The sequence below is a fragment of the Stegodyphus dumicola genome, chromosome 11 (genome assembly GCF_044657685.1).
Source record: "Stegodyphus dumicola isolate Sdum_Otavi_A_Nest chromosome 11, ASM4465768v1".
NCBI classification, from domain to species: Eukaryota; Metazoa; Arthropoda; class Arachnida; order Araneae; family Eresidae; genus Stegodyphus; species Stegodyphus dumicola.
The window spans coordinates 69,530,980-69,643,700 of record NC_140778.1 but is presented as its reverse complement, the minus strand read 5'-3'; the positions used below and the strand labels follow the sequence as shown (position 1 = coordinate 69,643,700).

The 112,721-nt window shown below is 31.9% G+C and overlaps 1 protein-coding gene across 2 annotated transcripts; it reads left to right on the top strand.

Annotated features, from left to right (window-relative positions):
• Nucleotides 1-3,153: 3,153 nt before the first annotated feature.
• Nucleotides 3,154-112,295, top strand: LOC118195571 (cation-independent mannose-6-phosphate receptor-like). Of its 2 annotated transcripts, XM_035366903.2 has the most exons (17): nucleotides 3,154-3,427; nucleotides 26,062-31,111; nucleotides 50,819-50,965; nucleotides 55,115-55,303; nucleotides 61,958-62,162; nucleotides 63,702-63,778; nucleotides 67,892-68,046; nucleotides 69,845-69,990; nucleotides 75,510-75,714; nucleotides 79,913-79,996; nucleotides 83,981-84,168; nucleotides 92,224-92,333; nucleotides 96,696-96,781; nucleotides 97,572-97,727; nucleotides 99,856-99,925; nucleotides 102,291-102,333; nucleotides 106,990-112,295. In XM_035366903.2, exons 1-16 carry the CDS (start codon nucleotides 3,315-3,317, stop codon nucleotides 102,324-102,326), a joined length of 7,017 nt encoding a protein of 2,338 aa, XP_035222794.2. In that variant the 5' UTR covers nucleotides 3,154-3,314; the 3' UTR covers nucleotides 102,327-102,333; nucleotides 106,990-112,295. The 2 variants fall into 2 exon arrangements, with proteins under 2 accessions (XP_035222794.2, XP_035222793.2); XM_035366902.2 differs by lacking the exon at nucleotides 102,291-102,333.
• The last annotated feature ends 426 nt before the right edge of the window (nucleotides 112,296-112,721 follow it).

Here is a 112,721-nt window from a genome sequence, read left to right as displayed (position 1 = left end):
GTTGGCTTAGAACCTGACAGAAGTTCCCAGAAAGTGACGTGAATAAAGAAAACAATTTGTGCTAGTTTCTGTTATAATTAAATTTGGTCGTGTTTTGTATAATTTCTGTTCCCTTTTTTTTTTTTTTTTTTTAAATTTCAAAATATTTTTTCATGGACAATTAATTGTATTTTTTGTTTTGTAAAAAGTACAATATTTAATTATGATTTAAATAATTTGATTTTTGGTTAAGATAACAGGCCAACCCTTTGTTAAAATTTTCATAACTGACCGCTGGGGATATTTGGGTATATTATTACATTTCTCAGAGAAAGAAGGAATAAAGTTGAACTTATTGGAATTTGCAGTTTCGCCAAATATGCCGAACAGAATCTGTTCCTATCAAATGACTGACACGTATGCTGTCACTTTTTCAATAAAAATTTAAGGGGGGGGGGCATTCGTTTCATAAGCTCCTTTTCCTGTTTAGTTTTCGCATTTAAGCATATTTGTATTTCATTGCTGAGTTTTTAACATACAATTGCTACAAATGATACAAGACCTATGCATACGCATTCTACCATATTCTCTGTTCTCAAGTTAGATTAACACCTAGCCCAGAAATTTCAAATAATCATCTTAGATTTTTGAAACAAGAATAGTGGGAAAAGACAGATGAAATAGAAAAAGATCTTCAAACGAAACCAAGTGATAATTTTCTTAGGCCCATTATAAAGCATTAAAATTTCTTTAGAAAAGGAACATATATTTTTCGGCTAAATTAAAGACATTTCACAATCATTTCCACTTTGGAATAGCTTTGTAGTATGGATGATCATAGAATCCATACTACAAAGCTATTCCAAAGTGGAAATAGAATCATAGCTTGCTAGCTAAACTTCATAGAATCATAGCCTGGATTGCTGTAGCGGAAGATGGATTCAGATTAGGGATATTGTCAGGGCTTAATTTGTAAGATTAGAGGTGCCGGAGCCCTATGGAAGCCCGTCAGCAAAGAGGAACAAGAGTAAATAAATAAATAAAATGACTATTAAACTCATTAATAATTTTTATATTAAATAGTTAATTATTATCAAATTAATTAAAACTTATTCAATTAATGTTATAAATTGTTATTTAATCGATAATTATTATATAATTAATTAATTATAATTTAATTGCTAATTATTAGATAATTAGTTATTTATTGAAATAATTAAAGAATTAAAATTAAATAAAATGTAAAGAGATAAATTGAAGTTTATTAAGCGATTTTTAATATAATTTTATTGTTAAAATAAAATTTTCGAGATAAAATTTCTTCTGAAATTGTTATTCAGTTACATAAAAGATGTGCCACAAGCCTTCTTATTCAGGGCTCCGGTGCGTTCCGGCTAGAATTATGATTTATTACAAAAACTAAGAAGCACCGGAGCCGAGATCCGGTGGGCTCCGGCCCAATTTAGGCTCTGATTGTAGGGGGGGAGTTCTTTTATCATCACAAAAATTAAATATACTTAAAGTATAGCTGATGAAAATTCTAGGGCGAAACAGAATGAGGGTATGAATGGGTAGGAACAAAAAAATGAGGGGAATCTTGGTGAGAAAGAACGTTCTCTTTGACCGCGGCTCTCTGCTTATATAATTATAGCCATCAAGCGGATGTGTGTCAGGGGTAAAATGAGTCCTGAATCTGACTCCTAAGGAAGAATGTAAAGGATGACTGTAAAATTGCTGGTTACGCTTCCCCCCATTAGTGAATACTATCCGAAGACGATGTATAGGACGTGCTTGAGCAGTTTATCTGAGTAAACACTGTTATTGTACTCGCTGTCACTTAACGGACATTTAAGAACACAAATTTTCCTTCCTGTGAGGGTAACTAACTGCAAGCATCGATAACAATATACTCGATACAATGGCACTGGCGAGAAATTTACGCGTTCCTAAACAAACTCCCCCAAATTTATTGCCACAAACTCCTCCAAATTTATTGCCCTTCTTAAAGGGAAAGGTTTCCGCATGTGAGTGAGGGGACTTTTATTTGAACGTCTCATGTTCTCATGAGTTCGTATTTCTAGGGAAATAGAGTATTGCAAGGTCTGCTTATTGTTAAACTAAAACGATAGGAATTCTAAATTTTTTTCCCTTTAAATTGTGGTCCAGTTTTATAAAAAGAAGTACCGGAGCTCCTCTTATATAGGGCTCCGGCTAGAATTGTAATTTATCTTAAAAATTGAGAAGTACCGGAGCCGGGCTCCGGTGCAATTTAAGCACTGGATATTGTGAATATTGGAACTAGATTTTCGCCACATGCATATTATATTTGCAGAATGACTCATACACTAGCGATTTCTTTTCAGAGTATTATGTCTATAAATTCAAATTAGACACATAAATAAATTATCATTATTTTTCTCCTGCCTTCGGAATGGGGGGAACTGCTAAAGCGGATGTATTTTGCCGAGACAGGATAAAAGCTAAAGAAATATATTCCATTTTTTCCTGAAGCTTAACTGATACCGAATAAAACAGTTAGTTTACTCACTATTTAAGGCAGAAACTAATTGAATAATAAACATAGTTTGGCTGATATAAATATCTTGTTCATTTCTGACACTTATAGCTTCTTCATAAAAATATGTGTTCCAGACCTTCAATTGAGGGTAAAAGTTACCAGATACTCGGAGCAATAGCTAAAGAAAGATAGGAAATGATTCCGTTATTTATTGTTCTATTCCCAGATGTACAAGATTAAAATAAAAAATATTATTCTTTAGGACGAGCATTCAATGCAACTGAAACCCAGTTTACAATTTCTTGTGTTATCCTTTAATCTTAATCTAATCGCTATTATAAATTTTAGGAAAATCATTTAAAAATATTCTTAAAAGCACGATACAACAGTTGTTTTGGAGAAAGAAAAGTAATGCCAAAAATTTTTGCAACAAACTATATTTGCATTTAAGATAAATAATTTGTTTGGATGAAATTCCATAAGCCTTTTGTTCTGCAGACGAATAATGTTATAGAATCATAAATATTCTTTTATGATATCACCTTGAGACCGTCGAGTGTCTTCTAAACGAAACTGCTACTTGACAGTTGCATTTTTTCTCCGTTTTGTTGTTTTTGTTCTCTGTGACGTAATCATGACAACCGCGCGATAGACGCACGTGATGGTGATTCTTGAAACGTAAACGCAATATTGTAACTCGAATGAGTAATGTTCTCATTATATGTGCCTTCAAATGTTTCGTTCTGTAGAGTGATAACTCTGTAAAGTAATCTAGTTTTAAAGTTAACAGTATTATTAATTCGTATATTCATATAATATGTCTTTCAGTCCGAACTTTTTTATTGTGATATTAACACTTTGTCTCATTCATGATGTGTGGCCTAGTTGTGTTTTCCAGGATGGTAAATACGATCTGTCGGCTTTAGATTGGTAAGTGTAATCAGTGTGATTTAAAGTATTGAATAGAATTGAAGTATTGTTATCTACTTTTATGTTTCACAAAGTTTAGCACAGATAAATAAAAGCATTTGTTGTTCATAAGATGTTAAATATAATAACGAATTCAACCGGCGTACGAGATTTCGTTTCTTGTTTTCAATATAATAAAAATTCATTATTCATAATAAAAATGTACAAATTTTATATTTGATGTTAATTAGCAGTTATAACATTTGATATTCACGGACTGGCTAAAATACGAGATCAAATATCTGACCTTTCTCGAACGTAAGAAATTCGAAGTAATTTAACATACAGTTCGAATGTGCGTAAAGTATTTTTAGAAGCTGTTTGTGGACGTCTTAAGCGCCAAAATTTAGTCGAGAAATACTTTTTTTGTAACTATATCAGACTGATATTAGCAGTGATTGAAGCTAAATTTTATTTTTAGCTGACACTTATTTCAGCATTCTATAGAAATTCTGCGCATTAGCTGATAACACGATCCCTGTGTTTTTGAGGGATCCATAAAATTCTGCTTGCAAAATACGTACTTCTAAAAATCATTTTTTAAGAGCTGTTTATTGTTTTTTCGCTATGCAGTTCCAAAACAAATTTAAACTATATATATATGTCTTTTAAGCCATTTATTTATATGACTGACAGAACAAAGTTATTTAAAAAAAACTAAACAACAAGAGATTGTATTGTCTGATTACTAATAGTTGTCAGGTTCTGTAGTTACTTTGTTGCATATTTATTATGGCAAAATAAATCGGCAGTCGATTTAAGGGGAAGCTAGCTTTCATGAAGGATTTCTTTAAGGAAACTGTGCTGCGTATGTGGAAAGCTATAAGCATACTACTATGAATCAGATAATGCAAGCAGAATTCAAAATGAATTGATATTTCACAGCTTTACCACTCAACTTCTGATAAGGACTATCATTAGAAGGCAGTTATGGAGATTTCTGTGGTAGTAATCTCATTATATGGTATAATTTCGGTTCTGTAAACTATGTGCGAATTTTCGTTTGTAATTATAGTTACTTTATTCGTGATCCGTAAAATATAGAGCTGCATATTTTTGAAGTGTGAGAAATTTTTATGTAAGCATGTACAATTTTTAAATGACTGATTTTTTTTTTTGTGTGTGTTCTGCATCTGAATACAGTTTACGTAAACAACCTTTTCGGTTGTAGAAATAATGAATTAGCTAATAAGCCACACCACTAAGTAATACATTATACATTAAGTAAGCAATTATATTTACTAAAAATTATCCACCCAGTTTTCATCATATAATGCAGTTTTATCCATTTTCCAGTTGTATAAAGATATTTTTAAAAGATTCTGGAGAGTTTTTTTTTATTTTTTTTTTTATTTATATTCTTGCAAGATCATTTATTAAAATTCATAAATATGGACTTTCAAGAGCAGTGCAAAAGCTTGGGGGCCCTATGATTCTCTTCATACAATCCTGTATCTCCAAAGAGATACAAATTCTAGTGTTCTTTTTCCATCTCTATCATTGTTTGAATTGAATGGCAAAATAGTACCTAATCAGTCAGTGTGCATCCATCCATTCAGCACAGTAACATTGGATACATATTATTAGTCAGTATATTACTAGCAGCATTTCTTTAACGTCTGATAGCTGACTTAATTGAATTAAAATATCACACTATTTATTGATAAGTTATGCAACATGTAGAGTAAAATTACTTTAGAAATTAAACACTATGAAATGACTGCAAATATTCATTTTGGAGAAGAAATGTGTTATACATTTTTTTTCAGTTATGGTTAAAAATAATCTTTATTTTTTCTTAGAAATTTCTCATGTAATGCTGCTGTTTTGTAATTGTTCATATTTTGCTGGCAAATTTAAAAAGTGGATGATTTTAGTATATATTCAGTAATGAGTTATTTTTCAGTTTTACTGAGATTTTTAGTGAACTGTAATTGTTCTCATATGTTCCATTTATTTTAATGAATTGAATTTTTTTCACTAAATAGCTAATGCAGATGACACTGCATTGAACATGAAAAAAATGTTTCTTTCTTGTTTTTTTTTCTCACAGCCTGTCTTTGTATGCTCATTTTCAAACTTAAAATAAACTTTCATTTATTTATAATTTTGTTTTCAGTCTTTAACTTTGCTATTAATCTCAGAACATGATTTTGCATTTCTATAATCTACTAGTGTCGAAACACAGTTTAGCATTGTTTCTCTTTCTGTTTGAATCTTTTGTCATTTGGAGATACATAAGATATTATTCTTTCATATGTAATCTGTATGTTATTAATTAATAAACTAAATTATTTTAAGGTAATAGATGCAGTTCTTAATATTATTTTTTTTTACTTTTTAATATGATTGATTCAAATAAAAATGCATTTAATTCATGATAAAAGTAATAAATAATTTTGGTTGATCTTTACAATACGGTAACTGGTAGTTTGGCGACATTTTGGAGGCGATAAAGGTTACTACCTGGGACTTTGGTAATAATGTGAGCAGTACTCAGTTCCGATTACGCATTTTTTTGTGTGAGGGAAATGAGAGATCATGGGATATGTCATGTGATATTAATGGACAAATTACGGTTCTTGAATCGGAAAAGGGGGGAAATCGGGAACAAATCTAGAAATTTTGTATTTGGTTTATTCTGTGTTGTGTGAAACAGTGTTCGTGAATTTTTGGATCCCATGGCCGTAACTCAAGAAAAGTTTATCGGACACGTAATCAAGATTCTGAAGAAGATTAGGTAAGTTAGTATTTTTAATTATTTGAGGATTATTATTTTTATGCATTATTCTAAATGTAAGGTGGAAAGGAATTTTGTATTATTGGGAAAATTGTTATTAGCAATGATTTAGTTTAAAGTAATTAGGATTGTAAGGTAATTTTTATTCATTTAAGGTATGTGCTCATTTATATTTTAAGTAGTGTTTTTGAATTTAATTATATTTTAATGAAATGATAGTTATTTTGTGAATTTTATGTTTGTAGGAATTTGGTATACGTTTAAGTTGAAATAAACGTGCATGGAAATAATTTAAATATTTGATATTAAGTATTTGTAATGCTTGCGGTATGAATTCGTTGGTGACGTGTATAATGTAATAGATGATTTAGAGGTAAAAGTTTTTGGATATTTTATTTATTTTATATGTGGAAATGTTCATATTTGTAAAGGGTAAATACTTTTTTGTGATCAGGTAATTTCATATATGTTCTTTTTACCGGGTTTAAAGATTGAGAAAATTGTCATGCATTTTCGTAAAATTTTTCTAATTTATGAGAAAAAAGCAGTGTACATGGATATAGTGAAGAGTGTGCGCAATGCCATTTTTGTGCAATTCTGGGATTTTTTTTTTAAGTAAAAATAAGTCGCCGTGTACATGGTTTATGTGTATGTGTTATTTTGAAAAACGCGTAAGGAGTATGGTATTGTGCACTTTTTCCCAATTTTGCAGTGAATATTTGTCATGATTAAGCAGTTTTGTTTGATAAAATTTCTAGCATAAGTGTAATTCGGCTACTAGATTGTTGGAAGAAGTGTTCAGTAGATAAAAAGAAAAGAAACATGTCTTTACTTCGTGAAGACAAAATGGCGGCGGGGAAAAAAATAGAGGGTTGCTGTAGGAGAGTTGGTCGCCAAATTTTCGCCAAAAAAACGCCAAGTTACCATAATGTAAAGATTAACCATAATTTTATTAGCAATAAATATTTTTTGCTGCTTAAATAAACAGAAGATGTATATAACTTCCTCGTGTTAGTCTAAATCCGTATTTTTATCGTATTCTATAGAACGTTTCGCTGTTCCATCTGGGCCATCTGTGTTGATAATCTCTACTGATAAAACGTATTAAACTTTAAGAGCCCTTTTTGGTAATAGTTAAAATCTGAACTCTTTCAGATTATTATTATTATTTTTAGAATATATTCCAGAAAAATGGGTGAAGGTATTAATATATTTGGCAAGATGGAGAAAGGGAGTTTATAAGGGATTATGGTAACTTGGCGATTTTTTGGCGAAAATTTGGCGACCAACTCTGCTACAGCAACCCTCTATTTTTTTTTCGCCGCCATTTTGTCTTCACGAAGTAAAGACATGTTTCGGTTGATCTTTACATTATGGTAACTTGGCGTTTTTTTGGCGAAAATTTGGCGACCAACTCTCCTACAGCAACCCTCTATTTTTTTTCCCCGCCGCCATTTTGTCTTCATGAAGTAAAGACATGTTTCTTTTCTTTTTATCTACTGAACACTTCTTCCAACAATCTAGTAGCCGAATTACACTTATGCTAGAAATTTTATCAAACAAAACTGCTTAATCATGACAAATATTCACTGCAAAATTGGGAAAAAGTGCACAATACCATACTCCTTACGCGTTTTTCAAAATAACACATACACATAAACCATGTACACGGCGACTTATTTTTACTTAAAAAAACATCCCAGAATTGCACAAAAATGGCATTGCGCACACTTTTCACTATATCCATGTACACTGCATTTTTCTCATGAATTAGAAAAATTTCACGAAAATGCATGAAAATTTTGTGAATCTTTAAATCCGGTAAAAAGAACATATATGAAATTACCTGATCGTGAAAAAGTATATACCCTTTCCAAAGATGAACATTTCCACGTATAAAATAAATAAAATATCCAAAAACTTTTACCTCTAAATTATCTATTATATTATAAACGTCACCAACGAATTCATACCTCAAACATTACAAATGGTTACAAATACTTAGTGTCAAATATAAATTATTTCCATGGACATTTACTTCCACTGAAACGTATACCAAATTCCTACAAACATATACAGTATAAAGTCGTTAATTCGGATACCCATAATCCGGAATGATCTATAATCCGGACCTCAAAGCTAAAAACTTTCTGCGCATGCGCCGCTTTGACACATGCGCATAGGCGTTTACGTGTGCGCGTAAGACCTTTTACCACTGCGCATATGCGTGTGCGCAAGCGCAGAATACGTTTTCGCGTGCGCGTTTTATGTATTACCGACGGTATAATCTAAAATTATCTAATTATCTATTTCAGTTAATGTTGATGATTGCGTTGTTTCTTAATCTTCGAATTGGATCCGGCTTATTATTTTTTGCAGACTGTAAGAGCAATTTTATAAAAGTAAACTTGAACTTTCGATTATGCCAAATAGAATTTCCGATTCTGGAGCTCTCAAAGGATCGTACAAAACGAAAATATGTTTCAATGTCCATCAAACAAAAAGTGGAATTGCTGCAAAAAAATGGGTAAAGACATGAAGAATGTGACAGAGAGGTTAGTGAAAACGAAAAAATTTCGATTGACAAGTTAGTCGGTATTCTCGGCACAACAATTAACGGGACTTGAACAGCGGAACTTTGTAACTGAACAAGAAATTGTGTCTGTTTATAGAATTACAGAGAAAGTATTATCACATAAAACGAAGCAACTTAAAACAACTTACATTGAAAGAAATGTTTAATAAAGTAAACAAATAAATATTAAGCTCTTTTTGTTTTGTAAATTTTGATACCCTTTAGATTATAATTGTTCTTTATTTCATAAATTAAGGTTTCATATTTTTAATTTTAGAATTTCTGCATGCCATCTTACGAGATTTAAACTGATGATCTATAATCCGGAAAAATTGATAATCCGGAATAACCGAAAACCCGACGAGTCCGGATTAACGACTTTTGACTGTAATTCACAAAATAGCTATCATTTAATTAAAATATAATTAAATTCAAAAACACTACTTAAAATATAAATAAGCACATACATTAAATTAATAAAAATTAGCTTACAATCCTAATTACTTTAAACTAAATCATTGCTAATAACAATTTTCCAATAATACCAAATTACTTTATTTACTCCTTACATTTAGAAATAATATCCTCAAATAATTAAAAATACTAACTTACCTAATCTTCTTCAGAATCTTGATTACGTGGCTGATAAACTTTTCTTATTTCCTCCGCTAAATAAAAAGCAAGCATATGTGCGCCCGTTTCAGGATCTTTAAAATCATACTTATAGTTCACAGCAAGGGACCAGGTAAAATAAATAACTTAATAAAACATCTTTACTTCTATCTCGCGCAACCTTAAAAAAACACTTATTACTACCCCTTTCAATCCCACTAAATACCCATTTCGAATTCATTTAGTTAGGGCCATGGGATCCAAAAATTAACCAACACTGTTTCACACAACACAGAATAAAGCTAAATACAAAATTTCCAGATTTCCCCCCTTTTCCGATTAAAGAACTGTAATTTGTCCATTAATGTCACATGTCACATGGAGCCCACCAGCGGCCGAGCGGTAAAGACGCTGAACACTGGTAGTTCGGTCCGAGGTTCGAATCCCGCGAACGGGCTGGCTGCATGGGCGTTTTCGTGGTTTTCCCCATGTGTAACGTGTATACGAGCCAGTTTCCCTTAGAAAGTCCTCCACGAAAGGCATCCCTCCGTTTAGGCAGATAGCCCTCGTGTGCTTTGCCATAATTAAATACACCAACACCATTAATGTCACATGACATATCTCATGATCTCTCATTTCCCTCACACAAAATAATGCCTAATCGGAACTGAGTACTTCACACATTATTACCAAAGTCCTAGGTAGTAACCTTTATCGCCTCCAAAATGTCGCCAAACTACCAGTTACCATATTTCAAAGATCAGCTGGGATTATAAGGAAATTTAATGGTTCCTTATAAATACAACTAAAATAAAATGACCAGACATGCTGAATTGTATAAATCAATCTTTCATTATGCAAATATTCCCAGATTTTTTTAAGTTTGTAAGTGTTTGTTAAGATAGTCTTGAATGTGCTTTTTTTTTTTTTTGAGGTGATCAGAAATTTATTCAGATAATCAAGCAATTATGCTTTCTAGGTACACATTTGAGGAGGTTTACAGAAAGTTTTTTGGTACAACTCTGATATGCACCCTAATTTCACCAAATGTGGCGATATGTGTTCTGCGCTGGTTTTTGGCGCGATTGCGTGTTGTATGGCAACCCTGTTGAAGTTGAAAAATCTTTCGCTGGAGTTCGTTGGTTCTCGTCATGCTTTGTGTCTGAGAAGCTAGGGAGGAAAGATTTAATGGTGAAAGTTGTTGAATTGAAGTTCGGCATAAGGAAATATCGTCGTGGCCATCCTGTTGAGGGGCAATGGGTATTTGGAGGTGTGGAAAGAAGGTATGGGAAATTATTTGAAGTGGCTGTGCGTGGTAGAAGTAGGTATTTGGGATTATTTGTTATTTTATTTGTGAATCATAGTATGAATTTTCTGGATAGTGTGTCTGGCTGTCATATAAATACAATAGTGAATATGTGGCAGTATGTTAAAGGCGGTATGAAATTGGTATTTCTGCTGTTCGAAAAAGCATTAATGGTAAGTGCATTTTATTTTATTCTAGTTCTTATTTTGTAGAATGTTATGTTCATTGTTTTTTAGTATGAATTTCTGTCGTTATTGTTGTTTTTTTGAATTGTTTGAAATTTATTTTAGTTATTTTGTTGATTAGTGCGTACCGTTTAAATTGTGCAATTCGTAGATGTTTTTTAAAGTTGAAACAGAACGCTGTGTACATGGTATTCTTTGAAATTTATTGTTGTTATGTTAATGTATTAAAGCGAGGTGTGCATAGTTTGTAGATTTGATTGTTGCCTACATTGTGCCATTCGTAGATGTTTTTTTAAGTTAAAACATGTCGCTGTGTACTTGGATTCTTGTCAAATATTTTTGGTTAGAAACTTTACGTTTTTGCTATCTAAATTTTTTTTTTTTGTTTTGGATTTTTAGCTTAAATTGTGTGTTCAAAACGTAGTTTTTGGAGACATTTTAGGCTTAAAGTTCGAAATGTAGACAAAAAATTTAGATAGTAATATGGCTGCATGAATGGCGAGAAATTTGGCAACTTGAGGGGGCGCATATCAGAGTAGTTCCAGTTTTTTGTATGAAAAAAATTCCAAATTTCAGAAATTGTATACTGTATTTTGTGTTTGGAATATGAGCACTGAAATTAACCCTCTGAGCGATGGATGGATCTGTCATGAAGACCTGTATTCAAAGATACTTTATTAGCTAAATTTGTATATTTACTTACTTTAGGCTCTATTTTCATAAACTTACATTTATTAAGATGATATATATATTATTAAAGAAAGTAAGAAAGCAAACTATCATAAATTATAAGCTAAATTGTTTCATAAGAATAAATTGAGTTTAATTAAAAAAATTAAATAAATTATAAGCTAATATATAACAAATGACAAAAAATCTCATGACCGGATAAAGCCGGCCATAACGCTCAGAGGGTTAAATCATTTGATCAATTTTAAGTGGATTGATTGTTAAAAGTATAGAATGTTCACTCATAAATAAAAGCTTAACTTCTGAAGGAAAATATTTAAATGAATAATAAAATTATCTGGTAGCAAATTATGTAATGAAATATTGTACCGTAATTTCCGGAAGAAAGGCCGCATCAGCGTAAACGGCGCACTCGAGAAAAATGGCGGGAAAAGAATTTAAATTACACAGAAACGCCGCATCAGCGTAAACGCCGCAATAGATTAAATTGCGCGTGAAATCATCATGTGCCGTATAGATGCAAAAACTCCACCTATCTTCACTATCTGAATTAAAAAGATTTAGTAAATCCTGATCTAAGTCTTCCAGGTCGTCACATTCATCCTCTTGGTTTACAGTCTCTTTATCTAAGGATATAATTTCAGCTTCTTTGAACCTTGCTATTATTGACGATGTTTCTACCGATTTCCACGCACTTCCTGCCCACTTTGCAATTTCTTCAAAAGATGCTCTACGCATTTTACCGCTTTTGGTTTACGTATGCAATCCTTAACTCACCCTTCACTCCCACAGCTTTGAAGGATTTATTACCTGACAAATCTAATGGTTGTAAGATTTTTGTCAAACCACCAGGTATTATTGCTTCGGTTGTAGACAATTTTTGACATCTGGTTTTCACTGACTCAAAGAAATGATCACGCATGGAAACCATTATCAATAACCCCTTTGGTTGGAAAAAAGATCCCATACGACACTGCCAAACTTTTTGTAGCCACTCATGCATGATTCTTTCGCACATCTAGCCGTTCTCGTTTGCATAAATAATTACGTCGTTAGGAAAATCTCCCGTCGGAATAGTCTTTCGTTTAAAAATGATTATCGGCTTTAGCATGTCACCGTTTGCGGCACAAACTAACACATATGTAAATGACGTTCTTTCATGCCCCGTCATAAACACAGATACAGTTTTTGCACCAGTTTCATCAACAGTTCTGTTTGCAGGAGAGTCGAAAGCTAACTGCGTTTCATCCATATTTATTATCTGTGACCGAAGAAGTTTTTTTTGTCAATAATAGCTGTCACATATTTTAGAAAAGATGACTTTTTATCCTGCTGTTCCATTGGTAATTGTTACCCGACTGTTGTTCTAGTACGCACAGAAATATTTTTCTTTTCATAAATCTGCTACACCTCCTTTGAAATCATTTATGTTCATTCGTTTTGCTATAAATTTTGCTTGTAAGCGAATTTTTACATTTGAAATTGCCATTCCCTTTCTTCGTTGCTCCTTTATCCAGTTTGCAAGGTCGTCCTCTAGATTTGGCCACCTTACAGTACTTCTTTTGGTTCGTTTCTGTTGTGGCATATTTTTAAGAAGTTCTTTTTCAGTTCTCCAACGTCGAATACATCTGTCGTTCACTTCAAACTCTCGAGCTGCTGCTCGATTTCCAATTTGTTCAGCACGTGAAATTACATTAAGCTTAAAACCAGCAGTATAGCTTCTGTGCCGTTTAGGGACATTTTCAAAAATTTTTCGCTCCCTTCTTACTTAAAAACTATCCAACAGGTACTTGTACCCAAACTGATGGGATCTGTATCTGGCAGAATGCCAAGAAAAATCCATTCATGCTGAAGGGGAAATATGTCAGAGTTCGTTATTGCAAGGCTGGTGGAGTCGTGTCCGCCTTTGAAAAAAATTGCAGAAAAGGCAGGGGTGGGGAGAGGATGGGTCCTGGAAGATTCATCGAATGGCAGAGGAGAGAGACTATTCAAACTGATGAGAATGTTGATTTGAAAGGGGGAAGAATGTTACTGTTCTGAGATCTCGTTTAGGGTGAATAAGGCATGTAGGTCCGTTCAAGGGAAAGAATGTAAACAAAACGTTCGCAAAAAGCAACTGAGTGGTCTTTTGTGTGGGAACAGCACCAGTCTATGCACAATGACAAGGCCATCCAAACTATGTACAATGACCATCATAGGAAATATTTTAATTTTAGTGCACCTAAACGCCACATGGGTAGAAACGCCGCACCCGCTGAAAATTTAAGTTTTAAACACGTAAACGCTGCGGCGTTTCTTCCGGAAATTACGGTATTTAGAAACATATGAAATATTTGAAAAATTAAATAAATAATTATCCAAGTGAAATTAGGAGATATTTTTCTAAAGTCGGAAAAATTATATTTCTTTCAATCATTAATAATTAAATTATGTTAATAATGAATTCAACTTCATAGTGTATATTTTGCTAATAAAAGTAATGAAACTTCTGATGTAGGCTACTTCTTCAGCGGAGATCCCGCCAACATTATGCCAGTCATTTCTGTAGAATTTTGATGGAACTAAGGCCTCTTTATTTAATAATTGGTAATCAAGCCACATTGTTTTATGCTTATTAAGAAGAGTTTTATTGATCTCTACTGCTTTATTGGACCTTCTTGTTTTACCAAAAGTTCTGTTTAGAATGTCACGAATACAAATAGTTCTGAGTAAATAATTGTTTCATTGTATTACTGTCTTGTTGGTCATATGCAGTTGACCATACCATGTCCATTAGTACACACTTTTGTTGATGGATCCTGTAACTTTGAGACTAAGCCACTGCTTGCTGTTCTGTAGGAGGCAGGTACCAAATTTTAATATATATTTTTTAAATGCAAGGGAAAAAATTGCAGCAAAAACAGTTTATATATTGTTCATAAAAACAAAGGTGGTTTATCAAGAAACAATCAGAGTTACATCAAGAGTAAGCATAGATGTAATGAGTGTTGTGTTACATCACACATATCCCATATTGGTGCTAAATTATGCTACATGGTGACAATTTCACAGTTCTTGAGTACCCTGAGATGGTATATAAACATTCATGTTGAATACGACTGATGGTACTTTTTTTTAAATCGAGCATCTTAATAGAAGACAAATTGTTTGTAATCATTGAATCTGTTTCTTTGTAGCATATGAGTAGTTTTCATAATAAATATAATAAAAGGGAAAAAAATTAAATGTTTTGTAAGTTTTAATATTACAGATGTAAGAAGTAATATTAATGTGATTTATTTTTATAACTCAATGAAAGATCTGTTTTTGCTTTTACTTGCACAAGTTATCAATATCTTGTGAATAGTGAAGCTGATAATTTAAAAAAGCGCATGTCATAAGGTACTCGATTTTGTTTATGATATTTGCATATGATCATGACTCGTGAACTTGTGATCATGACTTCCAGTAGTCTGTAATAAATTTCTTATATGATGATAATGTCTCTAGTTTGACTATTTCTTCATCTGTCATATAACTGAACTTGATATCCATTTCAAAAGTTAGATTTTCAACTTTAAAGAAATCTTATTGTCTTGTAATAATGTGTGTTTTCAGAGAAAACAAAGTACTTGATTGATTCTTTGCTAACTCATAAAAAATTTTTTACCAAATTTCTCACTAATTCTGGAGATAAATATTGGTACTCTTTACGTCATGTCTTTATTTTCCATAGTATAAAATGTCAAACTAAAATATGAATTAATAAAATTTGGTAATTTTGTCATTCTTAATTTTCTGATGACTGGGTAAGGCTATGGAATGATCCTAATTTAGTTCAGTATGTATTGGGGGGGTTAAAAAAAATTAGGTCAACTATAAATATTGGTATTTAATTTTTTTTTCAGCATTTGAAATGCATTTCTAGCCTAATTTTATATTTTTTGTTGGTTTTTGAGGATTTGACACCTTACTAGTGACACCTGAATCTAGTTCAGTCAACACAGTTCTGTCAAATTGCATGCCTGAACTGACTTCATGCAGAAGAAAAACCAATGTTCCTATTCTGTGAAGCCCAGACTTTGTTTTCATTTGTCAAATGCTTAATAGAATGTAATTCAATGTTTTGGGAATAGCTTGTGATACTCATTCCACACATTTTTGAAAGTAAGGCAGACTTCTCCATAGAGATGTTTATCACAAGTGAAAGAATAAGGAAAAAATAATCCTTTTGACATTTTTTCCTGAAATGTACTTCAGGCAAGAGATTAATCTGGAAAAGCTGAGTACCATAAACAGAATTTGATGCTTGTGATCTCTAACGTAAAAACTATTGCATGAATTCAAGATTTCTATCTTAGAGATATTTTGACACATTATATTATACTCAAATTTTCTATAATTTCGTTACGAATTGAAGTGAACTGAAGCTGGGGTAAAGTGGCATCAGCTTCTAGAATGTATGAAAATCAGAGTTAATCTTTAAATTGGAATGTAAAAGAATGTTTTTTGGTTTGTTCTGTCAGTCCTTGTATGTGTTTCTGGTGCTTCAGTAAAGTGTTTGCATGTTTTTTTTAATGGCTTTTGTTTCCTGAACTTCCCATGAATTAAATTTTGGCTTTTTGTTCTCAGCATAAGAACATAGTACCATTGGTGGGACGGGTGTTTTGGAATTTAGAACTTTGAATTATTTCCTGGAGAAGTTTTTCAAGTGCAGTCTGGGGAGCCAAAATCGAGAGCTAAGTGTCTTATTCAGAGTTTTCTGGCAATGTTGGATAATTATGACATTATTGAATGTTCCTGACCACATGAATGAAACTGTAATATATGTATTGTTTGGGAGGGACAAAACCAAAGGAACTTAAAGTATTTTGCGGTCCATAGCAGCTAAACACTAAAGTTGTTGAACACTGGTAGTTCGGTGCAAGGTTCAAATCCTGTAAACAGGCTGGCTGCATGGTCGTTTTTATGATTTTCCCCATGTGGAACGTGTGTATGAGCTGGTTTACCTTTGAAAGTCCTCCACAAAGACATTCTTTCCCTTAGGCAGATAGTGTGCCTAAGGGAAAGAATGCCTTCCCTTAGCAAATAGTCTGCCTAAGGGAAGGAATGCTTTCATGAAAGATTAGTGTGCTTTTCTGTAAGAAACCAAACTATAAAGTATTTTCAGTTGAAGTCAGTAATTTAAGAAAGTCCTATGCTTGTAGTTTTGAAGTTCTTTCAGAAAAAAAGTTATGCAGATGTATTTCAAAAATTAATCACTAGAATTTTAAAAAGACTTGGAAATGAAATAAAACATATTTAACATATTCTTTCTGTGAGGAAAGCGAAATTGACCTTTTGATTGGGGCTGATGTTTTGGGAAATAGGAATCTAAAATTTTAGGAACAGCTGATTTGTCCCAAACTGTTAAGAAGAAAGATAGCTTATCTGATTTTGAAGAAATGAAAATTCTTGCCATTTGGGAGATACGAACTAGAACTGCCGTGGGAATGCAATTCTTTGCATTTATCTGATAATAAAGCTCTGACTTGGAAGGGGGATTAAAAATATGTTTAATAAGTTGTATAATAAAATATGGTAAACTTTTGTATGATTATCAAAAAAATATTGCAGTAAAATGTGAAAAATGAATGTCAGTCAACGTGTACTGGAAATTGAATTGAATAAAGAATGTCATTATTTGTCTCGTAGGCCAGTAATTAAATTAGGTTGTAAAACTTTAAAAAATTGCATTGTTTTTTATGCTTTTTGCTCTCAGAGAGGGAAATCGTCTTTGCAATACTTGATATTCATGATGTTTTTTTAGATTGTATCCATTGGCTTAAGTGCTGACATTGAAAAAACTTTTTTGATGTTATCCCACCCAAAGACAGATTTTTTTTTGCCTCATGTAATAAAGGGCAAGAAATTTATAGACATTGTTGAATTGTATTCAGAGTTTGTTCTAGACATTATTTGTTGAATGCATTTATAATGCATCTTTTAGAAAATTAATCCTGTGTTAATATTTGTCTAATTGGAGCTTTTAATATTAAGAAATAAATTGTTAGAATGTATAAGAATCAGAATTGGTCTTTAGTGTGGAAGGACATATTTTTGGTTCCTGTGTCAGTCCTTGTATGTGTTTCTTGTGCTTCAGATGTGTTTTCATGTTTCTGTTAATGACTTTTGTCTTCCTGGGCTTTCGAAAACACTCTGCGTCGTGTAGATGTAAACGTATGAATTACATTTCGACATTGCATTGTCAACAGCGGTGTTTGTTTGTTGTAATGTTGAACATTTTCAGATTTGTGTTAATCATTCAACATCTAAATTATTTTAGAGTTACTGACAGATTGACTAATGGATGGAGCCTTTTTATGTCACTTAGGAAAATAAATGATGTTTTTGAATTCCAGAAATCTATTTATCATTTTATAGGATTCGGCCTGCGCTAAATCTGAAATCTTTAGAGATAATTCAAGATTAAAAGTTGTAGCTTGGATTGTGTAGTAGGATTAGTGTACATATGAATTCTTTTTACATAGATTGTAATGAAAACTGTATTTAAATATCAAAATATAACAGCTGTATTAGGCATTTTAAAGTAATGCCAGGTTGTTAGTTTTAATCACTCTTATCTGTTCTCTAAATTGTCTGTTCCTATTCAGAGTTTTAATTTCATGTAATGTGAACTAACTGTTGGATTAGATGCGTTCTGCCTTATTTTTACTATCTATATGTAAATTTGTCGTAAATTAAAAGTAATTTTGTGAGCTTTTTTTGTTTAGATGGATTTTGAAGTTTAGATGATTACATTCTAATTCTGCATTATCAAGATGAATTTTTTGTTTTGTTATTGAAAGACTTTTTTTTTTTTTTAAAGAATGTTTCTTTTGATTAAAGAATGATTTGAAATATTGCACAAATTACATTCTGTATTCTTCTGTTTATTACTGATTATTAAGTTTCTTCAAATTATATTTAATTTTAAAGGACTTGTTAATTGTAAAGTATGAAGTGTTTATTATGTTGTGGATAATTAAAGTAATATGTTTACTGTACCATAAGAATGTTGGTACTTGCATATTAGTGCAACCACCTTGGCGTTGGTTTGGCATTTTTTAGAGGAGACATAAATCAGACAATTATTTATTGCATATGTATATACAGTCAAATACCGAAAATCTGCCAACTCCTGAAATTCGCGTTGCGTCTCAAAATATAAACATTTAGTTTATAGTTTTCGGAAATTGGGGGGGAAGGAACGCCGCGTCTCGCAATGAATTGGAAGTTGATCTGTCAGCACTATTCTTATCTTCAGGGCAGATGTTTTAATTTTATTTGGCTTATAATTCCTTACTAAATGTAGTATTTCATCTCGATGTACTTCGTCTTTGATATGATTTAAATCAACTTCCTCGTCATTGTAGTATGGTTCTAGACACAGAAAATACCACTACCGATAGTGAAGAAAGTGTCACAGAGATTATTGAAAACAAAAAAATTTCGATTGACAAATTAGTCGGTAGACACAGCAATTATAAGACTTGAACAGCGGAACTTTGTAACTGAACAAGAAATTATGTGAGTTTATAGAATTAAAGAGAAAGTATTATCACATAAAACAAAGCAACTTAAACAACTTACATTGAAAGAAATGTTTAATAAAGTAAAGAAATAAATATTAAGTTTTTTTTTTGTAAATTTTGATACCTTTTAGATCATAATTGTTCTTTATTTCATAAATTACGGTTTCATATTTTTAATTTTATAATTTCTGCATGCCATCTTACTAGATTTAAACTGTTGATCTATAATCCGGAAAAATCGATTATCCGGAATCGCCGAAGTCCCGACGAGTCCTGATTAACGACTTTTGACTGTATTTAATGAAATGTATCTAATAAGCCTTATTTATTTTGAACTTTTAGTCTGAATATTATATTTCTGTCCTGAAATCTGCAAAATCATAAAATCCGCACAACCTCTGGTCCCGAGCGTTGCGGATTTCTGGACTTCTACTGTATTATTATCTATATATTTTACATCCTAATTAGATACTTATCCCCAAATCAATCGATAAATCTACCTGTGTGGGGTTTTTATTTCATTTGTTCTGGTGGAAATTTGGTGATGTTTTATGAATAGTTTCAAAGCAGTTGCTCCTTTTAGAAATTTTGTGATAAAATGCTGTATTTTTGTAGAAATTTTACTGTAGTTTCTTCCAGTTTGCAGGCAAATTCTATAAATGCATATTGCAAAATTCAATTTAAGACAGAAGATATATATATACATACATATACAGTACAAAGTCCGTAATCCGGACCTCAAAGCCACAAACTTACGCATGCGCATAATGCGTTTAATGCACACGTCCGCTACGCATGTGCGTAAAGCATTTACCCATGCGCGCTTCCGATAGTGAAGAAAGTGACAGAGAGGTTATTGAAAACGAAAAAGTTTTGATTAATAAGTTAGTCAGTATTTTCGACACAGCAATTATAGGACTTGAACAGTGGAACTTTGTAACTGAACAAGAAATTATGTCTGTTTATAGAATGAAAGAGAAAGTATTAGCACAAAAAATGAAGCAGCTTAAACAATTTACATTGATAGAAATGTTTATTTAAAGTAAACAAATAAATATTAAGCTTTTTTTTTTGTAAATTTTGATACCCTTTAGATCATAATTGCTCTTTATTTCATTCATAACTTATGGTTTCATATTTTTAATTGTATAATTTCTGCATGCCATCTTACCAGATTTAAATTGATGATCTATAATCTGGAAAAACCCCTAATCTGGAATCGCCGAAGTCTTGAAGAGTCCGTATTATGGACTTTGTACTGTATATATAAGATAAAAACATGTGAAGCAAAGATCTAATGTTATTGAGCAATAGCCCCTTTATTCTCCATTCTAACTTTGTTACATCTCCTTTCTATCTTACAAATGGTAACTATTTATAACATAGCAATTTAAATTGCATAATTTCAAAATTAATAAACGTGAAGCTTTGGTTTAGAAATTCTTACAGCTCATAAATAGTATTTTGTTCATAAATGATAGAAAAAAAGAAGCATTTTATAAGAAATATATTTTATAAAGAAATAAAAAATCTGCATGTCCAATATTTGTTTCTATGTCCAATGTCATTTCGTAAAAAATATATTTCAAGGTCCCCATTGGTGATTTTTTTTTTGGGATGCCATTCGTATTTATGTGCACCCTCCCAAGTAAAATGGTATCCAACGCATAATTAAAACATAAAAAAATTATTTCAATAAACTGCATTTTAAATCAAAATAAAACAAGGAAATAACATAAAAATGGAAATGCATGTTATCTAATAGGAAATATCCACTCGCCCTACTTAGAAATTTATGAATCTTTGGTGCGTGGCAAATAGAATTCCTTAACAGCATCCCCAAAACGTGTAAAATTATCTGAACTAGAATCTGTATACTGCTGTAAAATTCATGAAACAATAAAAAATATTCTCCGTAGTGTCGGATTGTCAGCATTTCTTTCGAAAATCACTTTTTATTACACCCAACATATCTTTGGTAGTGTTGATATGAACTTTGCTTTCCCAATCCTTAAATGTCATGGTGTGATTTACTAAGAGGTCAATGAAGCCATTATCAGAAAAACGATCATACGACTTCCAGCAATCGGATAGGATAATTGTTCCAGGTAAGATAGTCTGTTGAATTAAATCCAACAAAGTTTCTTTTCTTCTGTACTCAACCACTTCAAAGAAACACCTACTGCTCCCTCTATGCTTTCTTTCCTGTTCATTCCAATTCATACAGAAACTTCCGGTTAATAATATTAAAACTGGCAGCCATTTATTGTATAAAGCACAAAATAAGCAAAGTACTTCCTAACTGACTTCCAGTGCAGAAATAAGCCGTGAGAAATATCTTCTCAACAACCAAAGTCATCAGGATCATGCATTACAACCGGTCACCTCATAATAGGGTCCACAATCTCTTCATGATAGGGTTTCCAAAACGTATACCATAAGATACTCAGGTTACCATAAATGAAACAACAACATGGTGATAATCCAAGGTGTACCCCAAAATATAGACTACCCGTCATTTCTTCAGCAGAATGGTGGCTAAATACGAGGGCCATCCAGGAAGTAGATTACGTTTCCGTCTGTGTCCGCTAGGGGCGGGGCTAGCGCGGCCATCTTGGGGTCAGAGCGTTGCGCAGCTCAGTCTGCATCTAGCCGTGCTAGTGAGAGGTTCGTGCTGTGCTCCGTTCAGATACTGTGACGGTTTGAAATGTCTGCGTTAATTGAAAATCCCGCGAGCTGCGAGGTGCGCTCAGTAATAAGGTTTCTGACTGCAAAAAACTGTAAAATGATAGAAATCTATCGGCAGCTTCGTGAAGTGTATGGGGACAACATTATCACTGAAGGTGGAGTGCGTCAGTGGGTCATAAGATTTCAAAATGGCCGAACCAATGTTCACGACGAAGATCGAAGTGGGAGACCCAGCATAGTGACCGCCGAACTTCTCGAAAAAGTCGATGCTAAAGTCCGTGAAAATCGAAATTTCACAATAACGGAACTTTCTTTGAGTTTTCCACAAATTTCGCGAAGTTTGTTGCACGAAATCATCAGCGAAAAGCTTGGTTACCACAAGTTTTGTGCAAGATGGAAGGCAAGAAGAGGTAACGAAGTGGTTGAAGGCGCAGGCGGCCGAATTTTTCGATGAAGGAATTTCCAAGCTCGTACATTGCTACGATAAATGCCTTAATTTGTATGGTGACTATGTAGAAAAGTAGTATTTGAGTGTGGCTTTCATCTGTATATAATAAAATTTGTTTCCTATACTTTGTTTATTTTTTTATTCCAAAACGTAATCTACTTTCTGGATAGCCCTCGTATAAAGCACGCACATCTGCAATTATTCAAACTTGTGTGGCAACTTGCATCAAGGTTTTGTTTATTGTTGCATATTGTTACAAAATGTACAGGAGCGGTGAGATAGCTTCCCCGTAAAGCAGTTTTAGGGTTGCCATAAAATGGCAAGCCAAGGCAGGGTTGCCACATTTTGTGAGAATTGTGACCCATTTGGTGACAAAATTGGCGATATGCCATGGACGGATGGAGAACCTTCTGGAACGAATTCTTACCGGCTTAGCCCAAAATGTCCTCGAACACAAGCCGAAAGCTATATAAACCTTGCTGGTCCGCAGTCAGTTAGTGAGTGTCTTGTGTAGCGAGCTGATAGAGAGTGTGCCTCATCAAGAGGGCGAGTCAGAGTGCCTCATCTAGAGTGCGAGATAGTTAGTATTGAGTCGGTGTCTCGTCTAGCGAGTCAATCTCTGTGGAGTGGATCGAATTGACAGCCGGGCAGCGAGTGCCGAGTTCACATAAAGCGCCTCATAGTGTATTGCGGTTAGTGCATCATCGAGAGAGCGTGTTGAGCTCCGGGAACGACTGAACCGAAGAGTCGGGTGGTGTGCTCTGTGTATTGTCGAGTGCATCGGGAGTTGTAGCGTGGAGAGTCTCGAAAGTACGTGGAGTTCCGAGAACGACCGAGCAGAGTCGGGAGCTGTACTCTGGTTTTTTGCGTGAAGCTGTCTCTACCGTGATAGCCTGATAATCTGAAGGCTGTGTTGCTGAACGTGTCAGCGTGTTTATAGTAGTTCATCGACGACTGTAAAACGTGTTTTGGAGCTGTCCTGACAATACTGGCTAATAAAGTGTGTTTCGATACTTCATCAAGTAGTGTCATCATTGTTCACTCCAAATTCATACGAACCCCGTATGAATGTGAAGGAAGAAAATAACGTAACAACTGGTGTCAGAAAAGAAAAACGCAACAATCGCATTGTTCTAACATGGGTATTTTGACACAAAATGACTTTTCCTGAAATAACATACCAATTGTTCTCCATATTTCGATTCTACTACTCAAATTATGCCCAGATATTAAATTTTGTCAAATTTAGTGAGAAATTTATGGAGAAATTCAAAAATTTATCTTGGCGAAATTTTTTTCAGTTTCACGAAGATTAATTCACTTGGCGAACTTCTTAATATATGGCAACGACTGTAAGAACGTATTTTAGAGCTGCCCTGACAATACTGGCCAATAAAGTGTATTTCAATATTACATTAAGTAGTGTTGTTATTATTCACTCCAAATCCGCACAAACCCCGTAACGAACGTGAAGGAAGAAACAATCGTAACAACTGGTGGCAGAAAAGAAAAACGCAACAATATGTACTAAAAAATGTACCCAAAACACGGTACTTGTATATTTTGAAACTGAGGGTGTGGATAATCAGAAAATGCCAGTGACAAGACCAATGGAAAATCTATTAAGACAGCTCGTGACTGCATTTGCTGAATTCCAAGAAAAGATGGAAGCCGGACAGGAGAAGTTGAAAGTCGGATATGATGTGATAAAAGCTGGATATAAGGAGATAAAAGCTGGATACAAAGAGATGACAGCTGATATCAAAGTCGGACTAGAAGAGAAGAAAGGCCAACGAGAAGAGATAAATGGCAGCCAAGAAAATGTGCGACAGCAACTCCAACAGCTGAAAGTGGAGCTTACAGAAGAAACTGGATGCATAAAAGACAATGTGGAAATGAGGGAAATGGCATCTGAAGAACCAAAGGATGAAGAAAAAAAGGAAGTAGCTAATGAATTGTCTGAGAAAGATCAAGAAATTAAGGATGAAACATCTAACAGGATTAAAGAAAAAGAACGAAAACATGAAGAAATAAAAGACAAGAAAAAAGCTTATGATTCTCAAGTGCCTGAAGTGGAAGAAAATGAAAATGCGACTGTTGAGTTCATCAAAACTGATACTGAAGTTATGAAGTCGCAGGCATCAGTTGTTAAACCATCTGAAAGTGCATGTGATGCGAAGATGGGAGAAGCTGATGTGCAGCTTAAGCAGTGCGCTCTAGGACTGCAAGAAAAGTCACCCACTTCGCAAACTGGGTGTGCGTCTCATAGTGCAGATTTTGTAGACAAGGACTTGATTCTGAACCCAGATACTTCTGCTCGTAAAGGATGAGATTCTGTTCGTGACCCTGGTGCAAACTTCGGAACTGGTTCCCAGGAAATGAAGGTGAATGGGCATGTCCAGCGGCTGAAAATACCGAAGTTAACTGTATACATGATGGGAATGAACTACAGAGTAATGAACAAACTTTTTCACAACTTCCTGTGGTTAACAAGTTTGAAAGGACTATATCTTCAGATTGTGATATGCAAAACAGAAATGCATCTGAGAACTGCAGTGGAAAAGTATTTGACCCGGGTATAACTTAATGAAAAGACTGAGACTGAAATTTATTCTGAATTTTAATTTTGTAGAAATTTCAAATTGTGATGTGTTTAATTTGTATATGTAACTTGTACATAGTGTAAATATCTATTTCTTTAGTTATGTTATTTATTTATACCTTATGTTTGTTTTATCACCTTTTGTTTGTATTGAATTATGCATCTGACCAAGGGTTGTACTGCTTGCGACGTGCAGTTCTTGGGAGGGGGCAGTGTACTGGAGCGGTGAGATAGCTTCCCTGTAAAGCAGTTTTAGGGTTGCCATAAAATGGCAAGGGAAGGCAGGGTTACCATATTTGGCGATATACCATGGACGGATGGAGAACCTTCTGGAACGAATTTTACTGGTTTAGTCTAGAATGTTCTCGAACACAAGCCGAAAGCTATATAAACCCTGCTGGTCCGCAGACAGTGAATGTCTCGCCTAGCGAGCTGATAGAGAGTGTGCCTCGTCAAGAGGGCGAGTCAGAGTGGCTCCTCTAGAGTGCAAGGTAGTTAGTATCGAGTAAATGTCTCGTCTAGCGAGTCAATCCCTGCGGAGTCGGTCGAGTTGACAGCTGGGCAGTCCAAGTGGATCGTCGAATGCACGGAAAGAGTCTCGTAGTGTATCGCGGTTAGTGCATCGTCGAGAGAGCGTGTTGAGCTTCAGGAACCCAACTCTTCGGAACGAACCGAAGAGTCAGGAGTGGTGCTCTGTGTATCATTGAGTGCATCGCGAGTTGTAGCGTGGAGAGTCTTGAGAGTACATTAGTTCCGAGAATGATCAAGCAGAATCGGGAGCTGCAATCTAGTGCTTTGCAATGAAGCTGTCTCCACTGTGATAACCTGGAGGTTGTGTCGCTGATCGTGTCAGCATGTTTATAGTAGTTCATCGACGACTGTAAAAACGTTTTTTAGAGCTGTCCTGACAATACTGGCCAATAAAGTGTGTCTCGATATTCCATTAAGTAGTGTTGTCATTATTCACTCCAAATCCGTATGAATCCCGTTACGAACGTGAAAGAAGAAAAAATCGTAACATCTGGTGACAGAAAAGAAAAATGCAACAATATGTACTAAAAAAATGTACCCAAAACAAAACACGGCACTTGTATATTTTGAAACTGGGGGTATGGATAATCAGTAAATTTAATTGATTCCAAAATAAAATATAGTTTTTTGTAAATTATTATTAATTCATTGTTTTTCTTTTTTAGGCCTGCTGGGTGGCCAGTATCTGGACCAGAGATAAATGGAACTTCTACTTACTATGAAATAAGTATATGTCGTCCTCTCAATTATACTTCACCTTCTCTCAGCAAAGGGTGTCCAAAAAGTTCTATCTGTCAAATTTCAGGTGAAAAAGCAGTTAGTTTTGGAAAGGCCATTGAAAAACCTTCGGATTATGCAATTGCTGATAATGTTGGTAGTGGATTTTCTCTTTATGTTCTGACAAGGGAATTGTGTGGATCAAGTGGAGTATATCGGGCTACCATAAATTTTGCATGTGGCCCAAATCTAGGAGCACCAGAGCTTATATTATGGAGTGACTGCCAAGTGAATTTTTTCTGGAGAACTTCAGCTGCTTGTATCAATAAACCCAAAATTCATCAGGTTCCTTGCTATGTCATTGACAAAGAAGGGAATAAGCGAGATTTGTCTCAGCTGATTTTAAGGAAAGGAAGCTATCCTGTAGAAACTGCAGATCCAAGTATTAATTTTACAATCAACGTTTGTTCTGAGATACTTGATGATGAAGGAAACACAAGTTGTGGCTCAAATTCCTCTGCATGTAGGGTTGTTGGAGATGAATATTTGTCTTTTGGAAAACCACAGGGGCGCCTTCAGTACACTCAGGAAGGATTAGTACTATCTTATTCAACAGATCAATTATATTCAGAACCACCAAAAGGATGTAATCTCAAGCCGAAGACAACTATTTATTTTAACTGCCCTCGCAGAGATTATAGCCAGCCACCCATCCTGTTATCTGATTTAAACTGTCAGTATGAGATAAAATGGGATACTGAATATGCCTGCCCTGAAAACTTATTAAAAGGGAGTTTGAAAACTTGTCAATTTACTGCAGAATCTCATGGAGTTGAAATAGATTTGAGCCCTTTGAAAAAGAAGCCCATTTTAAATATTCCAAGTAGATATGGGAATTCCACATTTGCTTTAAGTGTTTGTGGTGGGCTCGGAAATTTTACTTGCAGTGGTAAAAATTGGAAGTCAACATCCGTTTGTGCAAATGAGACGGCAAATTCATCCATGATAATAGGTACCACTGATGGATCACGTCTTGTATATGCAGATGGTGTAGTGATTTTAACTTATCCTGGACGACAATCATGTAATAATGATACAGATCATTCAACTGTAGTAAGCTTTGTTTGTGATCCTGATGCCAGTAATGATGGTGAGGGGGAGCCTAAACATGTGTCCTCAGATCACTGCATTCATATGTTTGAATGGAAAACAAAATACGTATGCTTGAAACGTTCACTAGACATTGCTTGCTCAGTCACTTTTAAAAATAAAACAGTCAATCTTAGAAAATTATCATTAGTGGTTGGAGAAGCATGGGAAGCTATTGATCGAAGAAATATGGATCATAAGGATAATGCTGAGTATTACATAAATATTTGTGGTCGGGTGGCACACTTAGGTAATTTAAGTAGTTGCGGTGAAGGTTCTTCTGCTTGTGTTTTGGACAGTGATGGTAAATATTTGAATTTAGGTAACTTTACTTCACCACCAGTTTATGATAAAATTTCAGATTCAATCAGGTTGACTTACACTGGTGGAAGTCCTTGTAAAGATGGAAAACAGTGGAAGTCAACTATTGATTTTATTTGCCGATCTGGACACATTAATTCTGAACCAGTGTTGGTACATATAGATGACTCAGAATGCCAGTATAAATTTGAATGGCACACTGCTGAAGCTTGCCCTGAAGGCTTGGTTAAGGGTGCCAACTGTAAAATACATGATGATAATTTAGGCATTAATTATGATTTAACACCTTTTAAAAATAAAGTGTATGAAGTTGACAGTGAGTCTTACAAATTCTATATTGGTATTTGTGAACCTGTCATGAATTCATCATGTTCATTAAATCAGAATTCTTCTCAGAATGTGGGTATTTGCCGAGAAGATAAAATAAATCATACATCAGTAAAGATTGGGGAGTCAAGTTCTGATTTATCATATTTGGATGGGGTTGTTACTTTAAATTATTTACTAGTTGATCCATTAAATAAAACGACTCACGTTGCTATAATAGTATTCATTTGTGATTATGATGCTGGAAATGGAAGTCCTCGTTTTGCTGAAGAACTGAAGTTTGGATATGTTTTTCATTGGTATACTAGCTTAGTTTGCTCAAATTCTGTTTCGACTGAATGTGTGGTTCATGATCCATTTTCGCATCTAATTTATGATCTGTCAGGATTATCTATATCTGAGAAGAATTGGGTAGCTGTTGTAAATGAAGATAATAAAGAAAGGAAGATTTATTTGAATATTTGTCGCCCTCTTGCTCAGCCATTAATTTGTGATTCAAATGCTGCTGCATGTATGGTTGAAAAGGTTGATGAGAAAGAGAAGGTTGTTATATCTGACTTGGGACATGCAGTTAGTCCTCCGGTTTTAGATAGTCCTGGTCACCTTACTCTTAAGTACACTAATGGAAACCCTTGTGTTGCATATGGTGAAAATATTACTTATTCAACAGTAATACATTTTCTTTGTGCAGAAGATAAAATGCGAAAAAATGGTCTACGATTTTTAAGTAAAGTTGGTGCATGCGAATATGCTTTCTTGTGGACTACCAAAGCTGCTTGTCCGACTGGTGTTTTGCAATCTGTTGAAAGTTGCCAGCTAACTGATCCTGATTCTGGTTTTACTTTTGATTTGACTCCTCTTTGGAAGTCTGCTGAACCATATACAGTAACCGTGTCACCTTCTAGTACTTTCCAGCTTAATATATGCGGTAAAGTTGTATCTGGGTGCTTCACTCCTGATGGAAAACAGTCATCTAAAAATGTTAGTGTGTGTGAAACTGATTTGGAAGACAAATTAGTAGCTAACATTGCTGTATCAGATTCATATTTACTTAGCTATTCTACCGGAAGAGATTTGTCAATTACCTACAAATCTTTTGATGATCTGAAGGAGGAGGTGATAATCAAATTCCCATGCTCTAATACAACAGCAGATCCGAATCCAAAATTTGTAAGCCATGAGAATAAACAATATATTTTTGAGATGAAAACGTCTTTGACTTGCATCCCAGCACACTTTGACTGCAATGTGATTGATCAGTATGGAAATGAATATGATTTAAGTCCTCTTGCAAAATATAGTGATGGGAATTGGGAGGTTGCAGACAACAGACCAAACTATTCACATTTAAGATATCATATAAATTTCTGTCGACCATTGAACAAAGTTGTTGATTATAAATGTCCTGGTGGCTCTTCAGGAGCTTGTCAGACTAATGTTTTGCAGAATGAAAATGTAGGTCGTGATCTTGGTTCGCAAATGAATGAACCCGTAGTGAATAATAAGGGTACTGTAGTTCTTCGTTATACAGATGGCTCTTACTGTCATAATGGTCAGTTCAAGCGTAGTACAACTGTAAATTTGTTCTGTTCTGGAGAACAAGAAGATCTAAAATTTATCGGAGAAACCCCAGAATGTGAATATATTTTCTCCTTAGCAACTCCTGTTGCATGTCCTATTCAAAGCAGTTTTGGTAGTGCTTGCACAGTTAAAGATCCATTCTTTGGATATATTTTTGATTTAAACCCTCTAAAAAGTAAAAATAATAATTATAATGTAACGGTTGATGATTATAACTTCTATTTCAATGTTTGTGATAAATTGAATGGCTTTGAGAATGCATGTATTAATTCAAGTGCTTGCCAAACAAAACCTAAAGAAGCTTCATTTTCAAAAAGTCTTGGTCTGCCAAATGATCGTCTTATTTATCGAAATGGATTAATCACTCTTGAATATAAATCGGGCACAGGCAGTTGCCATGGAAAATATAATCGCTCTGCAAGAATTACCTTTACTTGCCATCATGCCCTTGAAGATAAAGATGGACCATACTTTGTGTCAGAAGCTGAAGATTGTACATATTTATTTGAATGGCCTACTGTACATGCATGCCCACCATTCGATGTCATAGAATGTTCTGTTATAGGTGACAATGGTGCATATTATGACTTAAGCCGATTATCTCTACCTAATGAGAATTACTATGTTAAACATCCTATGTATGAAAAAAATTTTGTCATTAATGTGTGCCGTAGTGTGGTACATACACCAGATTCTGTTTGTCCTTATACTTCTGCATCCTGTATAGTTGATGTTTCAAACCATCCTGTCGATGAACCAGTAAATCTTGGTAGAGTTGGTCAAGGTCCGTATATAGATAATGGTAAGTTAAAAATAAATTACACTTCAGGAGATCCTTGTGATGTAGAAGGAACAGAAACTGCAAGATTCATGCAAACAGTTATTGAATTTATCTGTGATCGCAAAAGCATAGATAGTAAGCCAGAATTTGTAGGAAGAGATGGGTGTACTTATTATTTTGATTGGCATACAGTATATGCTTGTGAAAGTGAACCCATAAAGACTATTGGTGATTGCACAGCTGAAGACCCTCTAACTGGGTATTTGTTTAATCTTTCATCGCTAAGAAGTCATGGATTATTCAAATATCAAAAAGGTAATCACCAATATTATGTCAGTGTATGTGGTAATGATGATTCTAGTCCATGTGGTGCCGATTCTGGTATGTGTCAGGAAGAATTAATTGGAGCAAAGCGTCACTGGAGTGGTGGAAAGCCTAACAACCACTTGGTATACAATAATGGAATTATATTTTTGAATTACAGTGATGGCGATCCATGCCATAATGGTCGTTTTACACGTAATACGTTGATAGAATTTCATTGTGGAAATGGAATAGGTGAGCCAAAATTTTTATATGAATCCCATGATTGTACTTATTTTTTTAGCTGGAAAACTGAACTTGCTTGTCAATCACTGTTACATTGTGCTGTAAAAAATGGTAGCCAGTATTATGATCTCACAAGCATAGCAGGTACATTTCATCTTGCTGCATCTAGTATTTTGAATGACAATGCATCATATTTCATAAGTGTCTGTAACTCATTACAAAAACTGCCAGAAGTTTCATGTCCTCCAGGGGCTGGAATTTGTAAAGTTCAGAAAGATGGCTTTGCAGAAGTAAGTACCAAAAATATTACTATGAAATTAAAATAATTGAATTATGCTTAGTTATATAATAATTTAGACTGGAAATTCCAGTATGATGCTTGAAGAATGTAATTATACATATTTAAATTGCTGAGTGTTCTTATTTTTCTTTTTATAATGAATATAGGAATTAGAAATGTAATAGTAATCACAGTGGTGCAAAGTTACCATAGATTATCTTTTACTGTCCATTAGTATATTCTCCAGAGTTATCCATGTAAGATAGCATTAACAGTTCTAGATTTGTTGATCTCAGGAGCAGATGGGCAGATTTTCTTTATATTTAAGTTTAATAATATGGTCATTAATATGTTAATAAACATTTTAATAATTTGGTGCCGCCCAGTCGGTATAATGGTCAGGGAAGCTGACTGCGATGCCGAAGGGCCTGGCTTCGAATACCGGAGAAGGCATGGTTGTAACTGTCCGTCCCTTCATAGGAAGACAGAATTTTATGCGCAATTATTAAAGAAGATTGCTATGAGTCACTTCTAAACCAACAAAGGAAGTGCTTCTAATTATTTCTTAATATTTAATCTGACTATGCCCTGAAACAGAATGTACATTGTACATATTTAACTTGCGTTCTTCTTGTCTCGAAAGTGCAACTTAAGATTATGTTAGATGTCTCAAAAGTGCGACTTAAGATTGTTAGATTTATATATAGCATTATTCAAACATAGGTATTTAGACACAAAATTGGACTTTTTCTAAAATGAACTACCAACTTGTCATACTTTAATTCTAGAACTGAAATTATGCAAAAATACCAAGTTTTGAAAAAAATCAAAGGAGTAAAAAAAAATTATTCCTCAAAATTTTAGCCCCACATTGTTAATTTAATAGAATTTGGGATATATTTATTAATATTTTTTTCATTAAAATTGTAGAGACATTTGGCATTTTTTGAAAGCAGGAGTGATGAAAAATGAGCAACGCCCTCGCTAGGAATCGAACCACGGACTTCTGGAGTACTCGCCCAACGTGCAAACCACTACACTACAAAGGCATGCCAAGAAGGCGTCAGAAATATCTTATAAAATTACTTCATTCCTTCTTTCACAATTCGAAATTTAGGTTGAATCCAAATAAAATTCGCAGTTATTTTTTGACTTATTTTAGAAATTCGTATTTTTTTAATAATTTTTATAAATTTTTCTAAAAGGTTTTGAATTATAACCTATAAAATCTATGTCATCATCTTAAACTAGATGTATTTCTAGGCATGCGTGCAAAAAATTGTATTTTTTTATTCAGATATTTCCCAAGATCTACGTATTTCAAAATTTATATACTAGCGCGTTTTGAAATTTGGCTTTTCTGTTACAAGCGATGATAGCACCAAACGTGGTCTATGCCTTTTTTAAAATTATTTGAAAGAATGAATGATGTGCCTTTTTCCCATTCTTGCACCATGGAAGAAATGGGAAGGAGAATTGTTTACCATAAATTAAGAATTTTGCCCAGTGAATAATCCTGGGCGCTGTACAGTTGGTGTGGTGGGCAGGGAAGCTGACTGCGATGCTGAAGGGCCTGGGTTCGAATCCCGGAGAAGGCATGGTTATAACTGTGCATCCCTTCATAGGAAAGGTGATGGTGGTCCACCTGTTAGGTGCCTCCATAATAAAGAAACCACCACATCTGGCCTTGTATAGATTAATGGACTGGGTTATATTTGTAATTGTTCACAGTCTGCCATTTGAAAAAAAAAAAAAAAAAAAAAAGGTACTTTTCCATTTTGCCAGCGCAAATCTCACCAACCAAGGACCAAGGAAGGGTTCTATTATGGGGCTCTTAGGCATGTAGCCTTTATCCCCACATCGTCAAAGAAATATCTTTATCGCCAAAAAGAGGGTTCCGCAAAGAGGTAAATTTAGTGCCAAAATGTTAATTTAAAATGTTAATTTAACAAAAAGGGTAACTGCCTTCCACAATGAAAAAAGGTAAAAACACTGAAGGACTTAATTTAGTAATTTTGGTGTCGAATAAGGGCCAGAATCAATTTGGATGGGTTACATTATGAATTTTGAAAAGTATATATCAATGTTTCTTTGATCAATGGTCATGTGGTGTTAACAACACGAGAGCAGAAACTTTCGCGAAAAACTTCATGTTGCAAGTGCTTCAGGTCTGGGGGAGAGGAAAAGCGGGAACTCGTTAGGCGAGTTTGAATTAAAGAGACATAGCCAGCAATGCGTCTGAGGAGAAACTTTTATAAATATAATAAAATTGCATTAACTTAATGTGTTATGATAACTAATGAAAAAGCATTAAATTCTTGTAAAGAGATTAAATTAAAATTAAGTAATCCTTGCACTAGAACACTTTTAAGAAGGGTACAAAGATGTGTTTAGAGCTTGATAACAACCGCTTACGGTTGAAAGAAGTAAGATTGCTCGATTATGGGACAAATAGAGAGTGACCCTGAGGGAAGCTGAAAGATCAGCGAATTCACTAAGGTGGGAAGGGGGAAAGCGAGCGAGTGTATTGAAACCTTCGAGGCGTCTCGTCTCCATAGCAACGCATCTTGGGAAAAGGAAGCGCATTATATGCGTTCTCCAGAATAGCTCTGGGTCTCTTTCTTGACGATGCAATTACTGGATGATAAACAAGGAGGCTGTGGAGTACGGGATTTCCGATTGAAGGAATCTTTTGGAAAAAGTTAGCCAAAAGTCACTGTATAAAGCGATTTATGGGGAGAATTTTGGCTGCATTATGAATGTTCTCGTTCATAACAAACCACGGAGTTTTATAAATTTGCCGTAGTATAATTTTCTGAAAAATTTGGATATGATTCCTGTTAGTAATTGCTGTGCCCCATACCGGGCTAGCATATGTCAGAATTGGCCTTATCATTGATTTATAGAGCAAAATCCTGTTTTTCGTGGACAGGTCGCTATTTCTAGCGAAAAAGGCAGTAATTGAGTTTTGACAACCTTTGCACTGGAAATTGTTGTTTGAATGTGAGGTTGCCAAGTTAATTTTGAATCAAGTATCACTCCTAGATACTTATAGGTAGGACCCCAAGGAATTGGTTCTCTGAAGAACTGCAAGTTAGGTAAATTTGGGAAAGTACTTTGGATAAATAAAGTGGCAGCACATTTAGCGACATTAATTTTGATCTTCCACAGACCGAGCCAGAGCTCTAGGCTTGAAAGATAATTCTGCAGTGCAGAAATTACCGTGGAGGTGTTGGAATGTTGGTTCATGATGGCTGTGTCGTCCGCATATAAAGCTAGATCGACATTAGGTGACTTAGGTATGTCATTTACCTAGATGTTGAACATTTGAGGTCCAAGCAAACTTCCTTGTGGGACCTCAGCACAGATCGGGTGAGGGATTGAGTATTCATGGTGAACTCACACCCGAAAGGATCTACCCGTCAGGTACGAGTTGATAGTTTTAATGAGTTGTGCCGAAAAACCAAGCCACATGAACTTAATAAGCCCGTCGTGGCAAGTCCTGTCAAAGGCCTTGGCAATGTCAAGATAGACAATTCCAGTTTTCTCTCGTTTACGAAAGCCCTCGTGAATGAATTCCTCTACACGGAATAACTGGTGTACCGTGGAGTGTTCAGGCCAAATTGTTCCGGGATTATTAAATTTTGATCACGACAGAATTCATTCAGGCGTTTAAGTAAAACAAATTCATATATTTTTGAGAGAGATGAAAAGAGGCTAACCAGTCTGTAGTTGACGAGGAGATTTAAATTTTGACCCGGTTTTGGAATAGAAATGACTGCGGCAGTTTTCCAACAAACAGGGAAGTAACATCTTTTAAGCATAAGGTTAATCAAGACCGTAATCCATACCATATACATAATGGGGAAGTTTTTAATCATGCAGTTCAAAATTTGATCTATGCGAGTGGCTGCCTTCAGCTTCATTTTATCAATGAACTCTAGCACCTCAGTTGAATCAGTCAGCCTGAGATCAGGCGTCATGCAGGGGTGTTTGTGCTCCGGGGATTTTGAACTTCGATACCCGGAAATTCCGGGGATCGATGTTCAAAAAAAAATTGTTGAAGGAGTGTATTCTTGCTTGCATTCCCAACAACTCACAAAGGATGCTTTAGCTTCGAAAAAAAGAATACTAAATGGGTTATTTGTTATGCAAAACAAAACTTTATTGCATATGGCATTATATTCAGCAGTATTACCAGAGTTCAACACATATATTAAATTATTTGAAACAAAAAAACCAATGCTTCATTTAATACATTCCAGTATTTATAAAAATTGATGGCAAAATTTTTCTCTTTTTTTTATGAAGCCAGAAAATATAGAGTGCACATCTTATAATGATTTATTAATGGTTGATGTCACAAATCCAGAATTCCATCTACCTAGTAATATTTACTGGTGCAGAAGCTTCCACTCTCCTGAACAAATTATCAAAAAATCATCCAATAGCAAAAGAATTCCAAATTTCTCTGATGAAAGCTTATACTAATACAGCACAGCATATGAAACATAAATTACCCCTTAAAAATTCATATCTAATTAGTTTTACAGCATTAGATCCAGAGCTAAGAGGTAAAAACAGTACAATATTAGCTTTTGAAAAATTATCATCTTATATGTCCCATATTTTTAGTGATAATGAAAAGTCAAAAGTAGAAGCTGAAATAAGGTTATACCAGAGTGATATTGATATCACCAAAGAAATGCTCTACACATCTGATGAAAGTGGAAATCAAGTCAAGTGTACAATTGATAAATATTGGTCTAAAGTTTTTAATTTAAAAGATGATTTCACAAATGATTATAGGTATCCTTCATTGGCTAAATTGGTCAAAGCCTGCCTTAGCTGCTTCCATGGCCCATTAGTGGAAAGTGCATTCAACTTAATGGATACACTTGTCACTGACTATAAAACCTCTCTTAAGTTTGATTCCCTAGATGCAGTGCAGACTATTAAATATGATTTATTGGCTTCTAAAGAAACCTCATGTGAAAAATATGGCTCAAAAAATCCAATGACTGACCCAATTCACAAAGATCTCTTACTGAATATGAACAGAAGTTGGAAAACATATCAAGAGGACTTAAAAACATGTATTTCAGATGAGTCACCTATAAAAGTCTCTGAAAAACCTTCTATATTAGCAGAAAAGCAAACTGCTTCTACTTCTGCATGTGCAGTTCTCGAGGAAATTTCTTCAACTGTAAATGAGGAAAATAAAAGTCAACCTTCCTGCAATTATGAAGTTCACCAGAAAAGAAAGACAAGCCCACAAACATCAGAAAATAAAAAAAAAGCAGCAGAAATTAGATAAATTTTTTTAAAGAATTAATTCAGGTAATTTAAAATATTTACATAAAATGTAGTGGTTTATATGTTTGAAAATTTATGGTTATTAATTTTGCAAAAAAAGTAATTCATTGAAATTTTATAATTAGGTCATTCAATACTTCATAATTGTAATTTTTCATTTCTCTCCCCCCCTTCTCAAAACTTCAAAATGTCGGTAGTAAGTCCGTAAAAGTTTCAGGGGATTTTTGTGGGGTCCCACAAACACCCCTGGACGGTTATTCTAGCGACAGTACGAGAGTCGACAGCAAGTTGTGGGCCGCCAGATGTCGCTGCTAGTAAAAAACAGGTCTGCCCGACATCCTATATTCTCTGAGTACGGAAGTTGTCGAAAGCGCGTGAAAAAGTGTTGCCGCGTCGTCAATCAGGGTTGTGCAGTTGACGTACTAAGTAGACAATGGCTTTGTATGTGTTTTCGCTGCTGATTTTTTCGTATTTAAACGAAGAATACGGTCGTAGATCTCTGAATCGGTGGCGAATTTATAGAAAATATATTGATGCTTTTGCTCTGCCAAAAGATGTTTTCATTGCGTATTTCAGATTGCCAAAATTTATAGTTATTTTAATTTGCGATGAACTGAGAGAGTATTTGGAGCCACATTCAGAAAACAAGAACGCAATTTCTACTGAAAGAAAAGTTATACTATTCCAGAAATTATAGATATAAATTGTAATTTTATGCTTTAAAAATGTAGAAGATAATAAGTTTATCAAGCACATAAACTTTCTTTACTTAACACAAATATAGACATCCGATAAGCTTCTACTCTTTATGTACAGCAAGAATTACGTTTACTTTAAAATCTAACAGTTGAATACCTTACGAATAATACTGCGAACACAAAAAGGAATGTCGTTCATTATTACGCGAAATTCACACTACTGTAAAATAAAAATTTAAAAAAAATTATAAAACTATAAAATAGCTTTATAATATCTTTTTCAGTAGCTGTACTACTACTAGTGTGATACTTTCAAAAATAAGTTTTAGCTCAGAGGGGCTATTAATTTCGTTTTGCCATTTTGTGGCGTTTCACTTTTCAAATCGTTGCCACCAAGTATTATCTCACTCTATTATATTTAAAGAAATTAAATAATGAGGAATCTGCAGAATGTATGAATGTTCCTCGCACTGTGATAAAACAACGCTACCTAGAGCCATGAAATTCTGAATAGCGTAATCCTCCATCCTAATATAGACATCTGGAGGCCCAAATTTGGAACTGAGAATTTGTTTTATTATCTATTGCATATTTTGTAAAGCATTTATGAGTTTTTCATTAAGAAACCCAACGATTTCAAAGCGAGCAGTGGCAACATTGTACAGAAAAAAACATTTTCATCACTAGCACGCGAGATTATGTATCGGAAATTCTAAAGATATGCTTTTTTTAAACTATATGATATTGCTGTTGAATTGAATTTTATGGTTTAAGTGCGAAAAACATGATATTTAATAAATAAAGATAACACGCAAAACGTTAAATAATGGCCCTTTGGAAGTAATATAAAATCTGAAGGCTTTCAGATTTTATTTATTTATTTATTTATTTATTATTATTTTTTTGTGTGTGTTGTTTGTGTGTAATTTTATTACGTTTTAAAACTGGTTTCTAAGTGAGGACTTTCTAAGTGAAACTGGCTCGTATACAAGTTACACATGTGAAAAGCCACGAAAACGCCGGCTAGCTCGTTCCCGGGATTCAAACCTCGGACCAAACTACCTGCGTTCAGCGACTCTACCGCTCGGCAGCTGGTGGGCTTGTTAGTAGAATTATACTGCATTATTATTGTATTATGCTATAAAGTAACAATGCTATAAGACTGAGGGTTTGTTCATGGAATAGTACTTTTGTAACCTATTATAGTATTAAAAAAATCATTGTTTCTTTGCAAATTCAACAAACAAAACAAAACAACAACAACAAAAAAAAAAAAAATACTGTTCATAGCATTCTCATTTTTATATTGTAAAAGAGATATTGATTATTATTAGTTTTCTATTTTAAATAGAAAACTAATAATAATCAATATTATTTCCAGCAATCAATATTATTCCAGCGTTTCGTCGAAACGCTGGTTTGATAAGGACTTCAACTGCAAGAGACCTACACTGATTATTTTTACTTTAGTACTTACACTGTGAAAATATTACTATCTTTTAATTATTTTCACAAAATAAAATCTTTTGAGAAGGAAGAATATTTAAACTGAGCAGTTCTTATATATATATAAAATTCAAGTAACAGCAATGTAATATTAAAAAAAAGGTATTAGTAATTGTGTGACAAAAATTGCAAAACGAATTAATCACACATACAGGATAGATTAGTTTAATTTTGGTTATATATTTTATATTGAAAAAATATTTTCTTTCATGTTAATTGTAGAATAAATTATTTAAAATAAAGCGTTTTGATGCGTGTGTGATAGTTGAATGCAGCAGCAATCGGCCATACTGTAATAGCGAATGAATTTTATTTCTTTTCCTGAAAGAAATAATTTTCATAGTAAAAGAAAATAAAAAAAGGGAAGAAATATTAAGAAAGAAATATTTTCTTTCTAATTTATTATGTAAAGAAATATTTTTCCAATAGTAACTGTAAAATAAATTGCGGGAAAACAGCATGGAGAAAAAAAAAAAAAAAAAAAAAAAAAAAAAAAGAAAGAAAAAAAAGAAAACTTAGTTTGCTGTTAGATTGTAATGCAAATTAATCATATTATAAATTTAAATGATTAAAATTGTTTATTTCTAAAAGGATTTGAAGTAAGCTTAATTCATTTACTTTTATCTATTTACCATTGCTTTCGTGGTATCCCATATCACTCTTTATTTCTTAGCTCTAAATTCCTGCGTTAAGTTTCCCCTTAAAAAACGGAATTTTCCTTCACATAACACAGTAGCATATTCCACTGCGTGTTGGTCATAATACTGTTTTGTGCAATTTTTTTCGAACTACAAATGCAGCGTGTGAGTTAGTGAAATAATAGGAGAATATTCCTAGAACTTCAGCCAGCGCGCGCTATAAATTTCGTCACTCGTCTGTACTGCGATTGGTCTAAAGCTCCTTGAAGCCTTGTCCCCTTTCAGTAAAGTTAAATGGACCCACCCGCCCACCAACTGAGGACCACAGAATGGCTTTCTCCGATAAGTTGTTGATGGCTGTCCATACCGGTTTCTTTGAGTCAATATTGTTCGCTTAAGTTGTAAGCAGATCCAGTGATCATAGAATAGGCGTCCTGGTCATGGGTTGTGTTAAGAAATGTTTAACACGTGAGTGTGTGCGCCCCTGTGTAACCGGACGGTTACAGAGGCGTTGTTATTGGGATTGAATTGTGTAGCAAGAGTGTCAGCAATAACTTCAACCTTTTCAGTGTCTGTAAAAGCCATCTGGTTAGCATTGGCCATTTCAAGGGGCGGAGTGTGTTTAATCTTGTTTACGTAGTCGGGCGGCAGTGCGCCAAACCCTATCGTCAGTCGTTAGGGGCTCAGTGTAGTGTTTCCACTCCGTCTGTTTTTGCAAGCAGGTTTCAGACCTAATCTCGTTGTGTAGTCTGCAAAATTGAGCACGGATATTGGGATCACATGTTCTCTACCAAAGTTTTCGCAGGTAATTGCGGCGCTTATTTTTTAATTTAGTATCCGGCGGGAGCCTAGCGCCCGGATGTGTGATAGGTTGCGAAGCCGCGGCTCTCGCTTCTTTCAGTAAAGACTCCATGTTTTTGATACACCTGTCAAAGTCCGCTGGAAATTTTGATAGGGGGGATAGCTGTACGTTCCAAAATAAACCGAAAATCGTCCCAGTTTGTTGAGACTTGCTCCTCTAATTTTGAATATCTAGGGTAATCAGAACAGGGTAGTTATCAAAATCTAACTCTTGATTCACTTTAATTTCATGCCGAAAGTAAACATTATAAAATGCAGCCAGATCAAGAACTGCGGGGGACCCTCTTACAGGGTAGTAAGTCGGGGCAGTAGGAGCTATGATCTGTACATGGGAGCTCTGAGCCCATGAATTTAGACTAATGCCAAACCTGTTCCTAATAGGACAGAACCAAGCGGTATGGCGTGAATTTAGATCACCAGCAATGATTAGGTGATTTGATATTGTGAGAAGTTTATCAAAATCACTGACAGAAAAAACATACCTCCCACTATCTTTTTGGAGGAAGGTATGCCGAAACAATTGTGAGGGGAGGAGAATTTTGTATAAAAATTTTGATAGTAGCTTCCACATGTTCCAAATTTGGGGGGGGGATATCATGTGATGTTTAATCGAATGTTTCACATAGATACAGGTGCCACCACTTGCATGTCTGCCATAGAACACCCTGTCAGTCGAGTATACGTCATAGTTCCCAATTTTGGGAATTCGCCCTGGGATAAAATGGGTCTCTTGGACCAACAGTACATCAAGATCTTGCTCTGCAATGAAATCTCTCACTTCATGGATTTTATTATATATACCATTTGCATTCCAAGTGCAAATGGAGAGTGAGCTTTTTGTGACAGGTCTTGTATCACGTTGGGAGTTGAATTTTAGGCTGTAAATTGTAGGTTCTGCAAATATAACAGGAGACATAGGTCGGAATTTTCTGAAAGTTCAGTCGAATCAGTTTGAAAGTTCAATATAATTTTCATATAGTATATAGAATGCTCTCATTAAAGCATCAGCCTGCCTAAGCTTTGGCATAGCCTTTTTGAAAGCAAGAAGCGAATATGTTTGTCTACCGCAAGGTCGCGGGAGATGTCAATCAAGCCAAATCTCACCAAGCAGACTTTGTTGGTGACAGCATACAGTATACATATAAAAAACTTTAGTTCTAAGAATTTTTTATTTTGAAGGCATAAACATATTAATATGATTTAAAATTTTGGAAAAAGCCAATAAATAAAGATGATAAATTTCTAGAGACATAAATTTAAGGATTTACTATGCTTTCATGGTTCAACTTCCTGATTCGCCGGTTCATATCACGTGACCCAAAGAGATCTCATCTCACGTAAACTACGCTACAAAAATATAATTCTCTCAGTAATTATCTACATTAATTTCAAGTTAAATCTTAATTTAGAATACAAGTTTAAATGCAAGAATTATTTCAATTCGTACAAATAGCTTACTCAGAAATTATGTAAAACTGCAGTGCTTTACTTCGCTAGTGCATTCTCATTAGAATAAATTAATTTAACCTTTAATTTTGCCTTTCCTATATTTTTCCTTCAGGTGAGCAGTGTGATTGCATCCTAATTGATTTAATTACCGCTAATGGTCTTAGGGTATAAAATTTAACAATCTTCTGTAAAAAGTCTGTGTAATTGTATGCCAGTATTGAAGGAAACGATCAATCTGATAAGAAATGGCTGCCACTTGATTTGTAAATAAAGCGTAAAAGAATACCTGTGAAGGTATCCCGTTTGGCATCAGTTGTACCATTATTGGCTACTTTATCATTTGCTCTGGCAAAACAGAAAAGTACCAGTAATTCTCATGATCACTTATTTTAAGTCTTAGAATATGAAGGGTTGTATGTCTGTTTCAAGAAATACATGTATCATGTACCAGCGGTTCTCAATTGAAAATCAGAGATAATTTAAAAAATTATTAGTTTACTGAAAGGAAGTGAAACAAAATACATTCTGACATAATAAAAAATAAAATACACATTTCACTGGTACAATGTACTTATAAATGTATTTGATAAATAATTTATCATTACTAAATTAAGAACAAGTTTAATAATTACTAGTGACTCCTGTGGGCAAAGTTATTCAAAGGAAGGTTTAATATTAGAAACTGACACTCTAAATTATTCTCTATGTTTAACTAAGATCTATAGTTTATCTTCAGCACAGCCACCACAGAAAATCTAGTTCCATGAAACTAGAATGTTGAAAATGGTAATAATCTAAGGAATGCTTTCGTTTTCAATACAGAAAACTAATCATCCACCCCACCAAAGAGTGATTTAATACTAAATTGCCTTTTGATTTCACCACTTGATGTGAAATCTATGAAGATTTCTTCTTCTGCTGTTGAGAGCTCTTCTGGAATATTTTGAAATAGATCCCTAACTCACTCTTAACTTTCTATCAAGTTGTCGTCAGCAAGAAAATGCTTTTTAAAATTGGCTAAATGATTTTTAATGGTTTCAAAAACAACTTTCACAAGTTGTTCTTCAGCCTTGTAAATTTATCCGCATTTTCAAACATTTCTAGGTTTTTTTGCTTTAAATGTCTGCTCCGTAATTCCAGTTTTCTACAAAAGCATTAATTTTATCACTTGTCTGCAACATATGTATATTTGCTCCTCAGAGTTGAAGATTCAAGGTATTTAATTTCCTGAATATATCTTCCAAGAAGCTGAATTTCTCAGCTACTTTACTACTAATTACTGCTAATTTCTCAGCCCATATCGAAACCTCTTAGCTTCATGTTGGTTTTCGAAAAGTGGCAATTTCGTCTCCTGATTTTTAAACACATTGCGAAAATTTCCCACATGATAACTATCTTGTCTTGCAGTAAAATAGCAACAATGAATGTACTGTGCTGATGTCTTTACAAAGTTCAGAGAAGATTCTTGATTTTGTGAGTCTCATTTTTATATAATTTACTATGGTCACAACTGTCATTAGCACAATATTCAAACCATTTCTTGGAAGCCAGAGGTGCTTGTATACTTTGAAAGCTTTCACAATTGCTTGTATACTTTGAAATCTTCCAGACATTGTTACGAGCACTAATTATGCATATGCCGACACTATTTTCGACTCTTTGCATATGCCGACACTATTTTCGACTCTTTGCTTATTTTGTTCATAAAATTATTTAAACAGGGTTCGTAGCGGTCCTTATAAGTGCTTATAAGTCCTTATATTTGAAAATAAAATATAAAGGCCCATATAAGTGCTTACTTTTTCTTTAAAGCCCTTATTTTTATTTATTTATTTATTTATTTATTTTTTTTTAGTGCTTATTTTTTGCTTTTAGTGCTTTTTTTTTTTTTTAATGAACGCGCAATTATTCCCCGTATCAAAGCCGAAACTAAATAAACAACTTTTCTTCCTAATATGGAATGTCAGATGGTGAATCATACTCCTGGAAATAGCTTTTCCCCCTTTCTCTGCATTAACATAACCTCTGGTGTGCACGGAGAGTACAGGCAAAGAATATGTATTGTTCTTTGGTACAGGCAGGTGCCCGTCATTCTGTTGGTCAACGTTGGTCAAAGAATTGCGAAAGCAGTAGAAAATTCCGATACATTTGGCATTCTTTTCCTCCCACCCACATACTACACATGTTTGAATTTCTATCAAGATCTTAATAATTTGCATTCTCGTTCCGCTTGGTCAGTTCATATTCGTGTTTATTATGATCGTTATGCTTATATTATGAGCATATGTATGAATGTTTATAATAACATAGTTGCAGTAACTGCTGAAGTATAGTAAACCTCCAAAAATGGTTGTGTTTTAACACAGATTAGCTTTCTAATTATAATAATATTCGGAATGGCATAAATAAAGGGAAAGTAATCGAATAGTCAAAATAATTCCATTTTTTTGGCCAATACGTTATACAGTACGAACGTTGGGAGGTTCTGCCTTTTCTCCGCAAAATCTCGAATACTGAAACTGTTACAGTTCGTTGTAAAACAAGCAACAGATTTTTTTTTTTTTTTTTTTTTTTTTGTCACTTTCCAATCTGGATTGAATAGGACTAAAAGTTCTGCGGTCTACCAACCCAAGCGAAGAATGATTCTATTCCGGAAATTTAACGCAGTCTGTTGAAAATTAGAATGAAAAACACCCCAAGTCCCTTTCTTTTCCTTTATTTAGTTCTTTATTCTCCCAATATAGGCAGCTGTTGAATCCGATTGCGTAATATCATGTAGGGAAGAATTACTGCGCACGTATTGCGCAATAACGTTTGCGATATTTTGCAGAGACAATTTTGATGTTCGGTCCGAGATTTGTTTATGAACACTTAAAAGAGTTTTTGCTAAGCAGAATATTTTTCTGTTCTGTTGGTTTGTTTTATATGATGCACATATCGAAATGTCAAAAGCATTTATTTAGCGGAAAAATCTAAAGAACGGCTACAGTCTATCCCCCCCTCCGCTCCTCTTTTTTGAAGTTATGCTCGATTGTCCGAATATTCGCCAATTTTCAAGTATGCGGGTAGTTAAGCTTTTACTGTTAAAGGATGACTGCATGAAGCAAATTTCTGTCTTCTGATTTCAGAAATGTTTCTCTTTTTTACTTAAATTACTTTGCGCAATATCTGTTAAGGAAAACTGATATACGATGAAAATTTAGAAAATGTTCAGAATTTAGATTTAAATATCAATATGAGTGGAAAAATAAATTGCATTTATTATTAAGTTCCAAGCGAATAGAATAAATATGCCTTATTATTAATTATTTCCTCTATTTTGAACTGAAATTTCATCAATTAATCTTGTAATATAGTTTAGTTGTGCATAGTTTTTTTTCTCTCATTGTAAACTAGTTCTGTAAATTGAACTGTAATATAATTCAGGTGTGCATAGTTTTTTTTTTTTCTCATTGTAAACTAGTTCTGTAAATTGAACTGTTATTTAAAATTAAAAAAAACGTAATTATTTTCCATGGTTGAGGTTCCATGCTTATTCTCTCTTAATAAATACTGCATTTCTCATATTTTAAATTACGAGTCTAATTTTTGAAGTTATGCAGTTTTGTATAATGTAATTAGACAGGTGCTTATTTTTTTCTTAAAATATGCTTATAGGTGCTTATTTTTTTAACTAAAATGTGGCTATGAACCCTGTTAAAATATCAAATACTGCTAGTGCTGTTCCTTTGAGTTTTATTGGTTTACAAAAAAAGTAGTAGTTCTACTGCTGATCTACCATCACAAAATCAAACATACACAATAAAATGAGCATCTTTATTGCTGACTATTGCCTCATCAAGCTGAATTGAAAACAATTCGTCACACAACTTACAGAAAAACTGCTGCTGTACATCTTCAGCTATATCATCGATTCAACGAGCAACAGTATCCTTTGATAGAGATATGGGCTGTAAGTCTTTAGCAAAATTATCCCCATAGTTTCTATGATATCAATTGCAGCTCACAAAACGAGCTTGTCATGAATGATGTGAGGCTTTTTACATCTGGCTATTTTATATGAGACTTTGTAAGAAGCAAGTAAAGCTTTTTCATTCACACACAAACCTTTTTTTAAAAATGTTTTTTGCTTTTCATGTGATTTTAATTCAAAAATTAAAATTAAATTAAAAAAATAAATTCTTAGGGTTTGTTAACGTACTCACCATGAAGCGTTTCCAAATGTAATTTAATTTTATTAGGTTTCATACTGTCTGCTACCTGTGTTTTTGAATAAATAACACACAGGAGCTCCTCTTTTTCATTTACTTCAGTAGCGGTAAACCCAAAATTCAAGTCTTGAAAATATCTTCTTGATTTAATTTTCAGATCCACGCTCGTTTGTGCACTTGTTAATGCTTTATTATCGTCTAATGTTTGCTTAAGATTTAAGAATTTATCCATGATTCTATTTAAATCTACTGTTATTTAATACTGCGAATTGCAATTAACATGTAAGTTACAAAATGCAGATCCAAGATAGATTCGGTAGTGATAGAAGGATCGACTTGATTGTGACTGACTGGAATTTCGCGAGGTGCAGAATTTAACACGTTTTGTGCAGGCGTTTGATAGGTTGCGCAGATGTCCGTGAGAATGCCGAATGTGATGGATAGAGAGCAACAGAGACCAGACGATTTTTCCACTGACAGGATGATTGAGGTAATAAGTATTTAATTAAAAAAATGGATTTTGCAATGTCTTCCAATTTAAAAATTAGGAAAAAAAGTAACATAATAATTATCCTATTGCTTGAAAGTAACATATACAAAATTTATTACTTATTTTTATATATTGCATGGTTTATAATCAAGGTCATATTCTAGCTTTAACGTCAAAGTGCATTATTATTGCATTCAGCACATTGCTTTTGCATAGAAGAATGATGAAAATTATGACTGAAAATTGGGCCGCAAATGTTGAAAGTTTGAGAAGCACTGTCATATGCTGTTCATCTCTCATGGATTTTTCATGAATGGGGATCATGCCATCATGTGCAACAATAAGCATGACTAACATTTAGGGAATTCTTATGCATTTTTATAGAATGGATTGAAAAATTTATCATGAAGGCATGGTAGAATTTAACAGCCTGTATCTCTGCTTCTTTTGAAACTATTTACAAAATTCCAATCTCTGTTCACACGGGATTGCAGTTTATAGAGAATAATAAAACAGTTAAATACTTAAGTTATAGTAAGTTCTGTAAAATACACAGAATATTACAATAAAATGCAATACAAAACAACTAATAATCAATTAAAAACCATAAAAGGTTTCAGAATTTAATAGTGAGCCAAAAGGTTTTAAGGTTTTTATGCTCTTGCTGAGCTCGCAGTCTGCCTGTCTGCTCTTGCACTCAAGCCTGCTGACTCTTTTTGGGTGTGTATGTCTTTTCAGCTTTATTATTAAGCATTGTTTTTTTCACACTTGTGCCACCTATAAGTTCAGCAACAAAATCACAAAATTTTTAAAGAGGTGCATTGCAGCATATGTTTTGAATTCCCTATGCTGTGTTAAGTTATATTTTTTCAATATTTTCTCAATTATCATATCAATACTCAGTTTTCTTAGTCAGATGGCTAACAAAAAATTTTTTCTGTCTTTTTATTATTAACTTTTTATGCATTAACTTTATTTATTAAATATCACGTTGCACAATGTAAAATTCAATTCAACAGCAAAATCGTGAAATATTTAAAAAGAGCATATCTTTAGAAAATCTGATAGGGGTAGAGGTTGCCATACATAATTTATATTTGCTGTATTATTTCTTTAAAAATTAGCCATTTGTGCGGCCAGCCACCTAAAATAATTATCATGAAAAAGAAAAAGTATTTAATGGGCCCAGCTACTGTAATTTCATAAAGATACTGGATATTTATAATTAGACATCTTATGATTTTAATACTATCTTATTAAATCAATTACAGTTAAAAAGTAGAAGAATCTTTTTTAAGAACTATGTTTATTGCTTTTAAATTGTTTAGTTTATTACTCAGTAACCTTCCAGATTAAATTTGAAAGTATCTTAGGCTTTGCTGAATGGCAGCACACTAGCACATGAAAGAGAAAAGTATTTTATTTCCAGTTGTGGCAACACATTGCTTTGATAGAGCCGAATTTGTTGGTTAAAATTTAAAGATAAATATCTTACATTTTTCGGAATGGCAGCAATCTTGCACGCTGGAAATAAAAATGTGGTATTTCGAACAGTGGTGCCACTGCTTGCTTTCAAATCGACAAGTTTTTTAATCAAAAATTTATTAATCAAAATTTGGGCTTTCAGATTCATACATTTGGGTGGAGGATTGCATTATTCAAAATTTGATGACTCTAGGTACCATCTTTCGCAATGTAAGGAACATATGTACATACATAACATTCTTCATTTAATTTTTTAAAAACAATACAGTATAATGTTGTTGGTGGCAACAATTTGAAAAGTGATGCACCATTTATATTGAACGAAAGCAAAATCCCATTTCGAGACTATAGCTCCTTTTGGGCTAAAAAGAAATACGGCATAATGTTAAATAGATAAAAATGAGAAAATGGAGAAATAGATTCTTAAAACAAAATAAAAATTTGAAGAATAAATGCTTTTCAGAAAAAAATAAAATATAGTTAACAGCTATAAACACTCAAATATATCTTCTCTTCACTGTATATGTCTTTCTAAATCTCTTCATATCCAGTGGCATTAATAAATGATAAAAATATGTTTAGTGCTTTCCATTAATAAATTCAGTCTTTTTAATTTTTTTTTTAAAATTGTGGTCAAAAGTGCAGGATTAAGTGTGAGATTCCATTTAAGAGATTGTCTGTAACAAAGGCAGTTGCAGACACCCAATACCTACAATAAATAATAAAAATTTGCAGCAATGAAAAGGAAAAAATTCATTGATTAAATAGCATCATGTATTAAATACTTCACGAGTTATTAAAATGTAATAGTGTAGTAGGAATTATTGTCCATTTGAAGCTGGGATCTGTAGATAAGATAATTATTTTCTTAGATGTCTTTGCACCACTATATTTGAAACATGCTGCCAAAAATATATACAGTCAAAAGTCCAGACAAAATATCCAGACTCCTCGGGACTTCGGCGATTCCGGATTATAGATCATCAGTTTAAATGTGGTAAGATGGCATGCAGAAATTATAAAATTAAAAATATGAAACCGTAATTTATGAAATAAAGAGCAATCATGATCTAAAGGGTATTAAAATTTACAAAAAAAAAGCTTAATATTTATTTGTTTACTTTATTAAACATTTCTTTCAACGTGCACATGCGTAAAGCATACATTACGCATAGTCAAAATTAGAAAATTGCAACCAGAAAACTATTTGATGTGTATTCGTGATATTTATAATGACGGGGAATTTGATTTAAATCATATCAAAGGCGGAGTACATCGAAATGAAACACTACATTTAGTAAGGAATTATAAGTCGAATAAAATAAAAACATATGCCCTGAAGATAAGGATAGAGCTGACAGATCAACTTTCAGTTCTTTGTGCGCTGCGACGCCCCCGCAGAGCAGCGTGAAATTGATAAACAGATTTCGGAATGGTTAGAGAAACAAAGGATATACCTTTATCCATTTTTTTGCAACAATTCCACTTTTTGTTTGATGGCCATTGAAACATGCTTTCGCTTTGTAGATCCTTTGGCAGTTCCAGAATCGGAAATTCTTTTTGACATAATCGAAAGTTCAAGATTATTTTTATAAAAATGCTCTAAAAGTCTGCAAAAAATAATACGTCGGATCCAATTAGAAGATTAAGGAACAGTGCAGTCTGCAACATTAACTGAAATAGATAATTAGATACTTTTAGCTTAGCTTATACCGTGCGTTATACGTTAAACGCATATGCGTAAACGTATTATGCGCATGCGTAGACGCATCATGTGTTTAAGTTTGTAGCTTTGAGGTCCGGATTATAGATCATTCAAAATTATGGACATCTGGATTAAAGACTTTTGACTGTAATTTCTTTCGCAGAAATTCTGTCAAAGATAATTAATTATATTGCAGATGTATTACAGTGCAAAGTCTGAGATCCGGATGTCCAATATCAAGAATGATCTAAAATCCAGACCTTAAAGCCACCGACAAAATTAGTTGTTGATGCAAAATTTGTCCTGATTGTAGACAACTTTTTGGCTCACACTTCATGTAAAATTTTAGTGAAAGATAATGTATCCATACTATTCTTTCCTTAAAATTGTACGTTCATCATTCAGCCTATGGATATCAGAATAGTGCACGTGCTGAAAATGCAAATATAAAGTAGAATTTTTAAAACACATGTTACACTTCTGGAATAATGGCAAGACTAGTCAAGGGTTTTTGAAATATTGTAGTGTAAAATCTGCTTTGTGGAGCATCGCAAGATCGTTTGAGTATATGTTCCAGATACTTTAAAAACTGCTTGGCATAATTTATGGCCAGCTAGCATATTTCATGTTGAGGATGATGAAGATGATAGCTGCGAATGTGAAGGTTTTCGGATATCGCAAACAAAAAGGTTAAATTTTCCAATTAATGGATTTTTTAATGAAATGAATTAAGCCAAAAGTTAATTTTTAATAAAGCAGTAATAAATGAAGATGATATAACAAAGTTTTTCATTCCGATAACAATGCTCCATTCATCAATCAATTAACGAAAGGCAAAATTTGTAGTATGGTTCTAGACACAGAAAATACCACTACCGATAGTGAAGAAAGTGATAGAGAGGTTATTGAAAACGAAAAAATTTCGATTGACAAGTTAGCCGCAGTTCTTGACACAGCAACTACAGGACTTGAACAGTGGAACTTTGCAACTGAACAAGAAATTATGTCTGTCTGTAGAACTGAAGAGAAAATATAAGCACAAAAGACGAAGCAAGTTAAACAATTTACATTCAAAGAAATGTTTAATAAAGTAAACGTATAAATATTATGCTTTTTTTTGTAAATTTTGATAGTCTTTAGATCATAACTGCTTTATTATTTCATAAGTCACAATTTCATATTTTTAATTTTATAATTTCTATGTGCCATCTTACTACATTTAAACTGATGATCTAATATCCGGAAAAATCCCAAATCTGGAAACGCCGAAGTCCCGACGTGTCTGGATCTCAGACTTTATACTGTATTTTCTTTTTTCTTTCTTTTCTTTGTTTATTGTATGTTTTTATTCTTTTTAGAGTTTAGGGAGAGTTGAGTATCCACCTTTTGTTGATTTCATGGGCCATGCCACAGCAATTTATACTAATGGATCCACCTGTCTGAAAAATTCTAACTTTCAAAATCGTGCAAGGATTATATTTGTGTGTGATAGTGAAGCTGGAGTAGTAAGTTTTTTCCCATCGGTCATGTAAAGTTATGTAATGCATGTGTGTAATATTTTATTATTTTAAAAGTATGATTTCATAGTATACAATAATTTATTAAATTTGAGGAACATGTTAGATTTTATAATTTTTCTTTCAATATTCCGGCCATTTTTAAATGATTGTATTAGAAAAAATACCAGAAATGCATATTTTGAATGCTCGTTTCTTGGTTTTATTTTGTGCACTATGTATCTTCATTAACTTATGTTCCTGGTAGTGCCTACAAATAGTAAAATAATTGTAAATTATGTTGATAATGGTGGTGTTGTCTTATTTATAAGCAGGCATTATATTCTGTAATTCTATTTTTTGATTATTTTCATATTACTTCTAATGCAACTTAATAGCATAGAATTTCATAAAGTTTAATTTGGATAGATGTAAATACATATAATGGCCATAAATATCATGTGATTTAAAATATAGTATGTCATTTTTTTGGTAAAAAAATTAAAGTTCCAATATTAGATTTAAAATTTTTCATTATTAATTTCTTAAAAGATCAGGAATTTAACTAATAATGGCTATTGATTATCAATAAAAGAAAATATAATTTGATGTAATTAATGAAATTAGATTTTTGATTGCATTTAAAAAAATGTTAAAGTGGATTTATTACTGAAGTATTAATAATGTAAATAGATTATACTTAGCTATTGGGTATTTAACTTAATCAACAGCGTGTTTACATTCAGGTATTTGTATCAAACTGAACTTTAGTGGTCAGCTGCAAGGAGCTCACAGATTCTCAGAAGAGTCCTTTGTAAATCTCTAATTTGAGAGCCCCCTTTTTTTTGTTTCCTTGTTTATTTATTCCTCCCCAAAAGGAATTTGTGTATCATAGTCATACTTCCTGAACCGTCTTTCTTTTAATATTACTTGTTGAATATCTTATGTAAGCCTATTTTATATTAGAGAATCTTTCAGCTCAACAGTTTTTCTAATAATTGAAGAAAATCTTGGACTGTAAATTGTACTTCAGATTTAATGACAGTATCCTTAAATAGGAAATATTTAAGAGAATTTCATTCTAAATCATATGTAAAAGCAATTTTGAAAATCTATGATTAAACCATATAGCCTTTTAGAAGATCAACTGGAATGGAAGAAGTAAATAAAGTGTGTTAGTTTTTAGCGTAAATTGTGCTGCAAAATTAAATTTATTTTACATAATTCACATAATAATTTGGACTTTTTAAAATTTCTGTAAAAGTTACACTATTTAACGTCTTTATGTAAAAATTATTCAGATTCCTTGTTTTTGTAAAAAATAAAACTAATTAGACTTAATGATAAAGTGCCTACTCTTTTGTACAATTTTCATAGCTCACCCCTGCCTAAAATTTGGTTCTTCATACCCTGCCTAAAACTTCATCTTGGTTCATTTTCATGTGTATAGTTTGGCTGCATGCGATTTTCATGTTTCCCTTGTGTTTAACATGAATATAAGCCACTTACCTCACATTAGAAAGTTTCCTTGAAGGCATCTGTCATAAAGCAGATATCCTTTGAGTGTTTTATCATAGGCAAATTAGCCAATCAATTTTCACAGTGTAAAAAATTCAGATTTTAATACTTCTGTTAAGTTTTGATTTAACATTTAATATGCTTTGTAAAATTGTTGAAATCGTTCTGAAATATAAGTGTATGCAGGTTCATGCTATCCTTAATAGTTCTTAGGTTTATTTTTTGAATGATTTTTAGTCCATAGATTCTTTAATTTTGCTTATCTCATATTTGCCTGTTTTTGATGATTCACTGTTTTCAGTATGAAATAATAATATATTGGATGAAAAGGAAATTCAAAGTGAAAATTTGAGATTTATATTTCTTAACATATTGTATATAATTTCATACTATCTTAAGATATTCTCACTATTGAAACTATTGAAAAATGAGATCAGCAGCTTTTCTTTTATACTTTCTTAATATGTACAGTATTTAGAACAGTAAAATCTTCAATTAAAATTGAAAATTCAAATATGAGATTGTTGAGGAGGTTGATGACATACAGAAAAGAAATTTTTCTGTTAAGAAATATTAAATTCAACAAAATTCTGATAATCCTCTCACCTTTGGACAAAGTGTTGCATGGATTTGGTTCATTTTGTGAATTATAGATAATTTTTCTGACTTTTGTTTACATTTGTCCAGTTTTAATTCTTACAGTAAAATGGGATTATTGCATATATTCTGCTTGGTTGTATAGGATACAAAACTGCTATTTTTAAACACATTCAAAGAAAGTAATGCCATTACAAAGAAAGACTTAATGGAGAGAAAAGGGGTTTAAATTGAATATATTTTGCAAAAATAAGAACTCTTGTTTTGAAAAAATTTGATGTCCAACAATTTTTATACTCTTCTACAAAAGAAATATATTTATAGTATATAACTTGTGAGGTTTCCTCTGCATATAATTATTATCTTAACTCCACCATTCCATTCATTCCATGCATCTGCAATTCGATTAATAACATTACTAGTTAGCAGGCTGTAGAAAAGCTTTTCTTTTTTTTTTTCTTTTTTTTCTTTTTTTATTTTGTGCCAGAAAAATCTCTACAAGTGCTATTTTAAATAATTTACCTGTATTTGCTGCTGATTCTAAAAGCTTATTGCATGGAATATAAATAACAACTTTCAAGCTGTATTTAAGTTGAAACTCAGAGTGTGGAACATAGTGGACAAATAAGTTCTTTATAATGCTATCAACATAAGTTCAAAGTTAATTTTAAAAAGTGGGGTATGTAAGTTTAAAAGGAGAGATTTATCTTACGGGGGGAAGGAAATCTGCAGGTTCATGATGAATATTTACTATAAATTGTGAATGCAAATGAGCATTTTTACTGTTAAATGATCACGTGCAGAAATTGCTAAATATTCTTTGATAATAAAATAAAATGACTTTTAAAATCAATATATGTAATAAATATAACATGTTTTTTTTTTAATTTACATGCATATAGATACTTATAATTGTCATATAATTTGTCATGCTAAATTTTCTGAAAATCCTAAGTTTGTTTGCCTCTGAAAATTAGCATCAGTTATCAGATATAGATTTGGTATATTAATAAAGAAGCAAATGTCTTTTGCCGAAAGTCTCCCTCATCCAATGATCACTAATCATTAATTATCTTTCAAAGAAATATCTACAAACTCCGAATGCTTTTTATATTTAAAGATTCTGATTTCAATTACAGTTTGATTTCTGCCTTTAAAACAATAGATTTTAAAAACATCAAGCAGTCTGAAATGAGTTTTAACAAAATTACATGTGGCATTTGATTTTCTGACATAGCAGGTTTCCACATTCAGTATAATTGTGTTTCCAACACAAATTGTGTTCTAACGCAACCATAGCCAACTTGTTGGTGTTACCCATATTTGAGCACATGTGAGTTTAAGTGCTTGTTTTTTTACGTGAGTTTAAATGCCTTTTTTTTTTTCATTTTTCTCATCTCAAATATTTTTTCAAGTCATGGAGTCCTCCATAAAATTTTTATAAAATGCTCCTTTTTGTTATTATTCATGATCAGAACAGTGGTTATGAACTATTAAAATAGACAAATGAGGTTTTTGCCAACTTTACTAAGTCATTAATGAGTTGGTGGGTTTTCATGGGGTACAGGTAATCAGAAAATATTCAGAATTTCTGTTGTGATAATGACTTATAATTAAATTCTTTGTTTTCAGTTGGAAAAATTAATAAGTCATAATTACTATTGTAGCACTTTATTAAAATCATCATATTTAAAAAGAAAGGTTTTTGCTAAGTTAGTATTGGCTTTTTTTTAATATTAAAGAATATGAAGCTATTTTGGAATTAATATAAATTTTAAAAAGTTGTCTTAAATGTACATCTTGACATCATTTATGATAAAAATTCAGTAATTTTTCATCCTAATCTGACATGGAAAATATTAATTCAGTTTCCCATATAAAAAGTTTGATTTTTTGGGGGAGGGACAGAAAGAGGTTAAGAATTTCATTGCCTACAGAATTTGTGTTTATTTTTTCTTTTCTTTTCTTTTTTCTTTTCTTTTTTTTTTTTTTTTATTCAGCTGTATTTTATGTGGAATATTCTAATACATTTTCACATTTCAGGGTGAGCCTATTCTTCTTACTGAAGATGATGAATGTTACTTTATTTTTGAATGGAGAACCAGCATAGTATGTCCAGAAAAGCCTACCAGTGACACTAAATTCACATCTTGTAATTATACTGATAATAGCAAAGGTATATATTTCAATCTTCTTCCACTTCAAAAGGCAGGAATAAAACCATATTATGAGGTATGGAAATTTTCTTAATTGTATCATTAAGTATTTTTCTTTATGAAATTAATGATTTTATTAAGTTGTTCATTTTATTTGTTCATTTATTTGTGATTAATTCTGTTGAATAATGAAGAAGTATTTGGATGGTAAGAAAAACCTGCTTGTGCATTGCTGTATTTCTTTAATCCTAAAATACATTTCTTTCCCACTTAAAAATCTGTAAAAATAAGATGTAGCTTAGAATTGCTAGAAGAGGAGGGGAGTATTTTCAGTGCTTTACACATAGCACTTAATACTCCATTTTTTATGAGGAAACTCCAGGTATTAATTTGATCATTGTGGAGTTTTCCATTTCCATTTGTGAATAAAGTGCTGTGGTTTTTCTTAATGTTTTTCATATCTAAATCCTTGTTATTTTATTGTATTATATGCCTATAATTAAAAACTGAGAGTTTCAGTTATGTTTCATTCATTTTAATTTCCTTTTGCATGTCAAAATGTTTTCATATTGCTTTGTGCCACAAGGGAAGAGAATCTTACTTCATGTTTAAAAAGAAAAGTAAAGCTATGGGTTGACTTTTTGATGGTAATGAAGTGAAAGGTCATTAATAGATATTTATCAATCTCAATTCCACTCCATTTCCTGCAAACCAACCAGACAAAAGAATTAAGGAAAGCGTCAACAAAGATATGATTTTTTTTACGACAGAGACGGGCATATTAAGATTATCCACTGCTTAGCAAGTCATGCAGTTAAAATTTATTTCCTTAATTTTGTTTGAACATCAATTAAAGGATTCCTACAAACCCTCAGCATTAGCTCTTTGAACTTCAACAGTATCACTATTTATCCTTAATGGGAAGGGATTCTAAAGAAAAGGGCATCAGAATGCAAGGAATAATTTTTATAGAGTGTTGATGACATTATGTTTTCAGGTTAGCATTTTGTACTTAATTTGATGAATGTCTGTTACAAAATTCTATCAAAGTCTGAGCAATAACTGTAAAAATTTAAACAGTGTCACCTCATCATTAGTGGGAGAAGGGAATGATGAGTTTAATCAAATTTGAAATGCCAGTGAAATTTATTAATAGGTACTTCAGAATTTACCAATTAATTCTGATTATTGAAGAGATCAAGATTATAAACATTATTTATAATCTTGATCTCTAAAGTGTATCTCTATAAAGTTTATTCTGTGTATCTCTGTGTAATCTTTGTGTATTCTGTGTATCTCTGTAAAGTTTATTCTGTGTATCTCTGTAATCATAAGTGTAAATTGACAGTGATTTAATTTTAAATGTCACTACATTGAATTTTAAATTGTCAAAATCCCATTAAAGAATACATTTTCTTTTCAAGTTACTGTATGTTTATGATAAGGTGTGTGGAAAACAGATTGTGAAAAATGCTGTGTTGAGTAGATCGATATCCATATAGCATTCAGCTGTTTTTCATAATTGTGTAATGAAAAAATTTTCTTAATCCATCCAGCCGGTTAGTGCTTGATGTACATGAGCATTTTTATTGGCCCAACATGCAAAGTGGATAAGACCAGCATAGTTTGATTTGATTTTAAGTCTCGGCGAATGGGTTTTTGTGGCTTTTCCCATGTAATGTAAATGCAAGCAATTACCCTCAAAAGTTTTAAAAGATATTTCTCTCTAAGGCTGTTGTGCTTTATCTTTTGCTTTATCCAGTTAACTAGCAAACCAGATAGGTAAATCAAAAATGAAAATCTGGGGGGGGGGGTCTGCACGATATGGTTTTGATTCCTGGTAGTATAAATCGGATAATTGATGTTTCTGTCAACAAAGTATTTAAGGTTTACTTGATAAAAGAGTATGAATTTCGATTATTCATTGACAATATGCTGGCACCTATGGAAGAATACAGAAACACCGTTAAAATTAGCTGGTATATAGCCCTGGGAAATAATCATGAAAAGATAGTGCAGCATGTATTTAAAAAATTGCTTGATGTGCTAGATGATGATTTATTAGGAGATAATGAATAAAGTGATTCATGTGAAGTTGTCTCACATGTTGATTAAGATGCAGATGTTATTAGAAGAATCAGTTTCTGATATGGGTTTAGAATGAAATATAGAATAATATACCATTTTATAAATAGGGCCTGCTGCTGTTTGTAAATTCAAGTATGTTATGAAATTTTCTATTTACGAACTCTCAACATTTTTCATTGTGTTTTCCAGTTTTTAATTTTTAGTTGATGTTAAGGAAAAACTCCTAATGAAAATATTTTCCTGCTGTATCTGAGATGTCTCGAATTAATGAAACTTATATTGTGCATTCCCTCATTTCTGGTGATTTTCAGCATAATTTTTCGTACTAAATTTCATTTGATCTGAGTTGTCTTAATCTACTTTAGACATTGCAGAATTTTTAATCCTTTGACGTGTGCGATATTATTTTTATAATTTTTTTAACTAAAAACTTGAGAAATTGCATATTACGATCTTAGAGACAAATAATATATGAATTAAAAAAATCTACTCTTGCCCATTGTTCTGTGGATGGTGGTCGTACTGTGAAACCACCGCGTGTCTAGGACTTTGAAACTTACTGAGGTAGTAGGGGAGGACTTACCTTTCTCCGTATGCGTTTCCAATAAATGACGAAATTTATGAATTAAAAAAAAATATATATATGTAAGGATTGCATTATATGTAATTTTTTTACAAATCGTCAGAAAAAATTCAAAAACAAACATATTAAAATATACGTACCTACATAATAAGGACGTTTGGCTAAATGGAAAAAAACTCAGTAAAAAAAAGGATAAAAAAAGGACTCTGTTTTTTTTTTTTTTTTTTTTTTTAATTTCAAAGAACAAATTTTTTTTTGTGACACTGTTCAAAGCATGTATTGTCTTTTTGGTACATGCATAGATCCACATTGCATGTTTCATACATGTATCTTTTCTATGAGGTTACTTCCTTGTGCTACAGAATGTACACTGCCTGGATCTAAATTTCACTGGTATATGTCCAGCCTTATTTAGTTTCTTTTCATCTGGCACATGAATTTTTTTTTATTATTATTTTAATGGGGGGGGGGGAAACCTTGGTCTTTTTGGCTTATTTTATTCGTATTTTGTCTCAAAATATTCAGAAAATATTTTTAATTTAAATAAAACTTTACGCCATTTCTATTTTTAATTATAGCAAAGCATATTTACATTAAATTTAAACCAGAGGAAGTAATTTATTAAATCACGATACTAGCTTGGAGAGCAAGTGCGCTGAGGTCAGAGAAAAGTCTCTGGAAAAGAAAGACCTTTTTACTGGGCAGGTGTATGTATTGTTTAGTAATAAAATAACTCTGTGGTTTCAAAATCTCTTATCTATATCCGGGTAAAAATAAACATTCCTATTTGAGAAGCAAACAAAAACACCATTGTGAAGAGCAGTAGTTTCAAGGTACGACTACCGAGCATTGTGACACACTAGAGCATTGTGACAATGCTCTAGTGGCACAGTGGTCACGCCCTGAAACCACAAAACAAATGCCATACATATAGAGGTTTTTTTTTAATATATGCAGTTTAATTATTGCTATTTTTTATTGTTATTTGTGTGATGAATAACTTTTGAAATTTAAAGTTGTTTATATTAATAAAAGGAAGTTATTTTGTCTCATTGAAAACGAATTTTAAAAGGCATCCGATTTGAAGTACTAAGACCTGAAACATGTACGATTCTGCAGTAATTTTGTGTTATTTAGAGGTAAAAGATCAGTATTCAATTAATTTTCACTCAAAAATTTCGGAAAGAAGAGGAGAAAAAAATTTGAAAATTGGTGGTTTCAAGGCGCAACCACTGCACGTCAAAGGGTTAAGTAGATTCAAGTAATGTGTAATCAGTAAATATTTTTATTAAATTTTGTTTTACATCAGCATATGGTACTTTGCTAATTTTATCCATACTATAGTATGCAAATTACAGTAATTCATAAATTAAATTTTGAATTTATTTAAAAGTATTTTAATAAATAGAATCTTTCCTTTTCTATTCACCACTTTCTTAGTATAAAAGAAGAAAGTAAGAAAATAAGGTACTCTTCTGTTATTAGGACTGGATTCAGAAATGTATGTATGCACATGCACACATGAATACATACGTCCGTACACACATACATTTCTGAATCTGGTCCTGATAACAAGGCAGTTAGCTCTAGTGTGCTTTGTCATAATTAAATACACACCTGGTCCTGATAACAAAAGATTATAGAAAATTGTAAAATGAAATTAGCCAAAGGCCATAAAATTTAAAATATTTAATTAAAAATTGATGCATTTTACATCTGAATCATATTGTAAATAGTCCGGTAACTTGAATCGTGCACCCGTGAATCATCCATAAAAGGAATTTCAGTCAGTCTGAAGCTCTTTTGAAATGGTGCAACACAGTGCGAAAACCTCCCAGTTTTTCATATTTCAAGGCTGGCAGCTATGATCTAGACTAGGTGTATTTTATATGTTTAGTTTTCATAAACCCAAATTTGACTAATACTGAAATTAAGAGTGGAATTTGATAATTTGTGATGGTTTTGAGTCTGAAAGGAATAATAGTAAATCATTAGTTGAACTAACAGTTTCAGGTTTGTTATAAAACAGTTAAAGAACGTTGATAGATGAATCATGTCATTAGTAATAATTTGAGAACTTGAGTATCACAGCAGATTGTAAATCAAATTTTGAATTAATTTAGGAATGTTTAGCTCAAAAAATATTTGTAATAAGTTTAATCTTGCTGTAATTGATTTGCTAAGGGGTGCCTCTAAGTGTATAGCAACTAAATCTTCTGTAAAATCTTTCCTCTGTTTGTCCACTTTAACAATTTAGCATTATGGAGTAGGTTTCCCTTTGCAAATGTAATTCTTCTTAAAGCTTATTAAAACTAATGACAAGTAAATATTAATTGGTTGAATGAGTAATGTATCGAAAAGATAATTAGTGTATAGTTTTCCACGTAATTTAGTTTTTCCCATGTAATGTAAATACAAACTAATTTCCCTTAGAACATTTTCTACAAAGGTCTCTGTCCCTCAGGGCCATTATGAGTAATTTCCTTGGGGTAAAGCATTTTTCCTTCTTAATTTAATCATGGTAAATTTTTTGGAGGAAGGCAGAAGAAAAAGGAACTATGAAAAAATTTAAATAATGTATATTAATACATGAAAAACCATATCCAAGAAATTTACATGTTTATTAAAACATTAATATCAGTTTCAGTCATTCATATATCATCTAAATTTGATTCATAGAACTACTAAATATATATACAGTCTAACAAAATAATATATGCATTCAGTAGGAAACCTACTGTCATGAAACTTAACATGAATGTAGTGTATGAGAAGATAAGCAAATGATTACAAATTCAGAACAAAAGATTGTTTTTGTTTTATTAAGAAGTTATAGCATAAAAATGTTACAAATCATATAGTAGTATAGCCATTTCTGACAGATACACAAGCTGAAACAAGGCGTGGCATCGAATCGGATAGGTCACCAATGACCCCCTGTGAAAGATTGTGCCATAATCTTTGAAACTGGGCAGTTAATTCACCTATTCTGGGACAACTGCAGTTACCTTCCAAACATGTCCCAAACATGCTTTATTGATGAGAAGTCTGGTGATCTGGCAGGCCACGGGAGTATGCCATATCCTTGAAGACATTGTTGGGAGAATTGTACAGTATGTGGACAAGCATTGTCTAGCTGATAAATGGCACCTGGATTACTTGATGGCATAGGCAGTAGAACTGGTTTTAAAATGTCATCCACATAACTGCAAGCCATCATAGTGCCTTGAAAGATGAATAGAGGTTATTGTGTGCCCCAACAAATATCTCCCCACACTGTCACACCTTGTGTAATCATCATATGCTACTCGACAACAAATGCTGGATTGAACCGCTGGCCTGATTGCATCCACATGTGAGTGTGTTGTTCATCAGTGTTGAGACTGAATTGGGATTCATCGCTGAAGATCGCTGATGGTTAGATTCCAGCTTGCTCGAGTTCGTCAAAAATATCCTTTCACACTGCCTAAGATGTGGGGTTAGTGGTAGGCATCTTAATGGCATCAGTGACATGTACCAGCATGGATCAGTCGTCTCCAAATGTTTTTCCTTGTTACCAATGGGTACCTAGAATGTGATAAATGATGTTGAATAGATGCTAGTGACTTTGCCACTCTTATGATTACGTGATCTTCATGCTTATCTGTGTTTCTGGGATGCCGTGACTCTCCGTGACGGTAGACTGTTCCTTCCGTGATCCATTGTCGCCAAGACCGAGCAATTACCATATTGCTCAAACCAAGGTGGTGGCCAATAACCCTGTTCGATCGTTTGACCAACCTGCTTCTCTGAGACCTACTCTAGGCCCTTCTCAAAGTCCGACAACTGTTCGTACTGCTGCCAGTTACATCTCAGAAGCATCTCTAAACATAATACCATCATCTGAGTTGACAAATTTGTTTGTACAATCTTGCTGAGTTTCGTGATTGTAGCATGGTTTCTTCTGTGTGCATATATTTTGTTGTGATAGAGTATGTATTTTCACATGGCATTTTGGATGCATGTAATGTAGCATGAATTTTCCAAGCTGTGTATTAAATTATATATTTCTTATCTTAGGTGACTGATGGAAATTCTTCTTATCTCTTAAATGTATGTGCTACACTTGAGAATTCTAATCTTGCTAACTGTAAAGATGCTGGAGTATGTAAAACAGAAGGTAATAACGTTAATAATTATGGAATTGCTGCATCACAGAAGATCACATATGATGGCCGAAGGTTCAGGTTGACGTTTTATGATGGAGATGATTGCCCATCGGGTTGTAAGTTATTTTTTTGTATTTCTGTTTTTTCTTCCTAGAGCCCACCATTGGCTGAATGGATAAAATTTCGGTGAAGAGGCTGGCTGCATCAGAGTTCTTGTAGTTTTATAAATACAAGTCAAACTTTCTTATAAAGTCTTCCATAAAGCTGTCCCTTCCCATAGGCAGATAGCTGTAGTAATTTTTTTTTTTTTTTTGATAACCCAAATAAATTAAATCCTGCTGCCCAGGACACGATCTCAAAAGATTAGGGCTGAAATATTCATTTGAAATGCATTTAAGCTGATTAAGGAAAGTAATCTCATTAAGTATTTTACTCTCATTTTAATTTATTTATAATTTGAATAGTAATATTTATATTTTTCTTATGTAGAAACGCTCTTACCATAAACAGGTAACAAGCTTCAATACATTTCACAATGATTGCATAATTGATTTGTTGGTTTAAGTGACCTACAATTTCACAATGATTGCATAATTGATTTGTTGGTTTAAGTTTTCTTACGTAGAAACACTCTTACCATAAACAGGTAACAAGCTTCAGTACATTTCACAATGATTGCATAATTGATTTGTTGGTTTAAGTGACCTATTTTCAGAATGCCATTAATTTCATCAGTGAAATAATGAGTAAGAAGCTCATATAAATAAGTTATGAAACATAAATGAATAATTAACATAAATAAATGATGCAAGTTTAGAATGCTTATTGTAATAATTATGGTGTTCACTTTAGTAAGTGCCATGAACTGTACTGATTATCAGAATGATAAAAGATCTTAACTTTTAAAAGCAATTTCTTATGAAAATTCAAAACTTCTGTTACATCTTTCTTGTTATAAATGTGTTGAAACAAAATGTGTTGAACAATTTTCTCTTGAAATATACATGTGCTTACTCGATTCTGCCAGTTAGAAAACATACTTTTGTCATCAGCTGAAGATCTTAACTTTTAAAAGCAATTTCTTATGAAAATTCAAAACTTCTGTTACATCTTTCTTGTTATAAATGTATTGAAACAAAATGTGTTGAACAATTTTCTCTTGAAATATACATGTGCTTACTCGATTCTGCCAGTTAGAAAACATACTTTTGTCATCAGCTGATTTTGAAAGTTTTTCAGTAGAACTTAGATTAGTTATTTTAATAAGCAAGACTGAAAAATGTCATAGAATTTAAAAACTTATTTTTAACAATACTTACTTTGAAAATAAAAACTTTACTGTTAGTGCAAAGAACAGCACATTTAATTTAATGGTAGTCAATGGGCAATATCAGCACATGTATATTGTCTTTTAATGGAAAAGGTACCTTTTCTGTATATGGCAACTAGAGATTAAATTCAGTTTCTGCTGTACTTTTCATTTACTTAACGCAAAGTTTGATTGTCTAGTTGCTAATCTACCCTTTACTTGTATATACTTGCTGCTTAGTTTTATATTCTCATGTGTTTTGTCCTACTTTTGTTGTCATAAATGAGAAATTGAGTTTTTATAATATTCTTTGATTGTGAATGGTTATTTTACTCTTTTGTTTTAGTTAAAGGAAAATTAACATCAGAAGTTCTTTTTGTTTGTAATCCGTTGGCTGGTGTAGGAGAACCTGTTGTTCACAAGGTAACCATGTGTTATATTGATTGTTATATCAAATGCGCATGTGTAAAGTATACAATAAATAAATAAATAAATAAAATAAAAAAAGTTGACGGTTGCGTTTAGGTCCGATTTTGGATTGTTTCGCCTATTGGACGTCTGGATTTTTTACTTGGTACTGTATATTTTTCTTAAAAATTTTATAAAGTAGTTCTACATGAACATAATTTTTGACTGACCTCATATAAGTGGATATGGCAAAAACATTGCATCACAGGTTTTATTTTATCCAGCACATTAATAAAAATAAAAATTATTAAATATTTTTCATAAAAAACAAGCATGTATAATTTCTGACTAACCTCAAAAAAATTTATATAAACAAATCAATAAAACTGTCACTTTCCAGTTCTGCAAAAATATAATCATTGTAATGTGTGAAAAAGACACATTTATCATTGGTATATAATCTGTTTCACCAGACCACCAAATCATTAGGGAAAAATATCTAAAAAATAAAACCCCTAAAAACATCTAATCAGCTATGTCCCCGTCCTAAAAAAGTTATTACTCCATAAAAGGTGCATTTGTTTGTACACTCTTTTTTTGGGGGGGGGGAATCGAAGCATCATGAAGGAAGTGATTGTTTTTGATGAAATTAAAATTTGTATAGTTCATACACAGATAATAAAATGATTAAAAAATCAAGGTCATAGTACCTGTTCACGGCTTGCAATCACCCATTGAGTGTCCAAATTAGTAGTTGGTTGAACCGGCCCTGGCAGCAATGCATGCTTGAATTTGTTGAGGCAAGGAGTGATAGAGGTTTCTAATGTTATCTTGTGCACATTCTGCCAGGCATTTATCAGTTATCACTCCAGATCTGCAATATTTTGTGGTGCCCGAATCTGCCCCAGACATGTTCGATTGGTGAAAGGTCTGGTGACTTTGCTGGCCAAGGAAGAGTATCAAATGTACAGAGAATGCGAGTGGTATGTGGCCTGGCATTATCTTGTTGGAAAATGGCCCCAGGATGATGTACCATGAAGGGGAATGCAACTAGCTGCAGGATAGTATCAACATATCGTTGAGCTGTTAAAGATGTATGGAGGATGACTGAAGATGACTTGCTGTCATAAGAAATAGCATCCCACACCATCATACCAGGGGATATGGCTATATGCCTTTGCAAGACAAAGGGTGATTGGGACTGCTGGCTCCTTTCTCTCCAGACACGAACATGGTGTCATCTGCTTGAAGAGTGAAGTGGGATTCATCGCTGAACACAATCTGATGGCAGCCATGATGATCGGCTGCGACTCCACTCCAGAGGATTCCACCGATATTGTGGGGTCAAAGGCAAATGTCTTGAAGGCTTCTGTGAGCGTAACCCCGCCTCAGACAAGCGCCGTGAGATAGGACGGTACCACAGGAGGAATTAGATGTGGCTGTATTGCGTTAAATAGTCGGCAATGATACCATTGGGGTCGTTCAGGCCTGGCGAACAGTCATCCTATCTTGCCTCGCATTTGTTCTCCTTGGCCTTCCAGAGCCTTCATTTCGTCAGCAATTTTCTTGTAGCAACCATTGCTGCCAGCATCTTTGTACTGCAATGCCTGTATGCTGCAGGTGGTGGCTTATTGCTCAGTATGACCACCCAGCTTCATGCAACCCTACAATGTGACCACGTTTGAAGTCGTTTAGCTGTTTGTAAGGTCTTCAATATGGTCATAATGGCATCTTTAGTTGCTTCTTTACGGAATTACAATGACAGGAACAAAAAAAAAAAAAGAGAGAATTTTCCACCTCTGTTATTGGTTTTATACTCTGCGAATTGCGCATTAGAAATGTGCACTATGATTGCAATTCCTGTTCATTTTCCTTGAAACTTTGATCATTTGCATGTTCGATCAAGATGTTTTTGCATACCAAATTTCGTCACGATTGCAAAAGTCCTGCATGCTTCAATTTTTTTTTTTTGCAAAAGAGTGTTATATTGATGCAATTGAAGAACCAGTGCATCATTATTCACAAATCTCCCTTTCATTCTGAAACAAACTGCCAACAATAAGAAAACATTGCATAGGAATGAAGGTCAACATGCTTTATTTTTGATAAATTTCATCATAACAGACACAGCTTCATCTAGTGGCAACAAAAATACTAATTAAATGTTGTATTGAAAATGTAATATGGGGTATGCCTGGCCACAGAGTGAGTTAAAGTCCAAGTTTCATATATGGCATATCTGGCTGTGAGATAACATTTATTGGCGATGCGCATACGACAGGCCCGCCCAGAACCAGTTAAGCTTTTTAATACTCCAGATCATTGTAATATCCACTAATGGCTGAAAAATATGTTTTACATTGGTAGTTAATTGTATCATAAATTCATTTCTCAAAGGCTGCCTAGAGGTTTTTATCAAATAACGTTCTGATTAAATGTTCTTGTATACCGTAAGCTTTATTGATAAGGATATTATTCAAGTAATAATCCTTTTTGTTTGAAGGATATATATAACAAATACAATATAATATGTCATACATATAAATTAAATTAAATTTTTTATTTTATGTGAATTCAATTGCAAACAAATAAAATGATTATGATTGCTGTGAACTAATTGCAATGCCATTCAAAATCAGAAAACATAAGTAAATAAAGGGTAAGTATGTAAATACATGAAAAAGTGTAATATAATCCAAAAATTTTATCATAAAAACTATTAAATTTTTTTAAAAAATTTCAGTTTTGATTAAAATTCTAATTAAAAATTTTACCAAAATCTTTTTAATCAATTTTCAGAATCTAGAAATATTTAACTTTCTATTTCGTTTACATAATTTTTCACACATTACTTCCATTTTTACAATCCTGTAGCAGTTAGGAGCTACATTTTACAATATCATTTTTAACACAGAACTTCCATTTTTACACTCCTATAGCAGTTACATTTTTAGAATACCTTACACAGTTAGCAGCTTTATATAGCTATATAAAGCTTATATAGCTACACAGCTTTATATAGTATCAGCGCTCTTTGTTTATACAGTTAGCAACTACAAACAAATTGTACTTTACATACTTTAGCAACATTTAATGTAGTAACATGCTAAGTTAAATTGAAACTAACTATTTACTTGTCTTATTTGCATAATTTTGTTAATTTAGATTTATATTATTTTTCCTTATTCTTATAATTTTTATGATGTTTAGAATTAGTTTTATTAGTTTATTTTGGTTTACATTTTTTTTTTTTTTTTAATTTTCATGTTGGGGAAGTAGTACCTATATAGGTTTATTCTAAATAATTTTGGCTTTTAATTTATTAAATGGCTTTGTACTTTTAATTAATAAATTTTTCCTATAGTGAATTTGCTTTCTAAAGTTCTCAGAAATCCCTTAGCAACAACATTTCACTACTTTGGGTTTGTATAATTCTTATCCCATACCTATATGGATGATGAAACACGAATTGAATGATTGAAGAGTTAGGTTTGGGGCCAATTTTCCCTTGAAAAGATCTGTCTCCTGCCTGCTCAACAATTACCCACTTTATGCAAATTAAATTTAATTTTAAATGGACTCTATTGTATTTTTTCGTGTATTTACATGCTTACTCTTTATTTGCTTGTGTTTTCTGAATTTGAATGATATTGCAGATTAGTTCACAGCACTAATAATCATTTTATTTGTTTGCAATTGAATTTACATAAAATAAAAAGTTTAAATTACTTTATAGGAATGAGATATTATAAAAGTTTAAATTACTTTATAGGAATGAGATATTATAATATATTGCATTTGTTATATTCATAGTTGTTGCAGCATTTCTGCAAGAGAATTGTTTAATTTTATTTAACTTTACTAATTAGTTTCTAATGAAACAATATATTTTAATTTTTGAATAAAGTTTCTCTTTAAAATGTTGTACTACAAAAAAGCATTTTATGAGGATTATGCAAGTGATCTCTTTGATTGATGAATTGATGAATATATTATTTTCTGGCAAAATGTCTATTTAAAAATTGCAGCATTTGTGGTTAGGGGGGGGAAAAGGAAAAATAAGATATGGTATTTATATAATATTTATTTAAAATAAATTAAAAAAAAGGTGATATGTTTATGTTTCAGAAATATACGTGCCTGACAGTATTCCTGTGGGAAACATCATTATCATGTCAAAAAATGCAGGACCAGTGTGCTTTTGATATTGATGGGAACCATTATGATTTTAATCTTCTTTCTAGTCTTTCGCATAATTGGAATACATCAGACAGTAAAAACATGTAAGTTATGTTTTCCCTGAAATTTTGTACCTGGATGGAATTATTTTATGAAATATCTTTAAATATTGATGTAATGATAATTATCCAGAAACTGAGAGCTTTTGTAAATACAGTGAATCTTCTTGCAGCCATCAATTCCTTAGACCGCCACCTCTAAAACTGGCTACCTTTTCTGAAAAAATAAAACTTATCAGTATTGATATCTATTATACAAAGATGAAACAGTTCATTATATTTGTAAATTGGGAATTTTTTATAAACATTTAAATATCAAAAAATGTATTTTCATGTTCGTAAGGTAGTTTAAATACACACTTTGGCTGACACTCTGCCAGGACCCAGAATTGTCCAGAGGATGTTACTTATGAAATGCACAATTGTCATTTCACATGAATGTACTCTGTATATTGGAGGAAGAGAATTTATTCTCAAAGTAGCTTTTCACAGAAATAAATGCTAAAATTTGTATTCATTCATAACCTGGAAACCAAGCATAAAACCAATAAACATCATGAAACTTATTCTTTGGTGGAAATATTCTTTTTTGTTATAATAATTATTTATTATAGTATAATTATTATAATTAGTTATAATGCTCATATAATAGAAATTATACAATAATAAGACTGGAAATAATTATAATAATTTGCTATTTTTGTAAAATAAATTACCTATTACTTTTTATTAAAAAATTATAGATAGCAAAATCAAATTTTGACAACATTCGTATTTTTACCAGTACATTAATAAAAACAGATGCATAAAGTAGACGCAACAAATTGTTAAAGTTAATTACAATTCATGCTATTGTCATTTGTAATTAATTGCATAATAAGAATATCAGCACAGATGATTAAAAACAAATTTCTGCCTCCTGAACTCTGCTATTTCAGCTCTGTGTCAAATAGAAAAAATAAGAATGGCAAATATCCATACTGCACAAGTCATTCATAGCCCTACACCCTATTTTGGAAATAAACCAGTCTGGATTACTTGCTCATGGTCCCTCCACTTGTGCTCAGCCTATGTCACCTTAGAGTAAAGGTTTCTTTAGTTTAGAGAATCCATAATATTGCAGTTTTATGCATCTGCTAGTATCCTACTTATTTTCAGCTACATTCTGAAAAAGTTAAAAAAATTTCTCAAATTATGAAATAATAGATCAATCAGGTTATTAAAAAAACTGATAAATATAGGAGGAATGAAAAGTATCTGACACTATTTATTTATTTTCAAGGTAAATTTTTAATATTTTTTAATATTATTCTATGATTATTCACTGTTATTTAAAAGATAGTTTTTACAAATGTGGCAGTATATCCAGTTTTGAATGCCAATAGAAAGATAAAATCCTATAGGTAATAAAAATGGTATTTGAAATTATTGAATAACTGCAATTATATCATGAATAATTTTTTATGACACGAGTACTTATGTTCAAGTAACGAAAAATTAAGTTAGAGGTAGATAATAAAATGTAAAGAAATAATAAGTAAATAGAATAGTTCTGCTTTTAAATCAAGATTATTAATTTAACACCTGTTAGTATCAAATAAAACTGGCATATATTATTAATTATTGACTTTTTCCATTTTTTAAATTTATGTTACAGAATGTTTTGTATAATTGTCCTAATTAGCCTTTTAAACATTTGATTATTAGTATTACTGTAGCTTATAATATGGAATTGTATTTATGGCTGATGAATGACTTTTATTCTTCTTTTTTAAGAAAACCCCCACGATTTGTTTTCCATTTTTTTAACTTAATTTTAATAATTTAAAATTTTTTCTTTCAGGACTTACTATATTAACCTCTGTCGTGGGATACAGCAAACTATGAATACATTTGGTTGTTCACCTACAGCGGCAGTCTGTATGGTGGATCCAAATGGCTTTCACTTATCGTTAGGCATGGTAGAAACTATGAAAGTGAAATTATTTAGTAAGTTTTGTTTCTTACACTGTTCTGTCAAACTGTGTCATAAGAATTAAAGAAATATCCCTTCCTTTACAAATTCTAGTGTTTCTAGGAAATTTCATGGCCATAGGCATTCAATAAAATAAAGCTAACTAAATAAATAAATGAGGCACAGTGGCTAGCGCATTCCGCAGCAGCACCACAGGTCTGGGGTTCGATCCCCGGGCTGGGCAAGGTCGACTCAATCTTTCATCCCTTGATTTCCATCCCTTGGATCAGTGAAATGAGTACCAAGTTTGCTAGAGGACTAAACACTGGGGGCCCTGCAACAAGTGACCACATGTTCAGAGCATATACTTGCGCATCCCGGGGCCCACGGTCAAGAAAGCAGATTTTGGGGCAATGCTGGATTTGGCCTACTGGGGCTGTTGTGCTCAACGTGCTATTTAAACTAAACTCGGTGGAGTTTAGTTTAAATAAATACCAAATTATATTAAAAGTCAAAAAGGATAAATACAAGATATAAAAATATAATATTTACATAATTTTAATTAAGTGCAGGTAATGGAAGACAAAGGCATCTAGTGTCTACGCATGAGTTAACAAGTGTAATAATGTAACATATGTAAAGTGTTATTTCACCTTCTGAAATTGTGAGGACATAAAGCTAGCTGGACAACAGACAGTGAAAAATGATGATATTGCATTGAGCTGCAACGCTGGAGATTCAGTAATGGGTGATCAAGACTGGGTGAAAGAATTGGTCGATTATCATCTTAATATCTTTACATTATTTGTAGCCTCAGTGTGTATAGTTGCAATGTCTACCTATTTCAATATCAGATTCAAAATTAATCATCTTGCTTAGGTTCTTGTGAAAACCTTGATATAATGATAATATGTCTGACAACTCTTACAGTGACATATTTTCTCTAATAGTTGTTTTTCATTTATCAAAATATCCTGCAAAAATGCCATAGACTATCGTATTCTTTCATAGCTGAAATCTTTTTTTTTTTTTTTTGTTTGTTGTTGTTGTTGTATTGTCACAGAATAGAGCATTTTTACTACTTTCTGTATGAGCAGAAAATTTTTTTTTTTTTTAGGTTTCTTACAGTAAATGAAAAATAGATTTGTTAAGACTTTTCATAAACAAGCAGTGACTTATAGATAAATTTTATAAAACAAGATTGCAACCACCTCTCATTTTATGCTAGCATTGCATATGTAAAATAGCATCATTAATTGAACTGCCATAAAACAAGCCTAGAGTTTAGTGTAATTGGAAGCAATATGTTCATCAATTTTTAATTATTTTGATGACTTAATTTACTAAAATTAATTATGATCTTGGATTTATATTGTGCTTTTCACATTTTACTTTCAATTTTTTTTTAATTAAAATAATTTTTAATGCATTTTCTCTTACTTTTACCTTATTTCTCAACCAGTCTTAATTTTGATTTTCCGTATAAGGGTATATAAACTCAACATCTCATATAAAGATGTATTTTATTTTAACAATTTGAACTCATTTCAAAAGTACTGCAGATTTGACGTACAGTGATTAATGCATCATGTTAAGGAAAAATTTAGAAGAAATTTGAATCAATTTACAAGTGTAATATATAAGCAGTATTATTGGAGGTGTTAAAACAACAAGAATCAGCGTAATATTCACACATTTTCAAGGCTAGTTTCGAAGTTTTAAATTGTGTTATTTTTAACCCAGATACAAGCAATACTTAAAAGTTATGCCACCTTTATCCCCTCAATAAAAGTCTGAAGAAATTTTAAAGAATTAACTTTCTCATATGTTCTAAATGGAGTTAAAAAAAAAATATTTTAGGTTGATGCACTGAAATTACGTTTATGTTTAAACAGAAGTAAAAGCAGAAGCTTTCACAGATGACCCATCTGCTTTGTTAGAGGGCAGGAAGGGATAGTTTGATTAAGATAATCTTTTATTTCTTTCTGCAGGGTTGTTGATTCGGAATCGATGTCCATATACATGAAAGATTAAAGGAAAGGTCTCTGTTGCAACACAGTTTGCTTTCGAGTGCTCTGATTTTGTGAATGCTTTTACACTAGACTTTGGCGATGGCTTTGACCGTGTCATTTAACCCAAAATGTGCTATTTTTGTTGGTGTATTACTTGGTAGAGAGTTTATAATCTTTTTTTTTTTTTTTTTTTTTTTTTTTTTAATGGCTTGGCAGTGTTTATATTTGTACTCAGGAGCTGGGGTAAATGTGAATTCTAAAACAAATCTTTTGAAAATAGAACTGGTGTGTGGAACTGATTAGGTAATGGGAGAATAGTTGAATAAATCTGTCTTTTATTTGATTCTTGCATCGATAGCATTTTTACTTTTTGAGAAATAATTGCAAAATTTTGTTTGTTGTTGTTCTTGTTTGTCTCGCAAAATCAGAAGATTATCTGTTGTTTTCGGCAATTAGTAATATATATTTATATTCATTTTCATAAAATTTTTATGTAGAACAGAAATCTTTGGTATTTTTTAAGTAAAAATAAAAGCAATTGCTTTATGTGAATGAAATAATAAAACAGTTATATGGGATGATCAATAGGTTACCAGTTGGCTTATGACAGATTATTGCAATTTCTTAAAATGAAGAAATCAAGACATTGAATGCTGTTGACTTCTCTTAATCATAAATTGCAAATTGGGAAAGCTTTCTGAAATAAATGAAAACAGCTGTTAAGAGAAAGGTTCTTGCCTTCTATAGCAACTTTGGCACAATTCAGGCTTAAGAAAATGCATTTCAAAATTAAGAAAAATGACAATCATATTTTCATGCAGATTTTAGGTACCGTAGAGAGCAACATTTAATTAATAAATGAAGATGATATAGCAGAAGTTTTCCATTGTGATGACAGTGCCTCACTCAGCAATGACTGGCGAAATTTCTCGTATGGTTTTAAATCTGGAAAGTTATTTGAGAATGAAAAGATTTTGATTAACACTTCAGTTGGAATTCTCTACACAGCAGTTACAGACTGTCTAAGAAATTATGTCTGTGAAACATAAAAAAGAATGAAGCAGTCATTACAACTACATTAAAAGAAGTGTTTAATAAATAAGAGCTTTTTTAGTAAATTTTATTTTCCTTAAGGTCATAAATGCTTCATTATGCCAATTTTTAATTTTGTACTATCTACATGTTATCTTAGTCCTTGTCTTGCATATTGCAAAGTAACAATATTGAATAGCAGACTTTACATTGCAGTTGTTCAGTATTTTTTAATATAATTAATGTGATGTTCTCAGAATTTTTATTCAACATATATTTTTTTAAATATACAGTTAAAATTTTTTTTTTGCAGTACATTAAAAATAATAATGTGTAACTTTACTTAAAACAAAGGATTGTTTATAAGTACTGAAGAATGTAAGAAAATTCTTTTAAGAAACTTATACCGATTACTGTTTTATTATTAAAAGAAAGTTAAGCTGGCTAGTTTGATGTATTTTACAAATTCTCAGTATACCCATCTTTGCTGATATGGCTTACATCTGTATGATAATCGATATTATCTATGGTCAGTTTATTTGTTCAATGGAACTGCAGCATCAGTGAAATGGTTGTATAGATCTGTGAGTTTGATTACATAGTGGGAACACAAAGGCAATAGTCTTGACAAATTTCTGCAAGAGAAATTCATATTGGATTAATATCTTTAACAACTTTTGCAAGAAACATTTACATTAAGTTAAATCCTGCAAGAGAAATTTGCATTGAATTAAATCCAGAGACCAGAATGAAGACATAATCTTGTCTGTGTTTTATCCACCTTTGAGGCTTGATTTGAGATGTCCTCACAAATAGTCCCAATAGGAACCTGTATGGAAATAGACCATATAAATACAGATTATGTTTACACATTTTTAAGAACAAATTTGGGTCCATTTAATTAATGTCTAAAATGTAAAAAGTATTTTTTCAATGTTTGATCTGATACTCCGTTCACTGGTCTGTAAGTTATTTCCATTGATATAAGGGCTTTTTGTGAAATTTCCAAGTATATTGATTTCCATAAAGTCCAACAGTTGTGGTGGGTTTGCACTTAGAAAGAGCTCTTTTTAGAGACCAGATGCACAACGCGTCATTATCAGGGGACTCTGCATTAATACATGGAAAAGATATGTATGCGATACTTGTACCAGTCTTCATTTCTTCAATAAATGCAGTAGTACTTTTCAAAGTATGATCTGTTACTTTGTCTTGATGAAGTTTTTATTTTTGAAAGTCATCAAGAAAAAGAAATGCAATTTCTTCCATAAATGTTGGATATAAAAGTTTCTTTTGATAGTATGTTGAGTTGATTTTAACATTTGTTTCTACTTTTCTTATTCCAATGTAAGAGAATCTTGTGGCAATCATAAACCTTTATTGAAATTTTTTCCATTGATTTAACCAGGTTTATGCATTTTTTCTCTTCATTTTTGATAACAAACTTTTTTGTTGCAGTCATTTAGGTAAATCCATGGTTTTTTTAATGGTGACAGTGTATTTCCATTTATATGCTACTAAATAGTTTTTATACAGAATTCTACAAATTATTCTGCATTGATACATGTACCTTTGAAAAAGCTGGTGAACATTATATTTTAGCTTTTTAAAGTTGTATATTTTGGTTTATTGTTTTATTTATTGCTGCTACAAATGGATATAAAGACTTTGCAATTTATTTCTGAATCGCCAGATTTTCTGTTTTTATCAACAATATAACATTAGAAACAGTACATACCGTTTTCGGGTATTCATTTGGACTTTCTTTCCTTGTAGAAGTAATGATTACGGCGTTTACCCTTCCCATTTAATAATGTTGGTTATTTTGCATTTAGAAGTATTACTATCATGCATTTGAAAATGTTTTTCAATTATGAAACAGGGATATTTCTTTTTAGAGACTGCAATAACATATACTTCAATCCACTGCTTATTTATGTGTGACATTTTGCAAGAAGAATAAAACAGCAGGAAGTATTTTTACTTTTAAATAATAAGCTGTTACCAGGAATTTTTATTCCAAAACATTTGCTCTTTAAAATTTTTTTAAAATTGAAATCATTCTAAAATATATAAGCTTCATCTGCAATGCATCATCAACATCTTCATTTAGCGAGTTTTTCAGTATGTTCAAGTAAATTCTCCCTATAGATTCCCGTCACATCAGTAAAGATGAGCATATTCAATGTTTGTAAACTGTGTCCTCAATCCCCCCAAAAAGGAAAATTTGATGTCAGTTCTATATTTTATTATAAATTTTTAAAGTGTTTCATGGAGTTATGAATAATAACCTGGAAAGTTAAAAAAAAGTAAAAGGTTATTTATTTCAAAGCACATCTTTAGAGGAAAAAGCAGTTGATTTATCTCCCTCTCAAAAAAAGGTTGTGTCTTACTTCTTAAATGTATTTGTTTTCTTATTTAATATCTTATATGTTAAAAATAATATGAATTAAAATGTGTATTTTCTGAAAATAGATGGTTATTTATTTAAATATTCTTTAAAATTGCAGATGCAACAGACTTGTTGCTTACATTTGAATCTGGAGACAGCAGAGCATGTTCTACTGTCAACTCTGATAAAAAACTGAAACCTGTAACAAGGCTTTTTATGAGATGTGGATCAAAATTAGGTCACCCAAGAATATTTTCAGGACCTGATGATAAGTGTTTTTATGATTTTGTTTGGGAATCCAGCTTAGCATGTGCCGATTTAGCGTAAGCAGTTTTGTTTTTCTATAACAATGTTCATGAATGTGAAAATTTACAAAATATTGCTATAAACATATAATACAAAATATTGCATGATGATTCATATGCTCCACATAATCAGAATTTAAACCATTTGAAAGTAAGATATGTAATTTTTAGAGTAAATGAAATTCATTGTTGTCTTAACAGCAGTATGACAGCATGTATGTACAGAATTCTGATGATCGGCAAATGCCTGTAATTTGCACATATTTTTTGGGTGTAAACAAACAAAACTTGGGCCTAAATTCAACATAATGACATATTTATCAGCGGTATTTGTCGTACATATATGAAACTGTATTAATAACATTTTGTTTGGGAAAAATAAATTCATTTTATTAATGAAGTTATTAGCTTTTTCTACATGCAAAGTAATGCCTTTTGTTAATGAAACAGTTTGGCTTTCTGCATGCATTATTATGCAACATTTTGTTTTAGATAAATCTTTCCTTTTCACTGTCTTTTAAAGTTGATTTTGAATTTATATGATAGATATATATAGAAAATTCATCAATCCCCTCTTTTTCAGATCCTAAGTTCAAACTTTAAATGTATTTATTGCTAGGTGTCATCATGTCTGGCTTATCTGCAGTTCACACTAAGAAAGTGAGGAATAGCTTCTTAACAGAAGCATTTATTGTAATTTCCTTGGCATGCAAAACTGAGGAACAGGAAAAAGTGGTGGAATATGAGGGATACGGAAATTTTTTAATAAATCCAAAACTTCAGTTCTAAGATATTCTCTAATTGTTAACAGTATACCAGGTTGTTCAATAAGTTCGCGGAACGGAAATGAAGAAACCAATTTTTATTTGTAAAAATGACTTTATTTTTCAACGTAGTTTCCTTCAACTTCAATATACTTATTCCAACGGTCTTCTAATTTATGGATCCCTTGACTGTAGTGGTTTTTCAGCAGCTATTACCTCTTCGTTTGAAGATAATCGTTTTCTATGGAGATATTGTTTGAGGCATGGGAAGAGCCAGAAGACGGTTTGAGCTAAATCTGGCAAATAGGCTGGATGTTGCAACAATTCGTACGTCAATTCAGTTATTTTAGCAATGGTTTTTTGAGCTGTGTTCGCAGGTGCGTTATCTTGGTGGAAAATGATTTTCTTTTTCTGTAATCCGGGTCTTCTTTTGCGAATTTTTTCATCTAATTGATTCAAAAGGTTACAATAATAATCCGAATTAATTGTCCACCACTCATTAACACCACTCCTTAGCCTCCTGTTTTCATCCAGGATCATGACAGTAGACCCAAGTCTCATCCATTGTGATAAATCGACGGATAAAGTCGCTTTTATTCTTCTTAAAACGCTCCAACTTTTGCTGGCAAAGTCGCATCTGAATGTGTTTTTGCTCCATCGTTAGAGAATGCGGCACCCATTTTGCACAGAGTTTTTTTGAAACCTAAATTAACACTCAAAATAATGCTCACTGTGCCCAATGAAATGCCTAAAGCCTCTGTTAAATCTCTTTCAGTCAATCGACGATCTTCCAATACCATATCTTGTATTTTTCCGATGATTTCCGGTGTTGATGCAGTTTTTGGACGTCCCTCTCGCGGATCATTATCAAGGCTGGTACGACCACTTTTGAAATAAACTAGCCCACTTGCAAACCATTGTTTTTGAAGGAGCAGATTCACCCAACACATTCACCATTTCGGTATGAATTTCCATTGCCTTTAAACCTTTCTTTACAAAGAATTTGATAATTGCACCTTGCTCAATTTTATCCATACCTGAAAAAAGGCACAACACGTTAGATATAAAGGGCGGTTAAACAATGAATAAATTAACAAATCGAAATGAAACTTTTGACGTGTTCCTAAGAAAGAACAAATATGAAAATCGCATCGAAATTTTAAGTCTAATATTGATGAATAGAAGGCGCTCCATGAACGTATTGAACAACCTTGTATGTACAGGAAACATAGCGTATAGAGATTCATTTTATTGAAGCCTTTACATTGGGGTAATTTAAACAATGTGCTAATTTACTTTTGCTTTAATTTTACAGCATTAAAAATGATTTGAAAGCAGTTTTGCTAGTGGGTATGAAGTTCTGTATGTTGTTTCATTTAGTTTTAATGAAAGAAGGAAATTTTATATTGACCATTAAAAAAATTTCCCTATTGTTTATCCTTTTCTCTTCATTACATTTTCTTTTGCATTCCACTACCTATCATTTTGAATTTGAATGGCACTATCATGGTTCAATAATTTTCAATTATAAAGTGAATACCTACTTCTTCTTTTTCGTATCAGTTTGCTTTTGCGATGGATATATGTTGCTCTTGCTCTATGCCATTTGCCTGATAAGTAGCCTTTTTATTTGCCACTAGATGGTAGTTTATTGTATTTCATAAAAATGATGAAATTCATAAAATATATATGCATGTTGCCAGGTGAGGATAAGATTATTGACTTGTGCAGGAAACTAATTTAAAACTTCAAAGTGCGTATAATTAAAAAATGCATTTATTAATAATCAAGCAGTTAATTAGTTGCTGTTATAAAAAAATAATTATAAAATAATTAATAAAAATATAAACAGCATTAATTAGCTTTTGATTGCAATGATAAATGCAATCACAAAATATTCTAGTTATTTCATTAGAAGAAGTTATCAAAGCTTATTGCTTTAAATTTACATTAAGTATCAAGTATACAAACTATTTTATTTAAAGATGGCACTAGATAGTAATGTAGTACATATGGTTTTCCAGTAACACAAAATAGAATATTTAAAATTTAAAAAGGGTATTTATTAATACATATGCATATCTTAATTGTTTGTTGCAGTTAAAAAAATATGCAATAAAACATGAAAACATAAAAGAAATAAAAAGTTTAAATTAAATAAAACATAAAATAATAAAAATGAATCAAATTTATTAAAACTATTTAAATACTTTTAAATATCAATATAAAAATTTACAGGAAGATTTTTAAAAAATTCAATATGAAGAGAAACTTTTTAGTATAATAATTTTCTAGGAAAAAATCAATCTGGCTAAACCATGAATTATTTTGACATTTTCTCTTTTATTTAATAAATCGGTTTCACATTTCATAAACATAAATACTTCTAAATTTGACTGCAAGGCCACTGCATAATCAATTTTTCATATACAGGGTGTTCGTAATTTATTCACTGGGTAAATATATATTTTGAATAATACAGAATAAGAGATAGGGAAAAAAGTCTGACTAAATTTTATTTAGCACTCCAAAGAAATTTATATTAATGCACATCAACATGAGCATCATTAGTTGCTCAGAGAAAATCAAGTTTGTTCTTGATCTCCCTGCAGAAGTTGTTAAGAATTTGCGGATCTCGTTAGCTGTTTTGTGGTGATAGATTTTTCAGTCTTTGATTCTGCAAATCTCTGCAGCATAAATTCAGGTTTTCTGGTACCCCAGAAAAAACAAGTCAAGTGGTGTGATGTCTGGAGAATGGGGTGGCCATGAAATTGGTCCACCTCTACTGATCCAATGGTCTGGAAATATTTTATGAAGGAACACACACGTGCAGCCCAGACAGGGGGTTGCATCCTGTTAGGGGGGAAAAAAGACTTTTGTCTGCACTTCTGATTGTGGTATTATAAACAATCTCAGCATAATCGAAGTAATCATCTAAATTGGTTGATGACTCCAAGAAAAGAAGGGACCAATCAGTTTGCTATGAGTTAGTGAATGTAGTTATATGTTTACCTCTCCTCAAACATGAGTTGTTACCATGTTATGATTGTAAATGAATTTCCTGAACTTTCTAAGAGAGTAAAATATAAAAGCAATAGCAACATTAATAGTCTTTAAAAATATTATGAATTTAAAGAATTCATAATATTTGCATGTTTTAATTATTTGTGTGCAACTAATTCATATATAGTGTAAAAATGGGAAAGAGAAAAATGTAAACAAAACTCAGGAGGACATTATCTGCAATCCTCAAAATTTGGTAATTCGCACAACCCTTAGTCCCAGTGTGTGTAGAATGGAGGAATTCTACTGTAGTTGTATTTTCTAATTTTTATATCGAGAATAATGTGTAATTGATACATTAATTGTAAAGCAATTTTAGTGTTCTGTAATATTTCAAGTACAGAAGGTAGTAAATTATAATTATGTGTAAGAATTTATAACTTTTACAGTGTGAAAGTTATGCTGGAGAAGGATGGTATTATAAAAGATCCAAGATTCGATTATTCCTTAGACATTACAGATATTTTAAATCGGTAAGCACTTTACATATTGTACTGTACTATTTGAATTTTATATTTATTTTTTAGATTTTATGGCTTATTTTATTAGTTTATACATATAAGAATTTACTTGAAGTTTTCAGGAAAGTTTGCATCCATGATATCCGTGACGATTTTTATATTTTATATTTTTGCAATCTTTGATGTCTGAAACTTTTTTAAAAGCACTTTTGGAAATTACCTTTTTGTGCTGTATGGAAGTGGTGTTTTACAGAAGAACAATAAAGCAGATTTGATAATGATCACAGTATATTATTTTGTTTGGTTGTACAACTGTCGTGCAATACTCCTTTTAGAGTAATGAACCTATCTTTAATTTCTGATGGAATAATTTTACTACTGTATAATATATTCTCTTAAGTTATATTCGTGGAAGCATGAAGGAAATTAAATAAATAAGCATGATTTGTAAAACTGCAACATTTTGACTGTTCCTGAAATTAATTGAAAGTTGCTTATGATCTTGAAATGCAGAAATGGGCTTCAGTTTGCTTAGTTTTAAGGGTTTTTGATGGGAAAAACAGAATCAATTTTCATTGTGCATTTGTCATGTCTAGATTAGAGAAAGAACGAGAGGGATATGTTTAATATTTTATTGTATCTTTCAAGTATTTTCATTATCTCATATGCTTAAGTTTGAGGTTTTGTGTAAAAGGAAACTAGTGTATGAATGTATTATTGGAATTCCTTAAAATTTTTAAATATTAATTATGTATCTGATGTTACTGCTATAGCTTTTGAGGGAGTGTATCTGTTTGGGACAAATGGGCATGTGTTGATCCTTCATGTGCATAGTCCCCCTTCCCCCAAAAAAATCTGACCATTTAATCAATTGGAAAAGAAGGATCACCTATGTTTTGTTAAGTATTGTAATAGTGAAAAATTTCAGGTATGATATTTCAATGAAAATATCCATTTTGACCGCTATCAAATGCAATTTAAGGATGTTTTGAATGACATCTGTATGTAAAGGCAGAATAATGAAAGGAGTTTTTTGCAAAAAAAAGGACTTTTTTGCAAAATGGATTGTAAAATTAGTTCAGAAGAGATTTTTTTCTTGATGTCTGTACGTACGTATTTTGCATAATTAAAAAACGAATAGCCTCAGAACATTGAAATTTTGTATACAGTAAACTCTCGCTACAACGATACCCGATACAACAACTCCCTCTACTACAATAATGTTTTGTGGTCCCGGTGATTTTGCATATAAACTAATGTTAATCTCCCCTCAATATTGCGATATTCTCTAGAACAATAAACCTCTGTAAAATGATTTTTTCAATCTAAATTTCAGTATTATTTTCTCCCTTTATAATAATATTTTCATTTTCAAATGCTTTTTTTTTTTCGTTTTCTTTTGTTATTTTTTCCGTCTATTAAGACTCATTGTGGATATTCAACTTATCCCTGAATAAATAGCTATTGTTCAGATTTCAAAACAGATGAAGACCACCCTTTTGGGAATTGGAGTGGGTAAGGGGGGTGAAGTGTAAATGTATGCCTAGTCTCATTTCCCAGTAAGCTTTGGAATTCTGATAAGGTTTAAGGACATCTAGACCTGTCTGGTCACCTTGTCACAGAACAAGTGCCCTTTGTTACAGGAACAGGGGGAGATGGAGGCGGGGTATTGTTAAGTGACATACTGAAAAGTGAGTTCAAATGTTGTTTTATAGTCTTTAACGATTTTGAGTTCTACGCGAAACATTTGGTTTAAACTTTTCTTTTCGAGATAAACTGAACTAAAGCAACGATCTTTTCGAGATAAACTGAACATTATCAATGATATTGATGAGGGAATGAAGCAGATTGATGCGGCTAAGAAACATGGATTATCGCAATCTACAGTTGCAACGTTCCTAAAGAAGAGAAAGCAAATCGAAGATGCTGTAACTTCAAATGAAATTAACCCAGAGCGAAAACGACTGAAAGTTGCGACAAATGAAAACGTTGATGCTGCTGTTTTAAAATGGTTTCAAGAGATGAGAGCAACAAATGTCCCAATAAATGGATCTTTATTATATGCAAAAGCACGGAAATTTGCAGCAGTGCTAGGGAACGAAACTTTCAAAGCTAGCAATGGTTGGTTAATGCGTTTTCGAGATCGTCATGGAATAACTTTCCAAGAAGTTCACGGAGAGAAAAATTCAGCCCCGATAAACGATGCAAATGAGTGGCAGCAAAACAAGATGAAAGAAATCTTAGAAAAGTATGCTCCAGAAGACATTTATAATGCAGATGAAGCTGGGCTGTTTTTCCAACTCCTACCCGATCGAACATTGGCATTCAAGGGTGAAAAGTGTTATGGAGGGAAGAAATCAAAGCAGAGACTGACTGTTCTGTGTACAAATAGCACAGGAACGCATAGAATACAGCCTCTCGTCATTGGTAAATCATTGAAGCCAAGGTGCTTTAAGAATGTGAAAAGTCTTCCCGTGGAGTATAAAGCAAATAAGAAGGCTTGGATGACGTCTAAATTTTTTTCCAAATGGTTACAGAAGTTAGACAATGAAATGAAGAAGAGAAAGAAAAAAATTGTTTTGTTGATAGATAACTGTGGTGCTCACACGTCATTTCCAAAGCTACAAAATATCGAAATCGCTTTTTTCCCTGCCAATTGCACTTCAATTTTACAGCCTCATGATATGGGCATAATTAAGTGCTTCAAAGGATATTACAGAAAACGGTTGGTGGACTCCATACTTGTAAACTTTGAAAATAAAGTAGAAGACCCTTTCAAAGCTGTAAATGTCAAGGAAGCGTGTGACAATATTGCTGGAAGTTGACGGGAAGTAACAGAAAAAAACCATTCGGAATTGCTGGAAAAAGGCTGGTCTTTGTGTTATGGAAGATAAGAAATCTGATAATGATGAAAATTCCATAGACAATGATCTCTCAGATGATCAAGAATGTGTTTTGCACATCAAAAAATCCGTATCCCAACTTGAGGAAACAAGCGGTAAAAAGTTTGGAATTAGTATAGAAGACTATTTAACAGCAGATGATGATCTTATGGTTTTCGCAGGAGTTACTGATGAAGATATTCTCTCTGAAATTACTGATGAGATAGGAAACAATGTTGAAGATGATGATGATGATAATACAGGTCCATCGCAGTCCTTATTGTCATCTCAGGAAGCTCTTCAGTCTGTGAATTCTCTACCGACATTTTTTTCAAGCCTTCCGTCGACAAATGAAGAACATTTTCGTGCACTAGACTCAATGCATACAGTATTGGTGAACTTAACAGTTAAAAAAATCAATAAACAAACAAAAATATTGGATTATTTTCAATAAAAAGTGTTTTCAGGTATGTGAATATTTCTGTGCTTATTTTCTGAATTTATCTTATTTATTTATTTTTTTAGTATTTAAACCACTATTGTTAGTATTTTACAAATTAATTTCTTCTAAATATAGACTTAAAAGTAGTATGTTATGCACCTTAAACTAATAATAATAATAATAATAAAAAAACTCTTATTAAATGCTCAAAATATGTGGGCCCTGGATATAACAATATGCCTCTCTACAACAGTATATTTATTTGGTCTCTAAAATATTGTTGCAAAGAGGTTTCACTGTATAGGTCTGCTATAACATGTAGTTGTTCACCTCCTTTTATGGTTATAATCAGTCGCACCAAAAATATATAAATATATATAATGTGATAATATTGTGCTTTGAGCACTGTGATTTTTTTTTCCTGTTTCTTTTCACCCTTTGTGTCCCCCCTCTAAAAAGTGTCTTATTACTTATGGGTCCCACTGTGTATGTGTAGCTTTCACTCTTCTGATATTTATTTGTAGTAAATTTTTCTGTTTATAATCTTCATTTAAATTTTTTTTAATAACAAAATTTTATTTTGACATGTACTGCTTACTGATATACTGTTATATTATAATTTATTTAATATATTTATTACTTTAATATTTATATAATTCATGATTTTTTTAGTACTTTCATTGTGAATGGATCCTCGGTCTCTGATCAGTATGTATACAAAATAAATTTGAATGGTACATCTCAGGATTCATCAGATGCTGAAAACCCTTGTTCTAAGGCTGCTGTTTGTCAGACTAAACCGCATACAGATTTCATGCGAGATATTGGTAGCATTGACTCTAGAACTTTTGTTGTGAGAGGTATTTTTTAAAATTTTTTCATATATCTAAGTTTATGTAACATATTTTGTTCTTTATTAACTCCTTCTGGACGGGGTATATTGTATATGCATCATCAGCTAATCTTATGAGACAGCATGCCGCTTAGCGCAACTCATCTTAGAGACGGTGTGTTGCAGTGTGCAGTGCACCAGTTTATCACCCGCCTGCTAATGACATTTGGGACTGAGGCATATATGACACGCACATCTGCGGAGGGTTTTTAATTCAGCAACATGCCATTGTGAAGGGGTTAATGTTTCACAATGATGAAAAAAAAATAGCTACTGTCACTTACTTAAATTGAACTTTTTGAAATGCTTTACTTTAGTAGCAAGTAAATAAGGTTTTAACATTTAGATTTCCCCCATAAATATACCTAAATTCCCTCTTTATGTTTGCCCATTAGTGGTTAAATTGCTGAAGTTACTGAGTACAAGTGATTTTGTGCAGCTTTTTGAATTTTGACATTTAATTCCTACTGCCTTGTTAATTAACTGAGTGACATGGCTTTTTGGATCTTGTTCATGAAGACCTGTATTTAAACGGCATTTATTAGCTAAATTTCTAAAATTACTTATTTTAGTCTCTCTCTTTTTTTTTTTTTTTTTTTTAATAAACTTCGATTTTCATTAAGATGTTATGTACACTGCTCAAAAAAAAAAAAAAAAAAAAAAAAAAGGGGGACAGTGCTATATCTCCCGTTCTACTGTGCCGATTGACAAAATTCAAACAGCGTTTTTCATGTCTCGAAAGCACGACTTAGGATATATATTAGATTTATATATAGCACTATTCTAACATAGGTATTTTGACACAAAATCGGACTTTTTCTGAAATAACATACCAATTTTTTTACATATTTCGATTCTACGACTCAAATTATGCCAGAATACCAAGTTTTGTAAAAATCGTACGAGTAGTTTTTAAAATATTAGCTCTCAAAATTTTAGCTCCTCAATGTTAATTGAATTTGGCAAATATTTATTAATATCTCTTTTTTTATTAAATTTTTTTGATTTTTCCTTTCACATTTCAAAACTTAGGTTCATTCCAAATAAAATTTACCCATTTTTTGTGTTTTATTTTTAAAATTTCTATTTTTAAATAATTTTTATAAATTTTTCGAAAAAAATTTTGAATTATAACCTATAAAATTTTTATCATCATCTTAAAGTAGGTGTATTTTTAAGCATATCTGCAAAAAATTAGACTTTTTTATTCAAAATTTTCTAAGATATACACGAATTTACATATTTTCGCGTTTTGAAATTTGGCATCTTTTTTTTGAGCGATAATAACGCCAAATGTGGTTTATGGATTTTTGTTACAGTGAATTGCCACAGCTATTTTTAACCTTAAATTTCAAGTAAAATTTTACAGAGAATTAATAATATGATATTGTTTCTCTCAAAGATGCATAATAAATATTTATTAATACTATATGAAAAGTTATTTTTTTTTTAAATTATAGATGATATTATTCAAATTTTTAACTATTTTTTTAAATTTCTCTCTTTCTTCCTTTTTTTAAAAAAAGTAAGAGTAAATTTTTGTAAGAGTAAATTTTCACCTTCGGCCTTTTATCGTCTGCTACTTTACTTTAACTTCGCTTAATTCGAATTGTCTAAAACTGAGAATTTTCATTTGATGTTTATTTGAATTTTATGAAAATATTTTATGACATTAACTGCATAATTTATTTCTAAACAAACTGTTGCTTATGAAGTGGCTGAAAGAGCGGCTGATACTATCATCCATATTTTTAAATCACAGTGTATTTTTATAGAAATATAAGATTTAGAATAATCATTTTATAAAAGTCAAATTATGATATAAACATACAACCCTCTAGAGACTGAATTAATGGAAGTTCAATGGTTATGTAGAAATGATCTGCAGCTACTTAATGGCTGGATAAGTCAGCAGGTTCTGTGGACAATCCTTAAAATTCTAATTTAGAATGTAATTGTCAAGAACTGAATCCTGATCATCAGTAGTATAATAAGTAATTATTATGTTTATTAATAAATCCTTATAAAGTAACTGCAAATATTTCAAAAAACTTACTGTCTGAATGCAAATATTTTAAATTTTATATTAATCAAGATTGCACACGATATTATTTATTTACACTTCAATTTTTACTGTCAACTCTAGTAGAAGTTACAAATCAATTATATTTAATTAAGGATTGAATTGGATTGGATGGCTTATTTAATTATGGCAAAGCACACGAGGGCTATCTGCCTAAAGGGAGAGATGCTTTCGTGGAGGACTTTCTAAGGGAAACTGGCTGGTATGCACGTTACACATGGGGAAATCCATGAAAATGCCCATGCAGCCAGCCCGTTAGCGGGATTCGAACCTCAGACCGAACTACCAGTGTTCAGCGTCTTTACCACTCGGCCGCTAGTGGGCTATTTAATTAAGGAATGACCATCTAAGTTTAGAAACAGCGTACCGTAACAGCAATTCAATTATTGGCGCGGTATCTTTCATGTTACTCTCGATTGGCAAGCTACATGATTTTTAATGAGTATTCGAGTTTTGCTAGTAACTTTACTTGGAAATTGCGCCTTAAACTAAGTTAGTTGGTTATTTGAACATAGAAACAACATGGGAGCTATTTGATTAAGATGCTTTCATAGAGAACCTTTGTAAGGATAACATAGAAAACTATGGAAACCAACCATGCAGCCTGGGTTAGACATCGCAACAAACAATTAGTATTTAACAATCTTCAAATGCTAGGCAACTGATGAGGCTCCAAAGTGAATCTCCAATTTAATATTTTATTTGTAAATATTTAAAAAATATTGTTGTATTCTTAGACGCAAAAAGCAGAATTTCAGTTTTGTTAACTCGTTAGTTAACTACCAAGCCGTAGTGCAAATGAATATTCAATTTCTTTTGCAATAATTGTATTCACTTAATATTCTTGGAATATGAGCTAAAGAAGGTATGTTCTCGCAAGATTAAAGAAGTGTTTAAATCCAGTGATATTAGGTTTGTCTTACAAGCTCAGGATCAAAACGATTCTGCAATTGCCGTGTAGTTGACTTGTAAATGGCTCTGAATTAAGCAGATGACTTTTAATCTTACGTTATTCAGTCAGAAAACGTATTCCAAATGTTTTGCATTGCATGACAATGCATTTTTTTATTATTCAATAACCAGTCGGAGAACCGCTTGTGTTCCGAAAATAAGTATGTGTACTCGATCGTCCTGCATGTTGTTCAAATTTGTCTTCTTGTGATTTTTTTTTTTCTTTCCCAAAAACTAAAGTTGCCTCTCAAAGGAAATTTTTTTGACATTGAAGAGACAAAAGGAGTGTGACATCTAATTTTAGAGGCATGTCAAAAACAGATCTCTACAAGCCTTCTCTTCCATTACATGTTGTGCAGTCAGACAAAAAGTTGCATCAGCGCAAATTCTATAATCTATTTTTATTACAATCTGATTACATTATTAACATACAGTGAACATATACTAAATCTTTTACTTCAGCTTAAGTAATTCGGAATTTTTGACGGAATTGTTGTCGAAACTAGGACTTAGAAGATAAGTCAAATTAAATATTTCGATAACCCAATAAATTCAAGGTCGAAGTTTCAATATTTGATTTTCGGAGGGAGGGGAAATTTTTTCAGTTTTGGTCCATTACCCTAAGTATATTTGCTTCGATTCTTTATTTTTCGATAAAAGCGAAAAATTTACGCATGGTGTACATATAACGCATAGCTTCAAATTAAAATTTTATAATAAACACAGTAGTTATAATTAAAGTTCCACATTGAAACTGTCATAAAAGGAAAACTACTGGATCAAATGTTATCAAATTTGGTAATCGTGTAAAGGAGGTCATGGGAATTTATTTTCCGCGAAAAATGGAAGTTCGAAACCTCACCACCAGGGCAAAATGGCGCTGTATACAATATTGTTAAATGAAATATGGGTCGGAATCTAAATTAACCTTTTGTTACACGAATTTAATATGTTTGAATTTAATATGTTTCCTTAAGAAACTTTGAATTAAGCAATATATCATTTAAAGGCGTTAAATTCGATAAACGTCGAGTGCGCCATCCGTGTAAGTGAGAAATTCGTCCGTGAAAACCACGAATTAGCGATTAGAAAATGTGAGATCGCAAATCACTCGCACAAGTGCGTACAATCTGGAAATCGTTTTCTGACAGATCGCTAATTTTTAATTTTTGAACCCTGAATTCGGCCCTAAAACATGAAGACACTGATTCAAAACGCTTTTAATCGATTTGGGCGAAAGAAGTCCCTCATGCTATCTACCTAGTTCCATTGCATTCTCCTACTGTATTCGATTGCATAGCAGTCATTCCACACCGTTTAGTGTTGAATGACAGCTAGTTTTATAATTGAACCATTTTTCTCTGAAGAGCAGTCGACAGCTGGACCACTTTGATTGCAGCTCACTTAGAGTCAATGTTAAAATGTTTCGTGATACATGAACTGCAGTAACGTGGCATTTTAGATACTACGATTTTTACGCAGAGCTGGGCCTAACCTCACGTGTGTCGCACAGTTACTTAGGCAACATTTCACGAATGAACGTCTTATAGGCCAACACTTCCCCTCTTCCCACCAGACCTTTTGGCTATGGGGTTATCTCAAAAGCACTGTTTATGGTGATAATCTAAACACTTTGGCAGAAATGAAAAATGTGATACACTGACATGTCCATAACATTCCTCCTGATATGCTAAGAGCTGCTGTTGAGAATGCAGTAACAGGATTTAACTTGCTTTCGAAAAATGCTGGACGCTACATTGAGCATGCTTTGTAACACGTTTCGGAAACTATTAAACACATTTTAAACAGATGTTTTCATGTCTTATTTCACTTAACAATATTGTATACAGCGCCAATTTCGCCCTGGTGGTGAATTTTTGAACTCTTTTTTTTTTTTTTTTTTTTCCCCGCGGAAAATAAATTCTCATAACCTCCTTTACACGATTCCCAAGTTTGATAACATTTGGTCCGGTAGTTTTCCTTTTATGACCATTTCAAATTGGAATTTTAATTATAACCACCATGTAAATTTAAAAGTTTGACAGTTTGGTTCATGTCCCAGCTTTAAAAAAATATATATAAATATAATCTTTTATATTAATCCTCTTAATTTTTTTCTCGTGTTATAGATTGTATAAAAAAACATGATCTTTAATATGATTTAGATTGTTTCAGCCGATATAAGAATTGGGTCACTAGGTGGTACAGAATAAACCCTGCTGGACTGTTTTATGTCTTTGTCATTTAGCAAAAATCTTTTAATTAAAATATTTATCCTTTGGACTTCACTTTAAACTTTATTTATAGTTAAAATGTCTAGAAAATGAAAAGCTGTCTTCGGCTGAAAAGCAATTCATGTAATTCATATTTTAAAAAATTGAGAAGAATGCAAAATTTATAGGAGTCTAGCAATCGAAAAATCTAAATTTTCTTGTGTGAGCACTGAAAATAACTGTAGATGGAAAGAAGAAAATTAGGGAGAAAAGTAAGCAAAAATTTGCTGGGAAATTCGTCTGTCAGACATACCAAGATGTTTCAAAAAGTTGGACGCTTTTGAATATACTTTCAGTATAATTTAAAGAATTTAGGTGCTCAAAGAGAAAACACTTGGACGTGTACACCAGCAAATACCATCAATTGAGTTTGTGTTAACAGAAAAGATAAAAACGATATCATTGCAGATTAAAGTGAAGAGCGACTGGTTTTAAACTATATTGTTGTATAAATTTAAATTACGTTATAGAACATCATATCGTATCATAAATGGAGAATCCCATGGTTTTCTCATTCGAATTATTTGAAGATTCAGGAGTTTATCCTGTGATGTATGTGGATGTAACCTAAAGAGGTTTTTTTTTTTCCTCCTGGTGAAACAGCGACCGAGCGGTAAAGTCGCTGAACGCTGGTAGTTCGGTCCGAGGTTCGAACCCTGCGAACGGGCTGGCTGCATGGGCGTTTTCATGGTTTTCCCCATGTGTAACGTTTATGCAAGCCAGTTTCCCTTAGAAAGTCCTCCACGAAGGCATCCCTCCCCTTAGGCAGATAGCTTTAGTGTGCTTTGCCCTAATTAAATAAACCAAAACCTCTTGATGAAACCAGTCTTTCTTTTCATCTCATACCTTCAAAGTGTTTAGCCTCTAAAGACTGATAAAGGCTCTGACCAAATTTTGATGAAATGGATTGAATTGGATTATTAAGTTACGTCAAAGCAGGGCTATCTGCCTAAAAAGAAGGATGCCTTTGTGAAGAACTTTCTAAGGGAAACCAGTTGGCATACACGATACACATGAGAAAATCCACGAAAACGCCCATGCAACCAGCCCGTTTACCGGGATTCGAACCCCGGAGTGAACTACCAGTGTTCAGAGACTTTACCGCTCGGCCGTTTATGTGCCTTTATGAAATGGAAGGCGATAACTTTATTTAAAATGATTGTCAGAAATATCAAGATATTTCGAAAAGTTGGATGCTTTTTAATATACTTGCGGAATGCCTAAAGAAAAAGAGCAAGAATAAAGTATAATGCCTGATTTGGGTAAAATTTAGTATTTGTATTTTTTTTTAATTTAAAACTTTTTAATCTTATGATATTTGATTCTTACGAGTTCAAAAATAAAATATTTGACTAAAATATGAATAACATTTAAGAAACCCAAACGTAGGATAAAATTGTGTAAAGCAATGGGCACAATGATAAAACTGTTTAAAGCAGTGTATTCAAGTCATCCTAAGTTAAAATGTCGGTTATACATCTCTCCTATTTATATATATCTTTTCTGAACGGAACATTGAAAGGCGTGTTAACTGTGCTTTACTGTATTTTCTCTTTTAATAAATGCAGTTTTCAAACGCATCGTAGTCTTTGTTGCAAAGTATTCCTCCTAAAGAAACGCAATTCGAATAAATAAATTCAAATTCTGGAAAATTTATATTAATAAATATATTTAAAATGCTCAGTTCGATGGAATAAATAGAAAATTTTAAAACAATTATCTGAAGAGACAATGCAACACAAACAATTAAAATAAAAGTATAAGAATTTAAAAAATACCTAAAATAATAACTATGACTTAAAATATATATAAAGAAAACGATTTGGAAAATAAATAAATAAATAAATAATAAATAAATAAAAATAAAATAAACGCTGCACCTTTATTTACGCAGTTCGAATAGGTAAATAGAAATTTTTAAAACAGTTATTCGAAAAAAACCATGCAACTTATACAATTAAAATGAAATTCGAAAAAGAAAAAATTACTTAAAATGATAAGTTATAATTAAAAATATAATATAAAGAATATTATTTGGAAAAAAGGAACGATGGTGACTTTTTTTCCTCTCACGGGAAAGGAAACTAGGTTGCCATATATTAAGAAGTTCACCAAGTGAAGTATTCTTGGCGCAAACTGACGAAAAAGTGCCAATATAAATTTGTGAATTTCTCCGTAAATTTTGCTCCAAATTTTACAAAATTTCATATTTAGGCGTAATTTGAGTCGTAGAATCGAAATATGTAAAAAAATTGGTATGTTATTTCAGAAAAAGTCCTATTTTGTGTCAAAATACCTATGTTAGAATAGTACTATATATAAATCTAATATATATCCTAAGTCGCGCTTTCGAGACATGAAGAACGCAATTTGAATTTTGTCAATCGGCCCAGTAGATCGGGAGATATAGGACTGTCCCATTTTTTTTTTTTTTTTTTTTTTTTTTTTTGAGCAGTGTACATCATTAAAGAAAGTAAGAAAACAAAATACATTAAATTACAAGCCAATATGTACCAAGCGACAAAAAATATCTGATGACTTGATAAAGCTAGTCATGCTACTCATGGGGTTAATGTAAATGCAAACCATTTTTCCATAGTAAGTTCTCCACAGATGCAGTAAACCACCCACTAGTTCAGATTATGATACAAGATATTTAAATGTTACATGATATGCTTTTTTGCATTTTATAAAATTTATGTATATATTTTTTCAGGCTCAGAACTGCATTTAACATTTGTATCTCAAACGCGACCTTGTGGAAAGAACAGAATGAAAAATGTTACAACGATTATCAATTTACAGTGTGTTTCTGCTTCTGGAATTGTAAGTTTCCTGGCTATGTTCTTTTAGAAAAACTAAAACTTTTTTCTAAATTTTTTTTTCATTTCATTTTTGGTGCAAGATTTTTTAATTTTTTTGTGGTACATGAAAAAATATAAAAGTAGATAAGAAAGGGAAAAAAAAAATGTTTTTTCCACAATGTTTTATATTGTATTTATTTGAAATCACATATTCATTTAGATTTCATTCTCTGATTTATTTAAAAGGTATTCTGAGCTCTTGCATTTAATTGCTCCTAAAAATTCTTTTGAAAATACTTTAAATAGGTAATAAAAACCAAGATTGTTAAATTATTATTAATTAATTATAAAGGAAAATCTAAAAGGTTGTTTCTTATGTGTAGGGAAAAAAATTCGAGTTATTAAAAATATGTAGGATTTTATTTTATAACCAAGATGTTTCCATCATAAAAAGAAGGAAAGGTTAAAATGTGAGGAATTTAAGCCCTCTGATCAGATAATACCAGAGTTAACGTATAAGTTTTCCTAGAAATAAAATGATTTTGAAGGATAGATTTCTATTTTAAACTCACTCGGAGAACAGAATGTTGCATTGGGTGCGAAGCTGTGAATAACTCAGCTGATCAGAAGGAAGTTCTGAGATGTTGGAAACTTTTCCACTAGTATAAACAATAAGGGATTTCGGTCTGGCTTCTGACCGAAGCACTAATTGGAAATGGTGTATCCTAAAGCTGCATTCACTCTGGTCCAATGGGGCGCCAAGCGTCAAAGAGTAAAAAACGTTTCCCGCATACTCCAGTTCGCACTAGCATGGCAACTTTCGCTTTAAAAGTTGTCATATGCTCGCACTAGATGACGTTTCATATCGGAAACTTGGGGGGGGGGGAACGTGAAATTTTTGTCTGGTATTTTCACTTTTTACGTTTACATTTTAAAATTAAAATGGATTTAATTTCTGCTGAATTAAAACTTATTTTACTTCTTGCATTGTGTGAGAGAAGCAAAATGTGGTGCTTTATATTAATATGTGAGAGATGACTGCAGTAAGAAGATGCAAATAATTTAATTGAAGAAATATGCTTGAACAAAACGAAATTTCTTTTAATTACTTTTGCACGACACCTCATCAATTTGATGAATTTCTAGTGCTCATTGAACTATTTATTCAAAAGCAGAACAGTAATTTTTGTCAGAATATCCCACAAAAGAATTGTTGTATATATCAAATGCTGTATACATCTAATTTAATTTATTTATGAATTTTGTTGAATGATAATTAAAAACTCCTAATTACATGATTCTATTTTGGATGAATGTTTTCGCATGATATATGAACTTCCCTTAAATGCTTTTTTAAATAAATTTCCCTTACTTGGTTTAAATAATATAAAAAATAAAAACATATATTTTGTTTAAATATATGTAGGATTTCCAGTACTACTAAATTAAATATCACAATTAAAAAAAAGCAGTTATTTTTAAGTTAATAAACAAGAATTAAAAAAATATTTTAGTTTCTGCCTTATGTACATATTTATTACTTTATTAACAGCAATTACTTCAATATATTAATGAACAGCCACTATCTAAAGGTTTGTTTTATAAGGTTAGTTTTATCTAAAACTCATTGAAGTAACTGCATTTTATATAATACTTCTCTTTCTGCATTAAAAATTGAATTCCACAATTAGCAAATTTGCTAATGCTCATGCAAAAGTTTTTTTAATTAATCAAAAATTATCATCAAGATTAAGCCTGTCGAAAAGTGGTTATGCATAATAAGGAAAATGAACATGAAGCCATTAAAATGCATAGAAGTATTCCATGAAATCAGATATATACTAGCGAGCTTCTGTTCTGTATAAATAACAGTTTTCTTAATTTTTTTAAACAAATGGTTTACTCGTCACCACTTGTTTAAAATTCCAAACTCTCTAAATTTTTTAATTAGATGAAACAACAACTTTATGCTAATACCAGTATCGCTTTTGCTAGTCTCGTGTCAGCCGAAATAAAATCTGATCATAGTAGTCAGATCTTCGTATGAATTATACCAAAGGCTTGTTGTCAAAAGAAGGATAATGCACAAAATGCCAAGCGAAAATTAGGTTTGTATGAATGATGAATGAGGTCACCCCCCCCCACGCACAATCACGATAGGTTTAAAAAAAAGTATATTCATACCATCATCAAAGGCAGGAAAAAGCAGGGCCCAAACCCATAATACAAGGTTCTAGTAAAAGCTGAATTTTTTACTTGAGCATGTTGCCTCCGCACTAAGGTACCTTGCCGGTAAGCATCGTTTTCACCTTCAGGAAACTGAAAAGCATCTGAGCTACTGTGAAACTAGTCATAATATTTTTTGTAAATATTTTTTTAAAATATACCAATTCCATAACAACATTACTCTGGTGACGCTTGAATCCAAAATCTTTAACTCAAGAAGCCAATGTTTTATCCACAAGGCAACAAGAGCAACCTTAAACTGATACAGATATATTTTAAGAAAAATACAGAATCTGGGATTTCGAAATCCATCTCGATTTTGTCGCAACAATCTATTGCTTTACATTATTCTGTAAAAATTATCAACCATATATCATTTATGGTTGATTATTAAGGTTTGTTACTAATAATAAACTTGAGAATTTTCCTTTGAATAATTTATAAAGCTATTTATTCTATTAACGTATGCATTTGTTTATTTAATCTGAAATTTTTATTAAGATTAGTCCATTTGACTTTTTTTCCTTATCAAAAAGAATTTTTGAAAGTGCAGTCATTTAAAAACCATGGTATAAACTAGACGTTTGAAATGAGATGCCTGAAACTGACGCGTCAAGTTAAAGTTAGTCAACTCACGTGGTCTCCGGCCATGCGGCAAATGCCGCCTCTGAACTGGCCTCTTATTGGTTAGCGCGTGACCACACTGGTGTGAACACAGCTCAAGTGTATCAACAGAATTTATGAAAGTCTTCTGGCTTATTTGAAGATACAGTATTCTTTTAAAAAATCTTATTGCAGCTTTATATTCTTATTCATTTAATTATCTGCTTTCCAAATAAGTATTTTGTGCACAGAGTAGTTTTTATAATTTTAGTTGTATTACAGGGTATTCTTGAACTATTCAACAGGACAAGAGGGTGGTAACACTCAGGAAGATGAATAGTATTTACACTGAAATCTAGGAGTGCATTTCACTCTATATGTCGGAAGAATAGGAAGTTAAATGTCCCAACTGTACTTTGAACAGTTGGGGGGGGGGAGGAAACTCATTTATCTGCCAATTCTTTATAGGTGTAATCTGCTGTAGCTTTCATCAAGTTATTTTGCAGTTATTACAGTAACAATGTAAAGTATTAAATGTGTAATATTTCAAAAAGCAACAACTGCTTTGGCTGGCTTTATGTTGAATGTTAATCAGTCAGCTGCAACTGTTGATACTTTTGGAACCATCAGCCATAAACGTATTTGTACTGCTAATTCTGAATTGTTTTAAATGAGGCAAATATTTTTATTTTGGTATTTTTATATTTAAAAAAATCAACATTGTAAAAATTAATTTAAAAAAGTCATTTTCAGTTTGCATTGAGGCATCAGATAATAAATAAGTTAGAGTAATTCAAGGTTGATTTTTTCCCCACGTAAATGCCATTTAATGATATTCTTTTGTCATTTACTAATTCTTTTAATTTATAATTTTGTTACATTTAGCATGCTAAAGGAATTTTTACACAAATATATTGTAAGTTTTCAAACGCTAAAAATGTGTTATTAGCATTCCTGTGTAGTTTTATTAATTTAGAATCATAATCTGATAATCATAGAGGCATTGAAATTTTTTAATTAGTGTTAATAATGTTATTAATTTGCTGCGTGCCAATAATAAAAAATTTAAGCTCTTTAAGATTCTGTGAGTAAGGTCTATATTTTGAAAAAATAATATTGATCAATTCTTTGCACAATAATTTATCTGAACAAAAATTTTCAACAGAACCCTTTTCTCTTAACTGATATTTTAAGTTACGTATAATGGCAAACATTTTGTTTTTCAGTTTGTGTATGGCCCCTGATTATGATCTGGAACTTTGATATCAAATACCTGAGTTTATTTTTCCTAACATTTCGATAATTTCTTTGTGACACAAAATTTTATTCATGTGGATAAAACAGAATAAAATCATGTATCTCTAAATTTTTTACCTTTTTTTAAATTTTGTAATGAAGTTACATTAAAAGATGTAATAAAAAGTAATAGTCCTTTTTTTGGGTATAATTTCATCTTTTGGCCTTCATCCATTACTCTCCTAAATAAGGAATTTATGCTTTCGTATAGTTTTCTCAATTATTATTATGAAAAATTACATTTGAATTATACTTTTAGGGCAATCCTGTTTTCTTTTATGAATCAGGTGACTGTGATTACATTTTTGATTGGGAAACAATAGTAGTGTGTCCTGATTTTCACAAGTATGTTAAAATTTTTGTATTTATCTTGTGTAAAATATATTTTGAAACTTTATATTTCTGCCTTGAAGTAATGCATTTGTTTTGCTAACCAAAGTTAATTTGTACTAGTTTATTGGATTTTTGATAACATTTTAATTATTGAATTTTTTGATAAAATTTGCATATAACGCACACCTTTATTTGTTTATATTGTGAGTTTTATGGAATGCTTGTAGTGTTAATAATAAAAAAGTGTATTTTATGAAAAGTTTGCGCTGCAGAGTATGATACTTTTTATTTGTAGCTTTACTGCTGTTTGTGTTCCTTAGTAGGGAATTACTGGACAGTTTTGTGTTTTTTCTTAGATATAACATACTTAAGAAATTTAGTTTTTGCTAGAAAGTTTTTGCTTTTGCCCTGAAAGTATTTCTTCTTAGACTGATAGCTGTCAAATGTTCTTCTATAATTAACTAACCTAGATTGATACTACTGCTATTTGTATTTAACTGTTTAACAAGTGAAACTTTTTTTATCTATTATATGCAGCATGTTGATATCTGTATATATCCTCTTTCCATTTGATCAACAAAAGAATTGGATAAAAGAGTTGATATGGAGGAAGGGAGGAAACATTTTACATTATTATAATTAAACATGTTCATTATTATAATTAAACACTGTTTACAAAATGTTAGTACTCTACATTTTGAGGGATGTTTATAATGTTAAATTTTTGCTGATAGTGAAATTAATTGAATTCTATATTTTGTTTCATAAAAGAAGTTAACATTTTTCTTTGTTTGTTTTGAAGGAGGAATCCTCATATCGTACCAAGTTCTGGTCCAAAGCCTGATCCATTTAAAGATGAAGAACCATCTAGTCATAAAGCTGAAATAGCAGTGGGTGTTATCTTTACACTGATAATTCTGATGGTTGTTGCATTTATACTTGTAAAACCAACAAGAAGGTAAAAAACATTTATGTTTAGTAAATTGTATCATATACCTCAAATATATGAATTGTTTGTCTGTGAAAAAATTATAAAAATCTTGCTTTAATTGCTATGTGAAATGTGTGTACGACTGCTATAGTAGGAGCCTAAATATCAAAAATAAAGTATGCTCTTTTTTAACACTTTTGTATGTATAAGCAGTTACTCAGAAAAAAATGTTAGAAATATTTTATAAGGTGTAATGCAAATATTAAAGATACTGTAGCAGCAAGAATCAGCATTAAGTTTTGTAAATTTGCAGGACTAGTTTCAGAGGTTAAACAGAGTCTTTTCTTCACCTGCAGGGGTGAAAATAACAAAGGAGAAGCAAATGCTCACGCAAATAACAAGAAGAAAAAAAAAATAGAGAAAGTACCAGCTAAATGAAGGGCCGCCAATGGCGAAGCGGTAACATTTCTGAATACTGGTAGTTTGTGCTGAGGTTTAAATTCTAGAGAATGGGCTGGCTGCATGGGCACTTTTGTTGCTTCCTCCGTGTGTAACATGCATGAGAGCCAGTTTACCTTAGGAAGTCCACCATAAGGACATCCATTCTCCTTTGGCAGACAGGCCTCGAATGCTATGCCATAATTAAACCAAATCAAATCAGCTAAGGAAGAGGAAACCAAGCCATTGGTGCTATTGAAATGTACATGACAAAAGTAAAAGTAAAATCCAAGGCAAAGGGAAATATCACAGTAAAACGCAGCTGATACAAAATAAGGGAAAACAGTAGCGGAAAATAAATGGCTTATTTAAGTTATTCTATCATTAACTAAAACAACATATTGAGAACAAATGTTAAAGAAATTATAATAGTTAATAATCATTGTCATATGCTTTGCCGTAATCAATTAACCAGAGAAATTAGTCCATGTGATCTGTATCATTGTAATTAAATATAAATGCAGATGTTTAATTTATGTCAGCATCAAAAAGTTTTCAAATTTTATGTTCAGCCTCTGAAGAATATTATTTTATCTAAAGTATGTCTGCCTTATTGACTTGAAGGTATTCAGATTGGCTTTATGAAGCATGGTTTAGGATTCATGAGTTATATCCCCCCTTCAAAATGTCTCTTTAAGAAAATAAACACCAGTAGAAACTTTGTTTCCAATCTGCATAGCACATCTGGATTGTTTGAAGTGGAACTCATTTTCAACAACTATTACAGTTTTCTGGATGCTGCTTGCAAAGTGAAAACAGTTGAATTTTTTCCATGGAAAAAGATAAAAGCTGCATAGTTTCAAACCTGGGGAAAAAAAAAAGCTGGGTTGCAAAACTACTGAAATGTCTTTTAAGTCGGAAATTCAGGAGCAGAGAGCATTGTGTGATGAGAAAGATTATCATTTTTCAGCATCCAGATGGCTCGAATTCTTCTTTAAATGCAAACATTTCTTTCAACCTACAAGAATCTCAACACAGTAATGTTGATTCAGAGTGTGTGTTTTGAGGTATGAGTAATTATGAGTATGAAAAGTGCAAATTAGCATTGATATGGATTTGCTGAACCATGCTCTCTGTATGCCTCTTTCAGCTTTAATGTTTCTTCTTTGGATAATATTAGAAAATCTAAGGTACAATACTGCTTAACTTTTTTTAAAAAATTCTTTGTATCAGAAGGCTTAAATATGCATTTTTCTGATTTTTTCCCTCTATTATTATAATTTTTATTTCTTTTTTAAGCAAATTCACCATATACTGTCTGCATGCCAAATTCCTGTGCTAAAATTTTGTGCATTGTAATATGGTTGCAATTAAAGTCACTCATTAATATATTGTTACTTGCATTGTTGCAGTCTTCCCATACAAAATTTCTCTTATATTTTTCCTCCATTTTGGATGTGTAAGTTCTTCCAGACCAGGGTCAGGTATTAACAGTTTCAGATTTTCTGAAAAGTTATTATATCTCCCAAAAATTTGCAATTTCAATAAAGTATGCTTTCTCGGGGTTCATTGCACTTGGAAATGGTCAATTTGACTTTCTAGCATTAATTTTTTGTTTGCTTTCTCTGATCTTGTATGTATTGTAATTATACCTTTTATGCATTATTTTGTGACAATAAACAGTTTTAACTAAATGGGTAAAATATTTTTTGTTTAGAGCTGTGATCTCTTCAAGATTTCGGAGCTTATTCAGCACTGCAAATCTTCCCTATTTCAGGTACAAAAGGGTAAGCATGCTGATTTTATTGCTTTAGTTTAAAGGGTGCTTGGAAATCACCAATTCAAACAGCTTTTTATTTTACTTTTTTAAATATGCATATCTTGCCAAAAATGTTTTTCTTCCTGTGTGCGTGCTTTTTGTGAAAGTATGTGCTGTGATGTGTGATATAGAAATTGCGAATCTCTGGATGCATTAGCAGTTATATTTAATTACAAGTATAACCTTAAAAAAATTATTAAGAAGATCATCAATTTAAAAGGAGGAAAGTAAATAAGTGATTAGAAGTTGCGGATCTCTGGATATGTCGGCAGTTATATTTAATTACAAATATAACCTTAAAAAAATTATTAAGAAGATCATCAATTTAAAAGGAGGAAAGTAAATAAGTGATTTTAAGTCTCCATTTTTGCATACTGTGTTATAAATCTTTAATATGTATATATATATATATTAAAGCAAAGCTTAATATTTTTGGCATAATATTACTTGTCAGAAATAAAATTGAAGCGCATTATTTTTGAATTTTAATTGATAAATAATTGAAACTGTATTTAAAATATAACTCAAAATATGTATTTTGTTGTCATATTTTATATATATATATATATTTATGGTGATTATGATAGAAATTCTTCAGAAGTGTGTAAAAAGGACCATTGGTCAGAATGGCCTAAAATTTTACCCAAGTATATGGGGAAGCAATGGGAATTTGTCTGGCAAATTTAAAAATATGTTGAAATATATAAAAAGAATGTTTTTGTCTGTAGGCCAGTATTTGTATAAAAAGAAATCTGTAATTTGATTTTAATTATTCCTAGATGTGCTTTAAAAAATGTTCAATATGCTGTGCACCATTTTCTGCCATGGACTGACTTTGCAAAACAGCATGTTCCACAATAGATCAGAGTGCATTCATGCTGATGTTATGTGGTGCATAATGTGTGTCTTTAACTTATCTATGTTTGCTGTCAACACTATAAACACTTTTCAGGTAACCCCAGACCTTGAAATCACAAAGATTAAAGTCAGATGATCGGGGTGGTCAAGTTATTAGAAAATGACAGCTGATAATCTTGTCATTTCTGAAAAGATATTCAGCATCTGCTTCATGCATCTTGCAATGTGCGGAGAAGCTCTGTCTTGTATAAAATTTGTGCTGCTCACACATGCATGCTATTGAAGTGCTGCAATTATCTGATTGCAACAAAAGAGTTTTATGCCATTTGTCATCAACTAGGTAACAGGACCCACAAGACTTGTCTCCTTGAAAAAGAATTGGCCTATGATCAACATTGTCATAAACCTGCACCATACACATGTTTTCAGAATGAAGAGGCAGTTAGTGCCATGAGAGTTGATTATCTGTTGCCCAATATTGTGTTGAGTATTGGCAGAACCATGGAGATGAAAATGGGCTTCCTTTGTCCACGAAATATTACATGATCATGCATTGTTCACTTCCATTCAAGCAAGGAATTATAGGGCCTGTCGTATTGGTAAGCCAGCAGTAAGCAACTTTTCTGAGTGCGTGCAATTTTGAATGGCTAGCATTGCAGACTACGAACCATGTTGATAAGCATATCTTAAGATACCATTGTACTGCACGTTTTCATACCATTGCTCTTCTCTTCTTGCAATGCTATGACCATGTCTTCCCATGACATCAAAGCAATTTGATTCCTCCCTCTACTAGAACTCACATCGAATGAAGTTGGCTCTACTAATTTACGAATCATCCTCTGCAGATCTTTGACAGATATTTGGACCAGAACTGAGTCTTATACCAATTAATGTCCAGAACTTCTTCAGGGCAGTTGATGTACTGTCACCAATCTTGTTGAAGCTTCACAAGCAGAGTCTGATTCTTCATTGACAGAGTCTTGATGAGCATTTCAGATGCAGAATAACTGCATGTACCTAACATTTTTACGTGTAAGTCATGCTAATGTTTTTATTTGTGTGGTGTTATGTAATTAGCATATTATTATGATCAGCATATAATTAGCATATATAATTTGGATGTTATTATGAATACAGTGTGAGCTATAGTTGAAATTTTGAACTATTTTTCTCCCATTAATCAGACAAATTATTTCATGTATATTCAGGTCATTATGACCATTGGTTCTTTTTACAGCCTCTTGAAAGCGTAATTTTATGTATAATGTGTGCTGCAAAAATTGCAGATGTACTATATTTGAAATCAAAATTGGTGATAATGATGATGATTCACATACATATTTTGAAAGTTCTGTGAAATTTAAAAAAAAAAAAAAAAAAAAAAAAAAAAAAAAAAAAAAAAAAAAAAAAATTAAAAAAATTAATATGTGTATCAAATCTGAAGTAAAACTCAATTTTTACAATTCTTTTAGGGTGACATACTCACAGAATTACAATCGGATTTCTAAGTGAAAGGTAGAGTGCTCTTTATTTTAAAATGGTTTATGGGACTAAATAATAATAATAATAAATAATAATAAAAAAATTAGCCAAACTGAAAAGCTTATCACTTAATTGCATGCCTTAGTTCTGCACTGTAAAATCCTTTATTTATGTAGTATGCTTGCTTATAACACAACTGTTATGGCATTAGATACTGTCTGGCCTTTCCTTATGTGGTTACTTTTGCATGGCATTAGCTCTGTTTTAGAATCTTAGTTGAGTAATTTTGTGTTGCCTTTTCTATTGCACATAAATTGAAGAATTTATTTTCCTTATGCACAATAAGTTTAATAACATGCATTGCAGTTTTATTGTATAATAATTGATATGTCATATTTATAATTGCATATGTATATTACAATGATTTTTGTTTTTCTCAATTTACAATAAGCAATTTTTGAGTTGATTTCTAATTATGTGAGATCAAAACTTTAATTATATTTACTTTGTAAAATTGAATAAATGCAAACAATGATGTTAGCAGAAATTTTTTTTTTCTTTTGATACATTTTTCTTTTGTGAATTGTATTTTATTGATAGTAAACTTACTTAGTGCTATAATATTTTATAATTCTACCCTTCATAAAATATTTACCAATATTTCAATGTGTCATCAACACACAGTAACACACAGTTTCTGTATTTCAAACCTCTTTCTGAGATGATATTTTCAGAAAAAGATAAAAATCTTTGAATTTCACAAAGGGATGACATAGATGCACAGAATTGGCAACATTGTGAATTGCAAACAAAATGATGAAGTCATAGTTAATGCTTATTATTGACTGCTCAATACTTATTGACAATGAATTGCTTTAGTTGTCCAGACAGTATAGTGTTCAGAGGAGCCTACTGCGGTACCAAAGGGCCCGGGTTTGAATCCTGGAGAAGACATGGTTGTAACTGTCTCTCCCTTCATAGGAGGCAGTGGTGGATCCCTATTAGGTGCCTGCACAATAAAATTATCCAATGTACATACTTCACATAGCAGTATTCTTTATGTCACATGGGGTAATTTCCACAAGTCCTAATGCTGAGATTTCTCGAAATTCTAAGAATTCTACCATCTGATGTATTTGAAACAGTTTTGATCTCACATAATGAGATTTGGCTGTACTGGTAAATAAAGGCTGTTGCTAATCTATCATCTCTTGAAAACACAAATTTAACTGTGTAGTAACCACAAACATAGAAGCATGAAAAAAGACAGGCCATGCTTTTAATTTTAGTAAAAAAAATTAAGTTAAAAAATTCAGTCCATGTATACATAAGTAAATATAATCAGGCTTAATTGGTAAATTATGCACTGTATGACATTACCAACATTAAAAAAAATAAGTGTAGTGTATACTGCAGTATAATACACTATAGTATAATCTAAAATAAGGTGATGTGAAATGGGGTGGAATAGGTGTTATGGGAAAGTGCATATCCTTGTTTCATTTTGAAGGGATAAATGTTTTTCAGTGTATTTTTGTAATTTTTATTATGCATACAAAATTCTGTAAATATTTTTGTTTTCACTGTCGGAGTTTCTGTTGTCAAAAACCAATCACATTTTTCACATAATTTATTCATTCAAACAAAATGTAGTGATATTGTATTTGAAGAGTTTCATTCTATAAAATGTGTTCCTAGCTTGTAGTGCATGAGCCAAGTTCTGTCATTACTAATTTTGCTACTATCACTGTAAACAAACAGGCAAACAAAAAGACTTGAAATTGTTCATATAGAACAGAAAGATATGCAAAGTATTTTGGCTCTTCAAAAAGAGGGATCTGCATCTGATTGTCTTTGAAATTGATAATATTTTTAAAGATATGTATGCTAGTAGCTTGTGTTTTTCGCCTAATTTTAGGTGTTTCTAATTCTTGGACATCTGTACTCTGCAATGCATCTTATAATGTTTGCTGTTGTCTCTTTGTCATAAACAACGTTTAACTTCAAAATTCTTACGAGTGTTACATGCCTTTATGCCTTACCAGGAGGGAGATAAAAAAAGTGTTATATTTGTCCTCTCAGGTAGAGCAAGAAGTGCCAAAATAGTTAGAAATGCATTATGAAGTTATCTGTTCATTTATTAATTTTTTGTTACCAAAGAACTTTATTCTTTACATGATTATATTTACATTTATATTACAGAGTATTCTATTCTTCAGATTTTCTTTATTACAGTAAAAGCTCATGTAATGAATGCAGCAAAAACTGGACTATCTGCCATTCAACTAACTAATATTTAAGAATTTTAGAAAAATTTACAAAATGAGAGATTTGTAATGCTGTTACAGAGCTTATAATATTATTAACACATATATTTTGTCACTAAATAACTGGATTAGTGCCAATAATCAATAAGCATGACATCAGAATGCAATCATTTTCGTTTCCATGTATCTTGATAAGCAAGTTTAATTTTTGTAAAGGATAGATTGTCTATTTTTTGTATTTCAAAGTTACAGGATCGAGGTGACTTTGAAAATCGATAAACAATGGTATGTAACATGAAAGATTATACACCATTTAAGTGTTTTATGTGTGATTTCCATAATTTATGCCTTTTTATTATCTAACTAAATAAAAATAACAAAAATTTAAAAAATAAAATCTGAAAGTTTTCAGATTCTACATTATGCTTAAAGGGGCTTTTTTTTGGCATTTTGTGTTCTACCTTTATTTATTAAATATCATGTTCTTCGCACTTACACCATACAATTAAATTCAACAGCAATATTGGTTGAGCATATCTTTAGAATTTTCAATACACAATCTCGCACGGAGATAAAAATGTCACCCCCCCCCCCGTACAGTGTTGCCATTGCTCGCTTTGAAATCGTAAAGTTTTTTTTATTAAAAACACACAAATGCTTTACAAAATATGAAACAGATAATAAAACAAATTCCAAATTTAATTTTCTAGATGCCCATATTTGGGTGGAGATTTACACTAATCAAAATTTGATTGCTCTAGGTATTGTTTTTTTTTATCACAATGCGAGAACACATACATACTTTTTCGCAGATTCTTCATTATTTAGTTTCTTTACATATAATACAGGGCTCTAATATTTGGTGGCAACAATTTGAAAAATGAACCAACGTAAAATACCAACACGAAAGTAATGGGCTAACACCCTTTGGGCTAATAATAAAAGTTCATTTAAACTTCTAAAAGAATGGTTGGAAATTTGGCATGATTTTATGTTAATCAAAATATACATCAGCAGTTTTTGGCTGAAGTGAATTTAAAAAAAAATCTTAATATAATTTTAAATGTAGGCTTTTGATATTGAAGTTGGTAACAAGTAAAATGATCATTTTTATTATTTTAGAGTAAAAATATATCCCTTTGATTTGCTTTTCTAGCGTGAACTCCGTTTTTTATGCACTTAACTAATTGGAATTTTCAGGTATCTGGAATTTGGCATTTCCCAACCTTTCTAGATAATCAAGCTTTTATTGTAGTTTTTAATTGCAGCTGGAGAATTTGTCTTTCAACTTATTAGAGTGTTTGAGATCTGAGAGATTTGTACAGATGCTGTATTATTTCATTAATTACAATTGCATTATTTTAATTGAATTAATTTTAATTTAATTTAATTAGATTGTAGTTAATCAAATTTATAACTTAGCTGATTTATCCTCTATTTAGATGTGTATAAAATCTAGTTCTTACATAGTACCTGAATTTAATTTTCCAGTTGGTTTGTAAGGGAAAAAAATAGTAATGAATAATTTTGAATTTGAACTTCATATTTGATTAAAAGAACCGTTCTGTTGCTAATTTATATCAATTAAATATGATATGCTGTAAAGTAGATGGAGATCCTGTCTTTAAAAAGCATCTTAGTTTCTTAACATTTTAAGTTTTATTTTGTCACAGTATTGTTCATTTTAAATAACAGAATGCTGTGAAATATTTAATTGAAATAATATATGTTGACTACAATGTAACAATTTTATTCAAGCTCACTACTGGAAACTACTAAATTGGAATTTATGAGTTGCACACAAATTTAGAAAGTTTATGTTAAATCTGGAGTTTTACTGTGTCTGCATATGATTCAAATGCTATCTGTGAATCATAATATTTATGTTATATACAGGAAAAAAAAGGTGTTGAATTGCTATGAATGAAGTATTTCCATCTTTTTTCTAGAACCAACATGTGTACTGAAATGGCAGAAATCATTTAAATATAGGAAGTTTGAACTGTGTGAAAGCTATATTTGATATAATTTTTAACTCTGTATAAAAATTTTTAACCATAGCTTTGTAATATGTGTATTTAATGCTAATATAATTTCACCCTAGAAGGAAATGAGTGTTCTCATGTGACTGACAAATGTATTTAATAATATATAAATACTTTGCTATACATCCATTGAACTCTATGCAGATTATAAAAGTGTTGTGCTGTAACATGCAGTTATTTTTATGCAGAAAAGTGTTTAATGTGAATATAATCAGTCTGTTATTTGAATATGGAATTGTATTTAGTTGTAGTAATTACAATATATGTTTTATGAAATAAACTAAAATGGCTGTGAATGTCATGTAAATAAAATGAAATTAATTGAAAAGCACTATTGGAATAAATTTTCTCCTAATATAATACTTTATTTTCTGCAGTTTACTGGAGAAAGACTTGTACTTGTTGATGCTTCGCAAGCTTTTTATGATGAAGACCGAGATGTGGAGATGTTGTCTTAAATAGTTGAGTAATTATAGCTTGATGCTGTTTGTGGAAATGGTTTATTTTTGTAACTTGGCACTAGTGTGTGCATTTGTACTGTAATGTGCACGAAGGTTGTAGATTTTGTGATATAATTTTTTTTTTTTTTTATGAATAGACTGCTGTAAAATTTAGGAAGATGAAAGACTTGTCGGTTTTATTCTTCAGTTTCATTCGGTTTTATTCTTATGGAAAATTCTTTATTATAAGTGTGATATGATAGTTTTTGAAGCAGAAAGTTTTAAATTTATCTTTAGGGGAAAATTGTAAGAAATTTAGCATTTTAAAATTTTATTTTTGAGGTAAAAATATTAAATTATTATTTGAATATTTCTTACTTGTCTTTTAAGTTGAAATATATGTGCCCTATTTTTGTGTGTAATTCTTATACTCACATAGTGTGTTGTTAATGTGAATACTCCATTTTAGAATTATCTTTACATAGTGCACATATCAGAGGCATATAAGGATGTCAGTTCTCAAGGTGTATGAAGTATACACCTCAGACATTGTTTTGATAATGGTTTAATTTAAGCTGCATAAGATGTAAATTGTTTAATATATTAAAGTGTTGCATATAAAACTGTAATTTTAGTTTGGAAATTTTCGTGTTACGTTTGTATAGTATTTGTATGTTCAGTATTCCGTAGTTGCCAATATGTTAAGAATGTTTTGTTTTTGATGTATGTGTTTTTAATATGTTTTTGAAATAATTTTCTTTTTCATTTAGTACCTTGTTGTCTGTATGCCTCTGAATTTTAAGTATGTAGTTTTTTTCGTGTGTTCAAAAAGGAGCATTTGTTTGTTGCCTCTTAAGATTGCATTTTTTGTTTCTACATTCCACTAGATGTAACTTTCCTTGATTTCTTACACTATATAACACCATGTGCCTAATGTCTCTCCTTCCATGTATAGTTCTGATTCTGTGTATATTTCAAAAAAAATGTTGATGGTAAGTTAGTTAATTGAAGTTCTAGCATTGCAGCTATGTGAAAATATTGCCAGAAAAAAAGAAGTACTTGTTCTGAGAAAAGTTGGAATTTTATAAATTCCAACTGGTGTAATATTTTAAATTGAAATGCTTAAAATTATGAAAAGTTTTACAGTTTGTATATAGGCCTTTTAATGTTGAATATTCTAAACTATAGCCATTTCCAACTGAAATATGTATATATTTTTATGTACTTGATATTAGCAGATTATCATCTCAGGAGCTATTTATACACAGTATACTTGCTTATTAATTAAGTAAGTGTTTGGCTAGTCATTCAGATGATGTAAACAGTCCTTGATTCTTGATTATGACAACATCAACAATGTGGGAAGGACAAGGAAATCTTGCGAAGTTTATGCTAAGAACTAACTAACTTTTTATTTAGAGTTTCTATGCCCTAAGTTTCTGTTGATGAATCTGAAGCATTCAGAACTCATCAGAATCCTTTTAAGTCTTTCATAACATGTGTGCGAAATTGCATACAATAATGATTTTCACCATTTCTCAGTTTGGTGAATTACTGTAAAAATGTTGAATTGTGTTATTATTATAGAGGTATTTTCAGTATGCAGTAAAAGCACCATGCTTGTATGTTATAATGTTCTATATCAATGAATGCTAACTATACTGTTGTTGGTGTTTTATAATTACATGCTGCTTTTAAGTTTTGGGTAAATGAAAAAAGTTACAGAAATATTTCTTATTATATTTATCTGGGTCCTACTTGTATTTATAACTTTTGTTGTAATTAAATTTTGTTTCACTATTTGAAGTTGTCTGTTAGTTCTAAAGGATTGGAAAACTTCATGGTAATTTAGTTAGGTAAATTAGTAACTATCTGTTTCATATGCAGGCAGTCATAATACAAGAGACCTAGAAAACGGATGAGAAGCTTTATAAATAAGCTGATAAATTTGCTGTTTTCAAAATTCTAAAATAAAAATTATACATACATAGGCAAGGTTACTTGAAGTTAGTGATTCTATCTTAGCTGAAGTCCATTAACCGCCAAAACTACAAGAAATGTTTCTTTTCTCATGAAAATAATAACAAATATTAAATTAAACATTTATAACATAAATTTACATTGAAAATTTAAAAAAAAAAAAAAAATAAAAAAATATGTTCTTACCTGTGGAAAAAGCGAGTGTTGTGTTCGTGCAACGTCAGAGGAATAAGACTACGGATGTTTAGTGAGTAGGATTGTACTCGTGTGATGTTTCTTTTGAGTGGAGCGCAGGATTACTTTTTAGCTGTATAACGTTTTATAAATCTATAAATCACTTTACTTGTAATTAATTTAATATTAAAATATACGTTGTATTTCTTTTACAAATACAGATTATTTCAATTGAAAGATTCAAGCATGAAAAGCTTGATTACAGTCATGATGTAAAGCTACATTGCATATTTTGCATCTATTAACAGTATAGCTATGGTACTCTTTACAACAAAGTATTTTGTTATCAACGGACTTTACAGTAAAATGTCTACTATCTCCCTGCAATAGTTTTTGAATGCTGAATTTACTAGGTCTTCCTGTTGCTGATCTATTTCTGGCTAATTCTACACTCTCAATAGGAGTTTGCAAAAGGAATAATGCATTATCGCGTCTTGAATTTAAGAGACTTTATATTTTCAGTAGTAAAAAGTGGTGATATTTAGTAAGTTTAGATACGGTCTCACCTCATATAATTTATCAGTATTGTCAATTTTACTATTGTCAAATGCAAATTCTGCTTCATATTCCTGCACTGCAAACGTGATATCAATTCTCGTACAACAGGAACAGAAATGTCCTTATCAAAAGACCAATGCATTTTTTCTTGAGGTAAAGAATGATATCCTGCAAGCAATATTATTCCAATAAATCTTCTCATATAGGCTTCAGATAAGTTCTGGATTTTTTTTTTTTTTTTTTTTTTTTTTTTTTGCTGAGTGTGTATATTTGTCAGTTCAATGAGAAGAGAGTAAATGTCTAAACCAAAAAGAAAATCGAAAATGTGTGCACTAGTTTTACTTTGTGTTTTGTCTTTTATAATTTCTCTTCTATCTCTTTCTTCATGTTTTTCCTGAGACATAACTAACAGTTCCTTTTTTTATCCACTTCAAGATCTCAGTCTTCTGCTTTTTAAGCTTTTTAGTATGACTATAACTGCTTTTAGAAGGCTGAAACTTACTTCTTACGTGAATTTCAACTTCACCAGCAGCATCATTTGGTAAAATATCATTATCATTATTTAAAACATTGTCATTCCTTTCTTCGTCACTATCCTCTGCAATTTCTGGGGGAACAACAACAATATCAGTTTCATTCTGGTCATTATTAACATTATCATCATCTGCTTCTTCATCAAAAAATCTTTGAAGGGCTTCTTCTAATGTTAAGATACCTCGTTCTAGGCATTTTTAAACAACCAGAACATGAACCAGAACATCGGAAGGAATGAGTGAAAAAGGAGATTGACTGCCGGTTTCCTGCTGGCGTCACCTGTTTTCCATTTCTTCCCAACACAAATATAAACATCTGACTGATGTAATGTTCTGATAATCGGTGACCTTGACTAAAAATAGATCACTCATAAAGATGGCAATTCTTTCTCAGCAAAAATACTCGGTCGAAAATTTTGCTTAAAGTTTGAGATTAATTATTATAAACAAAATTATTTTTGAAGGCAAATATTTTTTACAGAAATAATCTTCATAATGTTCCCTACACAAAATCATCTGCTGGTATAAAATATCTTTGGTAGTTATATTTATATATGCATTTATTTTGACTGTTGCGCCAACGCAACACCAGCGGCTAATGGGTTAAACAGCTTCAGAATTGTAAATGAAACACTGTTGAAATATATAATGAAAGAGTGACCCCCTTGAAAAAATTTAAATTAAATAACTGTCTTTTTAAAATCTTAAAAAAGCAGTAGAGTTTTTTCCATTAACTTTTGTCATACTCCTAAAAATTCAAGTAATTATTTGATCAGGAGACTGTTGATATTTTAGTTTAAAAATTATAGCTCTAATTAGATATCCTTTATGCTCTTTTTAAATTAAAATTATTCTTGAGTGTATTCTGTAGACAAATGCTTTTGTCAATCTATGCTTGCCTTTTCTTTTCGAACTGTTTAAGTATATTTTAATTACATTAGAACTTATTATTTTTATCAGCTGCAAATTTTTACTGCTGGTTTTATTTAAGAGAGGCTTTTGATCAAATTTTCATTTAAAAAAAAAAAAATAAAATAAAGGTATTTTAGAATTTTTAAAACAGCAAATTTATTTAAAATGGTAAACAAATTTGAAGTCTCCCCCCCTCCCAAAAATGTTCATTGTACAATTGGATTAAAAAAATGCCCTCCTTCTGAAGTTTTTAAATCTCCCCCCACAAGATTCATGGTTTGAAGTTAATACATAATTTCATTTTCTTGTACATTTCTGATAACAGGATGATAAGATATTGCATATACATACGGTGTTATAACTCTGGGGTCTAAGTTTTCATGAAACTCATTAAAAATAAATATTGCATCTTGAAATAGGAAGATTTTAGAATCCTTAGCTCAGTTTGTAGGTTTCCATTGTCACAAGTTCTACTGTTATGTGCATATGTTTACATATCTCAAAAGAACAAATGTTATTTAAAAATATTTTTAATGAAATTTCTATTCCTGTGTATATTTGTTTCAACCTTGTGAAACAACCTCATTTGTGTTGCTGTTTATTAGTTCAAGTTTAAATTAAAGCACTTGAACTGATTTCTGTTCCCTATTCACTCGTATTGTTGGTAAAACTCAAATCTGCAGAATTGTTTAAGAAAAGTGCATTTATAGGATAGCACTGAAATTATGTCTTTTATGTAGTTCTTTCATTTTTCTTAGATAATATGAATATACATATCTTTGTTTTGGCATAATGTGGGAAAGCATGTAAATTAAAATTGAAATTTTTAGTTTTGGCATAGTGGTAATAATAAATATTTACGTATTAAGTTATATTGTAGATTATTTTCAGTATTGTAATTATAAATACTGTGAAGGTATGTTATTTCGTGTGCTCAATTTCTTTACACAGATGTGTGCTGAATTGTTGTATTACTATCTGCACTTTAATTGGCTGTAAATTTGTTTAATAATATTCACATATTCTTGCAGATATGCTGTAAATTTAATTCAAATCTGAGTAAATAAATTTTGATTTTAAAATGTATCTTCTATTTTTGTACCAATAATTTATGATATTTATTATTCAATTTACTATTATTTAAGAAAGTTGGAAACATTGATCCACGCATATAATATTAAATTTTGAATATCAAAGATTATAGTACAACATGCTTATTAAGCTCCTCTAAAGCTTTTGTTTGTGGTTTGCTTGCATCATTAAGGCAAAACTTTACAGATGTCTTTATCAATTATGAAAAATATGGTGATATAAACTGTAAATATTAGGCAGAAAAAGGCAATCTTAAGTTGGCAGAGATTTTGACCAAAAACTCTGCCTGCCAACTTTGAAGGGTGATCAGACAGTTTTTCTTCTTCTGGAAGGAGAAAAAAGGGAAGATTATTAAGATGGGAAGAGTGACAACTATTTCTGTAGACAGATGGTGCTACATTTTTTTCCCTTCTTTTCTCC

What these genes read in the sequence shown, in the direction of transcription:
- LOC118195571 (XM_035366902.2), top strand. Translation starts at nt 3,315, where the DNA reads ATGTCTTTCAGTCCGAACTTTTTTATTGTGATATTAACACTTTGTCTC. An exon ending in GTGATAGTGAAGCTGGAGTA is followed by an intron (nt 50,966 to 55,114) that starts GTAAGTTTTTTC and finishes TTCACATTTCAG; the next exon opens with GGTGAGCCTATTCTTCTTAC. An exon ending in GAGAACCTGTTGTTCACAAG is followed by an intron (nt 63,779 to 67,891) that starts GTAACCATGTGT and finishes TTTATGTTTCAG; the next exon opens with AAATATACGTGCCTGACAGT.